The sequence below is a fragment of the Lissotriton helveticus genome, chromosome 6 (assembly GCF_964261635.1).
Source record: "Lissotriton helveticus chromosome 6, aLisHel1.1, whole genome shotgun sequence".
In the NCBI taxonomy this organism is placed as follows: Eukaryota; Metazoa; Chordata; class Amphibia; order Caudata; family Salamandridae; genus Lissotriton; species Lissotriton helveticus.
The window spans coordinates 2,119,702,194-2,119,846,372 of NC_136067.1; the positions used below are offsets into that span (position 1 = coordinate 2,119,702,194).

Sequence of the window (144,179 nt, forward strand, 5' to 3'; positions counted from 1 at the left end):
GTTGGAGTTTTTTCTGGAGTTTAGCGGTAGTGCCTGCGTAGAGGGTGTTTCCGTAGTCCAGTCGGCTTGTGACCAGAGCATGGGTGACTGTTTTCCTTGTTTCGGTGGGGATCCAGCGAAATGTTTTTCTGAGCATGCGGAGAATGTTGAAGCAGGAAGAGGATACGGCGCTGACTTGTCTGTTCATTGAGAGTGAAGAATCCAGGATGACGCCTAGGTTCCGTGCGTGGTCTGTCGGGATGGGTGCTTTTCCGAGGGCTTCCGGCCACCAGGAGTCGTCCCAAGCAGTGGGGGATGTACCTAAGATGAGGACTTCAGTTTTGTCTGAGTTCAGTTTCAGACGGCTTTGTTTCATCCATTCGGCAACTTCTTTCATTCCTTCGTGTAGGTTAGTTTTGGCGGTGCTGGGGTCATTAGTGAGAGAAAGGATTAGTTGAGTGTCATCAGCGTAAGAGATGATGTTGAGGTTGTGATGGCGGGCGATGGCCGCGAGGGGGCTCATGTATACGTTGAAGAGGGTGGGGCTGAGTGAGGATCCTTGTGGTACGCCACAGATGACTTCAGTGGCCTCGGACTTGAATGGTGGTAGGCGGACTCTCTGGGTTCTTCTGGTGAGGAACGAGGTGATCCATTCAAGTGCTTTTCCTTGGATTCCGATGTTTCTGAGGCGTTGTAAAAGGGTGCTGTGGCAGACTGTGTCGAATGCTGCGGAGAGGTCGAGGAGGATGAGGGCGACTGTGTCTCCATTGTCCAGTAGAGTTCGAATGTCGTCTGTTGCTGCGATGAGGGCGGTCTCAGTGCTGTGTTTTGCTCGGAAGCCGGACTGTGAGGGGTCGAGGGATTTGTTGGCTTCGAGGAAGGCGGCGAGCTGGTTGTTGACAGCTTTCTCGATGACTTTGGCCGGGAATGGAAGGAGCGAGATGGGGCGGTAATTTTTGAGTTCGGTGGGGTCCGCTGTGGGTTTTTTCAGAAGGGCGGTGAGTTCAGCGTGTTTCCAGTCTTCCGGGAAGGTGGCGGAGTTGAAGGAGCAGTTGATGACGTCTCGGAGGTGCGGTGCTATGACGGAGTCTGCTTTGTTGAAGATGTGGTGAGGACATGGGTCTGTGGGGGATCCTGAGTGGATGGAATTCATCAGGCGGATGGTGTCCTCAGTGGAGATTGGGTTCCAGTCGTTGAGGGTGTTCAAGGGGGGAGAGTACATGTGAGTAAGGGGAGGGTAAGTGCATAACCCTTGTCCTGAAGAAGGGGGCTTTGACCTCCGAAACATGTTGACGACACTCTGTACAGTGGTTTTGATACCCTAATACGTATCTATCTAACCACGCCCTGCACTTCTTTTAACAATACCAGCCGTGGATTAAATTTAAAAAAAAATTCCTCCCACGTGCCAGGTATTTTTTAACCATTCACTTTTTTTCACCTCACCTCACTCACACTTTGGTAAAACACACACCCCCACACATAGTTCACCTCTAAGTGCTCCTGCGTATTCGCGAGTCACAGCACGCCGCATCCCGTAGAGGGGTGCGAAGGCCCCGATGATGAAGCATGACACCAAGGGGCCTGTTGGTGTGTGAGGGGCATTTAAACAACACTGTGTGTTCCCCATCACTCTAGGGATCACTATCACTTTGAGTGGATTCCACTTTGTTTACTCATATAACTAGGGAGACTGAATCCACTGACTCTCTCTCTCCCCCCTCCTGTTAAAATCTGATGTTGAAGCTCCTTCACAGGGAGCTCACGGCCAAGGAGGGGTCTAAGGAAGAGGAACAGGAGTTTGCCATGCGACCTAAGGTGCTGCTGACGATTGACAGTTGGTCGGCGGCGTTCCTTATACGCTAGCGTATACTGCAAGAAGTATCCGGACAGGTCTGTGGCATTGTTCAAGTATATGGACGTGGTCCGGAGGGCGCAAGTGACATATGGCGGGTACGCGAGGTCACACTATGACGAGGAGTTCCGAGCGCGGATGGCGGCGGACCCAGAGGCGATGTGGGGAGAGCTAGACTCCGACTTGTACCAGCAGACGATGGGGGTGCGAAGTACGGACGCACGGTATATACGGCGAGCGGTTTGCCTTTGGTGCCGACCCCCTTTTCGGCTCGCCCCACCCGAGGAGGGGTGGGGCAGGGCTCAATCGGAGCTTGTTGGGATTTCAACAAAGGGGCATGTGGCCGGCAAGTGTGCTGTTTTTGACACGAGTGCTCTAAGTGCGGACGCTGACACCCTGTGTTGCGCTGCTAGGGAGTCGGAGGTGCCCGGGACAGCAGTATGCGGCGGCAGGACGGCAGCACGCGGCGGCGGGCAAGCCGGGGGCTGGGGGTATGTAGGGGGGGCAGGAGCTGTTGGAAAAGGCTCATACGCCGGTTAGACTAGACAGGCTGGAGCCGTTGCTGGCGGCATACCCAAAGGCGTACGATGCGGCGGTGCTGCGAAGGGGCCTCGGGGAGCGTTTTCTGTTGGGGTACGAGGGGCCTTGGATTGCGCGCTGGGCAGAGAATTTGAAGTCGGTGCACGCACGAAAAGGTGTGGTGCGGGAGAAGCTGTTCAAGGAGGTGAGGGAAGGCCGGATGGCTGGCCCCTTCGCTGAGCCGCCAATGCCGAACCTGATCATCTCCCCCATTGGAGTGGTCCCCAAGAAGGAGCCGGGGCAGTTCCGGTTGACACAGCACTTGTTGTGGCCGGAGGAGGCGTCGGTGAACGACTTCATACCGGGACTATTGGCTCTTGGAAGCCCGTTGGTGGCAAGGGTAGAAAAAACCCAAGGGGCGGGCTATATCTGCTCCGAAAAGGAGTCTCTAAGGTGACACAGAGCGAGGTTAGCGCATGTCCTATCGTTAAAATTCAACACCAGACAATCGCCTTCTCTGCTTTTGGGTGTTTTTCCCAGCCAACTCACCCGCCTTGCCATAATGATATGTTTATGCCAATTTATCTGGGACTGGATTTTACTTGTGCACCAATGGGCAGAGGTATTAATAAGGTTGGCAACTTTCATTGTGCCCTGGTGAGGGATAAGAGACCCCTGTCAAAACCATGGTATAAGGTGTGCACTTCGGGGGTAGGTTTCGAATGGTATTTATCACACTGCCTGCTTGGCAGACCAGGAGCACAACCAGTTATAGGCATTTTCCCTTTCAATAGGCTCACCCCGCTATGCCTATCAGATCTTAAAAAATTGGTAGCCCCTCATTCACCATTAAGGGTCCCCTTAAGGCCGGGTGCCGTAACTAACGGCACTGTTGAATGGTCAATGCAGTTATCCATGTCCGGGGGAAATTCTGGTGGTTTGATCGCATTGCGTGTATCTATTGCCCCATTTATTATGGTCCTCCCACCCTCGTAGTGCTAAGAAAAGCATTATCTCCTCTTTCTCCAGTACCATTAGCTACAGCACACCCTCCGCTTTGCTTACTTTGCGCGGGTGAGTTCCCTGAGATCAACAATAGTTGACCAAGCTGCTCCTCTATACGACCCAGGCGGGACAAAATAGGCTCCAACGAGTCTGACACTATTTTACCAATTTGGTCTATCACCGTGTCCATTTCAGTCTGAGACCTGATGAACCCTCCTCCCCCACGGGGTCTCCCAACAGTTCCTGGGGGTTTTACTGTGTTCTCTTGATCCTGGGCAGTGGCCCACTGCGCGCTGGACAGTCCCAGTCGGGTCAGTGCACTTCCTTTTTCCCCCAGCCGTACTCTGGTCCCCTGCAGTTGTACGTATTATGGCTTCCACACCCTTTGGTGCGGCACTCCACCTGAGACTCCTGGCTCAAGATGATAATGGTAGGTGAAAGTGGAGGTGGGGGTTGTGCCAAAGAGTCAGAGGGCGTAGCAGGTGTTGTTATGATGGGATCCTCCGTCGGAGTGACAGGCTGAACAGTCTGTGTAGTCAGAGCAACAGATGGGTGTAGTGGAGCTGACCAAAGTCTACATTCTATGAGTTCAATTTCCTTATTAATAACCCCGAAGGCTTTCTGTAGGAAGCCATCTAAAGTAGAGTCTGTACTTTTGGCAGCAGGCGAGGGTTTCTTCCTCCCCATGACCAAGAAATACTTGAATGCACGGAAAGAAAAAATGTAAAAGCAAGAGAGAGAGATCATTTCTTTAAACGTGCCATCACACCACCTTACTAGAATTTTTTCTGGTGCGTCAACCGATGGAGCCAAAAGGGGGGCCCGGCCCGGTCTCTTCCGGCTGCGGACGGGCGCAGATGGGCCGGCCCTTGGTCTGGGCTTCACCCGGGCACGGGCAAACCTGCGTGACCCATGCTGCAGAAGCCCTGGCCAGTGTTAGAGCGCCTCCTGGCGAAGAACGTGACGTGAGCGGCGTGCCCGCTGCTTGGTGGTGCTGGGAGTTGCGGTCTCCTCACCCCTCTCTCGACAGCAGGTAATTCAGTGCAACAGCAGGCAGCAGGTATCAAAAGGAACGGGGTGGGACCAGCAAGACTATTACTTTATCTTGTAACTAGTAACTAGTCTATAGTGACCGAACACACACAGCTAAGCCAGGCTATGGCAGGACCAGCAGGACTATTACTTCATCTTGTAACTAGTAACTAGTCTATAGTGACCGAACACACACAGCTAAGCCAGGCTGTGACGGGACCAGCAAGACTATCACTTCATGTAACTAGTAACTAGTAGTAACTAGTCTACAGTGAAAGGGCACACACAAATAAGTTAGGCTCTGGCAGAACCAGCAGGACTATTACTTTATCTTGTAAATAGCAACTACTATTAAGTAGTCTACAATGAGCAGGCATGCACAGCTATGCAAGGCTCTGGCGCGACCTGCAAGACTATTACTTCTTCTTGTAACTAGTAGTAACAAGTCTACATTGAGCGGGTACGTACAGCTTAGCCAGGCTCTGGCGGGACCAGCAGGGCACTTCATCTTTCAACTAGTAAGCACTGAGTCGTTTCAGAAGAGGAATGTCCCCTCTTGTTTCAGGCCGGGTTCTGGCTTCGTTGGCCAACACTGGCCCGCAGGAGCTAGAGCAAAGCCATATTTTCATCATAGCTGTAGCGTCTTCTCCAGCCTGGATACCCACCAATGACTATGCCACACACGGAGCTTAATATAACACATCTTTATTCAACTGCGTGTAACTGCGAACTCCACATTCAATCACAAGCTTTCATTGCGCTCCATTCTGACACCTAGGTCACAGCTCTACGTAGTCCGTAAGGAGCCAAAAGGGTCCCGTCATAAAACTGGCCAGACACTACAATAGCCACTGACCATGAAAATCATTATCAGTGAGAATCACAGGGACTGATTCACAGACGCTTGTAAGAGCAATTATAAGGTACTAATGTAGAACTACTTCCTGTACTCATAAATACCTTTGCAAATCATCCGCGATGCCTGAAAATGTATTTAGTAGGTTATCTTTTTAATCTGACTCCACATGGTCCTCTCAAAAGAGCTTTGAAACCATTTAAGTCATGTTCCCGGTCCTTTTAGACAAGTCTCCGGGAGCTTTCACACTCAATCCCTAAAAAGCATGAACTTTCTTCTTTTATCTCAATATGATATGTTCAATGTGCATCCCATCAGCCCAGTGCATGTCTGTATCTGTGAAATAACACCGCAGCGAGTGACTTCTTCTGGTTTTGGTCCCAGATACCGCACCATCTCTGACAATACGTCTTTTTCTCTTTGCTAACAGTCCCTCAGAAAAAAATGAATAAGTATGGTGAAGGTTTTGACCAATTGAAGCAATGGTTAATAACTCTTCATCACCATATTTGATTCTGTTGACATTACTACCCATCTGTACCAGGGCCAAGTGCTGAAGTTATCTCCACACAGGGCAGGAGAGACGAGACACACTTGGTGGCACGCTGATGCTCCTGGCGACAGCAGCCCCAGGTCACCCATCTTGTCCCTTTCTTCCTGCCCCATGAATGGAAGGATTGTGAATTCAATTTGCTTTCTAATAATTTATGCTACATTTAACTATTCCCATGTGGTTTCACTCACGTCCACTTTGTATACTCAAGTTATATCCAGGCCCTCTCTGCCTTCTTACTTCTGAGGGATTTAGCCGCCTCTAAGCGAGGATTCACAAATATCTCAGCATCTGAGGTTTTATATTTTCTGTATCTCCTCTTTTTAGGCAGCGCTTGTGCTGTCTCTGCAAGTCATGCTTTATTCAGGATATGGACATTAAAAACTCCTTCCATTTTTAAGGACTGCCCCTGTTACATGTGTTGTTACTCAGAGCTTGTGAGCACTATTTCTTTCTTTAAGCTGGAGCACTCAAGACCAGTACTCGTGGTTTACAGAGCTCTGTTGTAAACAAGGCTGCAAATCTTGCTCTTATATTGCCACATTTGCTGTGCATTCAAAGACGAGTTTTGTTTTGGCTGCAGCTGACTACTCCTCCCTTCTGCTTTTGAAACGCTCTGCCTGGCGTCACGGTACCTGCCTTCTTATGGCTGCTGCCGCCTCTGTCTCACAGCTCTACAAGCATTTACAATGCAATAAATTTCGCATTTGCGAGAGTTTGAGCTACTGGCATTCAAATGACAATGCCTTTTATTTATGCGTTTTGACAACCTGCACTGAGTAAACACGCACTTTGTACTTATAGTTGTTGCTTACGAGAAGCAAGGCAGGCAGTAACTGTGCCTCTTTTACTGGCCAGCCTTTCGTAGGGCAACTGGGCTGGCCGAGTGAGCTAAAGAACTATGGTGGAATCAAACCAGATCTGTGACTGGGGGTGAGCGTCTGGAAAGTTTCACCGCTCCGTTCATCAACTGCTTGTGTTTGCAGTCTCAAAGGGCAAACATATTTTTATCTGCAGCTAGTTTCTTCCACGATGAAGTTTTCAGCAAAGTAGCTGATATAAACAGCCAGGTAAATGGATTTGCAGCAGATTTGTATGCCCACCGAACTGCATGCGTGAATACATTCAAAAACATGAATGTACAACGAGCTCCCAGCAGCAACATAGCTGTCAGCCTTCAGATAAGTTTGCACTCTTTGAAAAAGCAAATTACGTTTTAAAGTCACTCTTGAGTGATGGCTACGGGTTCACACTGAGTGAGATCAGAGAAATAATGGTCAAAGTTGATGAAATGTATTGATCCATAATTGTCCTGGTTACGGCATACTGGCCGCTCGTGTGCCTCCTCGCTCATACAGAGGACAGGAGTCCTCACTTCCAGGCGTCTGTTGGGTTGCGGTCTAGTTCCACGATCCGGAAACGCCCCCAGTGATGTCAGCACTTCCGGGGAAATCCGCATTTCTATAGCGATACCCGCCGGCTCGGCGCTTCGAATCGTCGCCAGAATCCTCTGTTCCTGCCTGCCACGGATTTGACTGCCTTAAGGAAACCGAGGTCGCGCATGAGCGCTGCCTCATTTCCAATTTGACCCGTTCTGCTCCGACGAGAGTTCATCGTCTCAGAGCTGGATTTTTCATTGTGCCTGACATTTGCCTCGTCATTCAGGGAGCCTTGCCCATGTTGTACGGGGCTTCTGAGGGGGGTAATTATCACCGCGCTGGAGCGCTTTTGTTTGGTTAAGCACACACCGCGCTGGAGCGCTTGTTGCTTGCGTGTACAATAAGGAACACTGTTGTTCCTCGAGCCTTCTCACATCGCGCTGGATCGCTTGTGGTGGGGTTAGCGTACACTGCGCTGGAGCGCTTACTTTGGCTTCCTTCCACCACGCTGGAGCGTTTGTACAGGGGTTTTCACACACCGCGCTGGAGCGCTTTTGTTTTGGGTTTGAACACGCCGCGCTGGAGCGCTTGGTTCTTTTGTATTTGTTCTAAAGTGCAGGGGCACTAATCCTATGTTCCTGTGACAGCGCTATATCCTTGTTTTTGAGACTCTTAGCGCTGGAGCGCTTATACTGGTATCTCTGATCCTAGCTGGAGCACCACTTCCTTTCCTTGGCTAAAGATGTCCTCCAGATACATGGTGTTTCATTTGTTATGTAGATACTATTCTGTATGTTGTGGTAAATAAATAATTAATTACCTGATCTATTTTTGACTATAATCAATAAACGGTTAGCTCAATAAATAAGAGTCAAGATACGAGGTAGCTGGAGTTTACAGGCTTTAATCAGGCATAAAGGACTGGAACAGGACAGCCTGTACGGGAATAGGATGGCAGGGCCCGGCAGCTGCCGGGGCAGGATCTGGGAATGGTGCGCACAACTTTTAATAACAGAACATCAGTATATATAGTTAAACAAAATACATTGCATTCAATACAGTAGGCGTAACAGTAGGCGGAGTTTGTAGCAGTCGCGAAAGATAAAGCATAAAGTGGGTGTAACAAGAGGTGTGTACATAGACATGTGATGTAAACGTAACAGAATATGTCATAAACGGGGCGGAAACATGGAGGGGGCTACCTGAGCAGCTGGGACCTCTAACCTAGTGGTGCGCGCAAACTGACAATGACGTGTTACCAGGGAGAACTGGGGGCTATGACTTCTGCGCTAGAAGAGGAGACTAAAGTCTGGAGTGTCAGAACGACATGTACCTAAAGCCTATCTAGTATCTAGTGTTTAGAGAACATGTTGATAGAATCCAGAAGTTATCAGGGCAAAGGCTAATAGACACTAAGACTGGTGCATGCATTATTCCATATGTAGTGCGTGTGTGAGGAATATTCTATGAATATTAATACAGTATTTCTCTTACATGGAGACATAAAGGCTAGACCATGACGGAAACTATTGATGCGATTCAGTAGCTTAGGAATGCAGAGAAGGAGGGCTGGACTGATAACTAGAAACATAACATACTCTTGGCAGACTGGGAGGCAGAGCCAGGCCGAGCCGGGCACTGCGAGGCATGAAAGTAAGCTAAGGGTCAGGGATACAGGTGGGGGCTGTATCGCTCCTCGGAGAGGGTTCAGGAAACAGGAGCTGAATCTGAGTCCGGGCCCTTTTGAGGCCTAGAAACGGGGACAATTCAATGAATTAACGTTATGAATTAACGTGCACACTGTAAAACGTGGCAACGTAGCTTTACATAGGCCTAATATTCGTTGTTTTCACGAGGACTGGAAACTGGCATACTAGAGATGGACACAACTGTAATTGCGTCTTTAATCGATCAGAAAGGAATACATGCATATCGATCATGCACATATGACATAACATGGGGAACACGTAGGCACATATAACATGGCAAAATTTACTTTTCCACATTCCCTCCTTGTGCCCTACGTTTCCATCAGGAAACATCTATATTCATGATACCATCTATCATTTCATACAGCATCATTTGCTCGTCTCGAATTGTCTTGGAACGGGACTTAGGACTAGGAATACAAGAGGTAGCGCAAATGCCTGGTTGTTCGAACAATAATCCCTCAATGTTCCCTCCGTTTCTGTCTCTTCGCTTCTAGCTGTGTCTAGGCGCCGGGAAACCCTTCTTGGGTAGCTGTTGCGCCCTACAAATTGACAAAATAAATAAATACAAATTGACAAAATAAATAATAAAATGCCGCAAATCGCAGGGCCACATTGTATACAGAGGCAGCAACTGAATATGATCATTACTGCAATACCTAGGAATGACAATACTTTCCATCCCCAGGCAGATATGATACTCCAGAGCCAACCGGACCATGTCCAGGTGCCCGGATTCTGGTGTAACTGATGGGCAATTTTGTGAAGTCTGGTTATAGCTGAATAAACAGACGGCGCGTTATTAGGAATGAAAATGCAGCAACTAGATCCGATGACTCTACATGCTCCTCCTCTATCGGCCAGTATGACGTCAAGAACGAGACGATTTTGGAGCACGACAAATCTCATAGCAGATTGCTCTTCAGTTAAGTTACCTAGAGCAGAAGTAGTCTCATTCACTACTGCTTCAAGGGTTCTGGTTAGTCTACGTATTAACTTACTATTCTGGATAGGTCCTATAAAGAAGAAGAAACCTCTATTGAAATCTGTATACTGTTCTAGAGCAGTTTCAGTTTGATCGACAATTGGGGACTCAATCTCCCTTCTATGTCTGACGTGTACTAGATGTGTGTTTCTATGATAATCAGATGGGGCTAGAAAAACTGGTGGCAGTAGGAAGGCAATGTAACATGTTCCATCCCAATCGAGGGGCAGACGAACATATGCGGTCTGACCACAAACAAAATAAGAATGACGTGAGGCTTTGAAAATAGATTTCCCACTGTCACTATACTCGACAGTAGTAGTACAATCACTATGTCCTACATGTGCGGAACCATTATTTCTGACACATAATTCGCCTTTGACTGGTAGTACTGAAATAGCAGGTAAGTCTGGAGTAGTATCAGACTGAACATTCAGGACCATAAAATTCGAAGAATAATTACCTAAATTGTAAACTTCATTTTCTAGATCTAACCCTGTTCTATGGGAGAGACCTTGCTTGTCTGGAAAACATGTTCTATTCAGAAGGGACATATCATTGGAAGATGACGTTAACGTGGACCATGCTCCACACGAACCATTATGGGAAAACGGATAAGGAAAGAGTGGCAAAACTCCCTTCGGTGTCTGGAAAGGGGGGAGTCAACCACACACCCAACAATTAGTGGCATTGCTGGTCTGGTGTGAATAGTGTAACATTCTGATAAATGTGTTATTTCTCATAGCAAGACGATAGGATAGCTCGTGAGGAGGCAGATCACTAAATGTGTGCTCTACTGTAGCATTAGAAAACTTATTTACATGAGAAATTGGAAAACATAAATGCAATGCATTACTTGTGCAGGTAACCATAAGACTTAGAAACAATATAAAACTTAGAAAAACGATACATCTGATAGAGTTTTGACTAACTCTCTCACTATGGGGGTCTATCTCATACATGTCAGATACCTGTCTAACCGTTTCACCCGAGGGGGACTTAGACAATTAAACTGGCTGACTTATTTTACTAGACCGGAGCTTTAACTTATACTCCTGCTGCGGAGTTTTCTCTGACAGAGGCACTTTTAGTTCAGGATTTAGATCAATGTCTGGTTTTAGGCAGTCTTTCGAAATGGAACAGTCTTTAGAAATGTCCTTTAAAAATGTCTTTTTTCGGACTCCATTGAATTTCTTGATATGCGACAGATGGACCCATCCCTTGCGGCCTTCCAACTTCACGGCCGTACGGGTGGTCAGAAGGACTAGTCTTGGCTCCTTCCAGCGAGGCTCCAGCGGACTTGAGCGATCAAAGTTCCTTACGAGAACAAGGTCCCCTGGAAGGACCTCGTGCGGTTTCACTTCAGTATTGTCTGGAAATGCAGCGGCAACCTGCGAACCACAAGAGTGTAGGGCAGACATCAAGGAAGCTAGGTAATCTGTCAACATATTACTGGAAACATCTGTAATACTGCGGGGTCTAGGTGTACCCCACATATTTGGGGGGCGGCCGAATACGACCTCATAAGGGGACAGACCTGATCTGGAGTGTGCAACCATTCGCATGAAGAATAAAGCAACTGGCAGGGCAACTAGCCAGTCTACACCTTTCTCTTTACATGTCTTAGCAATACGGATTTTCAGGGTCTGATTATGTCTCTCTACGAGACCGGCTGCTTCAGGATGGCGCACACAATGGAACTTCCACTGGTACCCTAACAAAAGGGAACCATGCTTCATTAACTCAGATGAGAATGGCTGGCCGTTATCAGAATACACGACCCTAGGGAGTCCATAACGGGGGAAGAATTCACAAACCAACTGCTTGGCAGTGGTCGTTGCTGTGTAATCTGGAACTGGATATGCTTCTGTCCACCTGGACAAAGCGCATACAACTACAAGGACATATTTGAAACCTCGACATTGCTCCATTTGAATATAATCCATCTGGAGGACTTCAAAAGGGTGGTCAGGAGGTTGGAATCCACCTTGTTCCACCGGGACACTTTTACCTGGATTGAATTGACAACATATCATACAAGTACGGACTTTCTGCTTGGCTGCAGCTCGTAAGTGCTTGTTGGACCAAAGGTTCTGGATACTGTCTAACATGGCTTTTTCTCCTAGATGTGCTGGACTATGTGCGGTATTGATAATGACTTGAACCATAGAGTCGGGGAGAAACCATGTGGCTTTTCCCTTCGTCACCCATCCCTGATCTGTCTGGACCACTCCTTGTTCGGACCATTTCTTGATTTCTTCGGGAGTAGCATGTAACTGTATGTCTATGACATCTTGTGTAGGGTCCTTAACTATCATACAAGTAGTCTGTTCTGGAGTGGATGTCTGTGTCTTGTTAACTGGAATGTCTGGTGTCTGAGCTGTAAACTTGGCTGTTCGATCTGCTAGATCGTTACCTTGGGAAATAATGTCAGTAACTTTCGTATGTGCCTTGCACTTCATGATAGCGATAGCTGTCGGTAAATGTATTGCATCTAACAGAGCTTGAATGAGGAGACCATGCTGAATCTTGGTTCCATGAGAAGTCATGAAACCTCTTTCCTGCCAGAGCACTCCGAAGTCGTGTACAACTCCGAATGCGTAACGTGAATCTGTATATATGTTTACTTTCAGGTCCTTGGCACGTATGCAGGCTTGGGTCAGAGCAACTAGCTCTGCTGCTTGAGCAGACAGGGTGTCAATACGGTGAGTTTCTATAACTTCAGTGTCAGTAGTCACTGCATACGCGGCTACTAGTTCTCCTGTACTAGTTCTCATACATGAACCGTCCACATATAGTGTCAGGTCAGGATCAGGTAATGCAATGTCTGTCAGGTCTTGTCTTGGCTTAGTCATAGTATTAATAACTTCCACACAGTCATGTGTGGCCGGATTTGAAGTAACTGACGGTAACAGTGTAGCAGGATTTAGAACGTTGCAGCGTCTGATTTCTATGTGTGGCTGGAACAGTGTCAATTCATAACCTGTTAAACGTGCAATTGTCAAGTGCTGAGTCTGTGTTCGGTTTAAAAGAACTTCCACGGAGTGTGGAACTTGTATTGTCAGGGAGTGTCCTAATACTATGGAATCACTTTGTCTGATTGCTAGAGCTGTGGCTGCAACTGACTTGAGGCACGCAGGCAACGCCTGGGCTACTGGATCTAAGGTGCTCGAAAAATAAGCACAAGGCTTGTACTGTCCCGCTTGATCTTGTGTGAGAACAGATAATGCAGTACCATCACGTTCTGTGACAAAAAGTGTAAAAGGCTTACTGTAGTTCGGTGTAGCTAGAACAGGTGCTTGGCATAAAGCTTTCTTTAACTCATTAAAAACAAGTGTATGTTCAGATGTCCAAGGGAGAACAGTCGATACGGCTGCCTCCTGTGTCGTTAACTGTATCAGTGGCTTGGCTAGAAATGCATACTGAGGAATCCATTGTCTGCAGTAAGAAGTAAGGCCAATAAAGGCACGTACCTCCTTCTGTGTCTTGGGCTGTGGAAGACTCGCTATTAACTGGATACGATCTGGTGTCAACTGCCTACCCCACTTGGACAGTAAGTGGCCTAAGTAGATCACTTGCTGGACACAGAATTGAAGCTTCGAAGGGGACACCTTGTGCCCCATCTCGGCTAGGAAATACAGGACTGTGAGTGACGTTTGCTCGCAATCACGTTCAGAATGGGCTGTGATCAGTAGATCATCGACATACTGGAGCAGGGCAGTGTCAGTTGGCATGTGAATATTGTCTAGTTGTCTCTTAAGTGCTTGACTGTAAATACTAGGACTTTCTGTGAAACCTTGAGGAGCTCGTGTAAATTTATAGCTCCTTCCATTTAAACAAAAACCGAAAAGGTACTGGCTGTCTGGATGAATCGGAACACTGAAAAATGCATTCTTGAGGTCTATTACAGTGAAAAATGTAGCTTCAGAATCAATAGCTGTCAATAGGGATGAAATATCTGGGACTACTGGATACTGGGGTATGATACATTTATTAAGTTCTCGAAGGTCAATCACTAATCGATATACTGGAGGTGCATTTGGATCAGTACGTTTCATGACTGGAATGATAGGAGAATTACATACATTGGAGTCAGTTTCTACAACCACTCCTTGAGCAATGAGCTCATCAATAATTTTGGATAAGGCTGCTACAGCCTCAGGTGGCAATCTGTACTGTCTGATTCGTGGTAAAACTATACCTTGCTTGAGAGTCACACGATGGGGTGTGATTTGCATAAAACCTACATCAGTTGGACCTTGCGCCCATAAATGCTGCGGTACATTTGACAATCTTGGATCAAAATCACGTAATACATAGTGACCTTTAAAGTCTCTTAAAAACAAACGGATTCCTTCTGGGGAACAGCAAATAACTGCACCTAATTCTTTCAATGTTTTAATACCTAACAAATTTTCTGGACACGTTTTCGTAAGTAATAAATCAGTAGTTCGGGACAATGGACCAACTTCTAGAGTAACTGGCTTTGATATCTCGTTAACAATAGGCTTTCCTGAAAATCCAAGGGAAACATTTCTAGAGCCTGAGAGCGGAGCCCCTGGAACCTCGTCATGACTGATAGTAGTCCTACTTGCCCCTGTATCAATCAAAAACTTTCTGTCTTTCCCTAATACTTGACTGTGTACATAGGGACCCTCTTGATCTACAGGTATCTCGATGAGAGGCAAGCCTACCTCCCTCTCTAGGCTGTTTCATGAATACGGTTGATACTCTGGATACTCGGACTGGGCATACTGGTACATCTGCTGTGTAACATGCTGTGTTGCAGCGATAGGCTGCGGTGCTGGAACTGTCTGTTGTGCATTCTGTGGGGACTGAGAAGTCTGTGAAACTTGTTCTTGTCTAGGCGGGCGTGGTCTTTCTTTAGTCTTACCAGTGGCTATGTTGTGTTTCAGAACTGCACACTCGTTTATAAAAAGACCTGGCTGTTTACAATAATTGCATGTCCCTTTAACGGGAGCTGCAGGATGACTGGCTTGATTCGGACCCCTCTTCTGACTGTCTTGTGGAACAGATTGTGCAACTAGTACTTTCATTTTCGTGTCTTTCATACGTCTCCTTTCGTGTTCTTGCTCTTCCCTGATTCTGTTCTGGTGATACTGGAGCATCTGGAGCATTTGTGACGGGGTACTAGCTTGCCAGGTACTTTCGACTTTCAAAACTCGATTTTTAACTTGTGGGCTTGAATTCTCGACTAGTTTAGTAACAAAAAGATGAGGGTATGACTCGCTACCTGTCTTCAAACCACTGTTAATAATGAAACATTTTTCGAATCTAGAATAAAAATCACTAGTATCTTCATCCTGTTTCTGTTTGCATGCTGAGATTGCATCCCAATCTTCCTTTTTCGTGGCTAGTAATCTTGGCAAAACTTGAATTAATAACTCGGGCAATTCTTTACATTTGTCCCCAAGACCGGTACCTGGTACTCGTATTTTATCTTCAGCTTCTAGAGCTGTCCAATCAATATTTTTCTCTCCCACCTCCCATTCTTTTTCCTTGAGTTTTTCATATACCCCTGCGGGCAACAGGACCTTTAGCATTTTAATTATATCTGGATACGTGTATTCTCCCATACGGAGCATGTCTTTTAATTCTCGATGGAACCCTGCTGGATCTTTGTCGTGACAGGGAATTCATTTCTTCATCTCTAAGAGTTCCATCTTTGTGATAGGGGTGTAAACAAATACTCGTTGCATTTCACCACCCTCTGTCCTAACTGGGTGTACTTCCCGTAATGGATGCTGTCTATCTATATAAAATGGTTTACTTTCTGGAGGTGAGACGTGAACAAAATGCGGATTCAGAAACGTTCTATATTTGTGGCGCTGTTCTAGAATGACACTAATTAAATCGGTACCTAAACCTTTCCATTTATACTGGAGTAACTCATTCAGAACATCATGTAACGGACCTGGATCAGAATGTTGTCCCTCATACAGTGTAATGAGGTGCTGGATCATATACATACCCACCAGTCGCTGCTCGGCTGGGGGCAGTTTCAGAAACATTTGTGCCACTATTTCATCTGGAAAAGTGGTAGAATCAGTAATCCTTCGGACTGCTGATCGGGCTAGTTCTTGTTCATGCATAGTACTAAGTTCACTATAACCGATTCGTGATTTCAGGATGTGATCGGTAGCTTGAAATACTTGTTCTAGAGAACCTTGTTCCGGTGCTGGAAGATGAACGACTTTCTTGTGTTCTAGGCGTGAATATCGGTCTGGAAATCTAGATTTACCTACATACGCTATTCTGGCGGTATTCTCGTCGTCTACCTCTTCTGTAGAAGAGTCGTTTTCCTTCTCGCTTACTTGTGCTGCTTTGCGTTTCTCGTGTAACCTTATTATTTCCTTACGAATTTTCTTGTACATACTGTCTATACTACTTAGTGTCTTGTGTCTTCCCTCGGCTATATTATCACTCCACCTTGTCAGAACTTTCATTTCGATCGGATCTTTATCTGGATAATCTTGTTCCCTAATTAAACAATTGATTAGAAACTTTAATAGCATGAGCTGAGTCTCAGCTTTCCTTAAAGACATGATTTCGCCAATACTTTCTGGATCTTCCCCTGTACGGATGAAACGATATATTCTGTCTAGATCTTCTTTCATATTCGGTAGGGTGTCCAAATACTCGGTCACCCGTCTTACACGCAATGAATATATGACCATATTATCATCGCCTGGGACTGGATCATAACGGCATTCAGTAAGAGCTCGTCTGATATCTGCAACGGACTGATATTTGGGCGTACGCTGCAACACACGTTCATGTAACTCGACTAACGTTATACGTTTGTGTGGCGGCGGGGTTCCCGGAGGACCTCCCCCCGCGGCCCCTAAACTGGAATCATCGACTGATACTCTTCGTGCTGGCAGAGTGACCGATGTAGCGGGAACTTGTATTACGGGCTGGACCGGGGGTACCGTAACAGGTACTGTAACAGGTGCCCCGGTGGCTGGAGGAACAGGAATTACATTATTTATAGGAGCGGGCGGAGCAGGATTTGCATATTCTGGGACCGTGTCGTCCAAATAGGACGAGAGAAAAATATCAGCTGCGGTCGGTTTGTGACGTAGCTTAATCGGAACTAATGGCGGCGGAAAATTACATGGTGCTTCCGGGGTTGCTTTTGGCAAGCCCTCGGCAAGGAGAGGATACATACCCTTAATGAGGGCATTCATCTGTCTGTCTGACTGTTCGGCTTTAACTCGTTCACCTACTTCGATTAATTCCCTTTCTTGGGCTCTTTCTGAGGATTCTCTACTTAATTCTGATTTTCTGATTTCTTTTTCGGTTCTTTTATGAGATTCTTTGCGCCATAACTCGATGGCATCTTTCTGGGACTGTCTGGCTTTCTTTTTCCATAATACTTCTTCTACTCGCATGATGCACTCGGCATCCCATGTACCCGATACGGGCCATCTATATTTCTCTTCTAATTCCTCGGTGTACTCCACCCATAAATCTAGATATAATATGGCACTTATGCCATGCTTATGATACATGAAATGACCTGGACTGTCCCTAGGCGGGACAGGAACTGCTTCCTCAAGCAGACCTTTTCTAGTTCTTAACTGACGTAACTTTGAGAACAGAGGCATGGCTTAGACTGGAGTCTGGACACAATACAATACACGATAAACACAATAATAACTGAAAAACGAATCATTCATACCACGACATTGAAAACACATGGAATAACATTTAAAATGACATTTCGGACAAAAATACTACCTGGAATACTGAGAACAGAACACATGAATTTCTCGAGAACAGAACTTACTGGAACAGAAACTTACTAGAATGACTGGATGTACTGCTAAAACAGTACGAAATTTACCGGTCTCATAAAGAGACACGTCAGGACCCGCATCCACCTAGGTGGACACTTCGTGTTGGATCTGTGTACCCAAACCCACGGACCAGAGACAAATTAATTGACCCTGTCTAGATACTACCCCAGCAACGGTACTCACCGGGCAGCAAGAACGGAAGGCCTCGGACTGGACTGGACTGCTACGACGACGGACGGACGAACTTCGGACTTTAGTTACAGGTGGGCCTCCGGATACCTCGGACCTTGGACTCTCGGCTTGGGCTCTGGTCGGGACTCGCCGCGTTCTTCCACCGCCTCGTCTGGACGCTGGACCGCAACCTCCGTCTCCTCCGTGGGCCTGAGGGATACTTGAAGCAGAAATATCTGCACGTGCACGGTATGGTTCCGTCACGGCTGCAGAGGATCAGGGGGCTTGCGTGGCTTCTCCGGCGTGTGGGGAAAGGGCAAGTCCCTATTCGGGCGCCATTATGTGGTAAATAAATAATTAATTACCTGATCTATTTTTGACTATAATCAATAAACGGTTAGCTCAATAAATAAGAGTCAAGATACGAGGTAGCTGGAGTTTACAGGCTTTAATCAGGCATAAAGGACTGGAACAGGACAGCCTGTACGGGAATAGGATGGCAGGGCCCGGCAGCTGCCGGGGCAGGATCTGGGAATGGTGCGCACAACTTTTAATAACAGAACATCAGTATATATAGTTAAACAAAATACATTGCATTCAATACAGTAGGCATAACAGTAGGCGGAGTTTGTAGCAGTCGCGAAAGATAAAGCATAAAGTGGGTGTAACAAGAGGTGTGTACATAGACATGTGATGTAAACGTAACAGAATATGTCATAAACGGGGCGGAAACATGGAGGGGGCTACCTGAGCAGCTGGGACCTCTAACCTAGTGGTGCGCGCAAACTGACAATGACGTGTTACCAGGGAGAACTGGGGGCTATGACTTCTGCGCTAGAAGAGGAGACTAAAGTCTGGAGTGTCAGAGCGACATGTACCTAAAGCCTATCTAGTATCTAGTGTTTAGAGAACATGTTGATAGAATCCAGAAGTTATCAGGGCAAAGGCTAATAGACACTAAGACTGGTGCATGCATTATTCCATATGTAGTGCGTGTGTGAGGAATATTCTAGGAATATTAATACAGTATTTCTCTTACATGGAGACATAAAGGCTAGACCATGACGGAAACTATTGATGCGATTCAGTAGCTTAGGAATGCAGAGAAGGAGGGCTGGACTGATAACTAGAAACATAACATACTCTTGGCAGACTGGGAGGCAGAGCCAGGCCGAGCCGGGCACTGCGGGGCATGAAAGTAAGCTAAGGGTCAGGGATACAGGTGGGGGCTGTATCGCTCCTCGGAGAGGGTTCAGGAAACAGGAGCTGAATCTGAGTCCGGGCCCTTTTGAGGCCTAGAAACGGGGACAATTCAATGAATTAACGTTATGAATTAACGTGCACACTGTAAAACGTGGCAACGTAGCTTTACATAGGCCTAATATTCGTTGTTTTCACGAGGACTGGAAACTGGCATACTAGAGATGGACACAACTGTAATTGCGTCTTTAATCGATCAGAAAGGAATACATGCATATCGATCATGCACATATGACATAACATGGGGAACACGTAGGCACATATAACATGGCAAAATTTACTTTTCCACATTGTGGGTAGAGGTACATGTGGCTAGGGTGGTTTGTGTTCATTCTAACAGGGTTTCCTTCTATCCCTACCAGCTGGAGTTAACGAAGTCAAGAGAAGTCCTCTTCTGGTCCACTGAACTCCTTTCCATCATCTTTAGCTTCCTTCCCTGGCCCCATCTTCATTCCAGTTCAGTTCACAGTTCTTCACTGGGTAAGGTGGGTACAGGGGCGATAGCTCTTGTCGTCTCTGCGAGGAAACTTCGCAAGCAACAGGTAAGCCTTGTGGGGTACCTGACAGTATTCAAAGCCCACGTGTTTCATCTCGCCCAGACGAGCGATCCCGGGATATCCCTACAGGATATAGCAGCCATGCTTACCAATATGCAGGCAGAGAACCTCAGCCTATGCCATGACATGACGGCCTTACAAGGTCAGTTGGCGGCCGGGGTGTCAGGTCCTTGGGGTCCTTCTCTGAGTCACAGAGTCAGACAGGAAGGGTTGTTACGGCCTCCCCTGTTCACCTTTGGGGATCCACATCTGCCTCCACCCAGGACACTGCCGTACAAGTGATTGCAGCCCACCCGGTGCAACTGGCACCACCCGAACGCGTTTATGGCGACAGCACCAAGTATAGTGTACTCCTCCACCAGTGCCATCATCATTTCATGGCCAGAGCCACCGCCTTCCCGGACGATGCTTCAAAAATCGCCTTTATACTTTCCTACACGGGTGGAGATGCCGCCCAGTGGTCCATCTCCTTGGTGGAAAACGACGATTCCATGCTGAACAACCTGACCGTGTTCAAGGAAACGATGCGACGGATGTTAGCCCGTCACACCTTTGTTCAGTCAGCAGACAATGAACTGCTTAACCTGAAGCAAGGCAACACAGACTTGCTCCACTACATCACAACGTTCAGTCGACTCGTCATTGAGGCCCATTGGCCCGAGTCCAAGAAGGTGTCCGTATTCTACAGGGGTTTACGTGACGAGCTTAAAGACCTGATTTTGCAGATGCCAGATCCTCCCGAAGAGATAGGACCATTCATTGATTTGGTGGTCAAGGTGAATTACGGGATACAAGAGAGAAAGACGGAAAAGACCAAGGGTGGTGATAACGGGTTCTTGTCCTTCAAGGAGAAAAGCAGGGAAGAAAACGTTCCTACCAGTAAAGCAACGGAACCGATGCAGATTGGTAGCATACGGGGTCCTCTCACCAGTGAGGAAAGAGAGAAAAGAAAGAAACAAAATCAGGGCCTGTACTGTGGCAAAAACTGACACTTCGTCAGGGAATGCCCTGTAAAGTCTACCCGCACACGAGGAAGAAGACCATTTGCCTTGCCAGTAACCAAGGGGGACAAGACGGGAAACGAAGTAACCCAGTATACAAAGGGGTTCGCCTACTGGGTTCATCGTCCAGCAAGACCGTGACCCATTCCGTGTTCGATGGCAGTCATCATGTGCAATGTGGCTCATGATACGGCAGGTGCACAGAACACAAAGCACTATAGGTGTGTACATACCTGTGTAATGAGGCTCCTTACAGAACTACCATTAGTGCAATGTGGCTCATGATGCTGCAGGTGCACAGAATATAAAGCACTATAGGCGTGTACAAACATTTGTAATGAGGCTCCTTACAGTACTACCATTAGTGCTATGTGGCTCATGGTGTGGAGGGTGCATAGAACATAAAGCACTATAGGTCTGTACAAACCTGTGTGATGAGGCTCCTTACAGTACTACCATTAGTGTCATGTGGCTCAAGATGCGGCGGGTGCACAGAATATAAAGCACCATAGGTCTATACAAACCTATGTAATGAGGCTCCTTACAGTACTACTATTAGTGCAATGTGGCTCATGATGAGGATGGTGCATACAGGTAAAGCGCTATAGGTCTGTACAAACCTGTGTAATGAGGCTCCTTACAGTACTACCATTTGTGCCATGTGGCTCATGATGCGGCGGGTGCACAGGACATAAAGCACTATAGGTGTGTACCATCATTTTTTAGAAGCTGAAGACCTTATAATTCCTCCCTCAGAGACGGTATGGAACCAAACCTCCATTGGATCTTTGGTAGAGTCCCTTTTTGAGCCATCTTTAAAGACACTATACAAGTATACAAGTCATTCTACGCTTACCAAAAACTATCACCTCGGGTGCCCAGGACACGGGATCCAAGGAGCCCTGGGGAGCCGAGACCAAGGCCGGAGCTGCCGTTGTCGAAGGCTTAGGGCTCCCAACCGAGTCTGCAGGGCCCGTAGGTGCACAGGCGGAGTCAGGATGCCCAAAGATGGCGTGCATCACTTCGTAAAATTGACGAAGCTGGGCAGGGGTACTCCTGGTTCTGGGAAGGGAGGAAAGTCCGGGGTCGACCCTTAAGGCTCCGCACAAGGAGCCGCGGGAGTGGCACCACTCACACCCTTCGTAACGTCGGCCGACGGACGAGGGGAAGTCAGAGAGCGACGATGCTTCTTCAACTTCTCCTTACAGTGCTTCGACTTACCCGACTCCGAGTGCGAAGACTTCAATGATGAGTGGTGATGGTTCTGCGATCGGTCCCGCCACCTCCCTCACGACCTGGACCTTGAGCGACACGGAACTAACTGCCGGCCTCGAGGAGCTATCAGGACCGCTCCTGCAAAGACTTCAGGGCCATGGTCCGGCAGTCGCAGCATGACTTGGGGTCGTGTTTGCGCTCCTGGCAGTAGAGGCTCACGCAGCATTAGTCGGTTACAGGAACTGCAGACCTTGAAGCCGGGCATCCCACGTGCACCAGGAGACTTGAAGGACTCGAAAAGAAGTCGACAAAAAGTCAGTAAAAAATTGACTGGGGGTACCACTCTCTCCAGATCTGCAATGGCTGGTGTGAAAAAAGAAAGAACTGACATCAGCATGCGAGGGCTGCGGCTAAGTAGCCTCTGTGACGTCAACCCGGTGACTACGACGCCAACGATGGACACGGAGTCGACCGCCGCCACCTTCCGACGCGCAGTGGTACTGCTGACGAAAACGTTCCGGATCCTGTCAATTCGCCTCATTCTCGGGACAGGTGTCAGTACCTGACAATTCATCGAGCTCGCAGTAGCGTTTAGTTATTACGGTTCGAGGGACAACAGTCAGTACTTGTCACAAGGTTTGTTATTTAGCCTGAGGTCCTCCTGCAGAATCAACCTATGAAAATTATCAGCTTTAGATGGACAGGTGTCGTCTCCAGAACATTGAGGCAGGAACATCAATGGAGCTAAATGTCATGGACACAATATCGAAGGACAAAATATTAAAAGTTAAATATAGATATATATACAGCTATATATATAGGTAGTTATAGTTAAGACCTAATTTCCATTGGAATAGTGTTTTGTGTTTTGCTAATAACCATGGCGCTGTTTGACAAATCTTCACAAAATGTTCACAACTAGTTTGCCACTCACTTCAGCTGCTGTCTGGAAAGTTTTGGGGTGATTCGTCAAGAGGGGCCCAAGGAAAAGGGGGGTTTCAGAACGCTTTCTCCCCATGCGATTTCCCGTAAAGATTTTAGACACGACTACAACCCGAACAGCTGAACGGAATTACACCAAATTAGGCAGAAAGCTAGATCTTGGACCAGAAAGGGTGCTTTTTGTATTTTGGTGCAAATCTGTTCAGTGGTGTTATGGAGTTATTTAACAAAAAGGATTTATATAGATCTAAGGATGCAGATCCAGCACAGATCCACTGTTGTGGATCCGAGGATCCATGCGCCAACAGCAATGCCATGATTGGCTAACCGCAGCCTGACATTAAAGTTGCGACCTCCATTTTCTATAGCGGGACTCGGTCCCAAGGGGAAAAAATAAGAGATGAAATTGAATGAAGGTGTCAGGGTAGAGGTACCCTGACCCATTGGGTCTGATAGAGTGGTCTTCAAGGAACCCCTTATGAAAATGACAAAATTCAGAGCTGCTCCCCCATGTAAATGTGAATTGGATCCGTGGATCTAGTGCCCAATCAATAAAACACATACACCCACTCTCAGACCCACCTAGACACTCACTCACACCCCCACACAACCACTCACACCTACTCACACATGCATACACCCACTACACACCCACGTAGCCACTCACACACCCACAATGTCGATCACATACCCACTCACAGGCCCACACACCCACTCACATACCCATATACCTACTCACACCAACTCACAGACCCACAAAACTACTCTCACATACCCACTTACATACCCTCCACTCACACATCCACTCACATACCCACTCACAGGCCCACACATCCACTCACATACCCACTGTTGGACCTGCGATAGGCAAGCCCAGCACAAAGGGGGGTAGCTTGGCTTGAGTGACAAGGCGGTAGAAGGCTGTTGTGTTAAGCCGGCTATGACCAAATAATAACTCCCTGCACACCACACAAAAAGAAGGACACCGCACCACTGATAGAGAAAAATACGTTTCGTTTATGTAAAAGTTCTCTGGGTTTGAAGGAAGTTCACTTAGGTAATCACATTCACATTTCTTACATGGGTTTGATTAGCTGTGTACTGGTTTCTCAGGAATAAATAGTTGGACTCTAATAAATAAATATACTGGATAAATATCAGGATTCAATACATTAGAATAAATATCAGCAATGACTGGAATAAATATCAGCAATGACTGGAATAAATATCAGCAATGACTGGAATAAATATCAGCAATGACTGGAATAAATATCAGCAATGACTGGAATAAATATCAGCAATGACTGGACAGTTTCCTAGCAGGTTAGATACTGATCGTTTCACATAAATATCACAGGGTCATTCTGGTATCGCTGCCACCAATTAATCACTTTCAGGGTAAACACATTACGTTTGTCATTCAATGCGGAATGCGTGCTCTTACAGTTTTTGAAGTGTTCACGGGTTCGGGCTCTCTGGCACAAGATACGCGTGATAATCCCTTAGTTGCACTCACAACTCATTGCGCGTATATCTGGAAGATAAAGGCATAAAATGACTACGGCAATTACACTCCGCGGCCAGCCGGTTCAATGCTACTGCTGCCGGAGGAGTCTGTGCGCTTCTGTCAGCACAGGCGGGGTTTCCGAAGGCGGCTCCAGTTCACGAGTCTTGGGACCGTCGAACGGGCTGCCGGAGGGGCCAAAACACCTGCGCGCACAGTTCAAAATGAGACCGCATCACAGTTCCACAACAACGCGGCAACTTCAGCTTCAACTAAAGTCTAACACCCACTCACATACCCGCTCACATACCTACTCACATATCCACACAGCCATTCACACATTCACTCACAGACCTCCACAGACACTCACACACCCACTCACATACCTACTCACATACCCACACAGCCATTCACACATTCACTCACAGACCCCCACAGACACTCACACACCCACTCACATACCTACTCACATATCCACACAGCCATTCACACATTCACTCACAGACCCCCACAGACACTCACACACCCACTCACACACCCACTCACATACCTACTCACATACCCACACAGCCATTCACACATTCACTCACAGACCCCCACAGACACTCACACACCCATAAAGCCACTAATAAGCACACCCACACACTCACAAGCACATCCAATCACAGACGTAAAAACCCACTCACTCACAGACCCACACAATCAATCACATACCCACTCACAGACCCATACAACCACTCACATACCCATACAGCCACCAACACACCCACTCACAGACCCACACAATCAATCACATACCCACTCACAGACCCATACAACCACTCACATACCCATACAGCCACCAACACACCCACTCACACACCCACTCACATACCTACTCACATATCCACACAGCCATTCACACATTCACTCACAGACCTCCACAGACACTCACACACCCACTCACACACACACTCACATACCTACTCACATACCCACACAGCCATTCACACATTCACTCACAGACCTCCACAGACACTCACACACCCACTCACATACCTACTCACACACCCACATAGCCATTCACACATTCACTCACAGACCTCCACAGACACTCACACACACACTCACACACACACTCACATACCTACTCACATACCCACACAGCCATTCACACATTCACTCACAGACCTCCACAGACACTCACACACCCACTCACATACCTACTCACACACCCACACAGCCATTCACACATTCACTCACAGACCCCCACAGACACTCACACACCCATAAAGCCACTAATAAGCACACCCACACACTCACAAGCACATCCAATCACAGACGTAAAAACCCACTCACTCACAGACCCACACAATCAATCACATACCCATTCACAGACCCATACAACCACTCACATACCCATACAGCCACCAACACACCCACTCACAGACCCACACAATCAATCACATACCCATACAGCCACCAACACACCCACTCACAGACCCACTCACAGACCCATACAGCCACCAACACACCCACTCACAGACCCACTCACATACCCACTCACAGACCCACACAACCACTCACATACCCATACAGCCACCAACACACCCACTCACAGACCCACACAATCAGCCAGGGCCTGTGGCCAAACCCCTTCGGCCGTGCACAGCCTGGGGTTGGCTGTATGCAGGGAGTAGGCTATTGGTATGGTAATTAAATATCACTTTACTTTTTTTTAAACTAGAAATTCGTTGAAAAAAGCAAAGGTTACAGGGACGTTATAGTTAGGAAATAGAATTAAAAGAAGCTTCGGAGTTCATCAAAAAAGCAAAGGTTACAGGGACAGCATAGTTAGGTTCAGATTTACCAAGCACAAAACCAGCGAAGTTCAGCAGTTATAGTTATCTCAAGTAACTATAGCTCATGCCCTCGCCATGCACTGCTAATCACCACAGATTACATAACTCCTCACACCTTCTATGACTTCATTGATAATATCACTGCGACATTTAGTGTAATATTATTAATGATAAAACTGTGCATGGCGGATACACAAGTTATAGTTACCTTAGGGCATGAGTTATAGTTACTTGAGATAACTCTAACTGACGAATTTCTATGGTTTTGTGCATGTAATATCTGAACTTAAGTGTAACTTTCCTGTAACCTTTGGTTTCTTTGTGAATTTCTAAGGTTTTTAAATTCAATTTTCTAATCATAACGTCCCTGTAACCTTTGTTTTTTTTGTGAATATATATATATTTTCAGAGTGCGTAGATGTGGAGCTAAGAATATTAAATCTATTCTTCCTCTAGATACACTTACCTTTTGATATTTTGGTCCTCAACATTCTGTCCACAGCATTACTATATCCTATAATTATTATCCTCGACATTCCATAGTACAATCAGATAGGTACTCTTTCTATCTCGTCATTTACATAATTGCGCGGGTCATCACTATAGTGCAGTAATATCCAAGTGGCCATTATAATCTCCTGTGTCACTCGATGTCTATGTCTGTGACCTACACTGCTCCTGTTTCATAAATTGCAGTACCAGGCCAATGCTTCTTTTTCAAATTCGTCCAAAATAGGTTTTGAGCAGCAAGCTGTTCTTTGTGTTTTCTTTTAGAGATGTCTAACTTTTGACGATTCCTCTCCCTGTGCTTACATGTCCCTCTTCCAAGTCCTCTCCATTCTTTTCTGCTCTGTCGTGTGTGATGTGGTCTAGGGGGCTTGATGTGGCTAGTGGTGCATGACTGATCCTGTACGACACCTAGGTGTGGTCTTTGGGCACCTCGACTGAGAACAAGAGCACTCTGGGGTTTCACTAACACCTGAAGAACATATGTAGTTCCAAACTGTTGTTTTGTGAATTTGGGGAGAAGTAACAGTAGACATCTCTCACTATGAAGCGAGTCAGAATAAAAGTAACTTCTGTCATTTATACACAAGAGCACACAGTTTGACATGTGAACACAACATACCCTTCTCCTCGTTTTCACGCTTTCTCTGATCCAAATCTGAAAGACATCAATGAACTATGGTAAGGCACATCATGACTACTTTAATAGGGTAACTAATTAATCATTATATAGAGGCTGGTAAGGAAATACACTAAAGGGTGAGACTGACCAGTCATTATCGATATTCTCTTTTACATTTGAGGAACATTAACCCAGGATCAGATTCTGCTGACGATGCTTCACTTCTCTCACACTCTGAAAACAATGTCTCACTCCCCTCATATTCTAAAGTGCTACCCTCCTCATAATCCTTCATTCTTCTCATAATCAAAAGACAGAACATCAATCCCCTGATATCGTCGAGATGATGCCTCACTCTCCTCATATTCTGGAGATGGTGTCTCACTCTCCTTATACTCTGGAGATGGTGTCTCACTCTCCTTATACTCTGGAGATGGTGTCTCACTCTCCTTATACTCTGGAGATGGTGTCTCACTCTCCTTATACTCTGGAGATGGTGTCTCACTCTCCTCATAAAATAAAGATGATGCCTCGCTCAACTCATACTCTGGAGATGGTGGCCCACTCCTCTCATACAGTGAAGGTGGGCTCACTCTCCTTATACTCTGGAGATGGTGGCCCACTCCTCTCATACAGTGAAGGTGGGGGCTCACTCTCCTTATACTCTGGAGATGGTGGCCCACTCCTCTCATACAGTGAAGGTGGGCTCACTCTCCTTATACTCTGGAGATGGTGGCCCACTCCTCTCATACAGTGAAGGTGGGGCTCACTCTCCTTATACTCTGGAGATGGTGGCCCACTCCTCTCATACAGTGAAGGTGGGGGCTCACTCTCCTTATACTCTGGAGATGGTGGCCCACTCCTCTCATACAGTGAAGGTGGGGGCTCACTTTCCTTATACTCTGGAGATGGTGGCCCACTCCTCTCATACAGTGAAGGTGGGGGCTCACTCTCCTTATACTCTGGAGATGGTGGCCCACTCCTCTCATACAGTGAAGGTGGGGCTCACTTTCCTTATACTCTGGAGATGGTGGCCCACTCCTCTCATACAGTGAAGGTGGGGCTCACTCTCCTTATACTCTGGAGATGGTGGCCCACTCCTCTCATACAGTGAAGGTGGGGGCTCACTCTCCTTATACTCTGGAGATGGTGGCCCACTCCTCTCATACAGTGAAGGTGGGGGCTCACTCTCCTTATACTCTGGAGATGGTGGCCCACTCCTCTCATACAGTGAAGGTGGGGCTCACTCTCCTTATACTCTGGAGATGGTGGCCCACTCCTCTCATACAGTGAAGGTGGGGGCTCACTCTCCTTATACTCTGGAGATGGTGGCCCACTCCTCTCATACAGTGAAGGTGGGGCTCACTCTCCTTATACTCTGGAGATGGTGGCCCACTCCTCTCATACAGTGAAGGTGGGGGCTCACTCTCCTTATACTCTGGAGATGGTGGCCCACTCCTCTCATACAGTGAAGGTGGGGGCTCACTCTCCTTATACTCTGGAGATGGTGGCCCACTCCTCTCATACAGTGAAGGTGGGGGCTCACTCTCCTTATACTCTGGAGATGGTGGCCCACTCCTCTCATACAGTGAAGGTGGGGGCTCACTCTCCCTATACTCTGGAGATGGTGGCCCACTCCTCTCATACAGTGAAGGTGGGGCTCACTCTCCTCATTCTATGGAGATGGTGGCCCACTCCTCTCATACAGTGAAGGTGGGGCTCACTCTCCTTATACTCTGGAGATGGTGGAACACTCCTCTCATACAGTGAAGGTGGGGCTCACTCTCCTTATACTCTGGAGATGGTGGCCCACTCCTCTCATACAGTGAAGGTGGGGCTCACTCTCCTTATACTCTGGAGATGGTGGCCCACTCCTCTCATACAGTGAAGGTGGGGGCTCACTCTCCTTATACTCTGGAGATGGTGGCCCACTCCTCTCATACAGTGAAGGTGGGGCTCACTCTCCTCATTCTATGGAGATGGTGGCCCACTCCTCTCATACAGTAAAGGTGGTGGCTCACTCTCCTTATACTCTGGAGATGGTGGAACACTCCTCTCATACAGTGAAGGTGGGGCTCACTCTCCTTATACTCTGGAGATGGTGGCCCACTCCTCTCATACAGTGAAGGTGGGGCTCACTCTCCTTATACTCTGGAGATGGTGGCCCACTCCTCTCATACAGTGAAGGTGGGGCTCACTCTCCTTATACTCTGGAGAGGGTGTCTCACTCTCCTCACACTCAGGAGATTGTAGCTTACTCTTCATTTCCTGGAGATGGTGTCTCATTCTCCTCATTCTATGGACATGGTGGCTCACTCCTCTCATACAGTGATGGTGGTGGCTCACCTCCTTATACTCTGGACAGGGTGTCTCGCTCTCCTCACACTCAGGGGGTTGTAGCTGACTCTCCTCATAGTCTAGACATGGTGTCTCGTTCGCCTCATTATCTGGAGACGGTGCCTCACTCTCCTGGTACTCTGGAGACAGATTCTCCCCCTCCTCATACTCTGGGGATAGTGTCCCACTCTCTTCATGCCCTGGAGAAAGGGATTAACTCTCCTCCTACTATGGAGATGGTGCCTCAGTCCCCTCATACTTTGGAGATGGTGTCTCATTCTCTTCATACTAAGGAAATAGTGTCTCACTCTCCTCATTCTATAGAGAAAGAGTCAATCCCCTCATACTCTGCAGAGAAAGCCTCACTCTTCTCGCACTCTAAAGACAATGCCTCAATCTCCTTATACTCTGGAGATGGGGCCCACTCCCCTCATATTGCGGAGATGGTGTCTCACGCTTGTCACACTCTGGAGATGGTACCTCACTCAACTCATAATCTGGAAATGGTGGCTCACTCCTGGAGGAAAGTAGGATCTGTTTCTTATGCTTACACCCACTTTTTGCTTGATGTCTCACTGTTTTTGACTAGTCTGACTGGGATCCTGCTAATCAAAACCCCGGTCTATCTGCTTTCTCCCTGAAATTGACATACATGTGCTTTAGTACACCCTTTATTGGATACTGGTGTACCCTTATCAGTCCCTAGTATATGGTACCCATGTATCCAGGGCATAGATACCCCAGAGGCCTCCCATGGGCTGAAGCATGTATTATGCCACCCATGAGAGGCCATGCAAAATGTAACTCTAAGTCTGCTACTGCAGCCTGTGTAAGATGGTGCTTGCACCACTTACTCAAGATATAGGTTCACTAAATATGTCACTACACTTAAAACCTATCAGTCACCCCTATGGCAGGCCTTAACAATCATGAAGGCAGGGTGCTGGGTTTTACATGAGAGGGTGCCCATGCATGAGCAGGGCCCCTCTGCAGCCTTCAGAGACCATTCTATCGGGTTGCCTGTGACTCAGCCAGACATATAGGTAGAGGTGCATTATAACCTCGCGGTAAATGCTATCTCGAAAACGGCTGAAACAAAACATGTTGTGTTTGGTGTCAAACTCCTTGGAATGATACCTCCACACCAGTACTGGTGTGAGAGGTATGATTCCACCTTTCTGAAGTGAGCTTTGTGCGGTCACTGGTCTATCTGGTGTCAGCCTTCTCGACCTGGACAGCACAAAATGGATGCTGCCAACCAGAAACACATTTCTGCCCTCCTGCTGCTGAGACAAGCTCGACCAGAGGAAGGCAGCCCAATAGGCATCCTGTCACAGGGAGGTGTGGCCACCTCCCAGACAGGGTTTAGTGTACTGGGGCTCGGTGGGTGCACTCGGAGAGTGCCTGAAAATCTGCACCAGGGGCACATTTGGTGTCCCTGTGATTAGTCCAGCTCAAACCAATTCTGGGAGCCATTGGCTCCTGCTATGGCGCAAAATTGGACAAAGGACATGGGAGTAGCCAACCCTCTGCCCTGCCCCTTCCCTAGGAGAGTCCCCTGAATCTGTCCAACCCTCTCCAGTGGGCACAAAAGGGCTTACCTGGCTGTAAGACTTTAGATTTCATGTGGACAAGATTCTACAAGAAGAAACCACTGACCTTCGACCGTCTAGACACACTGAACTTTTCTGTATTCGACTGGGCTCGACTTTGTCCCCCTTTCCGTCCGAAGCTTAGTTTGTGCCTTTGCTCCATACAGGCTCCGTGCAGGACCTGTGGTGCACTAAAGACAACAGAAGAATCTCCCTTGGAGTGAAGGATTCACTCCCATGCCCTAGCAGGCACCTAACCGCAACTGACCAGTCTGCTGCTCCTGAGCTCCTGCGGACTCCGAAGATTTCAGCAACACAGGAGGTGAGTTTCTGAAGGTCCCTGAGGTTGATCTGCTCTCTCACCGAGTTTGAGGCCAGTATCCCTCGTGGGGGCTGCGTAACCCGAACACCTATGCACAGTGTCCATTTGCATCCTGTGACTATAAGTGTTACATAAATGTTTCTGAGACTTTAAAATGTTTACTAAGCTACAGCATAAGTTAAATTACTATTCTTTCTATGCCAGTATCTAGTCATACAATTTCTAACGTATGTGATCTGAGTGGCTAGGTGACTATGTTGTATTTATTTTTGAGTAGATATCAGAGTGGATGTATGGGTGTGTGAGTTGCTGCATAGCTGCTTGAATGGGTGTACAAATGGATGTATGGGTGACTGAGTGGCTGTGTGAGTGTTTGTATTGGTGAGTGAGTAGCTGCTTTAGTGTATGTATAGGTAAGTGGGTGAGTGTGAGTAACTGTATTTAAAACTGAATGTGTGAGTGGTTGTACGCAAGGGCGAGTATGTGTGAGCAGCTATATTGATGTGTGAATTGATATGTAAGTGGTTCTGTGGGTGAGTGAGTGGTTGTATGGCTGAGTGAGAGGTTGTGTCAGTGGCGACAGAGTCTCACTCTATTCATACTCTGGAGATGGTGTCTCACTCCCCTCATATGCTAAGATGGTGCTTCACTCTACTCATACTCTGGAGATTGTGCCTCACTCTCCTCATGCTCTGGAGATGGTGACTCACTCCCCTCATACTCTGGAAAAACTGTCTCACAGCCTTCAGACTCCGGAGTTGGTTTCTCACTCTTCTCAAACCTTGGAGAATGACCTTACTCTCCTCTACTCTAAAGACGATGTCTCACTCGCCTCATACTCTGGAGCTGGTTTCTCACTCTCCTTTTACTCTGGAAACAGAGCATCACTGTCCTTATACTCTGGAGATACTGTCTCACTCTTCTTATACTCTGGAAATGGTGTCTCAGTCACCTCATACTCTGGAAATGGTGCCTCGCTCAACTCATACTCTGGAGATGGTGGTACACTCACCTCATACAGCGGAGATGCCATTTCACTCTCTTCATACTCTGGAGATGGTGTCTAATTCTCCTCATACTCTGTGGTTGGTTCCTCACTCAACAGATACTCTGGAGATGGTCACTCACTCCCCTCATACTGTGGAGATGTTGTCTCACTCTCCTAAAACTCCACAGATGGTGTCTCACTCCCATCATACTCAGGAGATGGTGACTCACTCTCATACTGTGAAGACAGAGCCTTACTCCCCTCATACTCTAAAAGCGATGCCTCACTCTACTCACTTCACTCATACTCTGGAGAGAGCCTCACTCTCCTCATACTGAGTAGATGGTGCCTCATTCCCCTCACACTCTGGAGATGGTGTCTTGTTCTTCTCATACTCTAGACACAGAGCCTGACTCTCCTCATATCCGAGGATATGATGCCTCATTCTCTTCATAGTCTGGAGATGGTGTCTCACTCCCCTATACTCTAGAGGTGGGCTCACTTTCCTTATGCTTTGGAGATGGTGTCTCACTCTCTTAATACTCTGGAGACAGAGTCTCGCTCTCCTCATACTCTGGAGACAGAGTGTCACTCCTCTCATACTCCTGGAGATGTTGTCTTGCTCTCCTCATAATCTGGAGACAGAGTTTTGCTCTCCTCATAGTCTGGAGACGGGGTCTCACTCAACTCATACTCTTGGAGATAGTGCCTCACTCAACTGATGCTCTGGAGATGGTCCCTCATTCTCCTCATACTCTGGAGATGGTGTCTCACTCCCCTCATACTCCTGGAAATGGTGTCTCACTCTTCTCATACTCTGGAGCAGAGCCTCAGTCCCCTCATACTTTAAAGATGCCTCATTCTCCTCATACTCCGGAGATGCTGGTTTATTCTCCTCACTATGGAGATGGTGTCTTGTTCTCCTCATACACTGGACACAGAGCCTCACTCACCTCATATTCTAAATACAACACCTCACAATTGGGAGATGGTGTATCACCCCCCCCCCCTACTCTTGAGATGGTTGCAAACTCTCCTCATGCTCTGGAGATGGTGACTCACTCCCCTCATGCTCCAGAGATGGTGCCTCACTCTTCTCATACTCTGGAGACAGAGCCTCAGTCTCCTCAAACTTTAAAGATGCCTCATTCACCTCATACTCTGGAGATGGTGGTTTATTCACCTCACTATGGAGATGGTGTCTTGTTCTCCTCATACTAGAGGAGAACAAGACACCAGAGCCTCACTCACCTCATACTCTAAAGAGGTATTTGAGTGGATGTGGTTTACTGGTGACTTACTCCTGAATTTCAAAGAGCAAAACACGCCTACTCATGCATTGGACACAGGCCTCTGCACTTCAGCCCACGGAAACACTTGTGAAAGGAATGGCATAGGAATGAGGTAGGCACTCACTTACAGGCCTGTGTTGCAGGCCTTCACTCACATGCCTGTGTTGCAGGCATTCATTCACATGCCTGTGTTGCAGGCACTGATGCACATGTCTGCATTACAGGCATTCACTCACATGCCTGCGTTGCAGGCACTCGCTCACATGCCTGGGTTGCAGGCATTCACTCACATGTCTGTGTTGCAGGCACGCGCTCAGATGCCTGGGTTGCAGGCATTCACTCACATGTCTGCGTTGCTCGTAAGAGTGCTTCTGCGCGGTCCAGACTGCTGACCCGACCGAGTAATTCCGCCGCCACCGCCAAGGCCTGCGCTTCACCATAGCTGTCAATCAAACGGCAGGCAAGAGCCACGTATACAGCCTTCCTTGAGCGCCCTTTGGGGACCTCTGACCTTCCATCTGCAGGTAGGCGTGTCTCCAGCAGAGAGCATAGGTCATCCAGCTCCTCCTGCTCTAGCTCCTGGAAATGGGTGAAGAGGATCTTCTTGGCGCTTCCTGCCATCATGTGGGTCAGTCACGTGCTCCAGGGAGTACCTGTGCTGACAAAATTAAAATTAAAAATAACGTAAGGTCGCCTCACTTCCAACTCAAATCGATTGGGGTAGAGCAGTGGTAATGCTGTAGACCAGGGGTTCCCAACCTGTGGGCAGGGCCCCCTAGGGGTCCACAAAGCCTCCTCAGGGGGTCCACGACTACTTAGAACATTTTATAATATTAACAGATTAATAGTGTGTATAAACAAAGCAGCTTAATGTACAATTTAACATTTTAAAATGTACTGTAAATGGGAAAAGAATTTGAAAGTGGAGACTAAAAATGTCATTAGTATCCTCAGATTGATGTGGGAGCAGCCAAGGTGCCTCAGACAGAATATAGCATGGATGATGAGTGGCCTCAACGGAATCTAGAAAAGCTCCAGCCTTCATATTAAAACTACAATTTTGATTTTATTTTTATTGAAATGTGTTTGCGAATTAAATAAAATTAGTCATCATTTGTGTATTTGTTTGAATTCTTTTTCAGCATTTTTTGTGTATTGTTTTGCGGTTCAAATCATGGACAGTGCTTAGGCTGGGTCCTCGGTTAGCAGCCATGATTCAGTGGGGGATCCCGGGCTTTCAATAATGATTCGAGGGGAGTCCTCAGGTTCCAGTAATGATTAATTGGGGGTCCACAGAAGTCAAAATGTTAAGAACCACTGCTGAAGAGCCATCGATTCCAAGTGGTCCTGGATACTTGAGAAAGTGAAGCCCCCACTATATGAGCGTCAGTACCTTGAGCGGGACAGATTATGTTGGTTTACAGCCCTTCTTAACTCTCATCTCTGGCTTGCAGGTCACTCCAAGACAGAAGGAGAAACCTATACATACTGGAAGAACAAATCCTTGTGGTGCAGCTGTGGTATGGGGGAGGAGGAGCTTTACTAAAACAAGTGATTAACTGAAGTACCTTGAGCGGGTTACACAAAAAAAGCTTAAAACTAGGACAGAATGGAAGAGAAATTTTTTAAATGGCAAAAAATAAGTTAAAAGCAAATGTAACAAAATAGATTGAAGGAAGAAAATACAAATGCAAATAAGAAAAGAAAGAAGGTAAGATAAGAGTAAGCAGGATGGAACAAAAGAACGAGAGATGGACAAAATGGGGAAAAGAATAGGAGTGGGGAAAGAAAAATTGAAACTTGGAAAAAGGGGTAACAAGAAAAAAGGAAGCAACAAAGAAAACAGGAAGAAGAGAAATGAAGGAAAGCAGAAAATTAGATTGAAAGAATCGAAAGAATAATGGAGAGACGGGAGTAAAGAAAAGACAGAATTAACAAATGAAAGGAATACAAAAAGAAAGGGATGAGAAAAGAGGTGACAGGTCAGACGGATGATAAAAGGAAAGGAACCGACAAGAATGGAAGAATTAGATTAAGGAAGAAAAGGGAGAGCAGGAAAGAATTTTAAAATGGGATATAAATAAGGACAGAAAGCTAGAAAGAACATGAATTTAGAGAAGAATTGACCGAACGAAAAAATATGGAAAGGAGAAATGATAGGAGAATGGAAAGGGAGGAAAACATAAATCAAAAGTAGAAAAACTGATGGAAAGAAACAAAATAAAAGAATAAATGGAAGAAAGAAGAGAATCCTGGAAATTTGCAGGTTTAGGCCCCATTTAAAAAAAAAAATCATGCTGTAAAATACATCATTCTAAAGAGTCTTTCTTGGGGGGACGATTCCCACAAGCTCCCTGAGAAGAAGTATTGGGATTGCTCACTTTGCTAGAACATTGTGGTCCACGTGGCATTATTTTCCTGACTACTCACTTGCACTTGGGACGCACTGGTGCCGAAATTAGGGTTACGGGCGGTGCTGCAGCACCCCCAGATAAACTTGAAAGAGTTCTAGCATGGTAACTATGGGGACTGAGCCCGAATGGTAACTATGACATTTGGAAGGAGAAGGGTTGGGCTAAACCATGAGAAAATGTAAGCCCTCTCCTAGAGGGGACCATTTTAGACACATGGGTCTCCCATGGCATAAGGCAGAATGCAAGGGCAACCGTCTGGGACTGGTTTATTGTTTGCCATAAGGGGCCACCCAAGGCTAAGGCATGGTATTCATGACAAAATGCTGGGACTGGCCGACTGGAGGTGATAGTATACGAGGGAGGGGGAACCTGTTGCAAATATTATTAAAAATAGGGTCAAAGCGTGGTAAGCGCTGGGCTTCATTGACAAACCATATAAGTAATGGAATGTTTCATAAGTAAGTTTATGTGAGAACTGAATTTTAAACTGCATTATTCAAGTGTTTTTCTACATTTTCTCAGCGATGATACCTGCCTCCCTCAAAGTCCACTAGAAATCACATGGCTCACTTTCTTCGCATACTGGAATTTGGGGGAGGTATGACACCCCCCACTTTCAAAGGTCACTAGCCGCCACTGTGCTACCTCTGACTTGAATTCTGCCATTAGAATTCTTTAGGAAAATCTATCAAGGCAGCCCTTTTTGAAGATAAGACATCAAGGACAGTCAGGGTGGGGGTGACTTGCATGGATCGCACAATGTTATTTTGCCCAGAAGGCATTGCAAACTTACAACCATGACTGCTAGAATTCCTCGGTTATCTTTTTTTACTTATTTACTTACACAGTTTTGTATAGCACAGATATTACCCGAAGGTGTTAAAGCGCTGCACAACATAAGTCGGACATTACATTTCAATAATAAATTTTACAAACAATATAAGCTGAGTGACAAGGTGTAAACAAGTACAAAGCTATGTAAAGTATCACACAGTTTCAAGTACTGCAGCATGACAAGGCTCAGTGTAAAATCTCAGTCTGCTAACACCAAGGAGCCAGATCCTAATAGTCAAAGAGGAGGGGTGTTGAGTTAAGGAGAAAGGAGAAGGGAGTGGCCAATAGGAGTGGAGGGGGCTAGAAGACCGCCACCCTCAGCAGGAAATGAAAGTTTCAACAAGAAACAGCTAGGGTGGAGAAGTGTGGCTCACTGGTTAGAGGAGGCAGACCTGGAAGCAGACGTCAGCCCGGGACCAGGGTTCAATTCCCGGCTCGGCGGGGTCTTGAGTCCTAAAATGTCCATGGACTCGACAATTCTCGCTCCGGTGCCTACTCGATTCACGGGTTCACACTCTGCGACTCTGGGCAATAGCTTGCTTAATCTCCACAACGGCCCCTCGCGGCGGGATGCCTGGCTTTCACCTTGCGGATACCCTGCCGGGGTTATCTCACAGGGGAATACCAGGACGGGTTCCCTAAGCAAGCGCTTAGAAACCGCTTGGTGATTTGAGCTATATAAATTCCTGTACATTTACATTTACATTTACATTTACATACTGAAAAGAGAGATTCATTGAAGTACCTTTCAAAGAGAAGGGCTTTCAGTCCAAATTGAAGCTAGGCAGGGAGGTATGGTATGCAAACCTGGAGGCAAAGAGCTCTAAGTTCTGGTAGCATTCATTGAAAAGGATTCAGCCAAAGTGCATTGCTTCTGGAAGGTCTTTACCAAAGAAATATCACTGTCCCTCCAAGTGCACAACCTTTCTTTGCTGAACAAATATCGCAATCATGGCAAGTGTACAATCCTGTTTTTTTAAACTAATATCACCTAATAAGTGAAACAGATAACAGATAGTGCCACACTCACTGAAGGCTCCCTCGCCGCCTATGTTCAAAGAAGACTGCGATGCTAACTGAAGGCTCGTCAAAGAGGACTGTGCTGCTCACTGAAGGCTCGCCACCTATGTTCAAAGAGGACTGGGCTGCTCACTGAAGGCTCGCCGCCTACGTTCAAAGAGGACTGTGCTGCTCACTGAAGGCTTGCCGCCTATGTTCAAAGAGGACTGTGCTGCTCACTGAAGGCTCGCCGCCTATGTTCAAAGAGGACTGTGCTGCTCACTGAAGGCTCGCCGCCTACGTTCAAAGAGGACTGTGCTGCTCACTGAAGGCTCGTCAAAGAGGACTGTGCTGCTCACTGAAGGCTCGCCACCTATGTTCAAAGAGGACTGTGCTGCTCACTGAAGGCTCGCCGCCTACGTTCAAAGAGGACTGTGCTGCTCACTGAGGGCTCACCACCAATGTTCAAAGAGGACTGTGCTGCTCACTGAAGGCTCACCGCCTATGTTTAAAGACGACGGTGCTGCTCACTGAGGGCTCACTACCAATGTTCAAAGAGGACTATGCTGCTCACTGAAGGCTCGCCGCCTATGTTCAAAGAGGACTGTGCTGCTCACTGAGGACTCACTACCAAGGTTCAAAGAGGACTGTGCTGCTCACTGAAGGCTCAGCACCTATGTCCAAAGAGGACTGTGCTGCTCACTGAGGACTCACTACCAATGCTCAAAGAGGACTGTGCTGCTCACTGAGGACTCACCACCAATGTTCAAAGAGGACTGTGCTGCTCACTGAAGGCTCACCACCAATGTTCAAAGAGGACTGTGCTGCTCACTGAAGGCTCGCCGCCTACGTTCAAAGAGGACCGTGCTGCTCACTGAAGGCTCGTCAAAGAGGACTGTGCTGCTCACTGAAGGCTCGCCACCTATGTTCAAAGAGGACTGTGCTGCTCACTGAAGGCTCGCCGCCTACGTTCAAAGAGGACTGTGCTGCTCACTAAGGGCTCACCACCAATGTTCAAAGAGGACTGTGCTGCTCACTGAAGGCTCACCGCCTATGTTTAAAGACGACGGTGCTGCTCACTGAGGGCTCACTACCAATGTTCAAAGAGGACTATGCTGCTCACTGAAGGCTCGCCGCCTATGTTCAAAGAGGACTGTGCTGCTCACTGAGGACTCACTACCAAGGTTCAAAGAGGACTGTGCTGCTCACTGAAGGCTCAGCACCTATGTCCAAAGAGGACTGTGCTGCTCACTGAGGACTCACTACCAATGCTCAAAGAGGACTGTGCTGCTCACTGAGGACTCACCACCAATGTTCAAAGAGGACTGTGCTGCTCACTGAAGGCTCACCACCAATGTTCAAAGAGGACTGTGCTGCTCACTGTAGGCTCACCGCCTATGTTCAAAGAGGACTGTGCTGCTCACTGAAGGCTCGCCGCCTATGTTCAAAGAGGACTGTGCTGCTCACTGAAGGCTCGCCCCCAATGTTCAGAGAGGACTGTGCTGCTCACTGAAGGCTCGCCACCAATGTTCAAAGAAGACTGTGCTGCTCACTGAAGGCTCGTCGCCTATGTTCAAAGAGGACTGTGCTGCTCACTGAAGGCTCGCCAGCCGCCTATGTTCAAAGAGGACTGTGCTGCTCACTGAAGGCTCGCCGCCTATGTTCAAAGAGGACTGTGCTGCTCTCTGAAGGCTCACCACCAATGTTCAAAGAGGACTGTGCTGCTCACTGTAGGCTCACCGCCAATGTTCAAAGAGGACTATGCTGCTCACTGAAGGCTCGCCGCCTATGTTCAAAGAGGACTGTGCTGCTCACTGAGGACTCACTACCAAGGTTCAAAGAGGACTGTGCTGCTCACTGAAGGCTCAGCACCTATGTCCAAAGAGGACTGTGCTGCTCACTGAGGACTCACTACCAATGCTCAAAGAGGACTGTGCTGCTCACTGAGGACTCACCACCAATGTTCAAAGAGGACTGTGCTGCTCACTGAAGGCTCGCCACCAATGTTCAAAGAAGACTGTGCTGCTCACTGAAGGCTCGTCGCCTATGTTCAAAGAGGACTGTGCTGCTCACTGAAGGCTCGCCAGCCGCCTATGTTCAAAGAGGACTGTGCTGCTCTCTGAAGGCTCACCACCAATGTTCAAAGAGGACTGTGCTGCTCACTGTAGGCTCACCGCCAATGTTCAAAGAGGACTGTGCAGCTCACTGAAGGCTCACCACCAATGTTCAAAGAGGACTGTGCTGCTCACTGAAGGCTCGCCGCCTATGTTCAAAGAGGACTGTGCTGCTCACTGAGGTCTCACTACCAATGTCCAAAGAGGACTGTGCTGCTCTCTGAAGGCTCACCACCAATGTTCAAAGAGGACTGTGCTGCTCACTGAAGGCTCGCCGCCAATGTTCAAAGAGGACTGTGCTGCTCACTGAAGGATCACTACCAATGTTCAGAGAGGACTGTGCTGCTCACTGAGGACTCACTACCAATGCTCAAAGAGGACTGTGCTGCTCACTGAAGGCTCACCACCAATGTTCAAAGAGGACTGTGCAGCTCACTGAAGGCTCACCACCAATGTTCAAAGAGGACTGTGCAGCTCACTGAAGGCTCACCACCAATGTTCAAAGAGGACTGTGCAGCTCACTGAAGGCTCACCGCCAATGTTCAAAGAGGACTGTGCAGCTCACTGAAGGCTCACTACCAATGTTCAAAGAGGACTGTGCTGCTCACTGAAGGCTCACCACCAATGTCCAAAGAGGACTGTGCTGCTCACTGAGGACTCACTACCAATGCTCAAAGAGGACTGTGCTGCTCACTGAGGACTCAAATATTTACAACAAGGGGTGGTGAGGGACAGAGTCTCTGAATTAAGCAGAATACTCTCACCCAGTCAAGAGATCAGGGCTAGATCCAACACCGTTCTTTAGCTCACTGCACCATCCCAGTTTCAGAACCTGGCTGTATGCAAAATAGTCTGTTCCTGTCCCAGTGCATGATGGGAACAGGGCAAACCAAACTACAAAAGCCAATTCTTACACTGGGAAGGAAACAAGCTTCCGGGGACCGGTTTCTGGCATTACAGCCGTCTTCGGCCCGGCTTGCTTGAATCCTGATGGTGCAATGAGCAAGGGACTCATGTCTGAGTATACCCTTCCACGCTTAGGGTGGACAAAAATATTTACAACAAGGGGTGGTGAGGGACAGAGTCTCTGAATTAAGCAGAATACTCTCACCCAGTCAAGAGATCAGGGCTAGATCCAACACCGTTCTTTAGCTCACTGCACCATCCCTGTTTCAGAACCTGGCTGTATGCAAATTAGTCTGTTCCTGTCCCAGTGCATGATGGGAACAGGGCAAACCAAACTACAAAAGCCAATTCTTACACTGGGAAGGAAACAAGCTTCCGGGGACCGGTTTCTGGCATTACAGCCGTCTTCGGCCCGGCTTGCTTGAATCCTGATGGTGCAATGAGCAAGGGACTCATGTCTGAGTATACCCTTCGACGCTTAGGGTGGACAAAAATATTTACAACAAGGGGTGGTGAGGGACAGAGTCTCTGAATTAAGCAGAATACTCTCACCCAGTCAAGAGATCAGGGCTAGATCCAACACCGTTCTTTAGCTCACTGCACCATCCCAGTTTCAGAACCTGGCTGTATGCAAATTAGTCTGTTCCTGTCCCAGTGCATGATGGGAACAGGGCAAACCAAACTACAAAAGCCAATTCTTACACTGGGAAGGAAACAAGCTTCCGGGGACCGGTTTCTGGCATTACAGCCGTCTTCGGCCCGGCTTGCTTGAATCCTGATGGTGCAATGAGCAAGGGACTCATGTCTGAGTATACCCTTCCACGCTTAGGGTGGACAAAAATATTTACAACAAGGGGTGGTGAGGGACAGAGTCTCTGAATTAAGCAGAATACTCTCACCCAGTCAAGAGATCAGGGCTAGATCCAACACCGTTCTTTAGCTCACTGCACCATCCCAGTTTCAGAACCTGGCTGTATGCAAATTAGTCTGTTCCTGTCCCAGTGCATGTTGGGAACAGGGCAAACCAAACTACAAAAGCCAATTCTTACACTGGAAGACTTGTTGTAAATATTTTTGTCCAACTAAGCGTGGAAGGGTATACTCAGATGTGAGTCCCTTGCTCATTGCACCATCAGGATTCAAGCAAGCCAGGCCGAAGACGGCTGAAATGCCAGAAACCGGTCCCCGGAAGCTTGTTTCCTTCCCAGTGTAAGAATTGGCTTTTGTAGTCTGGTCTGCCCTGTTCCCATGATGCACTGGGCCAGGGACAGACTAATTTGCATACAGCCAGGTTCTGAAACTGGGATGGTGCAATGAGCTAAAAAACGGTGTTGGATCTAGCCCTGATCTCTTGACTGGGTGAGAGTATTCTGCTTAATTCAGAGACTCTGTCCATCACCACCCCTTGTTGTAAATATTTTTGTCCACCCTAAGCGTGGAAGGGTATACTCAGATGTGAGTCCCTTGCTCATTGCACCATCAGGATTCAAGCATGCCGGGCCGAAGACGGCTGAAATGCCAGAAACCGGTCCCCGGAAGCTTGTTTCCTTCCCAGTGTAAGAATTGGCTTTTGTAGTCTGGTCTGCCCTGTTCCCATGATGCACTGGGCCAGGGACAGACTAATTTGCATACAGCCAGGTTCTAAAACTGGGATGGTGCAATGAGCTAACAAACGGTGTTGGATCTAGCCCTGATCTCTTGACTGGGTGAGAGTATTCTGCTTAATTCAGAGACTCTGTCCATCACCACCCCTTGTTGTAAATATTTTTGTCCACCCTAAGCGTGGAAGGGTATACTCAGATGTGAGTCCCTTGCTCATTGCACCATCAGGATTCAAGCAAGCCGGGCCGAAGACGGCTGAAATGCCAGAAACCGGTCCCCGGAAGCTTGTTTCCTTCCCAGTGTAAGAATTGGCTTTTGTAGTCTGGTCTGCCCTGTTCCCATGATGCACTGGGCCAGGGACAGACTAATTTGCATACAGCCAGGTTCTGAAACTGGGATGGTGCAATGAGCTAAAAAACGGTGTAGGATCTAGCCCTGATCTCTTGACTGGGTGAGAGTATTCTGCTTAATTCAGAGACTCTGTCCATCACCACCCCTTGTTGTAAATATGCTCACTGAAGGCTCGCCGCCTATGTTCAAAGAGGACTGTACTGCTCACTGAAGGCTCGCCGCCTATGTTCAAAGAGGACTGTGCTGCTCACTGAAGGCTCGCCGCCTATGTTCAAAGAGGACTGTGCTGCTCACTGAAGGCTCGCCGCCTATGTTCAAAGAGGACTGTGCTGCTCACTGAAGGCTCACCACCTATGTTCAAAGAGGACTGTGCAGCTCACTGAAGGCTTGCCGCCTATGTTCAAAGAGGACTGTGCTGCTCACTGAAGGCTCACTACCAATGTTCAAAGAGGACTGTGCTGCTCACTGAGGACTCACCACCAATGTTCAAAGAGGACTGTGCAGCTCACTGAAGGCTCACCGCCAATGTTGAAAGGGGACTGTACTGCTATTGCAATGCATGGCCAGGGACATCACTTTTCCAGCCTGACATTTTGTTCTAAAAATCAGTGTTTCAGATATTTGCGTCTACTTGGTTCAAAAGAAACAAACATTAGAGCTTCCAGAGAGCAGAACTGAGCTCAGTGGAAGTACAGAGCTGGACCTGAGGAGGGTGCCTTACAAGGAGCAAAAGCTGAAACCTAATTAAAACACTTGAAGTAAGTGTACTAATACTGTTCACCAAACACTCCACTTACAGCAAATGTGCACCACAACCTCTTGTCACCAGTATTAAGGCTATAACAAAGACTCCTACACAGTCCTACACAACTGTACACAACAAACGTTCATTATCAACACAAGCTTTTCAATAAAAAATAGAACCAGGCCTTTTGTATTTCTCAGTAATTGCACTGTCTATTCTTTGCAGCACTGCCTGCCTTTCTTAGACATTAGACAATCCAAACATTAAAAAATGAAAGTGAGGCTTCGTCCCAAAGAACCTAGATTCAAGGGCTTCAGTGGCATGCCCAATGTGCCATCCTGGTACACAAAAACATATATGTTTTGGTCTTTTTTCATAGCATTCAAGGGGCCTTATAGTAAAACGTAGATGCTTCACTTGTGGTGTTTATGCCCTGAATAAAGAACGATCTCTTCTCAAACCTGTGGGAAAATGATTCATAATGACCACTCTTTAGGATCTGCCTACAACATCTGATTGTGAAAGATCTATTGTGAACTTACAGTGGGTTACAGACCACTCGTTGCTTACCATTGTCCGGCTTTATTGTCACTCTCATGTGCTTGCTTCTTATTCAGTGGTTTGCCTCCCAGTTCTTCTATTTGTCCCTCCCTGGAGCAAAGTCTCTTTACCTTCCTTTTAATTAGCTGGTGTCTATGCTTCCACTTCTTGTATTTGTCCCTCCCTGGAGCATAGTCTCTTTACCGTCCTTTTAATTAGCTGGTGTGTATGCTCCCCCTTCTTGTATTTGTCCCTCCCTGGAGCATAGTCTCTTTACCGTCCTTTTAATTAGCTGGTGTCTATGCTTCCACTTCTTGTATTTGTCCCTCCCTGGAGCATAGTCTCTTTACCTTCCTTTTAATTAGCTGGTGTCTATGCTTCCGCTTCTTGTATTTGTCCCTCCCCGGAGCATAGTCTCTTTACCTTCCTTTTAATTAGCTGGTGTGTATGCTTCCACTTCTTGTATTTGTCCCTCCCTGGAGCATAGTCTCTTTACCTACCTTTTAATTCGCTGGTGTGTGTGCTTCCACTTCTTCTATTTGTCCCTCCCTGGAGCATAGTCTCTTTACCTTCCTTTTAATTAGCTGGTGTGTATGCTTCCACTTCTTGTATTTGTCCCCCCCTGGAGCATAGTCTCTTTACCTTCCTTTTAATTAGCTGGTGTCTATGCTTCCACTTCTTGTATTTGTCCCTCCCTGGAGCATAGTCTCTTTGCCTTCCTTTTAATTAGCTGGTGTCTATGCTTCCACTTCTTGTATTTGTCCCTCCCTGGAGCATAGTCTCTTTACCATCCTTTTAATTAGCTGGTGTCTATGCTTCCGCTTCTTGTATTTGTCTCTCCCTGGAGCATAGTCTCATTACCGTCCTTTTAATTAGCTGGTGTGCATGCTTCCACTTCTTGTATTTGTCCCTCCCTGGAGCATAGTCTCTTTACCTTCCTTTTAATTAGCTGGTGTGTATGCTTCCACTTCTTGTATTTGTCCCTCCCTGGAGCATAGTCTCTTTACCGTCCTTTTAATTAGCTGGCGTGTATGCTTCCGCTTCTTGTATTTGTCCCTCCCTGGAGCATAGTCTCTTTACCGTCCTTTTAATTCGCTGGTGTGTATGCTTCCACTTCTTGTATTTGTCCCTCCCTGGAGCATAGTCTCTTTACCTTCCTTTTAATTAGCTGGTGTCTATGCTTCCACTTCTTGTAATTGTCCCACCCTGGAGCATAGTCTCTTTACCATCCTTTTAATTAGCTGGTGTCTATGCTTCCACTGCTCAGCTTTAGTGAACTGTTTCCTGTTCATTCAGCTCTCTGTGGGAATGCATGTGTTTTCCAGCTCTTGCCCTCGTGTGCTGCTTCCACCTGAATACCCCTCTCTGTGATTAGTGTGTGCATTAAACCCACTGGTTAACCAAACAAGGAGAAAGTGTGGTTTAGGGACACACTTCTAAGGCCCTTGCAAACAAGGCTCATCTGCATCTTGCCTCGGTAGTTCCCCAACTTGGCATCCATGCTGCCTCAGACAAATGTAATCACTATATCCAAACCTTGATAGAGGAAGTTGTACCTCTCAAGAGCAAGCGAAGCAGACTCAACCCTTTTCTACCTTAGTTCTCAAAATACCTTTATTAGGAAAGGAAGTACCTCATGAAGCTTGAGAACGAATGGAGAAAAGCACCCTCTCCACTAAGTATGGTTAGACTGAGAATTGCAGAAAAAAGCTACAAAGACCACATTTTCAGAGCTCAGTCAACACATATCGGATCCCTACTGGACGTGGCATAGAACAGACCTAAACTTTTATTTGAAGTAATCAATTGTCAGACATCAAGCTTCTTGTGTTCTTTCTTGGCGGGTAAGGGAGGTTTCAATGCAGGCTTTGTGAATACACACACACTTTTTACATGGTCCCTAGCTGTTAATAAAGGAGGAGGTAGGAACGCTCTCCCCCTTTAAATATTTTGCATGGAGTTAGCGCCGAGAGATCCTCTCGGGGATGATTCGTATGCGCTCAATAAATCCACAAAATAAATAAATACTTCCTGGCTTCTATCCTCACATCTCCGGGAGTCAGTTCAGGGGTGTGAGGGTGTCTCTTTTTCTCTTGCTTCGACTGACTTCAGAAGATTGGGGAATTTGCGTCGCTCCTGTGGATTGAGTCTAGAACCCCACTGCAGGTTAGTGGGATCGGCAACATCAATCAGGCAAACAACCCTTCATCTAAAACCACACCATGTCCTCTGAGATTCAATGCAATAAGTTTGTGGAGTTTTTTTACAAAAAAAAAGTAAAGGCCATAGACATTTCTCTGTTGCCCACCAAACTATATAGCTGAGAATAATGTAACTTCCACAGCGGTGCGGTCCTTGCCCAGCTCTGGGGGACCAGGCCACTCTTTCCAGAACAGGACTTAAATCAGTTTTTCAGAATTGTTTCTCTCTAGACTAGACTATGAGAACTCACTCCTCTCAGGTATCCCCAGAGCACACTTAGCTCCACTCAGAGCAGTTCTTCATGTCGCGGCCCACTTTGTCACTGGACACGAAATTTGACCACATAACACTCATCTTGCTGTAGCTAAAATGGCTTCTCGTTGAGGTGGGAACTCAATTTAAACCTGCCTACACCACACATGAGCATTCTTGCCAACATTTTAGAAGAGGAAAGTGGGAGATTTCAAAAATATTATCTGGAGAATGTATTTTTTCCATTGACTTCTACTGAAAGAGAGGCAATTTCAGGCAAGAAACAGCTAAACATAAAGCAGTTTTTGGCTTCTAAATCATGAGTCTCCCGTCCATGTACCTACTTGGAAAATATAAAATTTCAAACACAAAATGGGGTTCAAGAAATGCACAATGCCTTCTCCCTGAGCCCCCAGTCCTCAAACGAGAAGAATAAATGAATCAATCATTCTCGGGAAGACCCTCCTTATGATCTCATGCCATGTGACCTTCTGAAGGATCTACGGCTATGGGATGAGCAAAAGGGGCTAATCCCAATCAACCAAACAGGGTTCATGGCAAAATCGGGCACGCTAACTAACTTAATGGCAATATCAATTCTGATATGTAAGGTAACCGTTCTACGTCGGTCCCTTGCTCACTTTGCCACTGGATTCAAGCTAGCCTGGCTGAAGAGGGCTGTTAGACCGAAACTGGTCCCAGGAAGCTTGTTTCCGGTCCAGGGAAGACATGGCTTGGCAGTTCGGGCTGGACTGTTCCCATGAGGCACAGGGTCAAGACTGATTTCCATATAGCTGTGTCTGAACTGGGGTGGCGAAGTGAGCTAAAGAACGATGATTGATTCAACCCAGATCTGTGACTGGGGGTGAGTGTTTGAAAAGTTTCAGCGCTCTGTCGATCATCTCCTTGTGTTTGCTTTGAACCATTCTACATTCCCTGATGTACTGCTACTTTATTGACTTTAAGGCGGCGTTTGACCGAGTACCAAGGGGGGGTGGGGGGAGTCTGTGGATCAAACTAAAGAAATGGGGAATACCCTCAAAACTTTTGGAGGCCATAATCCAGCTGCATTCTGTTATTTGGATTTGCATTAAACTGGGAGATGGTGCCCACTTATCCAGGAAAATCCCCACATCACAGGGAGTGAAGCAGGGGCGCGTTAGGCCCTCTGCTTTTAACCTGTTTATTGCGAATCTATCACAGCTGTTAGATTTCACCAACAGTCACCCCCCAAAGATTGATGGTGTACTGGATCAGTAACCTGCTGCATCCTGGCAATCTTGCCCTGTTCAGTCTTACAGGGTAGGCCTCCAATGGCTGCTTAGCCAATTTCACACTCAAATGACCATCAACAACCTAGAGGTGAATTTGAAGAATGCAAAGTTTGTTACCATTGGCAGGAAAAAATATCAGGTAGTGGCTGGCTTTAAAATGGCAATTGTGTCAGATCAAACTTGCAAGTATCTGGCGGTGCATATTGATGCTAGGGGTTTTTTCATGAAGCAACAGAAAGAAGTCAAAGCAAAAGCCCTGACCCTCCAGGTGACTCGATCGAAATTATCAAATTCATTACTGGAGCCTAGCATCTCCCCCCTGCTGGAAGTCATGAGGTCCAAAATCTCTCTTTCATTGACCTATTGCATGGACATTTTACTAGGTAGGGACAATAGCCTGCTGAATAAACTCGTTATAAAGATATACAAAGGGGTTTTCTTCTGCCGAAGTCCCATCTACATTCCAGATCCGGTTGGAACTGGGCCTTCAAGACCAGAAGGTGTGGAATTTTAGTTTGTGTACTGAACATCATCTACGCCATCTTGCAGACTCACGTATAAACATACACGACGGCCATTTTAGGTACCATGGTCTCCCTGTTCACAATCGCCCGTCAGCGCACTTCCCGGAACCTTGCAAGCCTCCCCCACGCACCCTGGCTGTCCCCGCTCTCACATGCACAAGGCATAAGCTCTCCCCTCTCGCATGACTCTGTCTCTGAGAATCACACCCCGCGCCTGACCAACACCTTCTTTCCGTCCATGAATACCCCTCCTTTGATGACCCCTTCCTCTGAGCCCGATTGCCTGCACGAACCGCTGGTCATCCCTTAGCCTGAGGATACAGTTTATTGCCCACTACTGTATGCACTCGCCTCTCTTGAAAGGAGCCACTATTGATCATGACCTCCCCACCCCCTGAGATTCGATCAGGCGCACACATTCCAAAGGAATCGGCAGAACACTCAGCTACGTGATAGCCCCCTCCCATTGTATGAGGGGTAAGGGCCTCTACTGTTGTCATGTGTTGGAATGGGCCGGAACTGGGGGGGGTGCCGGGGATGTCATCCTCATACTTCACAATGTCTTTGTTGTAATAAAGAACGTTCACATGTCTTAAACCAGTGTATAAAAGACCAGGCCCCAGAGAGGCTGGGAGAGCACCTCGAGACGATACCTTGTTGTCCGATCTGACGTGTTCTGATCCGTCGGAATAAAACTTGTTTCCTGTCTTCCTGTCTCCAGCGCCTGCCTCTTTATTGGATAACTTCGTATGGTATTAGAGGCGTTTAACGCCGGGCAAATTTAACTTAGGAAACATCAACTAAATCGCCTGACCATTTTGAATTGATCTTTATCAATTGGCGTCCCAAACGCGGGGCCCATCAGCGACACGTGGATCCAGTGGGAGAGGTCCCGACGACAGAGTGAACAACTGCAACGATCGGGAGAGCTCCTGTCCGATAGACCCTCGTCTGACAGCCGATCATCTGAACTTCACTGATTCCGAGCAGACCTCTCCCGAGTGATCTACGGTCCTGACTGGGAACCACCAGGAGTGCCGCGATAGCAACAGAGAGTAGAGGACGATCGGGCGCTGGAAGCGGAAGACGAGAAACTGTCCATGCGGTCCGGGTAAGGTCGTGACACACGACAAATTGCGAAATTGATTGTTTGATTGTTTGAAAATACTAGTATTACTCATTTTATTGTCTCTGAGAGATTCTCTATTTGCAAACAAGCACAGAGTTGCCATACTCTGTTTAGTCTTTGCAGATAGTGAAGGGTAGGTAACGCGGACTTTTGTCCCCCATTGTAATCTGCCGTGCCTATTTTTCTCCCCATTGATTGATTGTTTGAATCGAGCATTGAGTTGTTCGAAGTTGGTTCTCTTAAGGATCTTCTCTGCTTACAAACGGGGAAGAATAGGAATATTCTCTCTCCCTTTGTAGAAAGTGAAGGGTAGGTAACGCAGGCTTTTGCCCCCATTGTAACCCGTCGTGCCTATTTCATTCCTCATTGATTGATTGTTTATCCAAACATTGACTGTTTGGAATTGGTTCCTTCTGGAGGTATTCTCTGTTTGCAAACAGCGTAGAATAGAATATTCTGTCCAGTCTTTGCAAGCAGTGAAAAGATAGGTAGTGCAGGCTTTTGCCACCCATTGTAATCCGTCATGCCTATCTTCTCCCCATTGGTTAGTAGTTGGGTCAACCCGGACCGCTTATTAGAGATGAACCATCCAGCTCCATTGGAAGGCACCCCTAATAAGGACATGTTTACTAAGCAAGGACTAGTCGCTATAGCTTATAGTAAGTTATGGCATAAATATACAAAAAAGAATCCCGAAAGTCAGTGGCCACTGATAGGTTCTTTTGATGAAAATAAAATAAAAACGTTAGAAGCAGCTGTAAAAATAAATAAGGCAACGCCCACTATGCTCGATAGTATTGGCATGTGGCGCAAAGAAGCAGAACAGCGAAGGAAAAGAGAAGAAGCAAAAATAGTGAAAGAGTTACGAAAAGCAGCCCATCTGGCCGCAAAAGAACTAGATGAAGAAATAAGAAGAAGAGAGGAAGTTAAACAAACACAAGAATCAGGACTGGCAGGCCAATGCCCTGTCAGGACCCCCCCTACGCTCTACCCGGAGATGCCCTCCAAACAGCGGGCAAATGACGAGTTACTGCTCGGTCCTCCAATTATCTACATGCCCCCTCCTTATGCTCCCTGCCAGCCTCTAGCACAACACTCACCAGTTCAGAGTGCAGTCGAGGGTAACCCTAGCGCTAGTGCCCCGACTCTTAAGGCCTTCGCACCGGCCGCATTGGTAACAACACCAGATGAACTCGAGACTGACAAACAGCTAACAGCCAGACCAAATAGGTTGAGCAAAGATGAGCGGGATGGAATCGACAAGATAGCAAAAACATTGGTAGAACGGAAGGAAAGCGAGGAATATACGATGAATATGCACAACTCACATGCCGGTAGTCACAGACGGCATTTCATTCTGCGGTTCAGCTACCACACCCTGAACGCATATGAGGATAGGTACCAGAATAAGGGTCCTGCAAAACTGACGACTCTATATAGAAGGGTCGATGTTGGAGATGGGACTGAGAGCGATGTGACGGACCTCTTCATGCAAACGCTTGAGGTCTTCCGCCACCTCGCGGAACAGAAACCAGAGGTCAAGATCACAGTCCCTGAGACGATTGAGCCCTCATTAGAAGCAGCCAACACTATGATGCCTATCAGAGAAGCCGCCCCCTACTGGGTTCCCCCAAGAGGTCAGGGAACAAACGATGATATCAACCACGCAGATGCAAAGGGGAGGGTTGTGTATAATTGGGTTTACCAACCATGGGATCGGCAAGATATTTTAACTTTTAGGCAAACCCTGCCCGATTTAAGAAAGAACCCTACAGCATTTTATACCGAACTAGGCACAGCCTTGGGCTCAACTGTAATGACTCTATCGGACATTGATTTGTTTTTCGGGTTGTGTCTGCCGGCCGATGTGTGGAAGCAAATCCGGAAAGCCGACCACACAGATCTGTTCGGACACACCTGGAAACAACTCAATGAACTAGATGGGCAGCGAGAGCCCGGAAAGAAACCTGTAAAAGACATACTGGAACTCCCCGACAAAATAGTGCAGAAGCTAAAGACGTTGATCCCAGAGAAGAAGGTAGACTGGTCGGTAGTCACGGCTTGCCGTCAGAAACCCCAGGAAGACGTATCAGAATATTTCTCCCAATTTGAAACGGTGTTCTCCGACTACAGTGGCCAAGACATGACCACCGCAACCGGACAACACCTATTCGTGCAAAACTACGTAAAGGGGCTCTCGCAAGAGGTCTCCCAAAAGTTACAGACGAGCGAGAGTAGTTGGGGAGCCTCCAAACCTGCAGCTATCCTTCAGATGGCTCAGTATTACGAACACCAAAAGAACGAGAACGAGAGGGCGACTGAGAGAAAGAAAAAGGACTTAACCACTTCAGCGCTAATGACAAGGGTAACTCGTCATGGACTTTCCATTGATTTCAATGGAAAGTCAATGGAAGCTCATCAGGTGCCTTAGCAGCCAAGTGGTTAAAGGAACAAGTGATGATTGCTCAATTGCAGGGAGTGACTACAGGAAGGGAACGGTATAGGGGAAACTACCAGTCGAATGCCCCTAGGAATCCGCCCCTTAGAGACCGCAACCCCACACCCGGCGCTCCACGAACCGACCTCGATGAGAACCAGTGTGCATTTTGCAAAGAATTTGGACATTGGAAGTCTCAATGCCTGGCCCTTCGGGAAATGATTAAAAATAAAGAGACAAGGGACATGACAAATGGCCCCAAAACTGGAGGGCAGGGGCGAGGGCAGGCCCACGACACCATCAATGACCGACCTGGCAGACCAAACACAATTGACCGCCCCCGACAGAATCAGTGCCAATAGTCCGACTGCAACAATGCTCACGACTCTGCATAGGACTGCCAGGGGCAAGGGAGGGATCCAGTCGAGCTCTGTGTTGACCAGCAAGGTCCTTACGTCACTGCTAAGGTCCTGGGTACAAAGTCTCCATTCTTGGTAGACACTGGAGCGACACGTAGTGTATTATCAAAGCGACTGATTCCAAGGGCACCCTTGTCTGGCTCACACATTACATCGATAGGTTTCGATGGAACGCCCTCCACTAATCCCCTGTCTGTACCTATCTCCTTTGACCTAGGAAACAATCCCACTGACACAACATTTCTGCTCTCCTCCAACTCCCCTGACGCCATTATGGGTATTGATTTACTGAAACATTTCCGAGCTACTATTAGGTGTTCCCCGGATGGAGTCCGAGTCATCCTGTACGACAACCCAAGCATGTCCAGACCCTACCCCACACGACATATGTACGCCATAACAGATGCTGACCTATCCTCGCTCGATACCCTACCCCTGTACCTATGGGCCAGAAACGACTCGGATGTAGGACGAATGATGATCGATCCTGTACACATAACTGTTCGACCAGATGCAATACTCCCGAAACTCCCACAGTACCGGATATCGCCCGAAGGCGAGAAGGCATTGGTAGCGATTATTCAGTCCTTGGTAGATGCAGGAGTGGTAGAGGAAGTGGTTAGTAATGTCTGCAATAGCCCTATCCTACCCATTGTTAAGAAGCAAGGTGAGGGAGATGAGAAAGCGTACCGCTTTATCATCGACCTGCGAGAAGTCAACAAAGTGGTGGTACCACAGTACCCCGTAGTCTCAGACATCGCCACCATTCTGACTCTCATCCCGTCCACCGCCACCACCTTCACCGTTATTGATCTTAAAAATGCATTTTTCTCTATCCCCATCCATCCAGACAGCCGTTATCTCTTCGGCTTCACCTTAAAAAACCGTTCGTACCGATTTTGTAGAGCTCCCCAGGGCTACACTGAAAGTCCCAGCATCTACAGCCAGGCCCTCAAAAGACAGCTGGACGCCATCCAGCTACCAGATGGAGTGGTGTTGATCCAATATGTCGATGATATCCTTTTGGCGGCCGACACCACTCCACTTGCAATCACGGCCACTATCCAACTCTTGCACTTTCTTGCGGAGAATGGCCACAAAGTCTCCAAAAAGAAACTGCAGTTCTGCCAGCCCCAAGTGACATGCCTAGGCCATCTCCTGTCCAAAGAAGGGAGGAAACTTACGCCCGACCGAATCCAAACCATCCTAGACACCCCCATTCCAAAAACACAGAAGCAAGTCCGTTCATTAGTGGGCCTTACCTCTTTCTGCCGACAATGGTTACCGAATTTCAGTCTCATCATAAAACCCCTACTTTCCCTGTTGGCCAAAGATGTCCCTTTCCCACTCCCTTGGACCCCCGAATGCCAAGCGTCCTTTAAGGAGTTGCGGGATGCCCTTTGCTCGGCACCCGTTCTAGGAACACCAGATTACTCCAAGCCCTTCTCCCTCTTCACTCACGAAAGGGAGGGATGCGCATTGTCTGTTCTAACTCAGCCCATCGGCGCCAAACAACGCCCTTGTGCCTATTTCTCTGCCACTCTTGATCCAGTCGCCAGAGCTCTACCTGCCTGCCTTCGAGCAGTAGCCGCTGCTGCTGTCTCTATCCGCCAGAGTGAGGGAATTGTACTTTTGAAATCTCTCACGGTATTAGTACCCCATGCAGTTGACACCCTTTTGAACCAGACCAAGACTCAACACCTGACTAGTGCACGACTGACAGGGTACGAATTGACTCTAATTGCACCCCACATCACCCTGAAGAGATGCACGACATTGAATCCTGCTACACTGTGGCCCTTGCCCGAAAATGACCCCGATGTGCCCCCTATACACGACTGTGTGACCCTCACGGACGAACAGACCAGGAGTAGAATTGACCTCCGAGACGTTGCTTTTACAGACCCTGATGGAGAACTATGGGTAGATGGCTCTTGTATCAAACTCCCAGACGGCACCACTTCTGCTGCCTATGCGGTGACGACAGCTCGAACAGTAGTTCAAACAGCTCGCATCACACAACGATCCGCACAGGCAGCAGAGCTAATTGCCCTCACACGAGCATGTATCATAGCAGCAGGAACCACGGCGAACATTTACACAGACAGCCAGTATGCCTTCGGGGTGGTTCATCATTTTGGGCTCTTGTGGAGGGAAAGGGGATTCCTGACGTCCCATGGCACGCCCATCCTTCATGGAGATCTAGTCTCCGCCCTAATTGAAGCAGTTCTTCTCCCCAAACAATTAGCAGTGATCAAATGCCAGGCACACAAGAAGGTGACAGATTTAGTCGGACAGGGAAACGCACTAGCCGACATCACTGCCCGAACCACAGCTGAGAATAGGACAACAACACGCATGTATGTGACCAGGTTCCAAGCAGAAAAATGGACCGACGCTAGGGAAACAATCAGGGACATCCAATCGACCAGCACATCACACGAACGGACTGAGTGGGCGCGGGTGGGTCTAAGGGACGATGAAGGCTGCTGGCGGACAAAAGACACGAACAAATGGTTGCTGCCTGATGCATACTTGATCCCCATACTGACAATGGCACACTCCCCTGCACACATAGGTTCTGCCCCCATGATTGAACTCATTTCCAAAGTCTGGCACAACAACAAGATCCCCGACTCAGCCAAACGCCTAGTCCAGCAGTGCCTTATCTGCTTACAACATAACCCCGGGAAAGGAACTGTGGTACCCCGGGGAGGGTTTGGGATCCCCGACCACCCCTTTGAGGTCCTCCAGATGGATTACATCCAGCTAGAGAGGTGCCAAGGCTTGAAGTACGTATTAGTCATTGTATGTGCCTTCAGCAAATGGGTAGAAGCCTATCCGACCCGTGATAACACTGCCATGACTACTGCCAAAGTACTACTGAAAGAGTTTTTCCCTCGCTACGGCCTTTGTCGAATTTTATGGAGCGACAATGGCCCCCACTTCATAGCTGAAGTTATCCAACTAATCCTGAAGGGGTTGGGGGTAAAACTGAGGTTCCATGCAGTCTTCCACCCCCAATCCGCTGGCCTGGTTGAGCGACACAACGCTACACTGAAACTGAAACTGTCAAAGATAGTGGCCACCACAGGACTTAAGTGGCCAGATGCCCTCCCACTGGCATTACTATCGATGCGCTCCACTCCCACTAAGCACCACTTGACCCCCTACGAGGTTGTGTTTGGGCGACCAATGAACCTCTGGACTGCCCCCAAGCCGACCTCCATTCACGACGTCCCCGATGTCCTGCTGTCAGATTATTTATACAAGTTAACTAAAACGTTGTCTGTCATTCATCAACAGGTGCAGCAGGCCATCCCCGATGCTTCCAGGGGTCCCGGTCACGATATCCAACCGGGAGAGTATGTCCTAGTCCGGAATTTTCAACGGGCAAAGAGTCTGGAACCCCGGTGGACGGGCCCCTGGCAAGTACTGATCACCACTCGGACGGCTCTTCGAGTGGAGGGGAAAAAGCACTGGCTGCACGCACACCACTGCAAGAAGGACTCCTCGACCCTGGCCACGACAGACAACGTCAGCACCCAGGAAGACCTCCTGAACAAAGACCGACCATCACTGAACTGCTATCCTGATACCGAGGCACTTGAACTTGCAAAACACTCTGATCCCACTGTGCCATCCCGAGAAGGGTATTTCCAGCGTCGAAAGGAGGGAGCTTCGGCTAAGTAGGCCACTGACTAAGTTAAAAATCTCAGAACGGTGACCCAAAGCAACCAAGGGTTACCCGGAGAGAAGCTAAACAAAGTCTGTGGTTCTGCCCACTACCGAGCACCTTGAAGATGAAGATGATGGAAGCGCCAGATAAGAAGATGATGGAAGCGCCAGATAAGAAGACGTCGGAAGCAACAGGAAATACCCACTACAGGAACCCAAAGACTGATAATTTGCACAAATCAAAGACAATCGCTTTCTTCATTGTCTTCCTCTTTTGCCTCCTCCTCATGACTTCCTTCTGGATCTTGGAGGAAAGCACACCCGCTCACCAGATGTTGCCGACCACTGTACAGCCAACCACCATGAAAGAGCACCACCTGATCACCCTTTCCCCTCAGCTCCGAGAAAGGCGTAAGGAGTTCTGGAACAATTCCTTCGTACAACTGTTGCACCAGCACAACCTTGCTGCAAATGCCACGAACTGCTGGATCTGCGGGTTGCTCCCACATGCTACCGGATACTCCATCCCCTTCATCCCTTCTCCTTTCTCAGTTCACGGCTCCTGCCTCGCCTGGTTGATCCTCTTGCAGGATAGCCACAAGGACAACGCCGCTTCTGGTCAAACAGTATCGCACTTCTACTATGGGTTCTGGCTGAACAAAACAGGAAAGACGTCTGCCCCCTTTTGTCCTGTGCTTTCAGGTTCAGCCTTCCTTGCGAACATCCCGGCCAAAGAAAGAGTCGAAATGCAAGTGCTCCACAATCCAGCCAGACCCACCTTCTCTCACCTGCGGAAACAAACGGCTGCCACCCTGACCGTGGCCCTGTCTGTCATCAATGTCACAGGACTCGTATGCCTCGAAGGCCAGGGAACGCAGCTGGTGGGTCACAGTTCCTGTCGCATCACCAAAACATTGGTCTCAGCTGACACCCCCTCCTTTGTTGCTTCCCTGAATATGTACTTTGTTTGTGGCACCAAAGCTTACACTTGGCTCCCAAAAGGCTGGAGGGGTACGTGCTACATCGCCTTCATTCTTCCTCCCACATACGTGGCCCCAGCCTACCATCACCGGCAAAAGCGCGCCGGAGACATTGGACAAGCCGACTCCACCGGAGCACAGTTCCTGGATGCGGCAAAGGGACTTGTTCCTCTGTGGGGCCCAATGGCAAATAGCCGCGCTATCCGACACCTGACACAGGCAGTAGAAACAACCATTAACATCACCGCTGGCGTCCTCGCCAACAACACGGCTGAGCTTCAGGCAGTCCGCCTGGTGGCTCTTCAAAATCGCCTTGTTCTAGATGTGGTTCTGGCCGACCGTGGAGGTGCATGCCGCATCATCGGCTCCAGCTGTTGCACCTACGTGCCAGATAACTCGCCTTCAGTCTACAAGGCAATCGAACACCTTCACAGACTGTCCTCAGAGGTTCACCAGGAGCAGGAAGGATGGTCACTTGGAGGCTGGTTCTGGGACACTTTGAAGGACTGGGGATGGAGATTGTTCACGTTTATATTGATACCAATCATGATACTGTGTGGGTGTTGCTTGGGTATTCAATGTTTGCCACCTCTGTGTTCACTCGTTTCCAACTGTATGTGCCCTAAGACTTTGGACTTTAAAACTGAGCACATGAGTCCCCTATACGAGATAGAGGTGCGTGGTCTCATGGGGATCGATCCGAACTGACAAGCTGGCGAGACATGTTAAAAGGGAGGACTGTGGAATTTTAGTTTGTGTACTGAACATCATCTACGCCATCTTGCAGACTCACGTATGAACATACACGACGGCCATTTTGGATACCATGGTCTCCCTGTTCACGATCGCCCGTCAGCGCACTTCCCGGAACCTTGCAAGCCTCCCCCACGCACCCTGGCTGTCCCCGCTCTCACATGCACAAGGCATAAGCTCTCCCCTCCCGCATGACTCTGTCTCTGAGAATCACACCCCGCGCCTGACCAACACCTTCTTTCCGTCCATGAATACCCCTCCTTTGATGACCCCTTCCTCTGAGCCCGATTGCCTGCACGAACCGCTGGTCATCCCTTAGCCTGAGGATACAGTTTATTGCCCACTACTGTATGCACTCGCCTCTCTTGAAAGGAGCCACTATTGATCATGACCTCCCCACCCCCTGAGATTCGATCAGGCGCACACATTCCAAAGGAATCGGCAGAACACTCAGCTACGTGTTGACTATGTCTATGGCGTTCATGTCGCTACGCGACCGGCTGCCTCTCCCCATCCCCGCCCACTCTGTCACATGACTTGGTTACCAGGGTTACATTACTATACCCGGAACTAGGCGCCACCACTTTGACAGCCTGCCGCGATCAAACACGGATTCAGTCCGCGAACGGTAAGCCGTTTTTTGGCCGTTCCCGCTAATCCCTACCTTGTAACCAATCCACCGGTTTCTTGAGCTCATATGTATTTTTACGATTCCACCCTCCTCAGATCCCTGCACGAGCGAGGTTTTGCCTGATCCTAACGGACCCGTCTCCAAGCCGCACGCATTTGCAAGACGGCTTTCGGGTAAGTGGCTCCCCTCCCTCCATGCTTGCCTTAGTCTGTACTCATCAGTCGCATGAGTTTGTCTCAACTTGCGCCGCTTTCATTGTTCCAGATTCAACCTTTGCGGATATATCCCTATCCGGTCCCACACCGTCACGGACTATTCTCCCAGCCGGATGTTCTTTCATGACGGCAATCGGGTGAGTGCATGTCCCTCCGGTTTGCTCATGTAACTCGTACTCCCTTTGGCTCACCTCAACGATTCTGTATTCTATTTTTGTAGAGTCCACTTTCCTGGGTACGTGTAACCCGGACCCTCACCAACAACGCACTGACATCCATTGTTGCTCAAACGGTGAGTGTTGCCTTTACTAGTATCCCCGACCACTTGGGTATTGGCAGCCATTTAGTGTTTTACTTTTTGGATAATTTTATAATTACGCTCACTCCGCAGAACCCTCTGGGATACTATGTACCTACCAGCCTCTGCCCTTTGCCCACAATTGTGGTAATTCAGACCACGTTCCCCTGATTCTTTGTTGGGCTGGCGTAGTAATTTCCGCAGCCCCATTTTGCCTGGGCCTCCCACCAACGCGGTATCAATGTTAAGTAGTGGTGCACACTCGCCCACCTTGTTCGTTACGGCCTATCTCCACGCGCCAATTACCAATCAATCTTCAATTCATTTGACATGCATGTAATTTACTGTATCCACGGTCCCAATATATTCTATGGGACTGTAACGAGTGCCTTGATTTCTACCCATTTTGGGGTGATGTGTTTTTGTTTGCTTATTTATTTACAGGGGCTAGTGTCCCGTACTTACAAAATATGTTTATATACCAAATAGGGTGTGTGCCCCTCCAGTCCTGATGAAGACCCTCCAGCAAGACAACCATTGATGTCTGCACCTCTGAAAGGGTCGAAACGTCGACACACGTCTACTTTCCATCGCCAACTCCACTCCCCACTATTTTCATTAATTGAACTACTTGGAGTATGGCGTCCTTTGAATAATTCATGAACATTTTTGTCTCATTTCATTGTACAGAGTCTGTAACATTGCTAAATGATTGACAACTGTTGATTTTACTGTCACTTTTGAAGTTTCACTTCTTCCTTCACCATCTCCCCACAACCACCACCACCTCCCACCCTTCCTGCTCCTGGGGCACCATGTAAATTACCGACTTATTATTGTGTATATTAATTGCATATTTAAATGCGCATTCCCATTGTGAAGTAAAACAGTGTGGATTCAAGTCATGTCTCTTTGATTATTTTTCATTTTTGTGTCTACAAGTTCCATTGCTACTGGGACCCCTCTCTTTTCACTTCATAACTAACCCAGGTCCCCGTAACTTTAACTGGGTCAACCCCCTTACTTATAAACATGTGTTGGAATGGGCCGGAACTGGGGGGGGGGTGCCGGGGATGTCATCCTCATACTTCACAATGTCTTTGTTGTAATAAAGAACGTTCACATGTCTTAAACCAGTGTATAAAAGACCAGGCCCCAGAGAGGCTGGGAGAGCACCTCGAGACGATACCTTGTTGTCCGATCTGACGTGTTCTGATCCGTCGGAATAAAACTTGTTTCCTGTCTTCCTGTCTCCAGCGCCTGCCTCTTTATTGGATAACTTCGTATGGTATTAGAGGCGTTTAACGCCGGGCAAATTTAACTTAGGAAACATCAACTAAATCGCCTGACCATTTTGAATTGTGACTTTCTGAAGGATCTACGGCTATGGGATGAGCAAAAGGGGCTAATCCCAATAAACCAAACAGGGTTCATGGCAAAATCGGGCACGTTAACTAACTTAATGGCAATATCAATTCTGATATGTAAGGTAACCGTTCTACGTCGGTCCCTTGCTCACTTTGCCACTGGATTCAAGCTCGCCTGGCTGAAGAGGGCTGTTAGACCGAAACTGGTCCCAGGAAGCTTGTTTCCGGTCCAGGGAAGACATGGCTTGGCAGTTCGGGCTGGACTGTTCCCATGAGGCACAGGGTCAAGACTGATTTCCATATAGCTGTGTCTGAACTGGGGTGGCCAAGTGAGCTAAAGAACGATGATTGATTCAACCCAGATCTGTGACTGGGGGTGAGTGTTTGAAAAGTTTCAGCGCTCTGTCGATCATCTCCTTGTGTTTGCTTTGAACCATTCTACATTCCCTGATGTACTCCTACTTTATTGACTTTAAGGCGGCGTTTGACCGAGTACCAAGGGGGGGGGGGAGTCTGTGGATCAAACTAAAGAAATGGGGAATACCCTCAAAACTTTTGGAGGCCATAATCCAGCTGCATTCTGTTATTTGGATTTGCATTAAACTGGGAGATGGTGCCCACTTATCCAGGAAAATCCCCACATCACAGGAAGTGAAGCGGGGCGCGTTAGGCCCTCTGCTTTTAACCTGTTTATTGCGGATCTATCACAGCTGTTAAATTTCACCAACAGTCACCCCCCAAAGATTGATGGTGTACTCAATCAATCAATCAATCAGGTCATTTGTAGAGCGCACTACTCACCCGTAGGGTCTCAAGGCGCTGGGAGGGGGGGGGGGTGCCGCTACTGCTCGAACAGCCAGGTCTTGAGCTTCTTCCTGAAGGAGAGGTGGTCTTGGGTCAGGCGCAGATTGGTCGGAAGTGAGTTCCAGGTCTTGGCGGCCAGGTAGGAGAAGGATCTTCCTCCTGTTGTCGCTCTTCGGATGCGGGGGACGGCGGCGAGGGCGTGGTTGGTTGATCTGAGGAGGCGCTTGGGAGTGTAGAAGCTGATCCGGTTGTTGAGGTAGCTCGGGCCTTGGTCGTGTAGGGCTTTGTGCGCGTGGGTGAGGAGCCGGAAGGTGATTCTCTTGTTGACCGGGAGCCAGTGCAGATCTCTCAGGTGTCCGGTGATGTGGCTGCGTCGGGGGATGTCGAGGATGAGTCTCGCCGAGGCGTTCTGGATCCGCTGGAGTCTCTTCTGGAGTTTGGCCGTGGTTCCGGCGTAGAGGGCGTTGCCGTAGTCCAGTCGGCTGGTGACGAGGGCTTGGGTGACCGTCTTCCTCGTCTCGGTGGGGATCCACCGGAAGATCTTACGTAGCATGCGCAGGATGTTGAAGCATGACGAGGAGACGGCGTTGACTTGTCCGGTCATGGAGAGGGAGGAGTCCAGGATGAAGCCCAGGTTGCGTGCGTGGTCCGTCGGTTTGGGTGCGGTGCCCAGGGCGGGGGGCCACCAGGAGTCGTCCCAGGCGGAGGGCGTGGAGCCCAGGATGAGGACCTCCGTCTTGTCTGAGTTCAGTTTCAGGCGGCTGGTCGTCATCCATTCGGCTACGTCTCTCATCCCTTCGTGCAGGTTGGCTCTGGCGGTGGCGGGGTCGTTGGTCAGGGAGAGGATCAGCTGGGTGTCGTCGGCGTAGGAGATGATGTTCAGGTTGTGTTGGCGTGCGATGGCCGCGAGGGGGCTCATGTAGACGTTGAAGAGGGTTGGGCTCAGCGAGGATCCTTGGGGTACGCCGCAGATGACTTTCGTGGCCTCTGACTTGTACGGTGGTAGGCGGACTCTTTGTGTTCTTCCGTCGAGGAAGGAGGTGATCCATTCCAGTGCCTTCTCCTGGATTCCGATGTTGCTGAGGCGCTGTACTAGGGTGCGGTGGCAGACAGTGTCGAAAGCCGCGGAGAGGTCCAGGAGGATGAGGGCCGCTGTTTCTCCGTTGTCCATCAGAGTTCGAAGGTCGTCGGTGGCGGCGATGAGGGCGGTCTCCGTGCTGTGGTTCGCTCGGAAGCCGGACTGTGAGGGGTCGAGGGATCCATTCGTCTCGAGGAAGGCGGCCAGCTGTTTGTTGACGGTCTTCTCGATGACTTTGGCCGGGAACGGGAGGAGCGAGATGGGACGGTAGTTCTTGAGGTCGGTGGGGTCTGCTGTGGGTTTCTTGAGGAGAGCGCTGATTTCGGCGTGCTTCCAGCTCTCAGGGAAGGTGGCGGAGTCGAAGGAGGTGTTGATGATGTCCCGCAGGTGGGGTGCGAGGACAGCGTCGGCCTTGTTGAAGACGTGGTGAGGGCAGGGGTCAGTCGGAGATCCGGAATGGATGGAGTTCATGGTGCGGATGGTGTCTTCGGTGCTGATCGGGGTCCAGGTGCGGAGGGTGGTGGATGGTGGCGTCGTTGCGGTTGTGGCTTGCGTTGGTTGGTTGTTGAAGCTGTTGTGTATGTCCGTGATTTTGTTGTGGAAGTAGGACGCGAGGGAGTTGCAGAGGTCTTGCGACGGGGTGATGTCGTTGTTTCCGGCGTTGGGGTTGGAGAGCTCTTTCACGATGTTGAAGAGTTCCTTGCAGTTGTGTGCGTTGTTGTCCAGCCGGTCCTTGTATGCATTTTTCTTGGTGGCGCGGATCAGTTGGTGGTGTTTCCGGGTGGCGAGCTTGAGGGTGGCCATGTTGTCCGTCGTTGGTTCCCTTCTCCAGGCTTTCTCGAGGGCTCGACAGTTCTTCTTGGAGCACTTGAGTTCGTCGGTGAACCATGGTGTTTTTCTGCTGCAGGATCTGCTGGGCGGGGTCCTCAGAGGGGCGAGTTCGTCCGCGCAGTTGCTGATCCACTTCGTGAGGTTGTCGGCGGCCTGGCTGGGGTTCGCTGAGTTGGCGGGAGGGTGCTGGCTCAGGGAGGCGGTGAGCTGGTCGGCTGTGATCTTGTTCCAGCTTCTTCGAGCAACCTGTTGCTGGAGGTGGTGGATCGTCGTTCTTCTGAAGGTGAAGTGGACGCAGCTGTGGTCCGTCCAGTGGAGTCCTGTTGCGTGGCTGAAGGTGACGTCTTTGCTGGAAGAGAAGACGGCGTCGAGTGTGTGTCCGGCGAGGTGGGTGGGGGTGGTCACCAGTTGCTTGAGTCCGAGGTTGTCGAGGTTGTCGAGCAGGGTGGTGGTGTTGCGGTCGTTGTTGTTCTCCAGGTGGAAGTTGAGGTCCCCCAGGAGGATGTAGTCGGCGGAGGGGAGAGCGTGCGGGCTGACGAAGTCGGCGATGTCCTCGCTGAATCGTGTGCGTGGTCCCGGGGGTCGGTAGATCAGGGTGCCTCTGAGGGTGGTCTTCGGGTTGGTGTGGATCTGGAAGTGCAGGTGTTCAGCGGTGGTGAGGGTGTCGTCGGTGTTGGTCGTGATGCGGATGGTGTCTCTGTGGATGATGGCGATGCCTCCTCCGGTCTGGTTGTCGCGGTCCCTCCGGGTGATCTTGTACCCCTCTGGGATGGCGATGGCGATGTCTGGGGCTGAGGAGGCGTTCATCCAGGTCTCGGTGATGAAGGCAACGTCGGGGGCGGTGGTGTCGAGCAGGTTCCAGAGTTCTACGGCGTGTCTGTGGACGGAGCGGGTGTTGAGCAGGATGCACTTGAGGTGGGTGCTGCTGGAGTTCGGCTTGGCGGGTGCAGGGAAGGTCCGGATGCAGGTGAACTTGCAGGCGAGGCAGCTGAAGGGTCCGTGGGTGTGCTTCGGGGCGGCTCGGTGACATCCTGGGATGTGGCCGGTGTTGAGTGCGACGAGGTCAGTAACCTGCTGCATCCTGGCAATCTTGCCCTGTTCAGTCTTACAGGGTAGGCCTCCAATGGCTGCTTAGCCAATTTCACACTCAAATGACCATCAACAACCTAGAGGTAAATTTGAAGAATGCAAAGTTTGTTACCATTGGCAGGAAAAAATATCAGGTAGTGGCTGGCTTTAAAACGGCAATTGTGTCAGATCAAACTTGCAAGTATCTGGCGGTGCATATTGATGCTAGGGTTTTTTCATGAAGCAACAGAAAGAAGTCAAAGCAAAAGCCCTGACCCTCCAGGTGACTCGATCGAAATTATCAAAATCATTACTGGAGCCTAGCATCTCCCCCCTGCTGGAAGTCATGAGGACCAAAATCTCTCTTTCATTGACCTATTGCAAGGACATTTTACTAGGTAGGGACAACAGCCTGCTGAATAAACTCGTTATAAAGATATACAAAGGGGTTTTCTTCTGCCGAAGTCCCATCTACATTCCAGATCCGGTTGGAACTGGGCCTTCAAGACAAGAAGGTAGCCAGTCCTCAGCCTGTGTCATAAGTTGCCAGGGGTCTGGATTGTCTAGAGGCTCCTCTGGACTGAAATCAGCTCTAGTGAGTGGGCCAGGCCAAGCACACCATCGGTTCTTCGAGCACTGCCAGCAATGACTGAAAGCAAAAGAACTTTGGGCCATAATTTGAGTCAATTATAATTCAAAACGGGCCACAGATAATGTGTCCGCCTTTGGTCCTGCCATTCAGACAGAGCCCTCTTCGTAAAGCGCAGACACGCCTGGGCAGCCATCAGCATGTGCCAGTCAGCCTCCCAGAGTTATATCTCACCTGCAAGTATGCAATTCATCTGAAAGCAAGATTGATCGCCCTTAGGTTGGGGGAGTGGCCGTTTTTGAAACATCTAGCCAGCTGGCGCCAGCCTAACCATGGTACAACCTGAAGGGGCTGGGGCCCTTGTGAAGAATCCTTCGAACATGTGTGTCTCTGCCAAGCATCTTTGAACAGGCGCAGAACCAGGCTACAGGGAGAGTGGAAACCATTGGGAGTTTGCCCATGCCGGCAGCCATCATTGCTTCCTTCAATCCAGACAGCATCATTCTCATCATCCTGTTGACAAAATGTGTTACCTCACTGAGGGGTTCTGCTTTAATCCCTGGGGCTCCCCCAAGAGGCCAAGCCCTGCTCCATCTGCCCACTAGGACATTAGTTCAACAATTCACAGGCTGTATAGCATCATACCGGCATTTAAAACATTGACACAACGCTGGTGTTTATAGAGGGCGGGGCGTGTACACAGGTTAGTGATTTTAAAATATTGAATCTTCAATGTTGACAACAGTAGCACTTTAGGGAATAATCTACTTCTGTTTCTGCTGAATATTCTGCTGCTATACCTGTTGCACCAGCACTGGTCGGATTTTGTGCACCCTTGGAAGAACATTCTGGTGTTTATAGAGGGTTGGGTGTGTACACAGGTTAGTGATTTTAAAATATTGAATCTTTAATGTTGACAGCACTAGCACTTTAGGGAATAATCTACTTCTGTTTCTGCTGAATAATCTGCTGCTATACCTGTTGCACCAGCACTGGTCGGATTTTGTGCACCCTTGGAAGAACATTCTGGTGTTTATAGAGGGTTGGGTGTGTACACAGGTTAGTGATTTTAAAATATTGAATCTTCAATGTTGACAGCACTAGCACTTTAGGGAATAATCCACTTCTGTTTCTGAATATTCTGCTGCTATACCTGTTGCACCAGCACTGGTCGGATTTTGTGCACCCTTGGAAGAACATTCTGGCGTTTTTAAGTGATTTTAATGGATGTTATATTGGGCTGACAGGACAGATTGTGCCCCTTATTGTATTGAAGCCTTTCAGTGTGTCACCACTCTGGTGGTGTCTGCTCCAAGGAATAATGTGTTGCTGCCCCCTGCACTTTGACTGGGTGTGAGTGTTTGATTGATTCAGATGCTCCGTCCATCACCACCCCCTTTTGTACCGCACCCTGCACTAGCACTTTTGAGGCTGCCCCTTTCTATTCCATATATGTTGCTGATAGCCCTATTTAAATACATGCTTTTGTGTCCTAGGGTTTAGGTATTTATAGCCGGGCGTTAGCAGCGCGCGTGCGGAAGTCTTAATTTAAACAATGATGTCAAATAGCAGGTGATTCCGAGGTTTCTTAATTATTAGAGTTTTATTAATGCGGATCCGATAATGTAGCGCCTGGAAGCTAAAGGCTCCCTTCTGCGGCGCTCGGAGCAGGGGTTACCTGGAGCGACCGACGGGTGCAGGTCCTCTCTGGGCCGCGTGGGGGCGTCACCTGCAGCCCCCTCTCCCCAGCTCTGGCCGGGCTGTCACTCTGCACCTCACTTCTGGGTCTGTGAGTCACCGAGGAACCGCCCCCAGGGCTCACTTCCGGTGCTGGTTGGCATTGCTCACCTCTGCTCTGAGCAGGGCCGCACCTTTAGAGGCACACAGGCTTCTGTGAGGTCTGGCTGAGCCTGCTTCAGACTCAACCTCAGGCTAACACTCAGCTTTACCAGCATTTGATTGGAGGCAGCTGAGCTTTACCAGCATTTGATTGGAAGCTGCTGTGCTTTGCCAGCATTTGATTGGAGGCAGCTGAGCTTTACCAGCATTTGATTGGAGGCTGCTGAGCGTTACCAGCATTTGATTTGGAGGCTGCTGAGCTTTACCAGCATTTGATTGGAGGCTGCTGAGCGTTACCAGCATTTGATTTGGAGGCAGCTGAGCGTTACCAGCATTTGATTGGAGGCTGCTGAGCTTTACCAGCATTTGATTGGAGGCTGCTGAGCGTTACCAGCATTTGATTTGGAGGCAGCTGAGCGTTACCAGCATTTGATTTGGAGGCAGCTGAGCGTTACCAGCATTTGATTGGAGGCTGCTGAGCTTTACCAGCATTTGATTGAGAGGCTGCTGAGCTTTACCAGCATTACCAGCATTTGATTGGCAGGCTGCTGAGCTTTACCAGCATTTGAATGGGAGGATGCTGTGCTTTACCAGCATTTGATTGGGAGGCTGATGTGCTTTACCAGCATTTGGATGGGAGGATGCTGTGCTTTACCAGCATTTGATTGGGAGGCTGCTGAGCTTTAACAGCATTTGATTTGGAGGCTGCTGTGCTTTACCAGCATTTGAATGGGAGGCTGCTGTGCTTTACCAGCATTTGAATGGGAGGATGCTGTGCTTTACCAGCATTTGATTGGGAGGCTGATGTGCTTTACCAGCATTTGGATGGGAGGATGCTGTGCTTTACTAGCATTTGATTGGGAGGCTGCTGAGCTTTAACAGCATTTGATTTGGAGGCTGCTGTGCTTTACCAGCATTTGAATGGGAGGATGCTGTGCTTTACCAGCATTTGATTGGGAGGCTGCTGTGCTTTACCAGCATTTGAATGGGAGGATGCTGTGCTTTACCAGCATTTGATTGGGAGGCTGCTGTGCTTTACCAGCATTTGAATGGGAGGATGCTGTGCTTTACCAGCATTTGATTGGTGGCAGCTGTGCTTTACCAGCATTTGATTGGGAGGCTGATGTGCTTTACCAGCATTTGAATGGGAGGATGCTGTGCTTTACCAGCATTTGATTGGTGGCAGCTGTGCTTTACCAGCATTTGGATGGGAGGATGCTGTGCTTTACTAGCATTTGATTGAGAGGCTGCTGAGCTTTAACAGCATTTGATTTGGAGGCTGCTGTGCTTTACCAGCATTTGAATGGGAGGATGCTGTGCTTTACTAGCATTTGATTGGGAGGCTGCTGTGCTTTACCAGCATTTGAATGGGAGGATGCTGTGCTTTACCAGCATTTGATTGGGAGGCTGCTGTGCTTTACCAGCATTTGGATGGGAGGATGCTGTGCTTTACTAGCATTTGATTGAGAGGCTGCTGAGCTTTAACAGCATTTGATTTGGAGGCTGCTGTGCTTTACCGGCATTTGAATGGGAGGATGCTGTGCTTCACTAGCATTTGATTGGGAGGCTGCTGTGCTTTACCAGCATTTGAATGGGAGGCTGCTGTGCTTTACCAGCATTTGATTGGGAGGCTGCTGAGCTTTACCAGCATTTGATTGGGAGGCTGCTGTGTTTTACCAGCATTTGAATGGGAGGCTGCTGAGCTTTGCCAGCATTTGATTGGGAGGCTGCTGTGCTTTACCAGCATTTGAATGGGAGGATGCTGCGCTTTACCAGCATTTGATTGGTGGCAGCTGTGCTTTACCAGCATTTGATTGGAGGCAGCTGAGCTTTACCAGCATTTGATTGGAGGAAGCTGAGCGTTACCAGCATTTGATTGGAGGCTGCTGAGCTTTACCAGCATTTGATTTGGAGGCTGCTGAGCGTTACCAGCATTTGATTTGGAGGCAGCTGAGCGTTACCAGCATTTGATTGGAGGCTGCTGAGCTTTACCAGCATTTGATTGGAGGCTGCTGAGCGTTACCAGCATTTGATTTGGAGGCAGCTGAGCGTTACCAGCATTTGATTGGAGGCTGCTGAGCTTTACCAGCATTTGATTGGAGGCTGCTGAGCGTTACCAGCATTTGATTTGGAGGCAGCTGAGCGTTCCCAGCATTTGATTGGAGGCTGCTGAGCTTTACCAGCATTTGATTGGAGGCTGCTGAGCTTTACCAGCATTTGATTGAGAGGCTGCTGAGCTTTACCAGCATTACCAGCATTTGATTGGCAGGCTGCTGAGCTTTACCAGCATTTGAATGGGAGGATGCTGTGCTTCACTAGCATTTTATTGGGAGGCTGCTGTGCTCTACCAGCATTTGATTGGAGGCTGCTGAGCGTTACCAGCATTTGATTGGAGGCTGCTGAGCTTTACCAGCATTTGATTGGAGGCTGCTGAGCGTTACCAGCATTTGATTTGGAGGCAACTGAGCGTTACCAGCATTTGATTGGAGGCTGCTGAGCTTTACCAGCATTTGATTGGAGGCTGCTGAGCGTTACCAGCATTTGATTTGGAGGCAGCTGAGCGTTACCAGCATTTGATTGGAGGCTGCTGAGCTTTACCAGCATTTGATTGGAGGCTGCTGAGCGTTACCAGCATTTGATTTGGAGGCAGCTGAGCGTTCCCAGCATTTGATTGGAGGCTGCTGAGCTTTACCAGCATTTGATTGGAGGCTGCTGAGCTTTACCAGCATTTGATTGAGAGGCTGCTGAGCTTTACCAGCATTACCAGCATTTGATTGGCAGGCTGCTGAGCTTTACCAGCATTTGAATGGGAGGATGCTGTGCTTTACCAGCATTTGAATGGGAGGGTGCTGTGCTTTACCAGCATTTGATTGGGAGGCTGCTGTGCTCTACCAGCATTTGAATGGGAGGATGCTGTGCTTTACCAGCATTTGATTGGTGGCAGCTGGGCTTTAACAGCATTTGATTGGGAGGCTGATGTGCTTTACCAGCATTTGGACGGGAGGCTGCTGTGCTTTACCAGCATTTGATTGAGAGGCAGCTGTGCTTTACCAGCTTTTGATTTGGAGGCTGCTGTGCTTTACCAGCATTTGAATGGGAGGATGCTGTGCTTTACTAGCATTTGATTGGGAGGCTGCTGTGCTTTACCAGCATTTGAATGGGAGGCTGCTGTGCTTTACCAGCATTTGATTGGGAGGCTGCTGAGCTTTACCAGCATTTGATTGGGAGGCTGCTGTGTTTTACCAGCATTTGAATGGCAGGCTGCTGAGCTTTGCCAGCATTTGATTGGGAGGCTGCTGTGCTTTACCAGCATTTGAATGGGAGGATGCTGTGCTTTACCAGCATTTGATTGGAGGCTGCTGAGCTTTAACAGCATTTGATTTGGAGGCTGCTGTGCTTTACCAGCATTTGATTGAGAGGCAGCTGTGCTTTACCAGCATTTGATTGAGAGGCAGCTGTGCTTTACCAGCATTTGATTGAGAGGCAGCTGAGCTTTACCAGCATTTGATTGAGAGGCAGCTGAGCCAGGGGTTTGGAATTAATTGAAATATCTACTTGTCCATGGGGCAGGTTGCTTCATGCATCTACTTGTCCTGTAACAAAATCCACTTGTCCCTCTGGTGCCATGTAGTGCTAGCCACACATTATGGCACCAATCTCATTATGTTGGGGCTCTTATATAGCCTCTCTGATTATACAGGGCTCATACCATAGTAGTGTTTGAAAACTAGCAATCCCTATATGTTGCCACGTTTCCGCAGATCTACATACTGGGACTGAAGGTAGTGGCAAGCAATAGATCCAGGGTTGGAATGCCCTTCTGAGTCTGTGCAAAACTACTAACTTACATGTTTTAAGGGTTTTCAACAACTTTTCTCTAATATTTTCCCATACTGAGATACATAATGTTGGAAATTTACTCCTGACAATGGTAGAGGCAAACCTTCTTCCAGAGTTGGGAAAAAAGTGGTTGGAGGGAAAATGAACTTGCAAACACTCAGGTTTTCGCATTAGAAAATCTATACATGCATAATTGCTCTTGCTAAAATGCAGTTCACAAATATTTTCTAGGAGTACAATCTCTTGCCCTACTTTTGTAAATTCTTGTGAATTCACGAAAGACATATAGCTGCACTTAATGCAAGGGTGCACTTTTGAGACTTTCTTTAATAATGGGGCCCCTAATTTGGTCTGGCGTTAACCATGACCGTTTGTGTTTATTAAAATTCTCTCTCTCTCTGTATCAGCTGACTTCACTGTGGTGACAGCATTCTGTCTTTTACAAGGAGCATATTGGCACATAGAGTAGTTTTGTTCAGCAAATAACTAATGTGGCAGTGTGTGCTTTTTTGAGAACAAAAACTATTTTTTGCTTTGCCAATGTTTGTTATAATGGTGAGGGCCTGGAAGCTCTCACATCCACAAGGTTTTACAAAAACCATGCCAAAACAAGTCCTGCATTGCCATAACTAAAAGGCCGGCCACCAATTTCAGACCTATTGGTTTTGCCAGTGCTTGTTTAATTTTGTTTTCCATAACCTTATTGAAACTGGTTACACTGATTTAGCAATATGAATATTTTTGCGAAATACTAGCATGCATCAGCACATTTTGCTAAATGATTCTGCAAAGAAAGGGTACCTGAAATTTTACAGTAGTTTAGCTAAATGTTTTTTTTCCCTACTTTCATTTTTTAGGAAGATTTTATATTGAAAGCAAAGAATCATTAATGTTCCTTTCAAGCATCTGCTAATATGCGCATTTAATCAGAGCATTCTGGTAGCATTATGCATAGCCTCATATTTCTAAACTTGGAAACCGTGTGTACACATTTTTAGGTCGAGCGACCTATCTCAATGCGCATTGAGCGGGAACGAGATATAAAGGGGCTTATCGAGAGTTTATCTAACTGGCGATTCCACTGGCGATTTGTTGCAGTGCATGTGCTTTTTAGGTCATTGCGCAAGCGCAAGCCCTAAAAAGCGCGTGCACAATGCCACCAGCCGCCTGCCTGCCTGCCTCGCATTACCACATCAAAGGCGGCGCGTCTCAGGCCCCTGCTGCTTCACACCCTCATGCCGCTCTCTCCGCTCAGCCCCCTCCCCTGCCCGCCGTGTCGCATTTCTCCTCCCCCTCCCCACAGCAATGCCCTCCGTCTTGTTTGATCATTCGGTTTCCCCTTCTGTCACCCCCTTTTGCTTCAGTGTTTTTACGCATTGATTTATCATAACATGTCTTTAACTGTTGGGTGACAAATGTTACTCCACTAAATATCAAATATAAACGCCTATTCACTCGACCTATCAGAGACACGTCCTAGTGAGCTCCCCTTGCCCCGCCTCTCCCAAAGGTACCTTCTTCTTTGTTAGATGAACTGAACTGCACTACTACCACTACCAGTACCACCACCAGTACTACCACCACCAGTACTACCACCACCACCACCAGTACTACCACCACCAGTTCTGCCACCACCAGTACTACCACCACCAGTACTAGCACCACCAGTACCACCACCTTCAGTACTACCACTACTACCACTACCAGTACCACCAGTACTACCACCACCAGTACTACCACCACCAGTACTACCACCACCAGTACCACCACCACCAGTACTACCACCACTAGTACTGCCACCACCAGTACTACCACCACCAGTACCACTACCACCACCACCAGTACTACCACCACCAGTACTACCAGTACCACCACCACCAGTACTACCACTACCAGTACCACCACCACCACCAGTACTACCAGTACTACAGCCACCAGTACTACCACTACCACCACCACCAGTACTACCAGTACCACCACCACCAGTACTACCACTACCAGTACAACCACTACCAGTACCACTACCACCAGTACTACCACCACAGTACCACCACCACCAGTACTACCACTACCAATACTACCACTACCAGTACTACCACCACCAGTACCACCACCACCAGTACCACCACCACCAGTACCACTACTACCACCAGTACTACCACTACCAGTACCACCGCCACCAGTACCACCGCCACCAGTACTACCACCACCAGTACTACCACCACCAGTACCACCACTTCCAGTACTACCACTACCAGTACCACCACCACCTGTCCTACCAGTACCACCACCACCAATACTACCAGTACCACCACCACCAGTACTACCACTACCAGTACCACCACCACCACCACCAGTACTACCAGTACTACCACCACCATTACTACCAGTACTAACACCACCAGTACTACCACTACTACAGCCACCAGTACTACCACTACTACAGCCACCAGTACTACCACTACTACAGTCACCAGTACTACCACTACCACCACCACTACTACCACCACCACCAGTACTACCACTGCCAGTACTACCACTACCAGTACTACCACTACCAGTACTACCAGTACCATTACCACCACCACCAGTACTACCACCACCAGTACTACCAGTACCACCACCACCACCAGTACTACCAGTACCACCACCACCACCAGTACTACCAGTACTACAGCCACCAGTACTACCACTACCACCACCACCACCAATACTACCAGTACCACGACCACCAGTACCACCACTACCAGTACCACCACCACCAGTACTACCACTTCCAGTACCACCACCACCAGTACTACCAGTACTACCACCACCAGTACTACCAGTACTACCACCACCAGTACTACCACTACTACACCCACCAGTACTACCACTACTACAGCCACCAGTACTACCACTACTACAGCCACCAGTACTACCACTACCACCACCACTACTACCACCACCACCACCAGTACTACCACTACCAGTACTACCACTACCAGTACTACCACTACCAGTACTGCCAGTACCACTACCACCACCACCAGTACTACCACCACCAGTACTTCCAGTACCTCCACCACCACCAGTACTACCACTACCAGTACCACCACCACCAATACTACCACTACCAGTACCACCACCACCAATACTACCAGTACCACCACCACCAGTACTACCAGTACCACAACCACCACCAACACTACCAATACCACCACCAATACTACCAATACCACCAAGCATTGGCATAGCCAATAGGTCTCGCTTTTGGGACCTTATAAGTATTTAGTTATGCAGCACAATATCCTTGGTGCAACAACATCAACTTCTGCATGGCTAAACACTTATAAGGTCCCAAAGGCGAGACCTATTGGCTATGCCAATGCTTGTTTATACTAGAACCACTGTCAGTAGTGCAGTCAGAACTTATATTTACTTAGAGCGCTCACCCTAATAATAAAGGCTTTCAATTAATGAACCATGAATACAAGTTTGAACAACATTAACACATGCACACAAACATTAACAATTTTTTTTTCAATTTTCAAAAAGCTTTATTCGACAGAATGTCATAAAAGCAAAATTATACATCCTATTACAACCATTAGACATAAACATTATAAATACTAAATAGCAATAAAAAATACAATGTTAAAAAGTTATTAAATCTTTGTGGCTGTCGTTTACGGATTAAAAAACACATTTTTTAAAAAGATATTTTAAAACAGCTGATATATACATAAAACAGGATCAATCATCTTTTTGAGTGTCTTAGGGTTCACTCGCTGACTTCTATAGAATTTAAAGTGCGAGTGCGTATAATCCAGGCCCACCTTAGAAATTTAGCAACAGCAATCGCTATACAAGGTGAACAATCAGTCTCCAATATCCTTGGCGCCTCAATGTATCTCCGGGTGTCCATATTGATGCACGTTGGTTTTAGCCACTTGCTACGAGGGCTTGTATAGAGGGGACATACAAACAGCATGTGGGATACATTCTCAATCAGATTTTTGCAGTTATGGCATTTGTCATCCCGATTTGCTGACCACTTATAGCTGAAAGCTTTTACAGGTAAAGTTCCAGTTCTAAACTGGAAATACAGCTTTCGGTCAAGCGGACCCTCTATATTATCCCAATAAGCTTCACAGAGTGGGCGAGATTTAAAATCAAGGAACCGTCCTGTTAGATTAGTGTTTATACAGGTACTATGGGTGGACATCCAAATCATTTCCCAATACTTTTTTTTAGAATTGTTTTTGACGGGAAACTTGGGACGTCTGCATCTACCCATAGGTGGTCAAGCTCCAACTTTGTTAGTAAGCCCCTTATCTCTTTAAGCCATTGGATAGAATGAAAGCGATCAGCCCTAATGATGTCCTTTAGTGCAAGGGCATAGTGAGCTAGTTCTGGAGTTGTCCAGATACGCCTCCAGTACAGTAGGGGCCGTAGCCGTACTATATCCTCAATTTTTTTCCTGCCAAGATCTTATAAAAGCGGAATGGTAGGAGTACTTTGGGGGACCCCGACTAAGCAACGTAGGAATTTATTCTCCGCCAATGTTAGTTGGTTTAAGTAATTTAATCCCCAAAGTTCTGAACCATACAAAGAGGCACCTGTGACCTTCATATTATAAATCTCTAAGGCAGGTGTGATTGGCTTAGTAAAAGAAGGTCTGTGCTTTGTGGCTAAGGCACCCGCAAGCTGGTGAAATTTTAAAACAGCCATGTCAATGTGACTTTTCCAGCCCATGTTACTCTGAAGAGATATTCCCAGTTACGTAAATGCCTCTACCTGTTCTAGTGGAGTTCCATTAAAATGAATTGTGCCTTTGAAGGTTTTCCGCTGACTCAGGGACATGAACTTGGTTTTTGAGGTGTTTATCTCAAGTCCACGCAGTTGGCAAAATTCTCCGAACGCATTCACAGCCTTCTGGAGCCCACTCGGGGTCCGGGAAACTATCAACGTGTCATCCGCAAACATGAACAGGCACGCGGGCCCCAGCCAAAATCGGGGCGTCAGTGGGGGAACGGTTAAGATGATCCACGATGCCGTTGATGTATAGTGAGAACAGCGTGGGTGCCAGTACACACCCCTGCCGAACACCTCGCTCGACAGGAAATGAGTCGGTCACCTCACCCTGCATCCCCCATCTGATTCTGGCGTAGTTGTTCTCATGCAGGCGGACGATGAGAGTCAATAGCTCCGCGGATATCCCTGACTCACCGAGAACCCTCCAAAGTTTGGAACGGGGGACTAAATCGAAAGCCGATTTCAGGTCTACAAAGACCGCATAGAGAGTCCCCTTGGTTAAGGCCATGTTCCTCCAGTAAAGTGCTATGAAAAAAAAAACCTGGTCAATTGAACTAGTGCATGGCCGAAAGCCGGCTTAATATGGGGACAAAATATTGTGTTCTTCTATCCATTGTTGCAGTTAGTTTGTTTTGCACTAAACGACCCGTGAGTTTTTGGGCTGAATCTATAAGACTGATGGGTCTATAGTTACTGGGTAGAGATTTGTCACCCTTCTCAAAAACCGGTATTATTTCGGCACCTTTCCATGAAGGAAGGATTGGCGCACCCCTAGCCACTGAGTTAGCTAGACACTCAAAATACTGACACCAAGATGATCTATCACTTAAAAACACGTCAGCGGGGATGCCGTCCATGCCTGGGGCTCTTCCCCCGGTCACGCAATCTAGCGCTATGCTAATGTCTTTGATTGTAAAAAGCTGGTTTTGATAAAAAATAGTTGGGGGTAGTGGGCAGTCTTCTTCAGTTCGGTTACGAGCATATTGTGGTCTGAAGAAATCTACCCGCTCTTGTTTGGCAACGTTGTTTTGGGGGGCTTCAGCTACACCTCATCTGTCCCATTTCACAATGGCCCAAAATTGTTTTGAATCCTTTGCTCCACAGGCTAGTTTCAAATCACGCCATTGGTCCTCATCCCACTGTTTCTTTGCTACCTTCTGGGCAAGCCTATAAATCTCCCTTGCCTTTCTCACTTCTGTGGGGTTCCTGCTCCTTATTTCTATGCTCAAGTTTTGGCGGGCTAATTTACATGCATTGTTATACCACCCCTCCTTTAGTTGTTTTTTGTTTCCCTTGTCTGGTTTTATGGTTTTCCTAAAAAGTAGTTGGAGTTTTGCGAAAAAGTGGATGTGTGCCTCAAACATTATTTGGGGAAGATCTGGCTTGTTAATGTGAGTATTTAGATTAGCCACTTCTTCAACAACCATGTTTTTAAGGACCTCCAGTTTCTCAGGGTTCTCAATAAAACTACCCCATTTAATGTGGCACATGTTATTGGATGCGACAATGTCCAAGGTGACCTTCCCACAACCCGGTTTTGGTTCTTTAGTCCCCATCTGCACTTGATAATCCATGCAGAGTGGGTTGTGGTCACTTTCCATCCTAGTTTTAACAGTCATATCTATCAGACTGTGCCACCCTCTTATATCCACCAGGATGTAATCTATGCGACTAGGATGCCTACCATTGTCGAATGTGTTTTTTCCCATGCGATCGGACGGAGTGCGTCCATTTGCTGCTCTAAGCCCTCTATCTAAACATAGGGCCTTAAGCTTTATTGCTACGGCTGACCAACTTTTTACAGCAGGTAGTTCAAGCTGGGGAACACCCCATTCGCTGTCCTCCTCAGCAGTGAGAAACTGATCCTCTTGACCAAGAGGTTCAAAAGTAGTGTTAAAATCTCCACCTACTATAGTAGACACCTGTGTTGGGAGTGCCTCAAGCTGCTGATCAAGAGCTGAGATTACCTCAGATATTTGTCTCCCTGCTGTCCCCCTCGCGTAAATATTATAGATAGCCTCCCCTTGACCATTTTCCCATGTGATTTTAACTGACAGGATATCATTCGAAGGAGGACTAATTTGGTGCACCTTGCAGCATAGGGCTTGTCGGACCCAGATAATCAAGCCTCCAGCAGGCCGACCTTTAGATTTTTTGGTGGCTGGAGCATGGAAATTGAGGAACCCCAGGTGATAAACTGGAGCCATAGGCCAGGTTTCCTGAAAGAGGATGATGTCATACTGGTCAACAAAACTACACCACTCAGGGGATGTTATCTTATTATCCATTCCAGCAAGGTTCCATGAAAGAAAAGCCAACCCTGGTAGAGTGCTAAATGAATCCTGCGGGATTTCAACTACTGGGCTCGCGCCCTCAATCACTGGTTGAGGTTCTATGTTTATAGGCACGAGGCATTTGTTCTCTGGGGGGGCCCGTCTGTTTCAGGGCAGTCATATTCCCCAAATCGATTTGAGCAAGTTAGTTGTCCGAGGTTCCTGCTCTCTATGGGCTGCCCTGTGAGGTGGGATCTCTCCAATGGGATTGTACGAGGTATAGGGGCCGTGCTAGTTTGTGTCTCGCTCCAAGCATTAGGACCATACTTTCTGCCAATCTCTGTTGCCACCATATCTGCAGATCTATCAGTCCTCAAGAGTCAATCACATTCATTCAGGTCGGACAGGACCCCAAACCGATTTTCCAGTCTAATACCTCCATCCCTAGTTTGGACATCCCTCCCCAATGTACTCAACACAGGGGCCCGTTTCGACCAAGATCTACTAAAGTTCGCTATACTCCATCTTCTACTGTAGAAAAAGTCAAGAGTTAGTGGGATCATATCAGAATCCCTGCGTTGTGGGGGGAATAGGTTTGCCAATATGTTTGGGAGTTCCTCAGGACTAGAAAAATTCAAGGCTATACAGTAACCCTTAAATGTTTTCGGGTAATCCCCAAGCCATGCTACCCTTCTGGCCATAATGATTTCCCCTGCTAACTGCTGTTTTCCCCAGAGTGATATCTTCATGTTTTCGTCAACCAATGCAGCGCTTTATCAATCAAAGAGGTTGTTGACTCTACCTGCCCTGGTGTCAAGGAAGGAGCGTTTGCCAGGACCAAAACTAAAGGAGAAGCTTCCACTACAAATTGGAACGAGTCGCGCTCTTGGCGCGGTTCTTTGTGTGTTGTTGGGGGAGCCTCTATGGCTACAGTTTGGCACTCCTCGCCTACTGGGGGCTGGGTGGGCGGGGGTTGCTGTACTACATTCTCACTACCTCCCTCCCCTCCTCCAGGGTGAGCCTCCTGGATTTCACACCCATTTGACACCAATGCTGATAGGCTTCCTAGTTCTTCCAGTGTCTTATTGAGGAGGCCACCTAGTCTATTGACCTCTGCAGTAAGCTGGTCGATTTTAGCCACACGGGGTTTAACAATACCCTTGATCTTCAAATCGAGCATGCTTACTAACTTTTTAATTTGGTCATCCTCCAGTTTCACAGTGTCACCCTTCCCCGGGATGGCCTCATCATTATCTGAGGTTTTGGGTGGAGAAACTAATCTTCTTCTAGCAGAGCGTGACCCCCCTTGTTTGGTCTGTACTTTCCTGCATGCTCTGACTGCTCTAGGCACAGGGGCCGGTGGGTTCTGTACCATAGTATCCAGGGATAGTTCTAGATAAACTGTGGGGGCAGTGTTTAGCTCGGGGAAGTCACTAGCAGAGAAATCTGGATTAACGATATCGCTGCTGTCTTCCCGTGCCGGTAATACTGGTGAAGGTTGCGCATTGGGCAGTGTGAGTGATGTAGGAGATATAGGGGAACAACTTAACCCTAATGACTGCCGTCTCTCACTGTTAATTTTACTCACAACCTTCACCAGATAGTTATCCAGGGTATTTGGCACTAGGGGACCCTTTTGTTTAGACATGCCCGAGAATGATAGCTTGGGTGGTACAGTCAAAAAACTTTACCAGAGTACACAGGATAGAGCAAGATGCCTAGTGCAAATACTTGAGAGGGATTTAAATAGGTTAAAGTCTCACTGTGTAAGGATCACGAAAGTCCACCAGCAAATAAGAATCAGGGTCCCTGGCCCAGCCCAGTCGCGTCCTGTCCCGGACTGTCACAGACTGTCCGCCCTTTGTCCGGGCTTCGTCCGACGCGTCCCGCGGGACGAGGGACCAAGGGAGCCTTTATGCGCCTCCTGGCGCTTCCGATTTGCATCAGCGGCGTCCTTGCCGCGATGTGGCTTCTAGGAAATGTAGTTTGAGGGGGCCCGGCGGAGCCAAGCCCGGCCAGAGAACAAGCGGAGCAATGCCCGGCCCACAGGTACCAACACAGGGGTGCAGGGGCTCGGCGGAGCCAAGCCCGGCCAAGGAGGTAGAGCGGAGCAAAGCCCGGCCCTCAGCAACACAGCAAGTCTGCAAGTAAGGCCCCCCGGCCTCGACACCAAGGGAGCCTTTATGCGCCTCCTGGCGCTTCCGATTTGCGTCAGCAGCGTCCTTGCCGCGATGGGGCTGCTGGTAAATGTAGTTTGAGGGGGCCCGGCAGAGCCAAGCCCGGCCAGAGAACAAGCGGAGCAATGCCCGGCCCACAGGTACCAACACAGGGGTGCAGGGGCTCGGCGGAGCAAAGCCCGGCCAAGGAGGTAGAGCGGAGCAAAGCCCGGCCCTCAGCAACACAGCAAGTCTGCAAGTAAGGCCCCTTAACTTAACTGCAGGCATTGCCCTTCCCTGCCCCTAATGTGGTACTGCAAACTGGCAGCCAAAGGGTTTGTGCTGCAAGGGGTTGGGCCTACTTGTCCCAAGGACAAAATACACATTAAAACTTGGTGCCCTTGACCCCAAACAATATGTCCTGGGCGTCGGGCTATAGGAATTCCACATCCCTGTGTGCTTTAGCAGCATTGAGTGAGAGGCTGCTGAGCTTTACCAGCATTTGATTGGAGGCAGCTGTGCTTTGCCAGCATTAGAAGAAGAGGCAGCTGTGCTTTGCAAGCATTTGAATGAGAGGCAGCTGTGCTTTGCCAGCATTAGAAGAGGCAGCTGTGCTTTGCCAGCATTTGAGTGAGAGGCAGCTGTGCTTTGCCAGCATTTGAGTGGGAGGCTGCTGAGCTTTACTCACATTTGATTGGGAGGCTGCTGAGCTTTACTCACATTTGATTGGGAGGCTGCTGAGCTTTACTCACATTTGATTGGGAGGCTGCCGAGCTTTAACAGCATTTCATTGGAGGCAACAGGGTAAGCCCACCTGCAAAGTAGTCCTACTGAGCACAACGGATGTTTATATTGCTGACGCAGGCCTTGGACTTCTCTCCCATGGGCCCTCGAGGGTCAAGTGTTAAAGGGGTGTGCTTGGTGCTTAGGTTGGATCCATTGGTAAGGAGCCTGGAGCTTTGGCATCAGCCCTTTTTTGATATTCTTTATTGGAATTTAGTTGGATAGCAGTTGTACAAGCTCACCCGTTAGGTACTCTTTAGGTTGTAAATGAGAAAGGCATTGTAAAAGAAAGGAAGAATGTGGTTTGTATGGGTAGCTCTGTGACAAATATAGTAGGATTAGATTTACACTGTAAACTCTGACAATTAAAAAGTGTGAGTTTTACATTGTAACTTCTCTGACAAATATGAATGGGGTTTATATTATGCATGCTGAGACAAATACATTAGGAAGAGGTTGTAGACTGTGGACTCCTTGATAAACACATTAGGAAGAATCGCGTAGCACCAGAAGATAAAAACATCACATACACAGATGTGACCCGACCTCAGGACACCCCCACGCCACACGGCCCTCCAGCTGTAGGCGCCCCCTCGCTGCTGCTCGTTCTCCCTTCCGCAGCTGCCCCCACCTGTGCCTCACTGTATTGCGTTTGTTTCTCCCCCATGTGTGCCTTATCGTTTTTCGTTTATATTTTTCCCATCTGTGCCTCATTGTATCTCGTTTGCATTTCTCCCTTCTGTGCCTTCATTGTACTTCGTTTTTTACATCCCCCTGGCCCCCGACGACGCCAGACCTCTCGATGGACCTACGACACAACCACCCTCATCACACTCAACACCAGACGGAACCCCGCCTGCTACCGTGCCACCCCAAAACGCACCCACTGACCCTTCACTTGCCAAGCCTGCAAGTTCACCTGCCACCGGACCGGCACCGCACCCAACAAACCGAGCACTAGCAGCAACCACCTCAAGTGCATCCTGCTCAACACCCGCTCCGTCCACAGACACGCCGTGGAACTCTGGAACCTGCTCGACACAACATCACCAGAAGTCGCCTTCCTCTCAGAAACCTGGATGAACGCCTCCTCAGCGCCCGATATCGCCATAGCCATCCCGGACGGATACAAGATCATCCGGAGAGACCGCGTCAACCAGACCGGAGGAGGCATCGCCATCGTCCACAGGAACACCATCCGCATCTTGACTAACTGCAACAACACCCTCACCGCCGCCGAACACCTCCACTTCTAGATACACACCGACCCCAAGACGACCCTCAGAGGCACCCTCATCTACAGACCCCGGGACCACGCACACAATTCAGCGAAGACATCGCAGACTTCATCAGCCCGCACGCCCTCTCCTCCACGGACTACATCCTCCTAGGGGACCTCAACTTCCACCTGGAGAACAACAACGACAGGAACACCGCCGCCCTGCTGGACAACCTCGCCAACCTCGGACTCAAGCAACTGGTGAACATCCCCACTCACTACACCGGCCACACGCTTGACCCGTCTTCTACTTCAGCAAGCACATCTCCTTCAGCCACTCCACCTGACTTCACTGGACCGATCACAGCTGCGTCCACTTCAGCTTCAGGAGAAACACGACCCTCTACCACCCACAACAGGTGCCTCGCCGGAGCTGGAGCAAGATCACCGCCGAGCAGCTCACCACCTCCCTCAGCCAGAACCCGCCCTCCAGCACAACGGACCCCAACGAAGCAGCCAGCAACCTCACACAGTGGCAGACCGCCTGCGCCGATGACCTTGCACCACTAATGAACCCTCCCAACAGACCCGGCAGCAGGAAAACCCCCTGGTTCACCGACGGAGTCAAGGACTCCAAGAAGAATTGCCGCACCCTCGAGAAAGCCTGGCGCCACGACCAGACCACAGACAACATGACCGCCCTCAAGCACGCCACCCGCAAGCACCACCAGCTGATCCGCACCACCAAGAAGACAGCATTCATTCAAAGAACGGCTGGACAACAATGCCCACGACAGCAGGGAACTCTTCAGCAACGTCAAAGAGCTCTCCAACCTCAGCGCTGGAAACAACGACATCACTCCTTCGCAAGACCTCTGCGACTCACTCGCCTCGTTCTTCCACCGCAAGATCGCCGACATACACAACAGCTTCGGCGCACCAACCACGCAACCAACCATCGAACCAACGCCCCCCACCACCACCCTCTGCAACTGGACCCCGGTCAGCACCGAAGACACCACCCGCACGATGAACACCATCCACTCCGGATTACCTACCAACCCTTGCCCCCACCACGTCTTCAACAAGGCCGACTCCATCATCGCACCCCATCTACGGGACATCATCAACACCTCCTTCCACACCGCCACCTTCTTGGAAAGCTGGAAGCACGCGAGCTCAGCGCCCTCCTGAAGAAACCAACAGCGGACCCCACAGACCTCAAGAACTTCCGTCCCATCTCGCTCCTCCCTTTTCCTGCCAAAGTCATCGAGAAGACCGTCAACCGACAGCTCGCCGCCTTCCTCGAGACGAATGGATCCCTCAACCCCTCGCAGTCCGGCTTCAGAGCCAACCACAGCACCGAGACCGCCCTGATCACAGCCACCGATGACATCAGATCCCTGCTCGACAACGGGGAAACAGCAGCCCTCATCCTCCTGGACCTCTCCGCAGCATTCGATACTGTCTGCCACCGCACCCTAGTACAGCGCCTCAGCAACATTGGAATCCCAGAGAAGGCACTGGAGTGGATCATCTCGTTCCTCGCCGGAAGAACCCAGAGAGTCCGCCTCCCCCCGTTCAGATCCAAGGCCACCGAAGTCATCTGCGGCGTACCAAAAGGATCATCACTCAGCCCAACCCTCTTCAACGTCTACATGAGCCCTATCGCAGCCATCGCACGCCAACACAACCTCAACATCATCTCCTACGCCAACGACACGCAGCTGATCCTCTCCCTCACCAACGACACCGCCACCGCCAGAACCAGCTTACACGAAGGGATGAAAGACGTCGCCGAATGGATGAGGAACAGCCGCCTGAAACTGAACTCAGACAAGACGGAAGTCCTTATCCTGGGATCATCGCCCTCCGCCTGGGACGATTACTGGTGGCCCCCTGCCCTGGGCTCCACTCCGAAGCCAACGGACCACGCACGTAACCTGGGCTTCATCCTGGACTCCTCCCTCTCGATGACCAGACAAGTCAATGTCGTCTCCTCGTCGTGCTTCAGCACACTGTGCATTCTCCGTAAGATCTTCCGCTGAATCCCCACCGAGACCAGGAAGACGGTCACCCAGGCACTCGTCACCAGCCAACTGGACTATGGGAACACCCTCTACGCCAGAACCACAGCCAAACTACAGAAAAGACTCCAACGCATCCAGAACGCCTCCGCACGACTCATCCTGGACATCCCCCGACACAGCCACCTGAGAGACCTGCACTGGCTCCCCGTCAGCAAGAGGATCACGTTCAGGCTCCTCACCCACGCACACAAGGCTCTCCACAACCTGGGCCCCAAGTACCTTAACGACCGCCTGACCTTCTACACGCCCACCCGCCAGCTACGATCGACCAGCCTCGCCCTCGCCGCAGTACCACGCATCTGCAGAGCCACCGCCGGAGGAAGATCCTTCTCTTACCTGGCAGCCAAGACCTGGAACTCCCTCCCCATCCACCTTCGACCGACCCAGGACCATCTTTTCTTCAGGAAGCAACTCAAGACCTGGCTGTTCATGCAGTAACATCCCCCCCCCCCTCCAGCGCCTTGAGACCCTTCCGGGTGTGTAGCGCGCTATACAAATGTCATGATTGATTGATGTCTAGCTCACAAGGTTCTCTACAGTACTGGCTTCATCGTAAAAAGGTAATTTGGAAGTTAGTATTTATCTGTAGGTGAATACAAGTATCTTTTTTCTTTCTAAAAATAAAACGTATTGGCTACGCTTAGACTTATTAAGTATCATGTAATGTTTCTCAGAGTCGTACGTTTCGAACCTACACTGTCCCTCTGAGTACGCCTGGACCACTCAGGCTCAGAATCCTGAAGATCAAGGGCCCTATTTATCAGGGATTTCCATCGCGTGTGCACCGTGGAAAATGGTGCATGCGCAATGCAAACCCAAAATGAAATTTATCAAACCACTCAAGCCCCCTTTACGTGGCCTTGAGTGTCTTGATAAATCAAGAATAAACCAGGGCATCACAAATCACTGTGTTATGTTCCTCCGTCCAGCTCCCATGGATTTTGACGCATTTCCACATTTACCATTACTAGTAGACCTGGGAGTGCTCCAAATGATGCTCCTTCCAGGGGAGGGAAAATGAGGAGAAATATTTGTATTTTTCCTCGTTCCTTTCTCTTTCGATGTGTACTGCATTCTGCATCACACATAGATAGAGCAATGTGGCTCTGGGGGTTGTTTCTGTACTGGAAGGTGCCCCTTCTATCCGGCATGCAACGGAATGCCTGCATTGGCGCTAGGCGGCCCGTTGTGCCCCAGCCCTGAGGAAAGGACACAGACGTGATCTGTGTGATTTATTGTGAGTGGACCATACGTTTACAGGCTTTGTAAATCTCTGGTGGCGGAACGAAGCAGCACTATTAAAAACAGCCTACTACTCATCATCCCAGGATACACTGCTTCTTTCTCAGACTCCGCTTAAAACAAGCATTGGCATATCCAATAGGTCTCGCTTTTGGGACCCTATAAGTATTTAGTGATGCCGCTAATATTCTCACTGCAACAACATTACCTGTTGCGTGGTTAAACACATCAAAGGTCCCAAAGGTGAGACCTATTGGCTGTGCTAATGCTGGTTTTTGTTGCAGTTTTATATAGCGCAAACTTGACCCGAAGGTATCAGAGCGCTTTAGATGAGCACCAGTTGCATTACAGACTAACACATTCATTTTTGGGCACGGGGATATTAAAGGATTTGCCCAGAATCACAAGATGTTCGAGCGTCCCTGCCGAGACTCGAACCTGGTCTCCCAGCTTCAAAGTTGCCCGCTCCCCCATCCTATGTCTAGTCGGGGTGAGATGCCCCTTGACCGGAATTGTAAGGGGAGCGGTCTCTTGTTGCCTGTGTATGCAGTCAATGTCACGTAAACAGCTTGCCATCCCCCCAAAATTGTTCACATGATTGGGCCCTGAGAGAGCACAATCTGCTTTGGCCAGAGCTACTGACATTTGAACTTGGTGAACCAGGTTCGAATCTCGGAGTCGTCAGCACCCTGTGATTCTGGGCAAAGGACTTAATCTCCCTGTGCCTAATAAAAATGAATATGTCCTCATGTAATGTACCTAGTCCTCATGTAAAGCGATCCAGTGCGGTCGAGTCCGCGCTGTATAAAACGTCAGAAATAAAGGCGTTTAGCGCACGTTAACGTGGTGTCTTCAGGAAGATGCAAATGGTGCTATCTACTCCACTAAAACGCAAGTACAGGCATTAGCTTTAGAGGCGTTTATTCTGGGTGGGTTGACACTATAGAGTGTCAACCCACATGATGCGCTGTCCTGCTCAGGAGTGGCACTGCACGGATTGTGGCAATGCACACTGAAGGATCGTTCACAGGAGACAGGGCCCGTGACCATAACACCTCTTGGGAAGACAAAGGGGTGGGGTAGGAAGGGTGGAAACACGTGCTTGCCACACCCACTCACAGGGAGTGGGAAAGAACGTTCACCGGGTGACTGTCCCTCAAAGACTGTGTGTATGTGGGCCATCTTAGCTGATGACTGTCCCTCAAAGACGGTGTGTATGTGGGCCATCTTAGCTGATGACTGTCCCTCAAAGACTGTGTGTATGTGGGCCATCTTAGCTGATAACTGTCCCTCAAAGACTGTGTGTATGTGGGCCATCTTAGCTGATGACTGTCCCTCAAAGACTGTGTGTATGTGGGCCATCTCTGCTGATGACTGTCCCTCAGAGACTGTGTGTATGTGGGTCATCTTAGCTGATGACTGTCCCTCAAAGACTCTGTGTGTGGGCCATCTTAGCTGATGACTGTCCCTCAAAGACTCTGTGTATGTGGGCCATCTTAGCTGATGACTGTCCCTCAAAGACTGTGTGTATGTGGGCCATCTTAGCTGATGACTGTCCCTCAAAGACTCTGTGTATGTGGGCCATCTTAGCTGATGACTGTCCCTCAAAGACTGTGTGTATGTGGGCCATCTTAGCTGATGACTGTCCCTCAAAGACTGTGTGTATGTGGGCCATCTTAGCTGATAACTGTCCCTCAAGGACTGTGTGTGTGGGGGCCATCTTAGCTGATGACTGTCCCTCAAAGACTGTGTGTATGTGGGCCATCTTAGCTGATGACTGTCCCTCAAAGACTGTGTATGTGGGTCATCTTAGCTGATGACTGTCCCTCAAAGACTGTGTGTATGTGGGCCATCTTAGCTGATGACTGTCCCTCAAAGACTTTGTGTATGTGGGCCATCTTAGCTGATAACTGTCCCTCAAAGACTGTGTGTATGTGGGCCATCTTAGCTGATGACTGTCCCTCAAAGACTGTGTGTATGTGGGCCATCTTAGCTGATGACTGTCCCTCAAAGACTCTGTGTATGTGGGCCATCTTAGCTGATGACTGTCCCTCAAAGACTGTGTGTATGTGGGCCATCTTAGCTGATGGCTGTCCCTCAAAGACTGTGTGCATGTGGGCCATCTTAGCTGATAACTGTCCCTCAAAGACTGTGTGTATGTGGGCCATCTTAGCTGATGACTGTCCCTTAAAGACTGTGTGTATGTGGGCCATCTCTGCTGATGACTGTCCCTCAGAGACTGTGTGTATGTGGGCCATCTTAGCTGATGACTGTCCCTCAGAGACTGTGTGTATGTGGGCCATCTTAGCTGATGACTGTCCATCAAAGACTCTGTGTATGTGGGCCATCTCTGCTGATGACTGTCCCTCAAAGACTGTGTGTATGTGGGCCATCTTAGCTGATGACTGTCCCTCAAGGACTGTGTGTATGTGGGCCATCTTAGCTGATGACTGTCCCTCAAAGACTCTGTATGTGGGCCATCTTAGCTGATGACTGTCCCTCAAAGACTGTGTGTATGTGGGCCATCTTAGCTGATAACTGTCCCTTAGAGACTCTGTGTATGTGGGCCATCTCTGCTGATGACTGTCCCTCAAAGACTGTGTGTATGTGGGCCATCTTAGCTGATGACTGTCCCTCAAGGACTGTGTGTATGTGGGCCATCTTAGCTGATGACTGTCCCTCAAAGACTCTGTGTATGTGGGCCATCTTAGCTGATGACTGTCCCTCAGAGACTGTGTGTATGTGGGCCATCTCTGCTGATGACTGTCCCTCGAAGACTGTGTGTATGTGGGCCATCTCTGCTGATGACTGTCCCTCAAAGACTCTGTGTATGTGGGCCATCGTAGCTGATGACTGTCCCTCAAGGACTGTGTGTATGTGGGCCATCTCTGCTGATGACTGTCCCTCAAAGACTCTGTGTATGTGGGCCATCTTAGCTGATGACTGTCCCTCAAAGACTCTGTGTATGTGGGTCATCTTAGCTGATGACTGTCCCTCCGAGACTGTGTGTATGTGGGCCATCTTAGCTGATGACTGTCCCTCAAAGACTCTGTGTATGTGAGCCATCTTAGCTGATGTGCCCTCACAGTGCAGCAGGCCGCAGAATACTCAGTGATGCTAGCAAGCGTAGATAGCGGCTTGTTAGGAGCCAGTCTTACTTCCTCCATTATGTCCTCTTTCATTTGTTCACTCTGCCTGGAAACTCAGGCACCACATTTGCAGAATAGTCCCACAATCTGTGGAAAACTTTTAATATGTCCAAAACTTGCAGTAAAGTGAGAAATCTTATGAAATGATCTTTATCTATCCCTTCTTATGGGGCACTGCCAGATTCGTTCTGCTCCTGGTAGGCACTGTAGTCACTCTAAAGGGAACATTTCTGGGTTTCTGACTGGTCGGTGTCTGATACTTTAGCAGAACTTGGAAAGGGTCAGGCACATGTCAGATGTGTAGCTAAGTCTACTCCAGCCCTACCCTTTTATATGTGATTGAGCAGAAATAAAACATGACATCTTCAGTTGGTGGAGTCGGTTTTGAGACTCGCTGCAACAGATTCCTAAAGCAGAGGTCTTCGATAAAGTTTGTGGGGTGCTGCCTTCAAAACATTTTACTTAGGGTGTTCCGATCGATAACGGTTGAAGACCTCTGCCTTAAAGTAAAGTATGCAGCAATTGCTGTTAAGGTAACTCATTGTCTTTTGACACAAAAGCCATTTACAATAAAAACAAGCATTGGCATAGCCAATAGGTCTCACCTTTGGGAACTTATAAGTGTTTAGTTTTCAGCACAATATCCTTGGTGCAACAACATCAAGTGTTGCATGGCTAAACACTTATAAGATCCCAAAGGCGAGACCTATTGGTCTTGCCAATGTTTGTTAAATAAAGCAGCTTTTTTTTTTTTAAATCAGCCCGTTTTCCATAATGGAAAACGGGATGCATTTAAAAAAGGAAAATGAAACATTTCTCTTTATTTTTCAAGAGCAGGCAGCGGTCCGTGGGAGTCGCAAACCCTATTGTTTTCAGTTGGTAATATGTTACTGACTCGCAAAATAGGGTTTGTACATTTAACAGACCTATTTAGCGGTCGCAAACGGGCCAATTTTCCATTTGCGACTGCTAAAAAAGGTTGTACATCTGGCACTTAATTTGTTGCAACTGAAGACTAATAACTCTACCCCTCCTCCATGACCACCACAACTCCCAGTTCCCACATTCCTACTTGAACTGCAATGGAGGTGCATTGTTATTGCACATTGACACAGAGGAAAACTGCCCTGGTACTATCCAATTCCCCAAGCCCCCCACCCTTCCTGTGACCCTGCAAGCGCCAATAGCTGCAGTGCTGCTTGTTAAAGGAAAAACAGCTACAGTCAGGGCTTTAAGTGGGCCAGGTCTTGCCGGTGCTCACCACCGGCAGCTCTAAAAAGCAGGTGCTGAGATGGGTCCCTATCGGGCTCTCCGTTTTTGCCCTCACCATCGGGATGAAGAACAAATCTTAACTCTGCAGCAATGCCAACCTTCACTGCCTTTGACGTAACTTCAAAGAGACTCGTTATAGTACTTTCACAGTCTCATCATTTCAGAACAGAAGCATTTTCAATATTATAAACAGGGAAGCCATAGGTGTTGCTTATTTTCCTTGTGCTTCTAATACCCATTGACAAAGCCAATACTCCTGGCTTGTTGTAGGTGTAATGTTACTTGTATTATTTATCTGGATGTAATGACAGAAACAGCAAAATACCAGACAGGCAGCACACGATGGAAAGCACAGGTTTTCAGCTAAGCTCTTTTTAAGCCACACCCTTAATTATATTGATCACGCCCTTTTGAGAGCCTCACCCTAGTTTTTCCATCCTACTTAAAGCCCTGGCTATAGCAGACCGTGCAGCATTTGCCAGAAACAGCAGAGCCAGTATATTGTGGCATGACACTCAGTGGAATTTCTACTATCAAGCTGGTTGCCCTGTTCAAACATAATGACGTAGAAGAACTTGGAATGAAGTTTGGTGTGGGTGGCAGCCAAAAAATTGTTGCTCAAATTTGAATTTACTTTACAGAAATGAAAAGAGAAGAGGCGTTTGGCAAAACAGGAACGAGTTGGTTAATTTTCACGCGGCAGCCGGGGGTCTCAGCAGAGTACGTCTGAAGAAAGTCTCTTGTTGTACAAATTTTACTCAGACAATATATAACTCATGTGAGGTACATTAAAACAATTCTGCATTCTTGAAAAAGCATCTCAGTCGTAGATTAACAAGTTTGGGCATCTGATAAAGACACAGACGACTCTCGCCCTGTCTGCTCACTTTTTTGTAATAAACATACACCTATTTTATTTTGAAGATCCCAGCATTCTTTTAAAACCTGTTACCTCTTGGTGAGTGTGAGCTTTATCCTGTCTTTCCACAAACATGGCATGCTGTGTCAGGTATCCTTCCAGCTGACAGAACACCTTTTTGGACACAGCCCTGCATTTCCCCTGTGGTGGTGCTTCCCAAACATGGTGCTGAGTGTTGGCTAGTACTTCCCTAATACCAAGTCAGAAGGAACATTAATGCCCAGCTAAAACTCTGCTGGCCGGCTCTGCTGCTGATCCTGTCTGCGATGAAGCCCCCAGCCAATCCAAGGAGTCCAGAGCAGTGGACACAGTGCCTGGAAGCCCTTCTTCCATCCGTCACCTGAGATCTAAGAAGGGTTTCCCAAGAACCAATTACTACAAATTCATGTTAGCTGAGTGGTGACCCTGCCTAGCAATCATGCGCACTTCTGCAGCCCCCCTCCCCCTTTTCATTGCTGTTTTTGACCCCCTGAACACAGTTCCAAATTTAGATTAAATGAGGAAAAGACCAACTACTCACAATGTGTTGAGAATCTTTGTAGGCCTGTCAGTATTTTTAAATCCCTGCAAAATGACACTCTATTACTAAAAAAAATATATATATTCAATTCAAATCTGGGAATGACTAAATGTACAATGTGAATGAAAAATGTATGTACAACCTTTGTATTCTTGTACCTTTTGATGTCAGCTTCACCTCTTTGTTTTGATGAAGAGGAGAGGTCCACAAAGAAGGTGTTGGCTATCTACAAGAAACACGTATTTTGTGATACCTTGTATATGAAGAATAACACTTGACCTCAACCAAGATGATGTCATGACCTTTTCCTTTTTAGGTTTTCCCTACGCAATGCGTACGAAGTACGCATGCGCTAGCAAAATCTAATGATATCTCTATGTGGGGTCGGGTATCCGCCCCCTCCTCCCATTGGCTAGCTCCATAAATGGAGGCTAGCCATTGGTAGAGGGCTCTGTCTGTCAATCCCAGACCAGATTCGGGGGCGTTCCCGAGAATTTTTCCCTTTTGGCTACGTCATGCTACGTCAGCCAAAAGCCGGGAACGCCCCCGAATCTGGTCCGGCCGGGCCGTGCTTGCTGCTGTCCTGCCTTCCTCCGTGTCCCTCCTCCCGCCGTCCCCCCTCCCCCCCTCCGTGTGCCCGTCCCCGCTCTCCGTGAGCCCGGGGCACATTCTTGTTATATATATATGCCCCCACAAGTACATCAGCTGGCTATAGGAAACCGAACACTCAGTTCTTTTGTGACACTATACACGCTTATTTCAGTGTTTCCCTGGTATGAGATTCGAAGCCTGGTACGAAGACTGCACCGAAGGGTCCGCCTGCTGATTGGCGGCTGACCCGGGAAAGCCGCGCACTGATTGGGCCTTGGCGGAGGGCTCGACGAGGAAGTCGCGTCCTGATTGGCCCAGGAAGCGCTGACGTCAGCGGAGGCTCGCCGAAGGGCCGCGCTGGGATTGGCCCAGCCCCCGAAGCAAGACTCCGCTCCTAGGAAGCCGTCGCCGGAGCTCCGAGGCATCTGCCCCTGCCCCCGGTGAATGCTGATCAGAGTGTAGCTTATTAATGCTTTAATAAAAAAACGTCCAATTTCTTGAAGGAAAAAAAAAAGAGAGAACAATCCTGCACCAAAGCAAGAGATGCACTTCCTGCTGCTGCATTCATAAAGCGGAAAGCAAACACCAGCCCATCGTTGAAAAAAAGATATACTTTGCAGCGAAAAAAGTGCTTCACCACCATAAGTCCACACCACAACTGGATGGAAACATAAGGAACCCTGAAAGAGTACTATTTGAGAGGAAGCAAAGGTGGATTCACCACCTCTACACCCATATCCAGGGCATGAGCGAGGATATTCCACGGGTCTCTATGAACAGATAAAGAGTGGTCCTGCTGCTAGCACCTTTAGTGGTCAATCACGAAGCTAGCAACCACTGAAGATAAAAAGAGCAATTGACCAGGACAGCAGTTTTGTGATAAATGATGTATGGTGAGATACAAACAATGGAAGTGCAACAAATGGAATGTTTCTGGTATACAACCCATACTTAGACGTATTGATTAACATATGTGAGGAATTACTGTGCAAAGTGCTTATCAAAGGAAGTAACTGCAGAGGTGTTATAAGTAATTATCTCAGTGCTCTAGTAAATGACAATAAATAAATAAATCACCCACTAACTAGAGCAATAATAACTCATTTCGGCTAAAAACGCAGAGAGGCAACATAATCACAGACCATCCAAACTCCTAATAAAATTCGCCGTGTGAGACGAGGGGGCAGATCTTTAAGTCCAATTACCTCTGAAGCTCAAAGTGCTTCTGCGGGGGTGTGGCTGGCTATCAAGGTAGGGGCGGGGCGGGGCTTTGGGCCGTGTAAAAGGAATCGAAATCGTGAGGCGCACGGTGGCTCCGTGCGAGTTGGCAGGTTTGAAATCGAAAGATGTTGGTTTGCGTCGTTATATGGTATGACTGGGGCAGAGGGAGTCACGTGACCCGGAAGACGCCACGGACCAAGAAATAACACGGAGATGAGACCTTTGATGAAGTATGTCCCAATTAGGAGGAGCTGTATAGTAACACACCTCAGCCTATATTTTCCTTTTTTTAAACAAACTTAACTACATTGGTTTACCTTGGGTTCTCTCTGCAGTGTGTGAATAAAAGGTCGATACCTCCCAACATTCCTATGCAGCCCGACACAAGAAAATACGAAAGCTTTTGTGCGTTCTGGCTCTGCATCTGCATGCTGCAAATTCACAAAGGTTGAATCGGCACCCGGATTACTTTAAAAAAAAAAAACGTTTTGGGATACACAGACACGTCATGCTACGAACGATTGCATTACATCAGCATATTCCATTTGAGTAAGTAGTAGCCTTTCAGAACAAATACTAAATGAGAGAGCATGGTGTATTCCACATGGTACAAACATTTTTGTTGCAGTGTTCACTTGATAAGTCGCAGAAAACCGAATAATAGCTGTGATGGCTAGCAATATGAATATCTTTTTTCTCTTAACCTCAGAACTCGTTGTAAAGGATGTGGCACTGAGTATGGGGCACAGCTTAAATAATTTCAAATGCAGTTGCAAGTAGGTTTTGGACTACTCGATCCTGATGAAAGGCAATCAACCAGTAGGCCGAAATATGTAGACCTTAGATTCAGGAATAGATTATTTCCCACATTACCATCAACCCTTGGATTTAACCTTGGCAGGGAGGCCATAAGCTCGTTCAAAACATGGAGTGATATTGTAGGACACCCAGAGGCAATTTTAATGATAGATCCCTCCAGTAGACAATAAAGAGATCCCTCGAGTTTCAAGGTTAAGCTCATCCAGATACCTCTATGATTCAGGGAAATAACTCGATAATGAAACATGCTGTGAGGGAAACCACAGTGAGCAAGAGCCCTGATAAAAAAACAAGAGGATTGTTTGGGAGCGTACATGCTAGTGACTGTCCCCCCAAAAGTGTCTGTTAACTCCCCTTAGATCCATTGGCAATACAAAATGCTGCCTGGCTTTGCAAAGGTCCAGGAAGGGACACTGAACGTTTCACCTAACCTCACCCCATTTTTAGGTTTTGCCTAGCCAATGCTTACGAAGTAAGCATTCGCTAGAAAAAACGTAATGAGTATAGTATAGGGGTTGGAATCCGCCCCGTCATCCATTGGTTAGCTCCATAAATGGAGGCTAGCCATTGGAAGACTGGCCTGTCCATCAATGCAGGACCAGATTCGGGGGCGTTCCCGAGAATTTTTGGCTTTTGGCTACATCATGCTACGTCAGCCAAAAGCCGGGAACGCCCCCGAATCTGGTCCGGCCGGGCCGTGCTTGCTGCTGTCCTGCCTTCCTCCGTGTCCCTCCTCCCGCCGTCCCCCCTCCCGCTCTCCCCCCTCCCGCTCTCCGCGTGGTCCTGCCTTCCTCCGTGTCACCCCTCCCGCCGTCCCCCCTCCCCCCCTCCGTGTGCCCGTCCCCCCTCCCGCTCTCCGTGAGCCCGGGGCACATTCTTGTTATATATATATGCCCCCACAAGTACATCAGCTGGCTATAGGAAACCGAACACTCAGTTCTTTTGTGACACTATACACGCTTATTTCAGTGTTTCCCTGGTATGAGATTCGAAGCCTGGTACGAAGACTGCACCGAAGGGTCCGCCTGCTGATTGGCGGATGACCCGGGAAAGCCGCGCCCTGATTGGGCCTTGGCGGAGGGCTCGACAAGGAAGTCGCGTCCTGATTGGCCCAGGAAGCGCTGACGTCAGCGGAGGCTCGCCGCAGGGCCGCGCTGGGATTGGCCCAGCCCCCGAAGCAAGACTCCGCTCCTAGGAAGCCGTCGCCGGAGCTCCGAGGCATCTGCCCCTGCCCCCGGTGAGTGTAGGAGCCGACTGGAAGATCGGCCTGCTCCCGGATGAGTGAGGGAGCCTGAAGGAAGGCCCGCAAAGCCAGGACGAGAACGGGGCGACCGGAGCCTGCACCGAGCGTGGCAGTTGTCTTTGTTTTCCGTCAATGGAATGCTTTCGTCGGCTGTCATGTCCTCTCCATGTTTTCCGTTACTCCGTGGTGTTGTCTTTGTTTCCCTTGTCTCATGTCTTTTTCATGTTTGTTTCACGTGTTTCTGTGAAGGGGTTGAATTTCCGATCTAAGCATTCGCTAGAAAAAACGTAATGAGTATAGTATAGGGGTTGGAATCCGCCCCGTCATCCATTGGTTAGCTCCATAAATGGAGGCTAGCCATTGGAAGACTGGCCTGTCCATCAATGCAGGACCAGATTCGGGGGCGTTCCCGAGAATTTTTGGCTTTTGGCTACATCATGCTACGTCAGCCAAAAGCCGGGAACGCCCCCGAATCTGGTCCGGCCGGGCCGTGCTTGCTGCTGTCCTGCCTTCCTCCGTGTCCCTCCTCCCGCCGTCCCTCCTCCCGCCGTCCCTCCTCCCGCCGTCCCCCCTCCCGCTCTCCCCCCTCCCGCTCTCCGTGTGGTCCTGCCTTCCTCCGTGTCCCCCCTCCCGCCGTCCCCCCTCCCCCCTCCGTGTGCCCGTCCCCCCTCCCGCTCTCCGTGAGCCCGGGGCACATTCTTGTTATATATATATGCCCCCACAAGTACATCAGCTGGCTATAGGAAACCGAACACTCAGTTCTTTTGTGACACTATACACGCTTATTTCAGTGTTTCCCTGGTATGAGATTCGAAGCCTGGTACGAAGACTGCACCGAAGGGTCCGCCTGCTGATTGGCGGATGACCCGGGAAAGCCGCGCCCTGATTGGGCCTTGGCGGAGGGCTCGACAAGGAAGTCGCGTCCTGATTGGCCCAGGAAGCGCTGACGTCAGCGGAGGCTCGCCGCAGGGCCGCGCTGGGATTGGCCCAGCCCCCGAAGCAAGACTCCGCTCCTAGGAAGCCGTCGCCGGAGCTCCGAGGCATCTGCCCCTGCCCCCGGTGAGTGTAGGAGCCGACTGGAAGATCGGCCTGCTCCCGGATGAGTGAGGGAGCCTGAAGGAAGGCCCGCAAAGCCAGGACGAGAACGGGGCGACCGGAGCCTGCACCGAGCGTGGCAGTTGTCTTTGTTTTCCGTCAATGGAATGCTTTCGTCGGCTGTCATGTCCTCTCCATGTTTTCCGTTACTCCGTGGTGTTGTCTTTGTTGCCCTTGTCTCATGTCTTTTTCATGTTTGTTTCACGTGTTTCTGTGAAGGGGTTGAATTTCCGATCTAGGCTGGCACCACTGCCCTCTTTTGCTGTCGCATCCCTATGCCTTGTTGATCTGGTGTGTGGGCGTTCGTTTCCTGCCACGCAGCTTCACTTTGGTGTGTGTCTCCGGCCCCGTTCCCACCCCCCTCCCGCTCCCCTCCCGCTCTCCATGTCTCCGGCCCCGTTCCCGCCCCCCTCCCGCTCTCCGTGTCTTTTTTTAAGGATTCTGTGTAGGGGTTGAATTTCCGATCTAGGCTGGCACCACTGCCCTCTTTTGCTGTCGCATCCCTATGCCTTGTTGATCTGGTGTGTGGGCGTTCGTTTCTTGCCACGCAGCTTGACTTTGGTGTTACTTTCTCAGTGCTGTGTGAGATGAAATCATGTGGAGAATTGATTCGTCAAGGCACGTCTCTTTCTATATCGGGTTCTTCCCCTATCTCACTTGTTTAACATGTCTGTCCTATGTGCCACTTGCTGGGACTTAACCATATCTGGAGGCAGGGCACTTTTGTACTATCAGCAATGTTCCCCTTGGAGGTGGGGAAAGGGGCGAGGTGGGAGGTGGGAGGAAAGGGGGGCGGGGTGTTGGCTAGCAGGTCCAAGATGGCGGATGCACCCTAGGCCACGAAGCACCGCACTGCTGCCCCTTATCCGACATTAATCCTGGCAACCAATACACCTCTGAAGCACCTGTGTCCCCGGTTTTGACTTTGGAGTCACCCTGCAGCTGAAGCAGTTACTGCGATGCTGCTTAATGTTGGCAAGCGGACTATTGCAGAGACCCTAATCAAGGCCTGCTGCCACAAGGTGTCTGGCTAGGGACAGCTGGCGGGACCAGGCGAACGTGGCACATCACAGGCCCTAACTTGCTCCCTGCCAGACCACGGAGGAGCCTACTGACCAGAGTCTAGGTGCGGAGAGTTGTGAGCACCGTGAAATATATCCCTGCCCACTGCTGTGCCTGAGGCCCGGGACACTCACCATACACACTACTCGAATCAAATGACTATCCAACCGGTGTCCCGGCGGGGACGCAGTACCTACGGCGCTGCTACACCACCGGGCCCCTTTTCTTCTAGCATCTGTTGCGGGGCACCTCGCCCTGGGAGAGGTGGTTCAGGGAGTAGGGGCGGGCGTCCCCAGGTGCAGGTGCGGCTCCTGTAGTCTAGGGGGAGACCCCTACAGCTCTGCTGGGGCCTACCTGCTCTGCTGGCCGTGGGCTGCGTTGCTATCTTGCTCCTAGGCGGCCTTCTCAGACAAAGCGGGCACTGGCTATTTCCGACTGCCCTTCCTGGTGCCTGCTCTGCGCCTTGTTGCCTACCTACACAGTGGAGACTGTCCGGTCGCTGGATCCCTGGGAGCTGTGCTCAATGGCCCATGACCAGAAATGTACTGCCACTGGACTCTGGCCACGCAGAAAAGCCCCTCCCCACCATCCTTACTTGCCGCACCGCCTGGCCTTCTCCAGTCATTCCTGTGTGGGGGGGGCTCGCAGTGTGGGGGGGGCTAGCAGTGTGTGGGGGGGGCTCGCAGTGTGTGGGGGGGGCTCGCAGTGTGTGGGGGGGCTCGCAGTGTGTGGGGGGGGCTCGCAGTGTGTGGGGGAGGCTCGCAGTGTGTGTGGGGGAGGCTCGCAGTGTGTGTGGGGGGGCTCGCAGTGTGTGGGGGGGCTCGCAGTGTGTGGGGGGCTCTGTGTGGGTGTGTGTGGGGGGCTCTGTGTGAGGGGCTCTGTGTGGCTGTGTGTGTGGGGGGCTCTGTGTGGGTGTGTGTGTGGAGGGCTCTGTGTGTGTGTGTGTGGGGGGGGCTCTCTGTGGGTGTTTGTGTGTGGCATTTGCGAGAGATTAAGCTATTGGCATTGTAAATGACAATGCCATTTATTTATGTTAAAAAAACATAAATAAAAATGTCAAGAGCAATGCCAATAGCTCTAACTTTAACAAAGGCAAAACCATTGCATTGTAAATGCTTGTTATGAATTCCCTTGTCCTGATCATAGGCATAGGAACAATTACAAATAATGGGCTAGATTCAGATGCGGTTGGGAATGCCTCCGACAATAGGTCAGAGCCGTTCTGACCGCTTCGGAATTGTCCATTTGGATTCATTTGTGACCGACCCATTTTGATAGGGTCGGTCGGAAGGGAATTCAAATCGGTTTTCCAAATGGCCTCTGACGGGCTCGGAGAGCCCGTCCGCCATTCAGAAAGCCTGCAGTAATCCCTTGGCCGGCTCTTTCCAGCTGAGGACTTACAATGGCAGCTTCACACTACCTTTCTGTGCCAGCCTTTCTGACAGAGAAAGGCATTGGGAATCTGTCTTTGGGGGCCCCCCGCAGGGCCCCCATGGGTACAAGGCCACCAAATGGCAACCTAGGGGGCACCTATGGTGCCCCCCGGTGATACCTGCACCCGGTGGCATGCACCTTGAGATGCCTGCCACTGGGTGCAGGGATGAACTGCAGTTCTCCTCTTTGCAATGAGAGCAGGCATTCAGTTCGGAATGCATGCTCCCATTGTAAAAATAGGGTTCGGTCGCATCCTACTTCCTGCTGGAATTGATGACCGGAGGTCGTTTGGTTCCAGTTCCAACCCGACATCAGAATCGGGGCCTATGTGTGATATCAAGTAATGTACACGTGAATTGCTCTCCACTGACGCTTTGGCATGTTTTCAAAATAATTTAGCAGATCCACACCTGGTGATAGTGTGTGGTCTGATATCAGTTCAGTACCACTATAACATGATCTTCACCAGAACACCACACATGAAAAAGTCATAGATGATGAAAATCAAATGTGACAAACCCTACGACCTAAAAACTATAGTTCCCCTCAACCCTCATGTCTGTGAAGAGTATTTTCAATGAACCATGTTTGGGATCCTTGGGTTCACACTCTACGGTCTCTGTGCGGATTCTGTTCTGATTGTGCGGTATTAACAGTCAGTCTCTCGCTTTATGTCACTTGAAGCCCCCATCTTCGGTTGGTTAGACTGGAAAACTACAATATATACTTTGTACTTTTGAGTTGTAGGGCTTATATAAGGTTCTTATATCTATTAGAGACCATCTGAGAACATGCAGGTTTACGAGAAACGGAGGGCTAACATACAAGATGGCAAGCAATGGTTGCTCAAAGGAGTATTAAAGGGACAGTGATAAGCACATGCCACATGTTAGAAATGGGGGTCTCTAGTTGGCAAGGGCTTGCACCTTTCTCCAAATAGGGACCCTTCATCCTAGTCGGGATAAGGGAGCACACTCCTAAAATAACCCCTGCTCACCCCCTTGGTAGCTTGGCACGAGCAGTCAGGCTTATCCTAGAGGCAGTGTGAAAAGCATTTGCACTTAACTGACAGTAATACAGTGTAAGCACTACAAAAGGACACCACAGCCGTTTAGAAAAATAGCCAATATTTTTATATACAAGACCAAAAATGATAAGATTCCACAATACAGTACTTAAAAATCTACAGTTATTAAAATAACCTTTAAAACAGTTCCTTGATGTCGATAGCTCCGTCCGGGGCTATCACGGCATCGTGAGCAAACAAATCCAAACAGCTCAGGCTGATCGTGGTGTCGCGGACCAGCTACGGTGTAGGGAAGACCCGCAAACAGTACCTGTTAGAGATGCAGGGCGCAGAGGCCCTTGAAGTCACTCATGTTGCAGGTTGAGCTCTTTCATGTTGGGATCAGGAACGCTGGCGTCGGCAGACATCAGGTGCTGTGGTGCGAAGTGCAGCGGTACGGAGTGTGGTGCCCTCAGGTCGCAGAGGCTCGGTGGTAGCATCAGATGGCGTCGTCGGTGAGACCAGGGTCGCAGTGCAAGGTTAGTGGGGAGTCCGGGGCACAAGTTAGGCTCTGCCTGGGCAGGGTACAGCAACAGCACGTGACGAGGTCAATTTAGAGCATGAGTGCTTGCTGGCAGTGCTCCTGTAATCTGTAAGTGGCTGCACCTTTCCGTCTCTGCTTTGATACTTTGTGTTTACTTTCAAAACGAAACAACTTTCCCTCGTTTTATTCCAGCAAGTGGAAGTAGAGCCGCACCGATGGACTTTGTTGTCCCTATCAGCATTATGATGTTAGACATGTTTCATTTAGCCCAGCGCAGCAGCTGTTTTCTTAGGATTCATTCCGGAAGTCTTGCCTGATTTAGTTTGAACGAAAATTAAAAACACCCCAGTGGTTGCTAAAATTACGCTGACCCTGTCTATGGCGGCTAGCACACAATGCACTACCCGTGAGGTTTAACTCACGCCGTGTGGACGTATCAGATTGGTTGTATAGAGCCCGAGGCCATTGTCAAGATTTTTCACACATCTTCCTCGGCGTCCCAGCCGGGATCAAATTGTTAGTGGTGGCACACGGGGCACCGGACAGTGAGACAGGGCTTGAGCAGAGCTGTGACAAGCTCTCAGGGCACGTATGCTCATGATGCTTTCAAATTAAAAAATAATTAGGATTTACCTTCCTTCCTGCTCCGAGTAGACTCTGGCTGAGTGAGCCACGGTACCGCAGACAATCTTATGAAAGGCTGCAGGCCCCAAACTCGAGTCCGGCAGCTACGGCCCGGACTCATTAAGCGGGGCTGCTTGCAAGCACCTGTGAACCCTGTCTCCAGGATTGCTGCGACATCAGGTCCAACTCTCCGGTGCAGACACCACTGACCACACAGCACCTTGTTGAGTCGAGGCTGTAGCATGCACCATACAGGCTGGCAGTGCGAGCAGCGGCGCACTCCACTGCAGACAATCTTTAGGAACTGATACCTGGCGCCCATTCACTTTGCGCCGCGCTGCCCGTAGGGTGACCAACTGGCAAAGGTGCAAATTCAGGACGGTGAGTGTAAAAATTCAGGACAAAGGGACAAAATTCAGGACAAAAATTCAGGACAAAAGGTCGAAATTCAGGACAAAACTTAGGGACAAAAGGTACGTTTTACAGACACGTCAGAGGTGGTCGTGCAATAGTATATAAGTAAGTAAATAGACAACTACCTAAGTACAAGTCAAAATAAGTTTATATTAGGTTGAGACAATTGTGCACTTCACGTTTTTAGGTCTCGCCTGTCGATGCGCATGCGCATCGAGCAAGCGAGACTATGGGGGCTTATCCACTCTTGATCCACTGCAAGGAATCGTGGCGATTCCTTGCAGTGCCCGTGACTTTTAAGCTCAATGCGCATGCGCATTGAGCTTAAAAGCGCGTGCACGTCCGTCTTGTTTTACCCGCTCCGCCCCCTCCCCTTCCCGCTGTGTACCATTTCTCCTCCCCCCTCCCCTCTCCTCCGTCCGTCTTGTTTGTTTAATTTAACCCGCTCCGCCCCCTCCCCTTCCCGCCGTGTCGCATTTCTCCTCCCCCCTCCCCTCTCTTCCCTCCGTCTCGTTTGTTTAATTTAACTCGCTCCGCCCCCTCCCCTTCCCGCCGTGTCGCATTTCTCCTCCCCCCTCCCCTCTCTTCCCTCCGTCTCGTTTGTTTATTTTACCCGCTCCGCCCCCTCCCGAGTTAGCCCACTGCTCTCTTCCCAGCTCTGAAGATCATCCTCGGCAAAAGAGCCGCCGACCCGCAGCCAGCATCAATGCGGTACAGACCTAGGACTATGCTGGTAAGTACTGGCCTCCGGTGCAAATGCTTGTTTCCTTTGTTGAAGGATGGGACATGTAATTTCCTGCCTGACTTTAACGTGGCCGCTGGATCAGTGAGCGAATTGTGTATTTTGTCTGCCTTTCTGGCCTCTTACCAAGCCCGGTCATGTGGTTCTAGAGCGCAGATGCGTGCGAGGGCTGCAAAGAAGTAAACAAACGAGTGGGCGCTGTGGTGTGTCACCGACGAGTTGAATAAACAATTTCCCACGGCAAAAATCGTGAAATAAAGCTCTTATCTTTGATTTATGGTAGTTGCGCTGTTGAAATGAGATATACTTCTATCAGCCCCACCTCTTGACAGAATGTACACACATCATGACACCGTCCCAACTTTATTTCTTGGCAAGCAAGCGCAAATAATACAGAAATCTACCTGTTTAGCATGTACTGCAGTGCATTTCCTTAATTAGGATCCACACCACAGGGTATCCGGGTGACCCGAATGTGTAGGGACTGTCCCGGGTTTCAACATCATTCTAGCCAGTACATTTAGCAAGTAGACAAACGAGTGAACAAAGGTGATTTGTCATGCGCTCCAGTGCAGAATGAGTTAGAAGCCCTCTACGGAAAATAATTAACTGAGAAGATCTGATGTGTAAAAGTTTGCATTTATTTACTCCTTATGTTTGTTTTCTACATTGGTGTTCTGTGGCCCTCAATTGATGCAAACTTGTGGTCTTGCTTCTGTGTTTCAGCAATGTCTCGGTGTTTGGTTTTCAAAGTCTGATCGCCATGCCTTAAAAATAATGCATTTTGCAAGCTGCATGTGAACTTACACTACAGCTCGTTACAAATAAATGCATCTCTGTTGACACCACTCATTCCTTTGGACGTACCTCTTAGGCAATTGTGGGGAAGAATGACTTGTGTATTTTTAGTGTTTTGAGGGCCCAGAATGTGACAGAAAGCATTGTGAAAATGAAGTTGTTTTAAACTCACATTATACCAGAATACGGTAGGCTGTCACAAAATGTGTAAAAAAAAATAGGTTTAAGAAAAAAGCGCTTTCAAATTATAGATTTTTTGTAATACACCATCAGACTGTAACTCGTGCAAACATTTTTATACGTGTCCATTACAATCACGCACTCCACAGCTCAGCAGCTGACACCCTTACAGTGCCTCTCAAGTAGCATAGATCTATGTCATCACAAGGTTTCAAAGGGCTCCATCAATTAAAGCCTCACCCTCACCAACCCTCACCCTCACTCACCCTCAACCCCTCACCCTCACTCACCCTCAGTCACCCTCACTCACCCTCACTCACCCTCACTCACCCTCACTCACCCTCACTCACCCTCACTCACCCTCAACCCCTCACCCACCCTCACTCACCCTCAACCCCTCACCCTCACTCACCCTCAACCCCTCCCTCACCCTCACCCTCACTCACCCTCACCCTCACTCACCCTCACTCAGCGCAACCACAGCATCTTCACTAAATATATTTAATAAACTTTAAGCTATTGGCAATATAAAATAAATCCATTTTATTTACGTATTAATTATTAATTGTTTTTTTAAGCCATTGATTTTTTTTATATCAATACATATAAGTCACATATAAGTCCCGTTAATACAAAACATGTTGCTTTACAAATGCTAGAGGTGTCACATTTACAAAAATTATAACTATTGGCTTTGTAAAGAAGAAAGCTATTAATTTAGCTATTTAGAAAAAACAACACATAAATAAAAAAAAAAAAAAAAAATAACACCTATAGCTCAAACTTTACTACTGCGAGACCTATTGCATTTCAATGCTTGTTTCAATATTCCCGCAGCTCGCTACTGTAAACAATTCAAAATTCGCATCTCGCTCCAGCAGGTACATTAGTCACCAAACAATGGTGAACCACACCTGAATACAAGTGAGGCCCCTTTTATTGTTGATTGAAAACTACTGGATGTACAAGGAACTTTGCAGTGCCAGCCCCACAGTAACAAAACAGCTCCCCCCCCTACTTTCAAGCCTCCCAGGGAAACACCCAATGCCCGGCCCGGCCACTCCGGCCTTGCTACCACCCTAAAATGGTGCCCCTCATCTTCACTTTGACCGTCTCTCATGTGTATATCCTAAGTATGTAGGGCAGGGTGTTGGAGTGCATTACATCACACACACATTACATAGCTACAATGACGCATATTAACATGAATGTCAATGTATAGGAAATGTTATTTAAGATTATGGGTGCTACAAGGTGTAATCATTCTTTTATCTACCATTCAGTCTTTCACCATTCATTCTGTCCTTCCATCTGTGTGCCCATCCATATCCAAACATATTCAACCATTTGCAAACCTATCCACCATATATCCTTCCATCCACCCCTTCACTCATCCATCCATTATTCATCTACCCACCCTTTCACCCCATTCATCCGTACAGTCATCTATCCACACTTCCACCCATCCATCTATTCACTCATCCATCCAGCCATTTACCCTTTCACCCATCCACTCACTTACTCATCCATCTACCCAGTCACTTATCCTTCCACCCATTCACCCTTTCAGTCATTGATCTTCCCTTTCTCTCTCCATCCCCCTTTCATTTATCCATCCATCCACCCACCCATCTACTCATCCATTCATGAATCCATCCATTGATCCTATTACTCATCCATCGTTTCACTCATCCATCCATTCTCTCATCCATCCACCCTTTCAATTCTTCACTCATCTATCCACCCTAGTGTCCATCTACCCCCTTTCACTCACTCATCAATCCTTACATCCACCCTTTCACTCATCCATCCATCCATTCACCCTTTCACGTATCAATTCATCAATCCATCCATCCTTTCACTCATCCATCTACCCATTCACTCTCCCATCATCTACCCTTTCACTCATCCATCCATCCTTTCACACACCCATCCACCCTTTTACCCATCCATCTACACTTCCACCCATACATCCATCTATTTACCTGTTCTCTCATCCATACTTCCACTCATTCACTCATCCATCCATCCTTTCTTTCATTATCTATCCATTCACCCTTTCATTCTTCCATTCATCCTTTCAGTAATCCATCCAGCCATTCACACATTCCTTCACTTATTTACTCAACCACCTTTTCACATTGTGAGCTGAGCCTTTGTCTGCAGAGTTGCAGACAGAAGAGGCCAGTCAAGAACTTCACTACTGCTGCAGTTCCTAAAGCAAGGGGTGGGGTGTGGTGGGGGAGGGTTCACTATGCCCCTGCACATAGGCAATTTGAAAACGTAGAAGTCATGAGTCATGCATGATGCACAGTGCCAGGATGTGAGGTGACTGTGACATGGTGTAGTTTCCAGGGCCTTAAGTGGGATTAAAAAACTGGGGGGGTCTCTTCAAAGGGGGTATTCGATGTAATTAAGGGCGTGGCTTAAAATACCTATAGTAAAAATCTGCGCTCTGTATCCCCCCCGACTGGTATTATGTTGTTTCTGTCATTGCATCCAGATATATAATACAGCAAGTATCATTACACCTACAACAAGCCAGGACTATTGGCTTTGTCAATGGTTGTTAGTTGCTTGAAATAAAAAAGCAGCAACCATGGCTTTGTTGAATATAATATTGAAAATACTTCAGTTCTAAAATGATGAGACTGAAAGAACGATAACCCTTCTTTTTTTATTTTATTTTTCAAACATATTTTTTTGGGCATTTAGTTCAATATCCATCAGGAGCCTTAACATTCATCAGTGCACATCGTAGCCCAAAGGAAAAACCCATCCAAAGCATATTTAATTGTTTGCTTGCTACTGTGTATTCCTTTATACCACCCCCGTTTCAAATAACAGAGCTGCACAGGAACTGTGTATGCGTTAGATTCATGCTATCCTATGGCTCACTTTTGCTTTTCTTAGTATATTGTTGGGGAGGAGCCTCTCATATTCTATAAATGGTCACATGAAGGGTGTCTTCAAATATGCGGTGGCGTCGCGGCGCTGTAGTCTTGCCATTGATGCAGATTGATTGCCCGGGGTACGTGGAGTTTAGGGTGGGCAGGGGCGGGCAGAGGTCAGCTGACTCACGCCAGATTTCAAGCCATTACTGCACTCCAATCGTATGCTATTATCGCGGGGGGGGGTGAATAATATGTAGGGGCAGTACCCACGTGTAGCCTTTGTCTTTCAGAAGGGGTTACATAATAATAAGAAAATGTAAGACCCTTCCCCAAAGTGTCTTTTCATGCCGTAGGTATCAAGGTACACTATTTAGATTCAACGATGGATTCTTTATTGCTAAAGTAACATGCTTGAGGAAAAACTAAATTTGCATCCATATCTAAAGGAAAATCAAATTACTTCAATACTGAAACTACAGACTATCCAGAAAAATTATGAATTCAGAAATAGGGAAATGTATAGGAGTGGCAGATGAGAGAATGGGTACGTTTGCAATCGAGCAGAATAATATTGCATAAACTAGACTTGAAGCTGATCAAAAAGATAGACCTACCATATTTAGACATGACAGTCTAACCTCTTCCAGTGTCTTCATCCTTTGTAGTATTAAGATACTTAAAATGAGTTACAGTTACTTCCATGGTTATTACAGAACTTTTGTTTCACAGGCTTCTTTATATGAACTGTATTCTCACATTGCAGCATGGGCGTTGTACCTTTTATCTCACAGAATGCCCTGCTGTACACTGAGGTCGGAGGAGGCTGCCACATGCTGTCACACCCCCACCCAGAGTGCAGGCCGACCGACTCGTCGCCGCAGGGGACCCTCATAAGAGGGCGGACACCGTAGTGCCACAAGATGGCAAGCGCACCAGCCTTCTGGGTTTCAGCAGCGGGCAGCCAGCTGCAGGCGCGTCACTTCCAGTCGGGGGGGAGGGGGTGGTCGGGGTATTTAGGCTTCCCCCTCCCTCTAGGAGGCCTCTTTGTCTCCATCTTCCCTCGATGTTGGTCGTGCCCAGGATCGTCTGGATCGGAGGTGAGCTGCTTTTCCCCCTTCGTGCTCGCTCCCCCCAGTAGGGGGGTTGAGATGGGCCAGGCGGCCTGCTTAGTAACGGGCCGCTGAAGCTGGGGCATGTATATGTCTAGACGATGTTTGTTTTATGATTTATGTGTAGTTAGATGTTTTTCTTTGGGGCTGGGGACTTTGCGGGGTGCTTCCCCTTCAGGTATCCAGCAGGGCTTGTTTTATTTATGGGTTTGTACTTTTCCTGCCCGGGTGCATCTTACGATTTTCGTTCTAGGAGGATGCATGCGTCCGAGCCGGGTCTCGGCAGTTTGAGGTGGTAGGGGTCGAGTCTTTGCGACTAGGGGTTTCTTGCCTTTTATCCCCCCCTCCCTGGTTTTATCTTCCCTGCTGGTAGGACTTCGGGCATCTGGGATGTTGCTACGGCCGAGTGGTTTAAGCCGGAGTCAGTATCCAAAGGGCTTTTCCCCGAGCAGGTCCATGCCCTCTCGCAGTGAGACTCGTCCTTCCTAGCGTTTCTCCAGCTAGGAATGCAGTGGACCCTTTAACCTTTAGTCGGTTGCACATGTCCGCCGGCGTAGTGTATACTATCAAGGGTAGCGTTCTCGCTTAGCATGCGAGAGGTAGCGGGTTCGAGACCTGCATTATTATAAAAATGCTTTTTCCGGGGTAGAACGTCTACTCGGTGCAGCCCCGGGCCGATCCACGCTTTTTAACAGTAGAGAGTTCGCTTAGCATGCTAGAGGCAGCGGGATCGTTGCCCTCATTCTCCTAGGTGGTTTATTTCCAGGTCTTGTAGGCTCGCTGTGGTTTGGGATTTACGGCACACGCGGGTAATGGCGTACGGTTGCGGCCATTTTCTGGGGAGCCATTGTCTGGCCATTTGGGTTTTGGCGCCCAGGAGGCCATTTTCAGGGGTAGCCTGTTCCTTCGGCACACGTGGGGAGGGGCTTGGGTGTGTGGCCATTTATGGGCAGCATTTGTTGATGTCCGACACATGTGGTGCAGGTCCCTGGGTGCAAGTAGCAACACTGCACTACGTCCTTTGTTAAGGGCATCAGTAGAGTATTCCAAATAGTTAACGCGCTTTTTAATTAATTAAGATTAAGGCGAAGCGGCGTTCTTTACGTCCAGGAGCGGAGAGAGATGTGTATGCGCTAGTGAGCGATACAGGCCCTTTGCTCCTTTGGGGAATTGTACGAGCGTTCGTTTCTCTTCACTCTCTGGGCACTCGCCCCTGCGGCTTTCCTGGGAGTTTATGCTGTAGCTTTGTACCCACTTTTGCCACTCTCGGGGATTTTCCCCTCATCTCCTGGTGGTGTGCCGCTCGGCCTGCGGGCCGTTTTTCCCGGGCAACACCTGGAACAGAGTGTGGTGCTTCTTCTCCTCTCCCAGCACTGTTCCCGTCGCGGGGAGTTTCTGATGTGCACCGCTGTCCATGCGGCATTGGTCAGCGCGCTGCGTTTTCCCTCCTGTTGCAGCGCCTGCTTGCCCCCGCACTGCGGAGTGGGGCGATCACAGGCTTTCCCTCCAGGGTCCGTGTTCTCCTCTCCAGCCGGGATTCGGCCCCGGCGAGGTTGGCCTGTAGTCCAGAGGTGGCTCTTGCGTCGTGTTGCAGCCTCGGCCACGAGCAGGTACCGGACCTTGATAACCTGTGCTACTGGGAGCTCCCGGGCCGGCTATCCTCATGCAATGGGGGATCCAGACAGTTGCAGGGGGGAGGGGGGGTATTTGCGGTTCCACATGCCTTGTGCTGGCCAGTGCTGAGGGGGACGTCCCTGGTCCCGGTCGGCAAAACGCTGTGGAGTGCGGCGAAGTGACGCGCACGCCGTGTGTCTCTCGCTGGTTTTTTCTTAAGAGTATGCTATTGACTCTCTCTCTGTTAGGCGTTTTGTGATTCCTTTTATAGGACTCTGTGTCAGAGGTATTCAGGGTATTTAAGGAGTCCCTCCCTACAGTTACTTACTGTTTTGTCCGGGGGGCGGGGGAATCTCCTTGAGCAGGAGACACCATTGATGAACGTTCTGGTCATGTCAGGCTCTCAGACCTAGTTCATTCGTTCAGGCCTGTTTAATACTACACTCCCATGGGGGAGGTTGTAATTAATTAGATGCAGCCTTTTTTTAGAAGGCCACTTATGCATCTTATTCCCAATCCCCCTACCTCCCCTCCCCCCACCTCCTATCAGGCACTCACCCTGGGGCGCTGAAAGAATAATAGTGTAAGGGTGGTCAGAGCTGAGATATGTTATGTATCAGTCGGCACTAACATGTGTGTACTTTCAGGAAATGGGTACGTGTACGATTGGCGAGGACTGGCTTGAAAGAAGCTGGGCTATGGTGGCACGGCGCCAAAAGCTGAAGGAGCAATGCAGATGGAAAAGCTCAGCTGAAAGAATGAAAGGAACGTTATGACAATGTATTTTATCTTTCAGGATCTAAAGCAAAGTAAGCAGCGCAAAGGACGAGTAATCGGTCCAGGGGACAATTGGCGGGCCAGATACAGGTATATGGTTAAGGACCAGTCCTTGGTGTGGACACAGAGGGAGGGTGCGAGCACACAGAAAGGGAGAAAGAACACGACAGAGTGTTGTCAGAAAGATTGTCACCTACAAGTGCACCAACTAACGTTACCTATTTCCCTCCATAGCACCTTTTTCGCTCTCTCTCGCTGAGTTTACTCCGCATCGATCGCACTTTTCGTTTCCACCTTGTCGCACCATTGTGATGTAAGTATGGAGTGGTCTGGGACACGCACCAGTTGTTAACACAAGACGGACAGGGTACTTTTCTCCGTGTGTGCGCTGTGGCTGACCCTATTTTTTATCCCCAGATCCCGTGAGGGCGAACAGAAGTGAGAATGGACAGCCAAAGGTCCCCCCCCTCTTTCAAGAAAATACCCAGGTGGAGGACTATTTGCTGGGCACCTCCCAAGACGCAGTGTGGGCAGATTTTATGGAGATGGCAAAGCTTAAAGGCCTTGCTTGGGCACAGAGTTTGATGCACACTCCAGAGCCAGATGATTCTGGTTTTCCGGGTGAATCTCCATCGTCGGATACCCAGAACAGTGCCGACGCCGCTCACTCCAGGCCCAAACGGATCAGAAAGCCCACTGTTAGGGTTTTTCCCCTGGAATCTCTGCCGCAGACACAAAGCAAAACGGTGGCGATCCCCCGTGAGGTCCCGTCACAGGGGGCAAGTGCTACGCCACCGCCCCCGGTCCTCTCTAAGGACAACCAGGCTGCCCAAGGTAATTTCGCAACAAGAGACGATCTGGCTAAAATGATGGACACTTTGAACAATTTTATGGGGCATTTCCAAGGGGGGTTTACTGCTGCTAGCTTGCCTCAAGTTGGGGGTAGTAGCGTTGTTAGCGTGAGTCCTGCTCCGGCAGCTTCCACTGTGTGGTCATCTGTGTGGTCCCAGGATGCTTGTTTCCGGTCCAGGGAAGACATGGCTTGGCAGTTCGGGCTGGACTGTTCCCATGAGGCACAGGGTCAGACTGATTTACATATGTCCATGTCTGAACTGGAGTGGCTGAGTGAGCTAAAGAATGGTGATGGATTAAACCCAGATCAGTTGACTGGGGGTGAGTGTTTGATTTGCTCAAACGCTCCGTCCATCATCCCCTTTTGTATCGTTTTTTTCGCCCTAAGTTGGCAGGGTATGCTCAGACGTGAGTCCCTTGCTCACTTGGCCACTAGATTCAAGATAGCCTGGCTGATGAGGATTATGAATCCGAAACCGGTCCCAGGATGCTTGTTTCCGGGACAGGGAAGACATGGCTTGGCAGTTCGAGCTGGACTGTTCCCATGAGGCACAGGGTCAGACTGATTTGCATATGGTCATGTCTGAACTGGGGTGGCTGAGTAAGCTAAAGAATGGTGATGGATTAAACCCAGATCAGTTGACTGGGGGTGAGTGTTTGATTTGCTCAAACGCTCCGTCCATCATCCCCTTTTGTGTCATCTGTGCAAACTCCTAAGCAAGGGGATACAGTGCAGGCTGCGACCACAACAGTGGCTAATACAAATATGACTGGGGCGCAGAGTGCGGCGCCGTTGGGGAGTCCACCCGCCGCTCCTCCCCCGGTCATTCCACTGGTTCCCAGCACGCCCTCGGCCGCTACAAACGCTTCCGCAGGGGTGCCCCCTGCTGCCAGCCCATTGCCCGTCCCCCTGCCTTCTCCTGTTCCTGCGATCTCCACCGCACCGCTCCTTTCTGGGTGATGCTCCTTTGCTTGGCAGGTACAACAAGCTGCCAAAGAGGGTATTTGGAAAAGGGAGTTTATAGATATCTTTACCCTCCTTATGTTGGGTCAGGAAGGCATGGACGCTAGAAAGTTTGGGGCTAAGGAAGATGACAAAAAGGTAAAGTATCAGCCATAGCCTGAAAAGAACATTGCTAATTGGCTAGAAGCTTTCTCCATTTTAGCGTCTGTCACCATGGAAAGATTTCCTGAACAGGGCCCAGGCCTGGTACAATATTCTAGGATTATTCACAATGAGGCCTTGAAATGGGGTGGTAATGGATGGATCAATTACGATAGGGACTTCAGAAGGAAAATGTCTCAGTGCCCAGAGATGAACTGGGATCAAAAGGAGGTGCAGCTCTGGATGGAGCACATGGGAGCACGGGGTCAGCTTGCAGTTGGAGGAACAGGTAGTCTTCCCAGTGGGCAGTCTTCTACAGGGGGGTCCTCCCAGTTTCGGGGTAAGGGTAAACACGCCTTTCGTGGGGGCCGCAGAGAGGGTGGTTCCAGAGGTGGCTTCAAGCGTCCCCCCCCCGGGCACTTGCCGTCTCTTCGACAATGGGTCTTGCTCCTGGGGTAAGACATGCACATTCGTACATGCCTGTAACACTTGTCGGGGACCTCACCCCGCAACATCATCTTCATGCCACTCCAAGCAGAGCTCCCAGCCAGCTAGTAAAGGGGGACAGTAATTTGGTGACAGGCAGCATGTCTCCTTTTCTGGCTTCTCCTTACACGCTTTCAGACCATCCCCCGTTGCAGTTAAGCGAGCATTCTGGGCGCTCTCTTTCTCCAGTTTCACCCTCTCCTCCACCAATTTTGCACCTGCAAGCGCCACTAGGAGGGTACCCTGTGATACTTGACAACATCACTCCTTTGCTCAGGCGCTATCCTTTAGAGGCAGACAGCCGCTTGCTGTTGTTCGGTTTCCACGAAGGTTTTAAGATCCCTTTCACAGGTGCTCTGGGGAGCAAGGATGCTGACAATCTTAGATCTGCCAAGGATCAACCAGAAGTGATGAGGGCGAAGGTGGAAAAAGAGAGATCTTTGGGCAGAATAGGTGGTCCTTTCCTGTTCCCACCTCTTGAGAATTTTGTGGTATCTCCCCTGGGGGTCGTTCCCAAAAAGGAACCAGGTGCCTTTAGACTCATCCATCACCTCTCCTACCCTAAAGGGACTTCGGTCAATGATGGGCTAGAGGAGGGAGCATGCTCGGTGTCATATTCCACGCTGGACGTAGCATTGTATCTGGTCAGGAGGGCGGGCAGAGGGGCCTGGTTAGCCAAAGCAGACATTGAATCAGCTTTCAGGTTATTACCAGTCCACCCGAGCAGCTATCACCTGCTAAGTTTCAAGCTAGACGGCAAGTTCTACTATGATAAATGCATGCCCATGGGTTGCGCTGTGTCCTGTGCATACTTTGAAGCTTTCAGTTGTTTCCTGCAATGGGCACTCCAAGACACATACGGTGTAGAGGGGGTAACTCATTACTTGGATGACTTTTTGTTCATCGGGAGTGACGGGACACAGCTTTGCTCTCAGGCCCTGGCAGACTTTGTTCTTCTCACAGACCACCTGGGGGTACCCCTTGCTCCTGGTAAGACAGTGGGGCCAGCGCAAATTTTGACTTTCCTGGGAATAGAGATCGACACGATTGCAGGGGAGTCCAGGTTACCAGCGGATAAGGTGCGCGACCTGACTAACAAGATTCAGGCGCTGGTAGGGCTGGACAAGGCTTCCCTGGGGTGCATCCTGGGCATCTTAGGTCTCCTCAATTTTGCTGCCAGAATCATCCCAGCAGGTAGGGTCTTTGCCAGGAGACTCGCTAGGGCTACTGCGAATCTATCCAAAGCTGAGCAAGGGGATTCAACACGACCTGGCCATGTGGTCAGAGTTTCTGTTCAACTTCAATGGTGCAGTGATTTGGAGGGCTCCTTGGGCTGGCAGCCCTGACCTTGCCCTCTACACAGATTCTTCAGGTAGGCACGGTTTTGGCGCCATCTTAGACAGGGAATGGTGCGCTGAGAAATGGCCCAACACTTGGATAAAGAAAAAGGTGCCAACAAAGATCACTGTTCTCGAGCTCTTCCCCATCGTAGTGGCCTTCCACTTATGGCCTGCTATCCTGTCAGCCAAAAGGGTCCTGCTGTGGTCAGACAACTTAGCAGTAGTACAGGCCATCAACTCTCACTCTGCTAGTTGCCCCCTGGTTTTATGTCTGCTGCGCGAACTGGTGCGAACTTGCCTTTACAACAATGTCGAATGCAGGGCGCGACACATTCAGGGTGTCACATGGTTCCGAGAGGCTGGGCCAAGAGCGAGAGCGGAAGCCACCCCCTTCCCAGTACACCTCTGGTACCTTCTGAAGTGGTGAACAGAATGAGGGCTCTGGGGGAGATGTTGTTGGAGCCGAACACTAACAAAAGATACAAAGCATGTGTGAAAAAATTTTGTGCCACTGTGGGGCCGTGGGAGGACTCTGGGGCAGCCGCAGAGTTGAAAGTTCAGGCCTTCATTCTGTGGGCCAAAGATAACAAAAAGAGCTATTCTTGGATATCAGGCCACCTATCAGCCATTAGCCACAATGCCAAGTTGAAGGGGCAGGCTGACCCTACCAGGACCTTTGTCATCAGAGCAGATTTAAAGGGGTGGGCTGCAGGTGAACCCAAAGTGCCCGACAACAGATCGCCCATTGATTTCATAACACTCCAAAGAATGATCTTGTGTTTGCCTCAGGGTATTTCCTCTGTTTACGAGACGGCTTTATTCGCATCTGCTTTCAGTTTAGCTTTCTTTGGCGCTTTCAGGATCTCCGAGCTGGTGGCCAAATCTAAGAATGACACGTCAGGTGTAGCTATGTTTCTGCAGGATGTGTTGGTTACAGGTGATGCTCTAAAGATCACCCTGCGTCAATCCAAAACTGATCAGCAGGGAAGGGGGATTGAGTTTTGGTTACAAAGGCTAGGCTCGCCCAAATTTTGCCCAGTGAGCCTCCTGGCGGCTTACCTTGCCATCTGCCCATATAGTGAGGGTTATATCCTCTTGCATTCAGATGGCACGCCGCTCACTAAATATCAAGTGGAACATGTCATGCATGCATGTTTGTCTTCGGCAGGTGTCTCTACTCAAGGCAAACGGTTCAGCACACACTCTTTCCACATAGGTGCAGCTACAACTGCATCCTCTGAAGGGGTACAAGTAGAGGGCATTAAACAATTAGGGAGATGGACCTCAGACTGTTACGAGAGGTACATAACAGCAAGTAGTTCTCAGAGATTGCAGGATAATTTGTGAAACTTTTGTTCTGGAACTATAGGCAGTAACCTGTGATTTTGGGCACTCTTGGCCCTGTCCCACAAACTGTGTTTTGCTGTGTATGTTTTGCAGTGTGGTTTTTCTTGCCAGTGTGTTTTATTACATGTTTTAATAAAATAGTTACGTACAACACTTTTCTTTATTTACCGGTGCTGGGCCACGAGGGGGTTTCCAAGTTGGCTCTGTGGGCTGAAAGCAGGAAGTGGAATCATGGGTTTAGCAAAACTCATTTTGTATGGCGAGGAATTGCTGGCTTGCGTTGGAGCGGGGTGCTGGGCTTACTAAAACAAGAATTACAAGGGAACGCCCACCCCCCAGACATGCTTATCCTGCACCTGGAAGGGAATGATTTGCCTATCCTAGGTAAAAGGTTCCTTCTGAGGGACATGAAAGTGAACATTTCCAAGATCAGCAACTTATTAGGACCTTTCGAGCTGTGGTGGTCTGAGATCACACCACGCCGGGTTTGGCTAGGGGCTCGCTCTGGGCAAGCGATAGAAGTGGCGCGAAGGAAAGTGAACTGCGCAATGCGTAAATTCGCGGAGCTGATGGGCTTTGGCTTCATTAGACATGGGGAACTTCACGCCAAATCCACTGGTTGCCTTGACGAGGAAGAAGTCCACCTCTCCAAAGTAGGCATGGATTTATTTCTGTTGGACATTCAGGAAGCCCATCTTTCAGCAGGCTGCGTTTAGGAAGGTTGAGCTCAGGTGGGGGGCCCTGACTGTGATGGTTGCCACATTCAGGGCTGTGGAGGAGTTACAGAATGATCCAGAGGCGAAAGGTACTCAGGAGTACCCTATGCAGAAGCACAAAGGGTGCTGAGGCCCAATATCCCCGGGAGATCTGTGCGGTGGACCCTGGAGTGTGACGGCGCCCCGTTATCCTACGGGTGGTTGGTTACCTGGACAACCGGGGGTCGCTTGAACGCTCCGCCCCTCGTAGGGGGGGGGTGTGAGCAAGAGGGTGGACCAATGGTTCACCGGACATGGGAGGGGCTATCCTCTCACCACAACCGCTAAGCACCGTCTGGCCAAGGCTGCGGGCTACTTGGCCTATCAGGTGGCAAGCTGCGAGGGGCGGCTTGCCTTTGGATCATCTGTAAGATAACCCACCTTGTTTGGCATAAGTTATGCTAATAAACCTGCAGCTACTTTTATCCCAACAACAAGTTGTCTTGTCTGTTTATTTATTGATGTGCAACATGTTTATTGGGGGGTTGGTGTGCGGGCCGATATTGGCACTATGTGACTTGTACATGTGCGTGTACAGGAGCCGGGCAGAAGGGTGGGGGACAGGAGGGGAGGGCACAAGAGGAGGGCACATGAGGTGGTTACTGGAGACAAGTGCACAGAGGGGCACAGGAGCCTGACGTGCAGTGAGACCAGTGGTCGAAGTGGGAAACAAGCATTTGCAATGCAATAGGTCTCGCATTAGCAAAGTTTGAAGTTGTTGGTATTGTAAATGGAATTTTTTTAATCTTTTTGTTTTTAAAAGCGTCCATGGTGCATTATTTATTCTAGTTTTATGTAGTACTATATTCCAGCGTTTTAGACGTTGCAGCGCTAAAAGTAACAGCTTTTACAGAAAACGGCACGTTGCTTTAGTAACTGGGTTTTAATAATGTAATGAATAAACGTCTGTATTGTAGAAATACTATTAAGTTGCCCAGAGACAATTCGCTTTGTGGTGTTTTTTGAATTTAAGTTGTCATAGCTGTTGAACCAAAAATGAGGAGACCCGGCCCCAACAGCAGGATGGAGAGCGAGACCTTGGACAGGCTCATGTGGCCCTCAGTGTTCATATGTTATTCCGCCAAAATAGCTCAGTTGGTAAAAGCACCCTCTGCAGCGGGCCGCCAGAGTCTGGTTCCAGGCCTGGAAAAGGCACTCAACCATTCACCCTCCAGAGTCTGATGAATCGCGTCATGTAATAGGAGAGCGCGTCTTTAGTACACCACTCTATAACTGCTGTCAATCATGTTGTGTCTGAAGTATTGTTTATTTAATGTGCACGTCGCGTTCTTTTCAGCTTGATGTGTCTAGAATGGTCTAGTCTGGAGTTTCCCCCGAAGGCCTCCCAGCGCTGTGCCCGTCCCGAGCCTGACAGTGCTGCCCTCATGTTGGCATTTTTGTACAGCTGGGCTGATCTTGGGGTGCCGCTGGCAATATGGCTCAGTGAGTTAAGTTTCCTTGCTGATGTCTAGTGTGGTTTGTGCATTACAGCTATAAATTCTTTCAAGGCCGACTCCGACTTTCATCAGTGCTAGGCTGACACTGTTAATCTGGTTAGTAGCAGCCACAGTTACTGACAGTGCATCTAAGCGATAACAAACTAAGGTGTGGAGTTCTGTTGAGGTCTTCTATGTGATACAGCAGTAGCTATAGAAGTACCATGTAAGACAATACATTAAAATGTTATTTTATTAGAACTAGCTCCCACTGTGCCTGTGTTGCACGTACTTTGTTTCCTTAACTACACCCCTACGCCCCCACCCCCCCGTGCCCACTCGCTGACCCCTGCCTCCCGCCTCCCAGCTGCTCCTACCTCCCAGCTCCCCTTAAATTGGCAGGGGCTGCGCAGTGAGGAGAGCGACCCTTGACCTTCCAGGTAGGTCGCTCCCCTCCGCTGCAGCTCTACCAGCGCTTTGTGCCCTGTGCCCTTGGCTTTGTTCCTTTCCAGCTGCCCATTCCTGTGTGCTGTTTCCTCGCCCCCCTTGCCCACTGATCGCTTTCCCGCAGCAGCTACCTCTGTGGCCCCACCTCCCGCGCCCACTCGCTGACCCCTGCCACCCGCCTCCCAGCTGCTCCTCCCTCCCAGCTCCACTAAAAATGGTGCCAGCTGTGCGGCCGTGCCTAAGGGAAGCCCGTCTGCACCCATCCGCGCCCAGAGCCAGAACCCCTGGCCCCTGCACCAGCCATGAAGACCGCCTCCGATACGACACCAGCACCCTCATCGCTCTCAACCCAGGACGAACCCCTGCCTGCTGCAGAGCCACCCCGAAGCGCACCCACAGCCCCTTCGCCTGCCAGAACTGCTGCTTCTCCTGCATCGAAGACGCAGAGACCCCCGCCACAACAAAATACAACCAGCTCCGATGCATCCTGATCAACATCCGCTCCGCACGCAAACATGCCGTCGAGATCTGAGACCTACTCGACACACATCTCCAGACGTCGCCTTGCTGACCGAGACCTGGATGAACGAAGCCTCCTCCCCAGACATTGCCATAGCCATCCCCGACGTATATAAGATCGCCCGCAGAGACTGCACCAACGGAGTTGGAGGAGGAATCGCCATCGTCCACAGGAAAACCATCAGGGTCTCAACAAACACCGACGACACTTTCAGCACCGCCGAACACATGCACTTCCAGATCCACATGGAGCCCAAGACCACCCTAAGAGGCACCCTCATCTACAGACCACCCGGACCCCGACCGCAATTCTGCGACGCCATCGCCGACTTCATCAGCACGCACGCACTAACCTCCACCAACTGCATCCTCCTCGGAGACCTGAACTTCCACCTGGAGAACAACAATGACAGCGAGTGCGAGTATACTGATGGCAAGACAGCTGTAGGAGGTAGAAAGTACCTATGCAGACGGGGAGGATATTATATTTACTTGTTGTTGTGAGGTTATAGATGCCCCCGTTCCTTTGGTCATCTGCCTATCTGCAGCTCCTACCCCCAGTTTTGCATCCTATAACTACAGTTCTGGCTGAACATTTTACTCTTCTAAAACAGTGCAACTGCAGCTTTATTGGATGATTTACGGATTGAGACGTCGTTTACTTTGCTTTACTTAAGGGCTTATTTTATACCCATCTTCCACGTTATCCGTGCCTGTCCGGAGTGTGACTACCTCTGCCTTCAATTGATCCGATAGAGTTAACGCAATCCTACATATTACGTCTCCTCTGCTGGCTGCAAGAAATGTAATCCACCAGCAACTTGGAGACTCTGTGATTGTTGAATAAACTTGGCTTCCATACGGGACTTCCCTATAAAACAACCTAGCCCTGACGAAGTTCCCACGGGAACGAAACGTGTTGGCTGAGGCCTTTTAAAGAATTGGAATAATAAAAGAACTCTTTTTTAAATATTACAACTTTCTTGGACTCCTACTTGTGGTGCACCATCCCTACCTATAAGAATTTGCATCTGTCTTGACAGTGGAGCTTCTCTGCGGCTAGCTCCGGATGTTCTTGTGCACAGCGTCTTACGGACTTGCCGATATTTGAAATTTAAGTGCGAAGCCCTGGTCAGCTGCAGTTGTGTTTTTTGGAACGACAGCAACTCCGCCAGCCTGATAGACAACCTCGGACTGGAACAGCTCGTCACATCGCCAACCCACATCGCCGGACACACGCTCAACGCTATCTTCTGCTCTAGCCCACACGTTTCCTTCAGCCACATCTCCGAACCCACCTGGACCGACCACCACTGCATCCACTTCACCTTCTGGTAACCCGTCGCACCCCACTGCACCCCACTGCACCCCGTCGCTGCTGGGGAAAAATCACCGAAGTACAACTACAGACAAACCTCGCACTCAACCCACCGACCAACCCTTCCAACTCCGACGAGGGTGCACGAACCCTCAGACGATGGATGGACGACTGCGCTAACACCTTAGCCCCGATGAAAAAACCAACCCTCAAAGACACCAACAAGAAAGCCAACTGGTTCACCCCGGAACTCCTAGCGTCAAAGCTTACCTGTCGGAAGTTGGAGCACACATGGCTCAGCGAGAAGTCGCCGCACAGCCCACAAAGACGTCATCCGCAACCACCACCACCTCATCAGGACCGCCAAGAGAACCTCCTTCAAAGACCGCCTCGACAACAACGCATACAACCGCAAGGAGCTCTTCAACGTCGTGAAGGGACTCTCCAACCCCAGCTCCAACGTCAACGACATCCCACCATCGCAAGCCCTTTGCGACTTCCTCGCCTTATTCTTCTACCGCAAGATCACCGACATCCACAAAAGCCTCAACCCCCGGATGTCCCTTACAGGCCCCAACACGCCGGAACAACCTCACCCCACCGACAACGACCCCCTGACAACCTGGGCCAACGTGAGCATAGAAGACACAATCAAGACCATGGGCACAATCCACTCTGGCTCGCCGTCTGACCCTTGAGGTTCCGTGAAAATTGTAAGTGATGTTTTCGACTCGCACGAATATGGTCGAGTCTGGTATCTAAGAACCGCAAATGACGAGTTTAGTAAGTATGCGCAGTTTCGCTGTGCTAACTTAAACCGTTCGTTTGATATGTGGGTTTTTTATCTGTACCCACGGGTTCCATCTTAGATACGGCATCCATTTTGTCTCTTGCCCTCAAGTAGCCAGCGAACGGACACTGTCCGCTTCGTTACCCTGGGACTCTCAAGATATTTGTGGAAGACACATGTTCTTTGTAAATATCTTTTACGATGAGGGGGATGATACTGTAAGGCAAATGGCCCCGCTCGAGGCTCATCTTGCCGGGTCGGTTTATTGTCTCAGCCGTGCATCTCATTAGGCACGTCCCTTTGATGCCTGTATCTTGTGTTTCCCGATACCTCCCCTTTTACACTCTTTTCAATCCCCCACTGTCTCCATCTTCCTCTGCACCTGTCCTTGTCCCTATTTCGATCTGTTTTACTGCCGATTGGAATTCACTAATGTTGGGAAGATGGGTTTTTACAGTTGGGAACCGCCAAATGTTTCCGCACTTATGTTCCGGACCTTATGTGTACCAAAGTGACCAAAGCGACCCCTCTGGGGGATAATTATGGGAACCAGGTTGTAAACTTTTGTGTACCATGTTGTCCTATGAGTAAATTCTGTATAAAAGGAGCGATCCACAGAACCAATTTGAAGCAGTCTCCCCAAGTTGCACGTGTTGTACTTGTTGTGACTTCTGTGTTCCCTGCAGTAAATAAACCTTGAATCTTTGACGCCGAAGGAAGTGTCCCGTGTCTCTGTAGTTTGTGCGCCGAAACAGGTATCCCATGAAGGTTATAGGTGTTGTTCCCTGGCACCGCTGGTACTGTTAAAAAGTCCAGTCCTTCAGTTGGCGCCCAACGTGGGGCGACTTCAGCGGTACCGGTCCAAAGCCTGATGATCGTGAGGAACTTCGTGTGAAATCTCCGAGGGAAGGTGCACCCCGCTTCATCGATCCTGTTGTCGAAATAAGTGGCCCGAAGTTTTTCCCTGCGAAGATTCCCGCCTCCTGACGGCTGCGACGGACCGATGCCCTGACTGTCGACCTGTCTTCGACGCCCGGCGTAGACCTTATGTACAAGCGAGACGATAGACGGGCCTTCCTGGTGACGCCATTGAAGTTCTGAGTTAAGTACTTGTGGGTCGCTCCCAGTCCTTAGTAGTGGTTCTAGCTTTTGAAAGCTTTGTGGTCAGCCTTTAAGGCTTTGTGGTAATAGCTCACTGAGCTTTGTAATAGCCTCCTCAGGCTTTGTGGTTAGCTCTCCGAGCTTTGTGATAGTCTTAAGGCTTTGTTGTATTGCATGGTTCCATTGCATTTGTGGTTCTCAGTATTGGTCCTTAGTATTATTTGACAGTTGCAATTGCCAAAAACCGAGGGTTTTGACTTACACGAGGTTTTATTGCTTCAGTAATCCTTGAAGTTTGATACTAGGTTAGTGTGCACGATGCCTAGCCATAGTGATTTGTTTCGTATTTTCAAATGTTGCGCAATGGATTCCCGGTTGGAGGACTCGTGTCCGATACCTCCAGTTGGAACTCCAATACATGATCTTTATAGTCGACATGGGGTGGGTCCTATAATATATAATGATTACTGGATCCGCTATACAAAGAAAGACGGTGACCGTAGATGGCCGCCACATGGAACTTTTGAACTTTCGATTTTAGATAATCTTGAGGCTAAATTATTTTTAAAGAAAGCTAGGCCAGCTATGTTTGATTCCTTTCGGATATGGCGTAAAGAGGCCAAACAGAAAGAAATCAAACAACTTAAAAAAGATAAAAAGCAAGAGTTTGTTCCTATAATGCAAGCTATAAAAGAATGTAGACAAGACAAAGAAGAAAAAGATATGGAAATCGCTACTAGATTGCATCACATGAAAATAGATAAATGTTACCCAGTTTTACCGAATAATCTAGAAAAGAAAGAAGAAGATTTGAAGGAGGATTCCTTGTTATCATACTTGATGAAATCACCACCTCCTTATGTACAGGGTGCTACTGCTCCTGTAGCTCCTCCTATAGCTCCTCCTGTTGTTCCTCTTGTTGCTCCAGCGGCTGCGGGCCAGCCCGCTGTTAACCCTACGTTTGTTTCACCACCTGTTCTTGTTCCTACTGCTCCTGTACCTGTACCTTCGCAGACTGTTGTTTCTGCTACTCCGGCTATCTTGTCCGTTCCTACTATGCCTTCCTTCACCTCCAGTGTTGTTGCCCCTGTTTTTCTTTCTCCTTCTGTTCGTAAGCGTGTTCCTAACTCTGTGGCTACTCTTTATTCTCCTCTTTCTGGTCCGTTATTTTCATCTGATTCATCTGAAACTCCTCAGAGACGGAGTCAGATCCCTAGTGGTAGGGAGAAAGAGACGTTAGTAACAATGGCACATAGGTGGATAAGACATCCTGCTAATTACACTCCACGTGTGGTCTTCGACACGTTTTCTCAATTTAATGAGCCTACGCAGAGATTCGTATTTGAGGAAATGTGTAACTTTTTGAGAGAAGAATGGTACAATAATGATGTAGATGATGTACCGTCCGACATAATTGAACTTCAAAGTCACTTTTCGAACGGTATGATTATAGGAGACTATGTACGACGTGCAGTGGAACGCTTATTAGCATTCAGACCCACAGCACATTCTCGGGTGACATTAGATGATACCACTGAGAACTGGAAAGCGGTTCCTGGTCAATATCCCATTAGGGAAGTCCCGCCACTGTGGGTGCCTGGAGATCCGCAAGCTAACCCTGCGGTTCTACCGCATTTTCGAAGGGTGTGGATACATCTTCCATGGAAATGATCAGAAGTTTTGCAAGTGAAGCAATCCTTACCTGATCCACGTAAAAATCCGGCTGGTTATTATAAGGAGTTATCACAACTGGTGGAAGCTACTATTATGAATATTGCCGACATCGACATGTTGTTTGGCAATGTTGTACCACAACCAGTTTGGGCTACAATTCGTCAAGTCGATCACGCAATTGAATTAGGGGGTGATTGGGCTGCACTGCTAGCAGCTGATGCATTACAAGTTGGTGGGGCCAAGCCTGAACAGCTGATTTTGGATTTGCCGCAGAAAATCATTACGCTCATGAAAACTCTTATGCCAGCGATGAAGGTGAACTGGGATAAGTTATCAGCTTGTAAGCAAAAGAAAGACGAGAGTGTCTCAGATTTCTTTACAAGGTTTGAGGAAGCGTTTGTCGACCACAGCGGCCAGGACATGGGCGCTGAGGGAGGCCAGCGGTTATTCGTTGACAAATTCGTGTCAAATTTGTTGCCTGAACTAAGCAACAAATTGAAGAATTCAGAGAGTGCGTGGGCAGTTTCAACCCCTGCGCAAATATTAGCAACGGCCCAGTATTATGAGAATAGGGAAAAGGAAGAAAGTGATCGTGTAGAAAAGAAAACAAAAGAACTCAAAACGAAGGTTTTGTTGCAGCAAGCATACCCTCCACGATCAAACCAAAATGATTCACAACAGCAGTATCGACCACGAGCACAGCCCGATAGGACACAGCCGCGCTTTGACAACTTTGATCCCAGATCTTCACTTGGGTATAATCAGTGCGCATATTGTAGGAAAGAGGGACACCTAAAATATGATTGTCTTGCTTTACGAGACCGTCTGAATGGTGTGTCAGCACGAGGAAACCGTGGTGGTGGTCCTCAACAGGCACCACGTGGTAGAGGTTGTGGTTCATTCCACAATCAGAATGATCGTTATCAAAATCAATCAGATGTAAATAATTACTTTGACCAGCGAAATGCGGGGTCAGTTCGATCTGCACAATATAATGTGGATGATTATTACGTAGAGCACGAGACTGTTGTAAATGACCATTACTAGGACAGCCAACGACAAAGAGAGGGAGTAGTGTCAGTTCCGGTCGATCAGAGTGGGCCTTACGTTGCAGTGGCTACATCGGGTGTAGTTGAGCCTTTTCTGTTAGACACTGGTGCGACGAAAAGTTCCATCATGCATTCAAAACTCCCTGGCGCACCTTTGTCTGGCTTAACGAACGTTTCCGTTGGATTCTCTGGCGCCCCTGTTAGTAACCCAGTCTCTAGTCCTTTGCCTCTTATGATTGGACCCCGTGAGCTAACCGCTCCACTGATTCTATCTACAGGTTGTGGTGAAAATCTTTTGGGCCTGGATTTGTTGAAGCGATTATATGCAACATTGTATTGTTCCCCCGAAGGAGTGGAGCTTACATTGGGACGGAGAGTGATCTCTCCCATGTATTTATCGGTCGATAAATTCCCACCGGAATTGAGTTCTCTCCCTGCGTCTCTATGGGCCACAGGTCCCAATGACGTGGGCCTGTTAGACATTCCACCTTATGTGATTCAATTGAAACAAAATGCGCGATTACCGCGTTTACCTCAATATCGTATTTCTCTTGAGGGCGAACGAGCGCTGTTAGCAATTGTTCATGATCTCATTGGAAAGGGTGTTGTTGAAGAAACTCGTGGAAATGTATGTAATAGTCCTGTATTGCCAATTTTGAAACGAACTGACCCAACTAAACCTCCTGTGTATCGTTTTGTTATAGATTTGAGAGAGGTAAACAAAATAGTGGTTCCGCAATTTCCTGTGGTCCCCGACATTACGGCTTTACTAACAATGATTCCAGCATCTGCCTCCTGGTTCACAGTGATCGATCTAAAGAATGCTTTCTTTAGCATCCCGATTGCAGAGGAAAGCAGAGACCTATTCGGATTCTCATTAGGAGGTCGCAGTTTTAGGCTAAAACACGCTCCACAGGGCTACTGTGAGAGTCCGTCAATCTACAGCCAAGCACTTAAAGGTCAGCTTGATGCCTTTGTATTACCTAATGGTGCAGCTTTGATTCAATACATTGACGATCTTTTAGTGGCAGCTGATACGGAGGCTATTTGCAAAACGGCTACAGTATCATTATTGCACTATCTACATGACTTACACCACAAGGTATCGCCTTCAAAGCTACAGTATTGTTGTCAAGAAGTTACCTATCTAGGTCACTTATTGTCAAAAGAAGGGAGAAGGTTGACCCCAGAGAGAATTGCAGCGATTTCCCGAATGACTGTGCCAAAAACCCAAAGAGATGTTCGCGCCTTTTTAGGTATTACGTCCTACTGCAGACAATGGATTCCAAATTTTTCATTGTTGGCGAAACCATTGATAGCCCTTACATGCAAAGACGTTTCATCCCCAGTACCTTGGTCTGAAGAATGTCAGAAAAAAATTTCTGAATTGCGTGATGCGTTGTGTTCGGCTCCTGTGTTGGGCACTCCTGACTACAGTAAGCCGTTTACACTATACGTTCACGAGAGGGATGGTTGCGCGTTGAGTGTTTTGACACAACCTTTTGGTGGTAAGCAACGCCCATGTGCCTATTTTTCTTCGACTTTAGACCCAGTAGCAAGAGCCTTGCCAAGTTGCTTAAGGGCAACAGCGGCAGCTGCGGCGTCCATTCGACAGTCCGCAGGTCTAGTCATGGATAATATGCTCACGGTAATGGTTCCGCATGCAGTCGACACTCTATTGAATCGAACGAAAACTCAACATCTAACAAGTGCAAGATTGTCTGGATATGAGTTGACGTTGCTGGCCAGTCACATACGGATAAAACGATGTAATGTGTTGAATCCAGCAACATTGCTGCCGATCGACACAGAATCAAGTGATGAAGCAGTACATGACTGCTATCTCAAAACTGAAGAGGAAACTAAAGGTCGCATTGACCTAAAAGATACTCCATTGACAGATCCCGATGGTACTTTATATGTGGATGGTTCCAGTTTCAAGTTGCCGAACGGTGATGTGACAACTGCGTATGCTGTAGTTACATTGAGAACGATTGTGGAAAGCGCAAGGTTAAGTCAGAATTCGGCTCAGGCTGCTGAGTTAATTGCTTTGACGAGAGCGTGTGTGTTGTCTAAAGATAAACGGGTGAATGTGTTTACAGATAGCCAGTATGCGTTTGGTGTGGCACATAGTTTTGGACGACTGTGGAGAGAAAGAGGATTCCTTACGTCACATGGTACGAAGATTCAACATGGCCAGCTTGTAAATGATCTTTTGGATGCACTTACGTTGCCTAAGCAAGTGGCGATTGTTAAATGTAGTGCGCATCGTAAGGTGACGGATGATGTTGGTCGTGGTAATGCGTTTGCAGATGAAACTGCTAAGGAGACTGCCCGGAACCTTAGCACTCGAATGTATGTGACGAGTTCGGTTAGGTGGCCTGCAGAATCAAGTATGTGTGAAAACACTATCGAGAGTGTGAAAGCAATTCAGAATGAGGCCACCGAGACTGAAAAGACGAAGTGGAAAGAAAGTACGGGAAAGTTGGATGCGAATGGTTGTTGGATTGACTTATCGGAACAGAAAATATGGATGTTGCCTGATGCGTATGTGCTGGCTGTTGTGACTATGGCACATGGGTTAGCACGTATTAGCGCGAAAGGTATCTGTAAATTGCTGTTTCCTGTGTGGAAGAATGATGGTATTACGAAATGTGCTGAACGCTTGGTTAAGAATTGTATGGTGTGTTTGATGCACAATCCTGGTAAGGGCACTCCCACTCCAACTGGCCATTTTGCCCCTCCTGCGTACCCTTTCGAAGCTATCCAGTTAGACTTTATCCACATGGACAGATGTAATAATTTGAAATATGTGCTGGTTGTGGTGTGTGCATTTTCTAGGTGGATTGAGGCCTACCCCCTTAAGGATAATACGGCTTTATCCACGGCAAAAATTTTACTCAAAGAGTATTTTTCCCGCTACGGAATGCCTCGGGTTGTGTGGTCAGACAACGGAAGTGAGTTTGTTGGGAGCGTGATGAAGAATGTGTGTCGCGGGTTAGGGATTGTACAGAAATTCCATAGTGCCAATCATCCTCAGTCAGCTGGTTTGGTTGAAGGGTACAATGGCACCCTTAAACTAAAACTAGCAAAGATTCAGGCTACGACAGGTCTTTCATGGCCTGACGCTTTACCCTTAGCATTGCTGTCAACAAGGGCAACTGTACACTCCCGAGTAGGGCTCAGTCCCTATGAAATAGTGTTCGGTCGCCCTGCCAATGTTTGGGGGGTCCCTAGACCGGGTGCCTTTTGTGATCTTGAGTATCCAATGTTGATCGATTATCTTCATGACTTGACTGCTAAACTGAGGTTAATTCACCAACAGGTTCACGAAGCATTGCCGACGCAGACGGAGGGTCCAGGCCACCAGCTCCAGCCCGGAGATTGGGTGGTAACGCGAAACTTTTCGCGCAAGAACAATTTGGATCCCAGGTTCACTGGACCCTATCAGGTCCTCCTTGCCACGAGAACTGCAGTTCGTCTCGAGGGGCGGAAGAATTGGGTGCATGCCACCCATACCAAGAAAGTCCCCATCCCGTTGCCAGCAGACTCGTGGGTGAGGAAAGGCATTGCATCAACTGAAACCGAAGAATTGCCAGCGTTTGTACCTTTCAGCGACGCACAACCTGTCGGAGAATCCTCAGTGCAGCAAAAAGGCATTGTTAAACACTTGTCATCAGAAGACTCAAGACCAGAACATTCAGCTGATCAACAGGGCGTCGTCCCTTCGACGGATCTTTTGTTTAACGAACAGACACGTCCTGGGAAAACCCGATATTTTCTGCGATCCAGCACTAAAGACTAATAAAAAACCCCGTTCTGTCCCTTGACAAGTGCATTATCCCGTTTTCCATGATCAGTTTGAACACTCATACTATTGTATTTATTTTTGTACATATTCATTGAGCTTCGTTCCTTACACTTTTTGTTTCCACAGCTGAGAGACATTGTTTTCACATATGTATATATTTGTGAAATGAAGGCCGTAGGGCCGCGCGCGTACTTCCTCCTGGTTAGTAGGTCTTGACGCTAGGTTAAAGACCGTCGGTTCCTGGGAACTCCTAGGAATTGACTATTGCTACACAGAACGAAGTGCGTCAAGAAACGTTGCGGACGGTCATAGGGAATGGCATTTTTAAAGCTGATGGACTTGGAAAGAGCTCAAGCACAAAGATTCAAGCTGCAGCAACTCAGTCGTACCAAATGTTTTGTGTTTCAAATATTCGTACTGTTTGTGACTGTTTCTGCGTTATTGGCGGGTGGAGTATATTACACAATGTCTTACTTCTTGCCTTCTACCATACCTACTCCTACCCCTGACCTTAAACTCACCTCCACTGTTTCTCCTCATTCTTTTCACATTTTACCTGAACACGAGCAGGCTAGACGTGCAGAATTCCGCAACAATTCCTTTATTCAGCTCCTTCATCAGCATCAGTTAGTGGTTAACACTACTAATTGTTGGGTGTGTGGGTTGATGCCGCATACTACGGATAAGGGAATTCCATATCTGGTGTTACCGTATAGCTCCCAAGGGTCTGCTCGAGCATTTCAAACAATGTTTCGAAGCGCACTGGGTTTCCACCCCATTCGAGAACCACGTTCCCCCTACTCTGGTCCTACCTCGTACCAAAAATCTTTATCTATAGCAATAGAGGATTTAGATAGCGATATCTATGATCCCACGCTTATCCCTGAAGAAGAGGTACAAGCCTATAGGGTCCTAAGTAGAGGCGAATATAGTGTGTTCACTGGTGAAAAACAGCTTAAAAGCTCGCCTCCGATATGGGTCGTACCCCACATTGGCAATTTTTGTTTAATAGGTCGCAGCCGTAGATCGAAAGCCCGACTTGGAGAGAGTGCTTGCACTGAAAATTATATTTTGCCAATGGTCTCGTCCCCTGTGTTTCTGGCTGCCAAGGGTACATACTTTATTTGTCATGATCGTGCATATGCATGGTTGCCCTCTGACTTCATGGGCTCATGTTTTATCGCAAACTTGTTGCCTCCGACGTTTACTGTAGATGCAGATTATCACAAAACTAGAGTTGTGAGAGGCGTAATTAGCGAAGAGGATACTGCCGGTCAAGAGGCAGGAGACTTTTTCAAGGGTTTCCTCCCATTTTGGGGACCTATGGTTAATAGTAGGAACCTGAGACAGTTGACTCGAGTGGTAGAATCGACAGCTAATATTACTGCCAGTGCCCTTGGTAATATCACCACAGAACTTCAGGCGGATAGACTTATGACGTTACAAAACCGTATGGTTTTAGACGTGATCTTAGCAGATCGAGGTGGGGTATGTAAGGTGATCCATTCGAGCTGCTGTATTTTCATTCCTGATAACGCTCCGACTGTCTATCAAGCCATCTCGAAGTTGCATAAGATCTCCGAATCCATACACGTGGATGTAGGGGATTGGACGCTACTTGGATGGTTTTGGGGCCTGATGTCGACTTGGGGTTGGAAGATTCTGATGATCATTGGGGTCGTTGTAGCGTTCCTGTTCACGTGTTGCCTTTGCGTGCAGTGCGGTCCTGCCTTATGTGGTCTCTGTGCTACAACGTGTATGAGACAGCCACCTGTTACCAAAGGGTCTCGGTTGGACAGAGCTATGCTACAGCAACATCTCGAGGGTCTGATGAATATCGAATATGATTCCGACTAGTGCTTGCCTACATGAGGGCAAAAGGAGCGTCTGAGGTTCCGTGAAAATTGTAAGTGATGTTTTCGACTCGCACGAATATGGTCGAGTCTGGTATCTAAGAACCGCAAATGACGAGTTTAGTAAGTATGCGCAGTTTCGCTGTGCTAACTTAAACCGTTCGTTTGATATGTGGGTTTTTTATCTGTACCCACGGGTTCCATCTTAGATACGGCATCCATTTTGTCTCTTGCCCTCAAGTAGCCAGCGAACGGACATTGTCCGCTTCGTTACCCTGGGACTCTCAAGATATTTGTGGAAGACACATGTTCTTTGTAAATATCTTTTACGATGAGGGGGATGATACTGTAAGGCAAATGGCCCCGCTCGAGGCTCATCTTGCCGGGTCGGTTTATTGTCTCAGCCGTGCATCTCATTAGGCACGTCCCTTTGATGCCTGTATCTTGTGTTTCCCGATACCTCCCCTTTTACACTCTTTTCAATCCCCCACTGTCTCCATCTTCCTCTGCACCTGTCCTTGTCCCTATTTCGATCTGTTTTACTGCCGATTGGAATTCACTAATGTTGGGAAGATGGGTTTTTACAGTTGGGAACCGCCAAATGTTTCCGCACTTATGTTCCGGACCTTATGTGTACCAAAGTGACCAAAGCGACCCCTCTGGGGGATAATTATGGGAACCAGGTTGTAAACTTTTGTGTACCATGTTGTCCTATGAGTAAATTCTGTATAAAAGGAGCGATCCACAGAACCAATTTGAAGCAGTCTCCCCAAGTTGCACGTGTTGTACTTGTTGTGACTTCTGTGTTCCCTGCAGTAAATAAACCTTGAATCTTTGACGCCGAAGGAAGTGTCCCGTGTCTCTGTAGTTTGTGCGCCGAAACAGGTATCCCATGAAGGTTATAGGTGTTGTTCCCTGGCACCGCTGGTACTGTTAAAAAGTCCAGTCCTTCACCCTTTCCCACACCACATCTTCAACAAAGCCGGCAGCTCCATCGCACCCCATCTACGCAACATCATCAACCTTTCCTTCGAGACCGCGACCTTCCTTGAAAGCTGGAAACACGCCGAGATCAACGCTCTACTGAAGAAGCCCAAGGCGGACCCAAGCCAACTGAAAAACTTCCGGCCCATCTCCCTGCTTCCGTTCCCAGCTAAGGTCATCGAGAAGATAGTCAACATCCAACTCACCGGCTACCTCGAAGACAATAGGTTCCTGGATCCCTCCCAATCAGGTTTCCACAGCAACCACAGCACCAAGACCGTCCTCATCGCCACAAAAAACGACATCAGGATACTACTGGGCAACGGCTAGATGGGGCCCTCATCCTCCTTGACCTCTCCCCCGCCTTCGATACCGTCTGCCATCGCACACTACGCGCACGACTCCATGACGCAAGGCCCTGGACTGGACCTCCTCCTTGCTCTCCAGCAGAACACAGAAAGTCCGCCTCCCCCATTCCAATCCGAAGCCTCCAAGTTCATCTGCGGCGTCCCACAGGGATCATCCCTCAGCCCAACGCTGTTCAAAGTTTACATGGCGCCTCTCGCACACATCGCTCGACATCACAACATCAACATAATATCCTACACCGACGACACGCAACTGATCCACTCCCTCACCCAGGACCCCCTCACTGCCAAATCAAACCTACACCAGGGAATGAAGGCTGTCGCTGACTGGATGGAGGATGGCTACCTTAAACTGAACACAGACAAGACGGAGATCCTCATCCTCGGGCCCAACCCCTCAGCGTGGGATGATTTCTGGCAGGGGTTAGTCAGGGAGCAGGTCTGCACCAATGTGTTGAACAGACAGAATACAGGTCTCATACACGGTGGTGTGCAGGTTACTCACATATCCTATTTCATGATTTCTGGTGGCCCACATCACTGGGGAGCCCCCTCACCCACCAACCACGCAAGCAACCTGGGAGTCATCCTCGACTCGAAACTCACCATGACCAAACAAGTCAACGCTGTCTCCTCCTCCTGCTTCAACACCCTCTGGATGCTCCGCAAAATCTACAGATGGATCCCGACAGACAAAAGGAAAACAGTCACCCAGGCCCTAGTCGGCAGCAGACTCTATGCCGGAGCCCTGACCAAGCTCATCAACAGACTGCAAGGAATCCAGAATGCCTCTGCACGCATGATCCTCGACGTCCCGCGCCGCGACCACATCACCCCCACCTGAGGAACCTTTACTGGCTCCCCGTCGACAAAAGAATCTCCTTCAAGATCCTGATCCACGCACACAAGGCACTCCACAAGACCGGCCCAGCCTATCTCAACAGTCGACTCTCCTTCTCCGTACCCAACAGGAATCTCCGCTCCGCAGACCTTTCCCTGGCTACCATCCCACGCATCCGCAGAACCACTGTCGGAGGCAAATCCTTCTCCCACCGCGCCGCCAAGACCTGGAACACCCTCTCCCTCAACCTACGACAAACCGAAGATCTTCTAACCTTCAGGAGACAACTCAAGACCTGGTTGTTCGACCAGTAGCAACAGCACCCACTTCCCCCCCACCCCTCCGTGCCTTGAAACCCTTGCGGGTAGGTAGTGCACTTTACAAATTATATGATTGATTGATTGACCAAACCCTTCACCACATGCTGAAGTTTGGGAGCCACCCGCCCTGGAAGGGAGGCCATCTTCATTATTTGTGGCCCACCTTTAGAGAAGGCCAGGAAAGTTGCAAAAGATTGTATATGTGAGCTAGTGGATTTCCATTCAGTTAGCACAGTGTTGCTATTGTGACTGATGTGGTAGTTACGGAATGGAAAATTCTTGCCCATTAGCACCGGCAAAAACTCATGCCAACTTTTTACCTTGGATTTTTTTCCACCTTCCGAACAACATCCATGATAATTAGCTTTGTTGAGCTTCGTATTTTAAAATCACCAGAAAGGTTCTTTGCTCAGCTGTGCGAGTATTACCAACAAGTGACATGGCCTTTCCCAGCCCTACCAGTCTTATCTCCTGGACACCCCTACAGGCCAGTCTGCTTCTTTGTGAGCCCTCTAATAAAAGATTCTTTATAATCCGCCCCACCCCCTTGCTCCCCGGTACCGCTGCCTACCAGAGGCTTTGGCAGCATCTGAAAGCTTCTGTAATCCATCTGCTGGACGGAGTGAAGGGATCGCAGAGGAGGGTCGGGATGGAGGGAGTCACTTTTTTTGCGGTTCAAGCCTCGCTAGTCCTACGTTTATTTTTGGAACTTTTGTTCCGTCACTAGATCTAGTCCGCCTTTTATTACCTAGTGGGCACAGGTGCGGTCCATTTCGACACCGACTCGTTCTATATATATTCCCCATTTTTCTATTCATCTTTATCGGCATATTCCGCAGCTACAGGGAGAGAGGAGGGCACGTCGCCGTTCTGATCGAGTCCAGACCAGACGATTTGTTTCGTTCTTTGAAGGTATGTTGGGCTCTCGACCGCTTGATTTTAATCTTTATATCCCCACGCTTTTGTTTGCTGAGCCTAGTCTATTTCGTTTCAGGCAATTTTGCCGCCCCTTCTGGCCGGAGCTGTCTTCCAGAGTTCGTTTCCACACCAGTTCTATCTATTTTCCCTGTACTCAGAGGCATTCACGGAATTTCTATTAAGGTACTTCTGGGTGACCACTGCGCCTCCCGGCCTGGTCACCCCCACGCTCCTGTGCCTGCCTGCTCAGCCCCAGCCACCGAGGGCCGCCGAGCACTCCAGCCTCCCGCCACCCCAGCCACCCGAGGGCCGCCGAGCCCACCAGCCTCCCGCCACCCGAGGCCCGCCGAGGCCGCGCCAGATTTTCCCGCCACCCCAGCCACCCGAGGCCCGCCGAGGCCGCGCCAGATTTTCCCGCCGCCCTAGCCCGTGGCCCCGCCCCCCCGCCAGCCGATTGGCTCCCGCTCCCGCCCTCCCGCAGACCCTCCCGACCGGCTCCCTTTTTATGACGCCCCCAGAGCGACCGCGCAGCGGGAGCACCGACTGAGAGCCGAAGGTGCGCCAAAGGTAAGCCCGTCTGCGCCCGTCCGCGCCTGGACCGCGCCCTGGGCCAAGACCCCTGGCCCCCGCCGGACGTACCACGCTGCCACCCTCAACGCACTCAACACCGGCCGAATCCCGGGATGCTACCGAGCCACCCCGAGACGAACCCACGGACCCTTCAGCTGCCACGCCTGCAAGTTCACCTGCATCCGGACCTGCCCCGCACCAGCGCCCGCCAAGCCGAACACCAGCAGCAACCACCTCAAGTGCATCCTACTCAACACCCGCTCCGTCCACAGACACGCCATCAAACTCTGGAACCTCCACGACACCACAGTTCCTGACGTCGCCTTCCTCACGGAAACCTGGATGAACGACTCCTCAGCGCCCGACATCGCCATCGCCATCCCAGAGGGCTACAAGATCACCCGAAGAGACCGCGGCAACCAGACTGGAGGAGGCACCCTCATCTACCGACCCCCGGGACCACGCACACAATTCAGCGAAGACATCGCCGACTTCATCAGCCCGCACGCCCTCCCCTCCGCTGACTTCATCCTCCTGGGGGACATCAACTTCCACCTGGAGAACAACAACGACCGCAACACCACCATCCTGCTTGAGAACCTCACCATCCTCGGACTCAAGCAGCTGGTGACCACCCCCACCCACCTCGCCGGACACACACTCGACGCTGTCTTCTCTTCCAGCAAGAACATCGTCTTCAGCCACGCCACCGGACTCCACTGGACGGACCACAGCTGCGTCCACTTCACCTTCAGAAGATCCACGATCCACCACCACCAGCAACAGGTTGCTCGAAGAAACTGGAACAAGATCACAGCAAACCAGCTCGCCACTTCCCTGAGCCAACACCCTCCCGCCAGCTCCGCGAACCCCAGCCAGGCCGCCGACAACCTCACGAAGTGGATCAGCAACTGCGCAGACGACCTCGCCCCACTGAGGACCCCGCCTAGCAGACCCGGCAGCAAGAAGGCCCCATGGTTCACCGACGAACTCAAGAGCTCCAAGAAGAACTGCGAGCCCTCGAGAAAGCCTGGAGAAGGGAGCCAACACCGGACAACATGACCACCCTCAAGCTCGCCACCCGGAAGGACCATCAACTGATCCACGCCACCAAGAAATCAGCATTCAAGGACTGGCTGGACAACAACGCACACAACTGCAAGGAACTCTACAACATCGTGAAAGAGCTCTCCAACCCCAACGCCGGAATCAACGACATCACCCCGTCGCAAGACCTCTGCAACTCCCTCGCCTCCTACTTCCACAACAAGATCGCTGACATACACAACAGCTTCAGCCCACAAACAACGCTCCCCACGACCGCACCAACGCCCCCCACCACCACCCGCAGCGCCTGGACCCAGATCAACACAGAAGACACCATCTGCACGATGAACTCAATCCACTCCGGATCTCTGACAGACCCCTGCCCTCACCACGTCTTCAACAAGGCCGACGCGGTCATCGCACCCCACCTGCGGGACATCATCAACACCTCCTTCGACACCGCCACTTTCCCTGAGAGCTGGAAGCACGCCGAAATCAGCGCTCTACTAAAGAAACCAACAGCGGACCCCACCGAACTCAAGAACTACCGCCCCATCTCGCTCCTCCCGTTTCCAGCCAAAGTCATCGAGAAGACTGTCAACAAGCAGCTGGCCGCCTTCCTCGAGACGAATGGATCCCTCGACCCCTCACAGTCTGGCTTCCGAACCAACCACAGCACCGAGACCGCCCTCATCGCTGCCACCGATGACATCCGAGCCCTGCTGGACAACGGTGAAACAGCAGGCCTCATCCTCCTAGACCTCTCCGCGGCGTTCGACACTGTTTGCCACCGCAACCTAGTGCAGCGCCTCAGCAACATCGGAATCCAGGAAAAGGCTCTGGAGTGGATCATCTCCTTCCTCGCTGGAAGGACACAGAGAGTACGCCTGCCACCGTTCAGATCTGCAGCCACGGAAGTCATCTGTGGCGTTCCTCAGGGCTCCTCGCTCAGCCCCACCCTCTTCAACGTCTACATGAGCCCCTTTGCGGCCATCGCACGCCAACACAACCTCAACATCATCTCCTACGCCGACGACACCCAGCTGATCCTCTCCCTGACCAACGACCCCGCCGCCGCCAGAACCAACCTCCACGAAGGGATGAAAGACGTAGCCGAGTGGATGACGACCAGCCGCCTGAAACTGAACTCAGACAAGACGGAAGTCCTCATCCTAGGCTCCTCGCCCTCCGCCTGGGACGACTCCTGGTGGCCCCCCGCCCTGGGCACTGCACCCAAACCGACAGACCACGCACGCAACCTGGGCTTCATCCTGGACTCCTCCCTCTCCATGACCAGACAAGTCAACGCCGTCTCTGCGTCCTGTTTCAACATCCTGCGCATTCTACGGAAGATCTTCCGGTGGATCCCCACCGAGACCAGGAAGACGGTCACCCAGGCCCTCGTCACCAGCCGACTGGACTACGGCAACGCCCTCTACGCCGGAACCACCGCCAAGCTCCAGAAGAGACTCCAGCGGATCCAGAACGCCTCAGCCAGACTCATCCTCGACATCCCCCGACGCAGCCACATCTCCGGACATCTGAGAGACCTGCACTGGCTCCCCGTCAACAAGAGAATCACCTTCCGTCTCCTCACCCACGCACACAAAGCCCTACACGACCATGGCCCGAGCTACCTCAACAACCGCCTCAACTTCTACGCTCCCAAACGCCACCTCCGATCGACCAACCACGCCCTCGCCGCCGTCCCCCGCATCCGAAGAGCGACAACAGGAGGAAGGTCCTTCTCCTACCTGGCCGCCAAGACCTGGAACACCCTCCCGACCGACCTTCGCCTGACCCAAGACCACCTCTCCTTCAGGAAGAAGCTCAAGACCTGGCTGTTCGAGCAGTAGCGCCCCCCCCCCCCCAAGCGCCTTGAGACCCTCCGGGTGAGTAGTGCGCTCTATAAATGCCTTGATTGATTGATTGATTGGGTTGGGTTGATTTGTTTCCCTTATCATTATTGCACTTTATTTCCTTTTTTATCAGTAACGTTTTGGTTATTATTATTTTAGGTTCTGTTTATTGTTTCCTGATTATCCATATGTTTATTTGGTCTCCGTTAAACCTGGTCTTCAGGCTACATCGGAACAGCTGAGAGGTAGATCTCGCCTTTATTTTTGGCTGTTTGTGTTCGCTTCTTATATTGTTGTGTGTATTCTTTCCCCCCCCCTTTTTTTATCCTGTTCCTTCATTTCGGTTCTGTTTATATTTGGTCCCCTTGCCCCCCTTTTTCACTGTTTCCCTTTATATTTTATGCAGATATTTTGACTTTTGCATATTTGTCTAGTTCCTTGCATTTATCATTTTATGAGCACCTTGTTTTTAGGTTTTGAACTTTATTGATAATTTTTTGTCCTTTTTCTCTTCATATCGTGCACAGTGTTATTACCTGGATCTTGTGTCCTATGTGTCGTGCAGGCTATATCCATCTTGTTTGTATATTTTTAAGTATTCAATAACCTGATATTCTGGCATAGTAATTCCTCCGTTTTCAAGTCATTCAGTTTATTCTTGTATCGTTTTGTGTTTTTAGTCTATCCCTTAGGCTTCGCTCTATTCAAGTACTTGACCTGTGTTGGGCACCTCATTTCCATCTTCGAGTCTTTTCCGGATGGTCAATCAACCCTGCAAACTCTGATGACCTAGACACTGGTTGCATCTCAAGCTCACTTAAGTATCGGATTTCCTATAACTGGTCCCGGTGTTGAGGGCTTTTTCGGTAGGCTGGGTTGCTCTTTTTTGTTGTGAATACTTTGCCAACAACTTTGTCCTTGTTATGTGGTGGTAATTCTTTGCACTTTGTGGGTTTTTCCTTTTTATTAAAAACTACTCCTATATTTTCTTGATTCACTGTGTCCTTAGTCCTTGATATATTATATGTTTAAATTTTACAGGCTAGTTATGTGTTCTAAATCCTGGGTTATAAGGACCTTTTTTCAGACTGGTATGTATGGATGATGTTGTTTAAATTTCTGTTCTTGCTGACTCCCTTCAAGGCTGTTCTGTTTTGTCTTTATTGAAATCCATATTATAGGTCTTTATACTTGTCCTTTTTGCCCACAGAATATCCTCTTTTGCTGCTGCTAGGACCGCTCTCCAGGACCCCCCCTTTTCAGACGACATTCACTGTGTCTGATTTTTCTATCTCAAGTGCGCCCTGATGAAGGAAGCCTGTATTGGCACATGTCCGAAACGCGCGTCGGCGCTTTCTTGTGTGTTGTATGGGAATGGTTGTGTATGTATCTGATGGGATAATAGGTATGTTTGAATAGATGAGTGAATGTACTGTGTGCCTCCTTTTAATACGATTGTGTGTCCTAGTTTTTTATCTTGTCAATTTTGTATATGATTGAGAAATGTCTTTCAGATGCTATTACATTGTTTAAATGAAATTATTTTTCTATGAAAATGATTTATATACATATATATAAAAAATAAACCTTTATAAAAATAACTTTTTTTGAATAATTTTTTCCTGTTGTCATTATGTGGGTAATTTAAAAGTGAAAACAGAAATCTGTTCGCATGGTATTTAGGGAACACCCTTTTCATGTTTCCTTTGTTAGTGGGAGAGGGAGGAACATGTGGAGGGAGAGAAGAGATGGAAGGCGGAAGAAAAATTAGATGTCCGAGGCAAGAGACAGTGGTGGATGGTGAGAGAAGGGACGAGCTGTGAGGGGATCGAGGGGGTGAGCGAGGGATAGAAGAGAAGGAAGGTGAAGAGAAATGAGACAGGCGAGGCGAGAGACAGCGGGGGAGGGTGAAAGAAGGGAAGATCTTTGACACTATGACTTCAGAAGCTGAAAGAGGGGAGTAGGGGGCAGGGAGGGGAAGGAAAAATAGAATTCATCTCTAGTATACACAGAATGCAGCTCCCAAGCCCGGGAACTGTCTTACTGACTGTACGAAATGGATTGGGAACCAAACGCATCCAAACTCCGAGCCACAGAGAGAAAACACGACGTGCGCAGGATCAAACAGCCAGAGGGTGGAGCCGAGACTCGAAGAAGCTCGTAGCTCGGAATTCTCGGCTGTCTGCCCCCTGTTCCAGCCCGGGTGGCAGCAGAGCTCGGGTGGGTGGGGGAGGAAGAGGGGCAGGCGGTGACCTCACCGCTGCGGCTCGGAGGGAAGCGAGACTGCGTGCTGTTCTCTCTCTTGATAAACAGAGGCACGTGATCTGAGCTTCAGCTAGCTGAACTCTCCCTGAACCTTCCCTGGACAGCCTCATCAGACAAGCTGATAAGAAAAGTATTCACAAAGGCCGGCCGCAAAGCAGAACACGCTGTCCGGAGGGGCTGTCCAAAAAATGGACAGGGCTGAAACTAAAAACCCTCCTTTTAAATGGGAAGCCAGCATTTACAATAAACGCTGACGCTACCCAATGAAAGGTAGGGGCAGGGCTTACAGTTTCCTTTTTCTTACAATATCTCTCGCAGGGTGGGGCAGCTTTGCTGCTCCGCCCACGCGAGGCCTAAAAAAGTAAAGGAACCGTGGACAGAGAATCAGAGTGTGGGAATAACCCGAGGATTGGGTCAGTGGGCGGAGTCAGAGGTGTGGCTAGAAATAGCAAAACAAACCAATTTTTTGTACGCTTGGCAGTTCTTTGACCAGTTACAGCTTACAACGTTATTTAATTCAAACAAAGGATAAACATGTTAATTTGAGGTTTAATATATAAGTTGTTTACATTAAAATACATTTACAACGTGGGGTTTGTTTCCAATCACAGAATGCCCCATATACGCTTATAATCCATATGTCTCCGAGCCATGCAGTTTCTTTCATCAGCACTTCTCCTCCCTTTTTCCAGGCATTTCTTAATATAAAATGACAGTAAATGGCAAAATTATATTTTCATTTGGGAAGTGAACAAAAAGCAGTAACCCACTGAGCTATGCACATAAAATATTGCTCTTTGATATGTACGGTACACGTTCTTTGCAGCAGGCGTATTAACCCTCGGCGCTACCTTAGACGAGTCAAAACAGCCATTAGACAAAACTCCCCTCCCATCTCTCTCCAGCAAGTACATTGATCACCAGAGTTATCTTGGCACTTTTATTGCTACCCGAAACCTTCTGAATATACAAAGAACTTTGCAGTGTTTTTAAAACTCGTGCACTGCTACAAAACCCACAAACAAAACCAAACCCCAACCCTTCCAGTCGCCCTGGGAAACGCTTGATGCCTGGAACGGCCAATCCGGCCAGGTTACTGTAAAGCCTTTTTCAATGCAATACTACAGATATGTATGCTCATTTGATATAAACGTCACGATCACTGTTAGTGTAAGACACAGATTCTTCCTGAATATCCTTTGACCAGGGCTCCTGCCTGAATGATATCATGAGCATGTTTGGTGCACAAAAGAAGGCCTCTGGGTAGACCTAGGAGGAAAGCACATTAATGTTATTCATCAGAACCCTCACACAGGACCACTTACCTTCTTGTACAATTCCTGCCTGTACTTTACTATGCGTAATCTTTTTGGCAGATCATTTAAAGTTTACGCCTTTAACATAAACTCTCTAACAAGCAATATAATAATGTTTATTTTTTACTTCTAGACACGTTTGTAAGTGTTTTAGGGCCTTGCCATACAGAATAGAAGTAAAGGCAGAATGCAGTCATCGGATCTGCAATCCTGTGACTTTGAGTTGAAGAGAAGTTGTATTCTGAGGAGATGGGTTTGGGTCCGGGCCGGGGTAACTCCCAGCCGAACCCTTGCTGATGCAGAGGTTCCTGTGTTGTGCCAGAGGCTAAGCTCTCCTCTTGCTGGTTCAGAGACATGCTTGCCATAAGTGGATTGGAAGCTGTGTGACCCAGCCGGTGCTTTGCCAAGGCAGAGGATCACTCAGCTCTTTAGGGTAGGAGCTCTGTGTCCTGCCTCTTCATGGCCTTTCTACTAGTCCCAGATTCGGCGGCACTGTCTAATCACACATCTCTTGTGTTATTCACTGTGTTTTCAGTTTAGGGTGCACAAGTACCCCGTTCAGTGTAGTCAGTTTGTTTAAATAAACTAGTTTGTGAGCCTCCCTGCACCACAGCATCCTCGCATCCTCTACACAGAGGATTTTACACTCCTTGTTCTGAAATCCACTGCTCATCAAGGGCCGATATGGCACTGTCAACAATCTGCTCTGCTCTGTTGTTACTCGGCTGAGACGACATCGGGAGTAAGCTTCACTTCCAATCCTGCCTCAAGTTGCCCACACAGTGATATATTTTTACCATTGCGGGCCTTACCGAGGATTTGTCACGAACGCCACGTTCTGAGAGATGGACCTCATGACCTGATTGGAATCTTGAACGGTCCCCCGTTTCCCTAACTCTGCAGTTCGGCATTCTCTTTTTAAGAACCAGCTCCCGAGGAAGATCTAGATGCAAGCACCTACGACTTTTGACTCTCGGAGTGGAACACTCCCTCATGGTCCTTTTGATGGTGAGTGGAGTCTCACGCCACACTCAAAGGGATTGCCATTCTCCTTCACATTTACTAAGGCACCTACCCGTTTTTATAGATGCCCTGACAAGACGCCCCACTCTCCCTCCATTCAGGCTTGGAGGAGTTAGTTTTCTTATGACTTGGCTGTCTAAACCCCCCTCTTTTCGCCCTGAAGAAGACCCACCTTGATGTCCCCATGAAACAGACATTTTGAGTCGAAACATCGACATGCCATCTCTTATGTCCGATAACAGTGTATCCATAAATAATTGAAGGCACAGGTTACCACTGTATTTATTCACTTGAACAGAGATATAGATTTACTGGCCAACAATCTGTGTTATCCATCTATTAGTGTTTTCATTTCTTGTTTCCATTGTCTCTCCAGATTCACTTCATGTAACAGTCACTATTCAATCACTTTATTTCTTGTATGACAGCCCACTCTTAATGACTATCATTTGATACAAAAAAAATATATACATTACCTTGGTCAAAAATTGGTTTAGTGTGTTTAAAAAAATTCATGTTTTTTGCTGAATGATTATACTCTGATTGCTTGCCTGAAGTAATTATTCGCTACCCAGCAGATCTGTACTGTAGACTATATCTGCTCTGTTGTGTCACCAGTTAATTCACAGTTGTCTTGTGTTCCAACACCCTCTTGTGCACAGCACTCTGAGACCTGCTTGTGTGGAGTTTCTGTATTATAAAACAATAAATTGATCCTTGGCGTGGCATCACGGCGTTCAAGAGCCATCATATTGTCTAGCTCGTAGAAGTACAAGTCATGTGCTGGCCGCTTCAGAGCACTGCAGGGGATAGGAGAGGGCTCTATGGAGTTGGTGGCAGGAATGTGCTTTGTGGCTGACTTCGCCACTTCCAAACACTGATGGAGAGGAGGAGAATTAAGTGTAGGTATGCGAGAGAGAGAACATAAGCTAGGAGTGCTGACGGGGAGGCAGAAGGGAACACTGCTTCTATGCGTGCCACCCTTCACTATTCAGGGCTCAAATCACACATAGGAAGGACTCTTAATTGAGACTGTGAGGGCATCCAGGCTGCTGAGAATTGAGTTGGTAACAGCGGATGGGGGAGTGGGGGTCAATAGAACGGGCAAGACTGTTCCTTTCAGGGGTGGGTGTCACTGGACCCCCTCAGGGTGGTCAGCCACGAGTGGCTCTTAAAATGAAGTTAACAGGCAGGTGGCTTCGTCCCTCGTATGCCTTCCTCACATCCCGTCCTATAATTGTCCATATTTTAAGGGTAATAACCTGTTTCATGTTGAGTTTCAACCCACGCTTCCAAGAACAATAGAAGTTCCTGAAAACCCTTTGAAATTATACTTAATTTACCATCCTCTGAAGGATCAAGGTCTCAGTTAGCCTTTCTGTGATTGCGACTAATGGCTGCAGATTTCAGCGGTGAGTGTTTAACTCATGGAATCACCCTGCTGAATATCCGCCTCTTCAACAGCCGGCTCAAATTAAGCACTGGCTGCAGGTGTCATCATGAACTGAGCAGGGACAGCGCAGTCCCTTTACTGGCTGTCTTGAGCGCAGAGGCTCAGGTGCGAAACACTATGACCAGGCTTCGTGATCTGCAGAAGTGACATCTAATTTTGCCCGGATGCTGGGAAGTTTTGTACCAATATTTGGACCCACCGACTGGTAGAAAAATTAAAGCTCCACCCTTGTGCCCCTCTCTACCTGAGTAAATGCGTTCTTACGTATCTGTGCAACCGTTGTGGTAGGGTGTGCCACGCGTTTTAAAAGACCACATCCCTGAACACAGACAAAGCAGTGGTACACATTAAAAAAAGAACATAAGAAAAACAGCTGATAAGACGTTCCACATTTTCCTGTTTTTAAAAAAAAATGCACTAGGTATTCTTTCATTTCCCCAACTTACTTGATGTTTATTAAGAGCCTGGAGTTCAGAGGCCGTCCAGGCTCCCCTCTCAGGTCCCAGTGCAGGGAAAAGAGCAGCGCTGGAAAGGAGGGGGAGGGGACCTCGGGGCAGGCACGCAGAACAATATCCAGGAGAGGCTGGTGGGGCTGGGTCAGCTGTGGGTACATCGACCAGTGGAGGGCCTCCTCTACAGCAGTCGCCCTCCACCTATTTTCCAGTTCTGGCTGGGTGGAGAGCAGATTACTCGCAGCCCTGAATTCCCCACTGAATCCCTTTTCTTCTTCAACAGGTGGCGTCCATCGGACTGCGTAAGCCTGAAGATAAAGGGCAGAGGAGGTCAAGGGCGGGGCCACCAAAGCACAGGCAGGACGTGTAAAGAGACACTGTACAGTGAGTGTGCAGGACTGAACCGCACACGTGCTGCTGTCCTATGTGCTGTACATGAGGACAGAAGGAAGGTGGTCGGAGAGGAGGGCAGAGGAGAAGAGGGCACAGGAGCAGGGTACTGGAGACAAGGGCACAGGTGTCTGACGTGCAGTGAGGCACTGTACAGTGAGTGTGCAGCACTAAACCGCACACCTGATGCTGCCCTGTGTGCTGTACAGGAGGACAGAAAGAAGGGGGACAGGACACGAGGACATAAGAGAAGGGGACAGGAGGAGAGGACACATAGTCCTGATATCAGGAACCCCACTGCTTAGCAGTTAAGTGCCCTGTAAAAAAATCAGTCCTCACAAATTTTGTTGGAAAACAGTTTGCTGCAGGATTATTTTATACAAGGAACTATGCCAACGTGGTGGGATAACTTACGTGCGATCCAAGGGCAGACAGCGGAAACTAACCTACGCTGCCCTGCCCGCCTGATTAATCAACTGCACCCTAGCCAACCCAATTGGTCCTACCATTTATGTGGGGATTATCCCCCTTAAATACCATGGGCCACCAGTCCATAACTTTACTCATGCCTTTTTAGGGGAGGAGCGTGGCCAGGGAAGCCCCCGGTCGCTCAGGCTTACAACTGCCCGAAGGACTAGCGGGGCGATGTCATTTTCAACCAGGGTCCTGGCAGGCGCAATTTTTTTTGCAGAGTTTTAATATAGCGCGAACTTGACCTGGTATCGAGTATCAGATCGCTCTACATAGCATAGCAGCAGTTGCATTACATGAGGACGCATTCATTTTTGTTAGGCACGGGGAGATTATGTGATTTGCCCAGAATCACAGAATGTTCAGAGTCATTGACGAGACTCGAACCCGGTTCCCCAGATTCGAGGTCGACTGCACTAGCAATTAGGCCAACTCCTCTCTCCTGCAACCTGCGGTTACCAGTCCTTCTACTGGACAGCTCATTTCTACCTCTGACGTGTGTACCCGACCCTATCAGGGGTACCAAGGGGTGTTTGCACTAAAGATGACACACCTAATTATCAAGCCCTTCTTTTTCTATTTGATTTTTCATTAGAATACAACCAAGACCTCCTGCTTGGTGGGCTTGTTCATGACTTATTTATCTTGCCGTAGGAAAGTTCGATTGCCTCCCCGATGTCGGGAACTGCTATTCTCTGTTTAACCACAGCTTCATTTAACCAGCCGTAGGTAAGCATAGTGGCGTTCGCCTCCAAGGCCATTAGTATGTGTTAACAGGTTACTGCTTGTGGCCAACACCATGCCCTTATCTCTCCCCCTGACCTCCACATGTTTGGGAGTACAGCGCCGGCAAGAATTACCCGTAGGAAATTT

At 48.8% G+C, this 144,179-nt stretch overlaps 1 long non-coding RNA gene across 1 annotated transcript; it reads right to left on the minus strand.

Moving 5' to 3' along the window:
• Positions 1–27,314: 27,314 nt before the first annotated feature.
• On the minus strand, positions 27,315–66,680 carry LOC144762089 (uncharacterized). The gene is made up of 3 exons (XR_013596045.1): positions 66,559–66,680; positions 34,191–34,504; positions 27,315–27,351 (listed from the first exon to the last, which is right to left on the minus strand). It is a non-coding gene; the product is annotated as an uncharacterized LOC144762089 (long non-coding RNA).
• Positions 66,681–144,179: the final 77,499 nt, after the last annotated feature.